Here is a 144,179-nt window from a genome sequence, read left to right as displayed (position 1 = left end):
AAGATAGAGGACACTGAAAGATCTGACGGTAAGAAGAGTGCTCAAGGACAATAAGGTCCACGGGACCCAGGACCGCGCCGGTACAAGGGCGGCAGAAGCGCCAGCCCTGGCGCAGGGGCTCCTGCAGGAGTCTTGGGAGAGGGCCAGGCTGCGCTGTGAGCAGCCAGGTGCTTGATTAGACCAGGGGGGCTTGAAAAGGAGGAATTTCTCAAAAAGAAAAAGAAAATAGAGACACTCAGGGGCTAATTAGAGAACTCTCGGTAGTAGCCGAGGCCCCTGGCGCCCCTCCCCCTCCACCCCTGGACTGCTACGCTCACCTGAGGTCCGGTCGCGCGCACGAGCAGATTAGCGAACGGGACCCACACTTGAAACCCCGGAGGGGCGCCCACACCTGAAACCTCCGAGATAATTTGGGGCAGAGACTAGCTGCTCCACCCACAGGCCCAAAACCTCGGAACCCAGTGCCGCGTGATTCAGTCCCAGGGCGGCCCCGCCCGCCCGAGAGACTCAAGCCCCGGGCGGCTGGATCGGGCCCCCAAGCACAGAGCCTGTGGCTAAGCGGGCTGCGCGCGCTCACCAAGCACAGGGCCGGCTGGGTGCCTGTTTTCCAAATACAAAGCTGCTGGCGAGTGTCCTAACCCCAAGGCGGCTGAATCCGCCACCTGCGCGCCAGCGTTCCAAGCCCTGGCGGCTCGATTGGTCCGCCGGCTGCGCACTCAGGGCACAAAATAACGTCACAGACCCAAAGCGGCTGGATTCCCCTGCTGCGCACGCACGCGTCACAAGCCAAAGCGGCTGTATTGGCTGATCAACTGACTGATTGACTGCCAGGGACCACACCTACAAAACAGCAAAGAGTGTGACCCAGGAAGAGAGAAAAGTGAAACCAATCCTTCCAACCACCCCCTCCCGTTGCACAGACAGGACTCCAGCAGAAATAACCTGACCGGTTTAAAGCCAACAGAAGATTTTTTTTTTTTTTATCCTTTTTCTTTTTTTTCCTTTCCCCCTGAATTCCTTCTTCCTCTCTCTTTTTTTCTTTTTTTTCATTCCTTCTTCCTCCCATCCTTTACCATTTTTATGTCTTCTTCCTGCCTTCTTTTATCTATTTCTATGTTTTAATTTTTGCTAAAATTCCTTCTTATCTTGCCTCCGATCTTTCTTTATTCCTTCTTCCCTCCTTCCTTCCTTTCCTCCTTTCCTATTTCCTTTTTCCCTCCTTCCCATCTTTGTTTTGGTTTGTTTTGTGTGTGTGTGGTTTATTTTTTTTTTTCTTTTCTTTTGCCCCCCCTTTCTCTTTTTCCCACAGGTGAGACAACAAAACCTGGAGTGCTGAAAAGACTAGAGTTAGACCGTGTTAAACACATAAACGTCAGCTCAAGACCAGTGAGCACAGGAGAGTAAGGAGACAGCACCACCGAATCCCATTGGCATTCTACCATAGAAGTTCATATCATAAATCCAGGGAGTCAGAACAAAGCAATTTAAGACGCAGAGGCCAACAAGAAGAGCCTCACAAACAATGGGAAGACAAAGAAACAATTCCCAAATGAAAGGAAAGGAGGAAGCCTCAGAAAGAATACTAACCGAAAAAGAGGCAAGTCAACTATGAGATACTGAGTTCAAAGCAATGGTCATCAGGAAACTCACTGAGCTCTCTGAGCTCAAAGAGAACTACCAGAAACTACAAGGAAACTACAATGAACTCACTGCAAACTATATCAACATGAAAAAGGAAATAGAAAATATCAACAAGAGCCAAGAGGAAATGAAGAATACAATTTCTAAATTGAAGAACACAGTAGAAGGAATTAAAAGCAGACTTGACGAAGCAGAGGATCGGATCAGCGAGCTGGAGGACAAAGTAGAAAAAAACACCCAGAAGGAGCAAGAAAAGGAAAAGAGGCTCAGAAAGAATGAAGAGGCAATAAGGGAAATGCAGGACAACATGAAATGTAACAATATCCGTATAATAGGAATACCAGAAGGAGAAGAAGAAGAGCAAGGGATAGAAAACCTGTTTGAAAAAGTAATGATGGAAAATTTCCCTAATCTGAGAAGAGAAAAAGTCACCCAAATCCAGGAATCACAGAGAGTCCCAAACAAGAGGAACCCAAAGAGACCCACTGCAAGACACATCATAATTAAAATGGCAAATTTCCAAGACAAAGAGAGGATCTTAAAGGCAGCAAGGGAGAAAAAGGAAGTAACATACAAGGGAGCCCCAATAAGGTTAGCAACTGACTTCTCAATGGAAACGCTCCAAGCCAGAAGAGAATGGCAAAAAATATTCCAAGTACTGAGAACCAGAGGCCTGCAACCAAGACTACTTTACCCAGCAAGGCTCTCAATCAAGATAGAAGACCAAATAAAGAGTTTCCCAGACAAAAGAAGTCTAAAAGAATACAGCTCCACCAAACCAGCTCTGCAAGAGATGCTAAAGGGACTGCTTTAAGGAAAGGAAGGAAAAGAGAAAGACAGAGGAACACAGGTAGGAAATAATGGCAATGAATAACTACCTATCGATAATAACCTTAAACGTAAATGGATTAAATGCTCCAATCAAAAGACATAGAACAGCTGAATGGATAAGAAAACATGACCCACACATATGCTGCCTACAAGAAACCCATCTCAGGACAAAAGACTTACACAGACTGAAAGTGAAGGGCTGGAAACACATCTTCCAAGCAAATGGACAGGAAAAAAAAGCAGGGGTAGCAATACTCATATCTGACAAAATAGACTTCCAAAGAAGGGCCATAAAGAGAGACCCAGAAGGTCACTTCATAATACTCAAAGGAAGAATCCACCAAGAAGACATAAACATTGTAAATATATATGCACCCAATATAGGAGCACCCAAATACATAAAGAAAATCTTGGAGGATTTCAAGAAAGATATTTACACCAACACAATTATAGTAGGGGATTTTAACACCCCACTATCAAAAATGGACAGGTCTTCCAAACAAAAGATCAACAAAGATATTGTGTCACTTAACAATACCTTAGAGGAAATGGACTTAACTGATATATACAGAGCTTTTCATCCCAAAGAAGCAAAATACACGTTCTTTTCAAGTGTCCATGGAACTTTTTCAAAGATAGACCACATGATAGGACACAAAGCAAGCCTCAACAAATTCAAGAAAATTGAAATCATATCAAGCATCTTCTCTGACCACAAGGGTCTGAAACTAGAAACCAACCCCAAGGGTAAAAACCCAAAACACTCAAAAGCATGGAGACTGAATAGCATGCTATTAAACAATGAATGGGTCAAGAATGAGATTAGGGAAGAAATCAAAAACTTCCTGGAAACAAATGAAAACGAACTCACAACAACCCAAAACCTATGGGACACAGCAAAGGCAGTCCTGAGAGGGAAGTTCATAGCAATACAGGCCTACCTTAAGAAGTTAGAAACAGTTCAAACAAACAACCTAACCCTACGCCTACAAGAACTGGAGGAACAACAACAAAGACAGCCCAGAGCAAGCAGAAGGAAGGAAATAACCAAGATCAGAGCAGAACTAAATGACATAGAGACTAAAAGCACAATTGTAAGGATCAATGAATCCAGGAGCTGGTTCTTTGAAAAGATAAACAAAATCGACAAGCCTTTAAGTAGGCTCATCAAGAAAAAAAGAGAGAGGATCCAAATAAACAGAATTAGAAAGGAAAGTGGAGAGATTACAACTGATACCACAGAAATACAAAGGATCGTAAGAAATTACTATGAAGACCTGTATGCTAAGAAATTTGAAAACCTAGATGAAATGGACACATTTCTAGAAAAATATAATCTTCCAAAACTGAATGAAGAAGAAGCAGAAAACCTGAACAGACCAATATCAGCAAAGGAAATTGAAGCAGTCATCAAGAAACTCCCATCACACAAAAGCCCTGGACCAGATGGTTTCACAGGAGATTTCTACAAAGCATTTAAGGAAGAACTAACCCCTATCCTTCACAGACTATTCGAAAAAATCCAAACTGATGGAAGACTCCCAAACTCTTTTTATGAAGCCAACATCATCCTAATCCCAAAACCAGATAAAGACACAACGAAGAAAGAAAACTTCAGGCCAATATCGCTGATGAACATAGACGCTAAAATTCTCAACAAAATATTAGCAAACCGCATCCAGCAATACATTAAAAAGATCATCCACCATGACCAAGTGGGATTCATCCCAGGGATGCAAGGATGGTACAATATTCGCAAATCAATAAACATAATACATCACATCAACAACAGCAAAGACAAAAATCACATGATCATATCAATAGATGCGGAAAAAGCATTTGATAAGATACAGCACCCATTTCTGATAAAAACACTCAGCAAAGTGGGAATAAAGGGAGCAGTCCTCAACATAATTAAGGCCATATATGAGAGACCTACAGCCAACATCACACTCAATGGACAAAAACTTAGAGCTTTCCCACTAAGATCAGGAACTAGACAAGGATGCCCTCTCTCACCACTCCTATTCAACATAGTATTGGAAGTCCTAGCCACAGCAATCAGACAAGAAAAAGCAATAAAAGGCATCCAAATTGGAAAGGAGGAAATGAAACTGTCACTGTTTGCAGACGACATGATAGTGTACATGGAAAACCCTATAGACTCCACTCAAAAACTACTCGACCTAATAAATGAATTTGGCAAAACAGCTGGATACAGAGTCAATACCCAGAAATCAAAGGCATTCCTGTACACCAGCAACGAAACTGCAGAATCAGAAATCAGGAAAAAAATCCCATTCGATATAGCAACAAGAAAAATAAAGTACCTAGGAATAAACCTAACCAAGGAGGTAAAAGACCTGTACTCAGAAAATTACACAACACTGAAGAAAGAAATTAAGGAAGATACAAACAAATGGAAGCATGTACCATGTTCATGGATTGGAAGAATCAACATTATCAAAATGGCCATACTACCCAAAGCAATTTATAGATTCAATGCAATCCCTATTAGAGTACCCATGACATATTTCACAGATATAGAACAAACATTGCAGAAATTCATATGGAACCATAAACGACCTCGAATAGCTGCAGCAATTTTGAGAAAGAAAAACAAAGCAGGAGGGATCACAATACCTGATATCAAACTGTATTACAAGGCCACTGTAATCAAAACAGCCTGGTACTGGCATAAAAACAGGCACATAGACCAATGGAACAGAATAGAGAGCCCAGAAATAAACTCAAGTCTATACGATCAATTAATATTTGACAAAGGAGGCAGGAGCATAAAATGGAGCAAAAACAGCCTCTTCAACAGATGGTGTTGGGAGATCTGGACAGCTACGTGCAAAAAAATGAAACTCGATCACCAACTTACGCCATACACGAAAATAAACTCAAGATGGATAAAAGACTTAAATATAAGCCGTAACACCATAAAAGTCCTTGAGGAAAACATTGGCAGGAAAATCTCAGACATTCCACGCAGCAACATCCTCACAGACACATCCCCTAAAGCAAGGGACATAAAGGAAAGAATAAACAAATGGGACCTCATCAGAATAAAAAGCTTCTGCATGGCTAAAGAAAACAGCACCAAATTACAAAGAGTACCAACAGTATGGGAAAACATATTTGCCAACGATACCTCAGACAAGGGCCTGATCTCCAAAATATATAAAGAACTCACTCGACTCCACTCCAGGAAGACAAACAACCCAATTAAAAAATGGGCAAAGGACTTGAACAGACACTTCTCCAAGGAAGACATACAGAGGGCCCAGAGACATATGAAAAGATGCTCAGCATCACTAGCCATCAGAGAGATGCAAATTAAAACCACAATGAGGTATCATCTCACACCAGTCAGAATGGCCAACATAAACAAATCCACAAACAAATGTTGGAGAGGATGTGGAGAAAAGGGAACCCTTGTGCACTGTTGGTGGGAATGCAGACTGGTGAGGCCACTGTGGAAAACAATATGGAATTTCCTCAGAAAACTAAAAATGGAACTGCCCTTTGACCCAGTAATTCCGCTGCTGGGATTATACCCTAAGAACACTGAAACACCAATCCAAAAGAATCTGTGCACCCCAATGTTCATAGCAGCACAATTTACAATAGCCAAGTACTGGAAGCAACCGAAGTGCCCATCAGCAAACGAGTGGATCCAAAAACTATGGTATATTTACACAATGGAATTCTACGCAGCAGAGAGAAAGAAGGAGCTTATACCCTTTGCAACAGCATGGATGAAACTGGAGAGTATTATGCTAAGTGAAATAAGCCAGGAAGTGAGGCACAAGTACCATATGATCTCACCTTTAACTGGAACATAAGCAATAGAAGAAAAAAGCAAACAAAATATAACCAGAGACATTGAAGTTAAGAACAATCTAACAATAGCCAGGGCCGGGGTGGGGGGTGGGGGCAGGGATAGTGGGAAGAGGGTATTACAGGAACTACTATAAAGGACACATGGACAAAACCAAGGGGGAGGGTGGAGAGGGGGGAGGGAGGTGGGTTCACCTGGGGTGGGGTAGAGGGATGGGGAGAAAAGGCATACAACTGTAATTGCATAACAATAAAAAAAAAAAAAAAAAAGAAAAAATGACAAATTATCTAGGGCACTGAATTTTAAGGATATTGAAGTTTAAAGCAATAATAATGAGATGTCATGAGTAACTTAATTCAAGAATAAAAATGAAGTTCTAAGAAAAAAAAAAATTTCTGCTGAGTCTTGGATATTAGTTAATATTTAACCACACACTATACACACCATATATGATCTGTATGGCAATGGGGGATGAAAGTCCATTGACATTGTGTACCCAAGACAAGTCTTTAATGAAGTACTTAGAGCCTTTTCCACTGTCTAAATTAGTTGGCTCTAAATTTGAACTCTTGCAGATGATTACTGTGATACTTTAAACTTCTGGTTCCTAGCTGTTTTTCCATAAGCATTCCCATCAGCTTTACATCTTCCAATGTATCACAATTTTTAGTTCACTTCCAGTTTTCTCTCTTGATTTCTTTTTTTGTGTTATGATTTTTTAATATTAAAATATATTTTTCTGTTTTGGGGACCTTGGAAAGGAGATGTGGCGAATATTCTGCACTTGCCTCTTCAGATCATGGTCCACCAAGCTCTGCTCTCTTTACCCCAGGACCTGAGCTGTATGGGCTGCAAGAACGGGCCCCTTTGCCTCTGTTCTGGTTGAGTTTGACCAACAGGAGACACTGGCAAAAGAACAGAGGGCAGAAAGTGAAAGAGAGTGGTTAGAATATTTATACTTATAATTCCCTCCTTGTTAAGTCAATTTTCGGTAAGGGCTACTTTCCTCTACTAATGGCTGTAGCTCCTTCCCAGTGATTTCCTTCAGCAAGATTCTGGTAATCTCTCTCTTTTGTCCATTCAGTTCTGGGGGTGGTAGTAGCTTACTGCTTTTGCTAATCCTGGGCTGTTTTGCTATTTCTTCTTCCTTTCTCTTAGTGTCGCCACATCTTGAAAATAGTCCCTTAATTAAACTTGTTGAATCACGCCCTTTGAGAGTAACTTCTAATTCCTGCCAGGATCCTGAACCACACAGGAGTGGAGGAAGATGAATGAATTAGAAGCCCAGTGAAAGAGATTAGGGAGTCATTTGGGTAAAGAGGTTTCAACACCTATTATTTAACTTCAAATGGTCAATTCTTCCATTTGTCCATTGTTGAGGCACAATCTAGAAGCTAAGGTTCCAACTCTGAAGTAAGATTGCTTAGGTGTAAATACAAATTATGCTGCAGATGAAGACAGGGTCCAGGCTCTTGGTGGTTGTTAACAAAGAATTGAATGGACCATGCAAATATAAGCAAAGCAAGTGAGAGAAAGTTTCTATGCATCATAACTGATAAGTTCTCTGAGAAACAGAGCCAATACTGACCAGCAAAATATCCAGGGAAATAACTGGAAAACCTGACGATCAGGATCAACTTAATTAGAGAGAGACCAAATCCTGAAAGGGCCCCATACCTTCCTGCCCCTGAAATTGTCAGGCAAAAAGATGGGAAAAACTCAATCCAGTTAAAGAAGAGAAAGCACATCCTTATAGTATGTTAGGGATCATCTCAAAAGTTCCAAGACAATTCTTTCTTTGCTACTGGTAGCTAATCCCTTCTGTACTCCTAGCCCTTGGCCTAGTCATCAGGAGATAAGAGAAAAAAAAAAAATGCAATAGGGACTCTAATCATACAGAAAGTGTCAAGAATTGCATTTTACCAATTAAGAATTATGTGCAGTTATGCAGTCATAACAAAAGTTACACTAAGATATTTAATTCCAAATAACACACATCTTACAAAAATTATGAAGTCAAAATCATCCCAACTCACAAAATCCTAATTTCTTCCTAATTTCTTTACCTTTGTTCTCTCAGCTTCATCATCCCAAGATACAGGAGCAGGCTATCTCTAGCCAGGGAATGTCTCTCTTCTACTGAATGGCTACAGGCTTTATAGGATTTTACTTAAGCATCTACACATGAGATTTCTCACAACCTTCGCTGATTGCCCACTTTGGGAGGAAACCAAATTGCTAATTATTATCAGGTGTCACAAGGCAATTCTCAGAAATTAGGATGCTGACAGATGACAGCTTCGGTGTCTCAGGATTTCCTATTCCATCTCCTGCCTCAATTCCACAATTGCTGGTTGTGCATCTCTGGAAATTTACCTAACCATTTTGAGGGTTTTTTTTAATGTGTAAAATAGAGATCATAATAGTTTTACCTCACTGGGGCTATTGTGAATTTAAAGTGAGTTAAACTTTTAACTCACAGAGTTAAAGTGAAATGCTCACAGCAACTCAATAAAGACTTACTAAATGTTAGTTGCTATCATTATAGTGGTTATCATTACTATTATCCTTTCTTCTTGTTTTCTTATCCAACATGTAAGAGACAGCATGAATCAGCACTACATTTAGAGCTAGAAGAACTGTTTTCTTTACAATAGGCTGCTACTTTGATCTGTTGTGCAAAATTATTTAGCCGAACAGAGAGAAACTGAACATTTAAAATCAATTCTGCATTACCACAGTCATTCCATTTGTTGCACCTAGTGTATTAGCGCCCACTGCAGGATTTTTAAATCTTCTCTCCTTTTTCTTTTTCTTTCTTTCTTTCTTTCTTTCTTTCTTTCGTTCGTTCTTTCTTTCTTTCTTTCTTTCTTTCTTTCTTTCTTTCTTTCTTTCTTTCTTTCTTTCTTTCTTTCTTTCTTTTCTTTCTTTCTTTCTTTCTTTCTTTTTTTTTACAAATCAACTTTATTGAGATATTTTTCAACCACCATAATTGAGAATACTAAATCACTCTCTCTATCTCAGGAAAGTAAAACAGTGTTTCTGTTGCTGAAATTTAACTGCATAAGTGAATGAATCATGTAGAGTTCTTATTTATCTCTGTACTCTGGTCTGGTATCATACCTGTTTCCCTTTTCACCCTTTTAGGAATTTTTCCATACTATAACATTAACTGAATTTGTCTTATAAATTAGATCTTAAATAAAAAAACATCACAATCTTGGAAATTTCTGGAATTAAAGATTCTAGATATTGATGGTTCCTGGTAATTTAAAGTGAGCTCTGACTGGTGTGGCTCAGTGGATTAAGTGCCGGACTGTGAACCAAAGGGTTGCCAATTCAATTCCTAGTCAGGGCACATGGCTGGGTTGTGGGCCAGGTTCCCAATAGGGGGCGCGTGAAAGGTAACCACACATTGATTCTGCTCTCCCTCTCTTTCTCCCTCCCTCCCCCACTCCCTAAAAATAAATAAATAAAGTCTTTAAAAAAATAAAGTCAAATTTTATGGTCATAAGTTTGGGCATTTAGCATGGATTGTGAATACCTTCTATTTTGCAAAGAGTCAAATTAGCTTCTTGGGTTTTTTTTTTAGCTCTTCCAGAGATCACATTGAGGGAATGTCTAGGGAATTATTGATATCCTGTGACATGGCTAACATTTTGGATTATAGTTACGTCCCTAGTTCAGGTTGTTGTAACCCATTCATAGACTGATTGTGTAGTTTGTTCTTAAAAGTTGCCACTGTGAATACAGCTTGGGCACAAGAATAGAATGCTGATTTCTATTTTTTTTTTCTGAAAAAGGTTTTCTTTTACTGTACACAAGTATTGATTAACCAGGTTGAATCTAAACAAAGCAAAATGGTTAATCTCTCAAAATACTAGTATTACCTTCATTGTTTTTTTTTAATTTTTATTGCTATTCAATTACATTGTATGCCTTTTCTCCCCGTCCCTCCACCCCACCCCAGCCGAACCCACCTCCCTCCCTTGCTTCCACCTTCCCCCTTGGTTTTGTCCATGTGTCCTTTATAGTAGTTCCTGTAATCCCCTATTCCCACTGTCCACCCCCCACCCCCTGGCTATTGTTAGATTGTTCTTAACTTCAATGTCTCTGGTTATATTTTGTTTGCTTTTTTCTTCTATTGATTATGTTCCAGTTAAAGGTGAGATCATATGGTATTTGTCCCTCACCGCCTGGCTTATTTCACTTAGCATAATGCTCTCCAGTTCCATCCATGCTGTTGCAAAGGGTATAAGCTCCTGCTTTCTCTCTGCTGCGTAGAATTCCACTGTGTAAATATACCATAGTTTTTGGATCCACTCGTTTGCTGATGGGCACTTAGCTTGCTTCCAGTACTTGGCTATTGTAAATTGTGCTGCTATGAACATTGGGGTGCACAGGTTCTTTTGGATTGGTGTTTCAGGGTTCTTAGGGTATAATCCCAGCAGCAGAATTGCTGGGTCAAAGGAGAGTTCCATTTTTAGTTTTCTGAGGAAATTCCATATTGTTTTCCACAGTGGCCTCACCATTCTGCATTCCCACCAACAGTGCACTAGGGTTCCCTTTTCTCCGCATCCTCTCCAACATTTGTTTGTGGATTTGTTTATGTTGGCCACTCTGACTGGTGTGAGATGGGACCTCATTGTGGTTTTAATTTGTATCTCTCTGATGGCTAGTGATGCTGAGCATCTTTTCATATGTCTCTGGGCCCTCTGTATGTCTTCCTTGGACAAGTGTCTGTTCAAGTCCTTTGCCCATTTTTTAATTGGGTTGTTTGTCTTCCTGGAGTGGAGTCGTGTGAGTTCTTTATATATTTTGGCGATCAGGCCCTTGTCTGAGGTATCATTAGCAAATATGTTTTCCCATACTGTTGGTTCTCTTTTTAATTTGGTGCTGTTTTCTTTAGCCATGCAGAAGCTTTTTATTCTGATGAGGTCCCATTTGTTTATTCTTTCCTTTATGTCCCTTGCTTTAGGGGACATGTCTGTGAGGATGTTGCTGCGTGGAATGTCTGAAATTTTCCTGCCAATGTTTTCCTCTGGGATATTTATGGTGTTATGACTTATATTTAAGTCTTTTATCCATCTTGAGTTTACTTTCGTGTATGGCATAAGTTGGTGATCGAGTTTCATTTTTTGGCATATAGCTGTACAGATCTCCCAACACCATCTATTGAAGAGGCTGTTTTTGCTCCATTTTATGCTTCTGCCTCCTTTGTCATATATTAATTGACCGTATAGACTTGAGTTTATTTCTGGGCTCTCTGTTCTGTCCCATAGGTCTATGTGCCTGTTTTTATGCCGGTACCAGGCTGTTTTGATTACTGTGGCCTTGTAATACAGTTTGATATCAGGTATTGTGATCCCTCCTGCTTTGTTCTTCTTTCTCAAAATTGCTGCAGCTATTCGGGGTCGTTTATGGTTCCATATAAATTTCTGAAATGTTTGTTCTATATCTGTGAAATATGTCATGGGTACTCTAATAGGGACTGCATTGAATCTATAAATTTCTTTGGGTAGTATGGCCATTTTGATGATGTTCATTCTTCCAATCCATGAGCATGGTACATGCTTCCATTTGTTTGTGTCTTCCTTAATTTCTTTCTTCAGTGTTGTGTAGTTTTCTGAGTACAGGTCTTTTACCTCCTTGGTTAGGTTTATTCCTAGGTACTTTATTTTTCTTGTTGCTATATCAAATGGGATTTTTTTCCTGATTTCTGTTTCTGCAGTTTCGTTGTTGGTGTACAGGAATGCCTTTGATTTCTGGGTATTGACTCTGTATCCAGCTGTTTTGCCAAATTCATTTATTAGGTCTACTAGTTTTTTGGTGGAGTCTATAGGGTTTTCCATGTACAATATCATGTCGTCTGAAAACAGTGACAGTTTCATTTCCTCCTTTCCAATTTGGATGCATTTTATTGCTTTTTCTTGTCTGATTGCTGTGGCTAGGACTTCCAATACTATGTTGAATAGGAGTGGTGAGAGAGGGCATCCTTGTCTTGTTCCTGATCTTAGTGGGAAAGCCTAAGTTTTTGTCCATTGAGTGTGATGTTGGCTGTAGGTCTCTCATATATGGCCTTTATTATGTTGAGGACTGCTCCCTTTATTCCCACTTTGCTGAGTGTTTTTATCAGAAATGGGTGCTGTATCTTATCCAACGCTTTTTCCCCATCTATTGATATGATCATGTGATTTTTGTCTTTGCTGTTTTTGATGTGATGTATTATGTTTATTGATTTGCGAATATTGTACCATCCTTGCATCCCTGGGATGAATCCCACTTGGTCATGGTGGATGATCTTTTTAATGTATTGCTGGATGCGGTTTGCTAATATTTTGTTGAGAATTTTAGCGTCTATGTTCATCAGAGATATTGGCCTGAAGTTTTCTTTCTTCGTTGTGTCTTTATCTGGTTTTGGGATTAGGATGATGTTGGCTTCATAAAAAGAGTTTGGGAGTCTTCCATCAGTTTGGATTTTTTCGAATAGTCTGTGAAGGATAGGGGTTAGCTCTTCCTTAAATGCTTTGTAGAAATCTCCTGTGAAACCATCTGGTCCAGGGCATTTGTGTGATGGGAGTTTTTTGATGACTGCTTCAATTTCCTTTGCTGTTATTGGTCTGTTCAGGTGTTCTGCTTCTTCTTCATTCAGTTTTGGAAGATTATATTTTTCTAGAAATGTGTCCATTTCATCTAGGTTTTCAAATTTCTTAGCATATAGTTCTTCATAATAATTTCTTACAATCCTTTGTATTTCTGTGGTATCAGTTGTAATCTCTCCTCTTTCATTTCTAATTCTGTTTATTTGGATCCTCTCTCTTTTCTTCTTGATGAGCCTACTTAAAGGCGTGTCGATTTTGTTTATCTTTTCAACGAACCAGCTCCTGGATTCATTGATACTTAGAATTGTGCTTTTAGTCTCTATGTCATTTAGTTCTGCTCTGATCTTGGTGATTTGCTTCCTTCTGCTTGCTCTGGGCTGTCTTTGTTGTTCCTCCAGTTCTTGTAGGCATAGGGTTAGGTTGTTTGTTTGAACTGTTTCTAACTTCTTAAGGTAGGCCTGTATTGCTATGAACTTCCCTCTCAGGACAGCCTTTGCTGTGTCCCATAGGTTTGGGGTTGTTGTGAGTTCGTTTTCATTTGTTTCCCGGAAGTTTTTGATTTCTTCCCTAATCTCGTTCTTGACCCATTCATTGTTTAATAGCATGCTATTCAGTCTCCATGCTTTTGAGTGTTTTGGGTTTTTACCCTTGGGGTTGGTTTCTAGTTTCAGACCCTTGTGGTCAGAGAAAATGCTTGATATGATTTCAATTTTCTTGAATTTCTTGAGGCTTGCTTTGTGTCCTATCATGTGGTCTATCTTTGAAAAAGTTCCATGGACACCTGAAAAGAATGTGTATTTTGCTTCTTTGGGATGAAAAGCTCTGTATATATCAGTTAAGTCCATTTCCTCTAGGGTATTGTTAAGTGACACAATATCTTTGTTGATATTTTGTTTGGAAGACCTGTCCATTTTTGATAGTGGGGTGTTACAGTCCCCTACTATAATTGTGTTGCTGTCAATATCTTTCTTGAAGTCCTCCAAGATTTTCTTTATGTATTTGGGTGCTCCTATGTTGGGTGCATATATATTTAAAATGTTTATGTCTTCTTGGTGGATTCTTCCTTTGAGTATTATGAAGTGACCTTCTGGTTCTCTCTTTATGGCCCTTCTTTGGAAGTCTATTTTGTCTGATATGAGTATAGCTACCCCTGCTGTTTTTTCCTGTCCGTTTGCTTGGAAAATTTGTTTCCAGCCCTTCACTTTCAGTCTGTGTAAGTCTTTTGTCCTGAGATGGGTCTCTTGTAGGCAGCATATGAGTGGGTCATGTTTTCTTATCCATTCAGCTATTCTATGTCTTTTGATTGGAGCATTTAATCCATTTACGTTTAAGGTTATTATCGATAGGTAGTTATTCATTGCTGTTATTTCCTACCTGTGTTCCTCTCTCTTTCTCCTTTCCTTCCTTTCCTTAAAGCAGTCCCTTTAGCATCTCTTGCAGAGCTGGTTTGGTGGAAGAGTATTCTTTTAGACTTCTTTTGTCTGGGAAACTCTTTATTTGGCCTTCTATCTTGATTGAGAGCCTTGCTGGGTAAAGTAGTATTGGTTGCAGGCCTCTGGTTCTCATTACTTGGAATATTTTTTGCCATTGTCTTCTGGCTTGGAGCGTTTCCATTGAGACGTCAGTTGCTAACCTTATTGGGGCTCCCTTGTATGTTACTTCCTTTTTCTCCCTTGCTGCCTTTAAGATCCTCTCTTTGTCTTGGAAATTTGCCATTTTAATTATGATGTGTCTTGCAGTGGGTGTCTTTGGGTTCCTCTTGCTTGGGACTCTCTGTGATTCCTGCATTTGGGTGACTTTTTCTATCCTCAGATTAGGGAAATTTTCCATCATTACTTTGTCAAACAGGTTTTCTATCCCTTGCTCTTCTTCTTCTCCTTCTGGTATTCCTATTATACGGATATTGTTACGTTTCTTGTTGTCCTGCATTTCCCTTATTGCCTCTTCATTCTTTCTGAGCCTCTTTTCCTTTTCTTGCTCCTTCTGGGTGTTTTTTTCTACTTTATCCTCCAGCTCGCTGATCCGATCCTCTGCTTCATCAAGTCTGCTTTTAATTCCTTCTACTGTGTTCTTCAATTCAGAAATTGTATTCTTCATTTCCTCTTGGCTCTTGTTGATAGTTTCTATTTCCTTTTTCATGTTGATATAGTTTGCAGTGAGTTCATTGTAGTTTCCTTGTAGTTTCTGGTAGTTCTCTTTGAGCTCAGAGAGCTCAGTGAGCTTCCTGATGACCATTGCTTTGAACTCAGTATCTGATAGTTGACTTGCCTCTTTTTCAGTTAGCATTCTTTCTGAGACTTCCTCCTTTCCTTCCATTTGGGAATTTTTTCTTTGTCTTCCCATTGTTTGTGAGACTCTTCTTTTTGGCCTCTGCTTCTTAAATTGCTCTATTCTGACTCCCTGGGTTTATGGTATGAACTTCTACGGTAGAATGCCAATGGGATTCGGTGGTGCTGTCTTCGTAATCTCCTGTGCTGACTGGTCTTGAGCTGACGTTTATGGGTTTAACACGGTCTAACTCTAGTCTTTTCAGCACTCCAGGTTTTGTTGTCTCACCTGAGGATGAGAGTGCTGGGGCAGCGGAGCCCTTGCAGGCGACCTCAAGGTGCACCGGGGCAGCACCTCAGGTGGCTCAGTGCTCAGCACTACGGTGCTTGAAGTGCACAACCCCAGTTAAGAAGACCTGGGGAGGGGGAGTCTTGTGTTCATCTTTAGATCTCCAGGGTCCGCCACAGTTCTGGACACCTACTGAGGTTTTTTGAGTCATTACTATGATTAAAACTGATGAGATACAACTTAAAAGACAGAGCTTTTGAAAACCAAAGCAACTCCTCTGCTCTTAAGGCATCTGTAGTGAAAGCCTTGCTCCAGGGAAATCTCTGGCGCAGACCAAATTCAGCCTGTGGCCTCTGCCCCCACGTGGAAAGCACTCCGCCTATTCTATGTCTTTTGATTGGAGCATTTAATCCATTTACGTTTAAGGGTATTATCAATAGGTAGTTATTCATTGCCATTTTTTCCTACCTGTGTTCCTCTCTCTTTCTCTTTTCCTTCCTTTCCTTAAAGCAGTCTCTTTAGAATCTCTTGCAGAGCTCGTTTGGTGGAAGTGTATTCTTTTAGACTTGTTTTGTCTGGGAAACTCTTTATTTGGCCTTCCTATCTTGATTGAGAGCCTTGCTGGGTAAGGTAGTCTTGGTTGCAGGCCTCTGGTTCTCATTACTTGGAATATTTTTTTGCCATTGTCTTCTGGCTTGGAGCGTTTCCATTGAGAAGTCAGTTGCTAACCTTATTGGGGCTCCCTTGTATGTTACTTCCTGTTTCTCTCTTGCTGCCTTTAAGATCCTCTCTTTGTCTTGGAAATTTGCCATTTTAATTATGATGTGTCTTGCAGTGTGTCTCTTTGGGTTCCTCTTGCTTGGGACTCTCTTTGATTCCTGGATTTGGCCGACTTTTTCTTTCGTCATATTTGGGAAATTTTCCATCATTACTTTTTCAAGCAGGTTTTCTATCCCTTGCTCTTCTTCTTCTCCTTCTGGTATTCCTATTATACGGATATTGTTACGTTTTATGTTGTCCTGCATTTCCCTTAACCCCTCTTCATTCTTTCTTAGCCTCTTTTCCTTTTCTTGCTCTTTCTCGGTGTTTTTTTCTACTTTGTCCTCCAGCTCGCTGATCCGATCCTCTTCTTCATCAAGTCTGCTTTTCATTTCTTCTACTGTGTTCCTCAATTCAGAAATTGTATTCTTCATTTCTTTTTGGCCCTTGTTGATAATTTCTATTTCCTTTTTCATGTTGATATAGTTTGCAGTGAGTTCATTGTAGTTTCCCTGTAGTTTCTGGTATTTCTCTTTGAACTCAGAGAGCTCAGTGAGCTTCCTGATGACCATTGCTTTGAACTCAGTATCTGATAGTTGACTTACCTCTTTTTCAGTTAGTATTCTTTCTGAGGCTTCCTCCTTTTCTTATTTTGGGAATTGTTTCTTGATATTCCCATTCTTTGTGAGACTTTTCTTGTTAGCCTCTGCTTCTTAAATTGATCTATTCTGACTCCCTGGGTTTATGTTATGAACTTCTATGGTAGAATGCCAATGGGATTCAGTGGTGCTGTCTCCTTAATCTCCTGTGCTCACTGGTCTTGAGCTGACGTTTATGTGTGTAACACAGTGTTACTCTGGTCTTTTCAGCACTCCAGGTTTTCTTGTCTCACCATCTGATCTTTCGATGTCCTCTATCTTTGGTCTCCGATCTTCATATATGCTGGAATACCGTTGGCTGTTCGCTCTGCTCCTCAGATCAGCTAGGTATTTCACTGGCGTTGAGGGGAAGTGGACTCTGCTCTCACCTATCTCGCCGCCATCTTCACACTCCGAATGAGGATTTCTCAGCAGTAAGAGCAGTGGCAGCAGCAGCAGGGAAGGAAGAATGTTTATATGATGCACTAAATACTCAGCAACACCTTGAAGACAGAACCCATCTCTTTACGGGTGTATGAGCAAATCGGTAATACCATTAAGTAGAATCCTTGGCGATTTTGAGATTTGTGTGCTGGTGAGGACCTTTTTAGAGTCCTTGGGATAGTCTCAAGAGAAATGAGACAGATTTGAAGGTGCGATCTGTCTTTCTTTTGATTTTGGCCAGTTGTTATTTAGTGTTTCTAAAGAACATTATGCTCTTGTCATTTTGCTTAATGTCAAGCCCAGAGCATCAATGCAGTCATGGGAGGCTAATTTCTTCCAGAGGATTGAAAAGAAGGCCTAGAGTGTCGGGGAGGATATAGCTCCATTGCTTTATAATAGTCTGCTGGATGTCAGGGGCAGGCTGATTAAACATTTTAGACAGAAATACAAAGAAACTGCTGCAAGCTTTCCATGGGGAACCTTTCAGCTTAGAAGTTTCTCACTCAAAGGACTCATCTGCTGTGTAGCAAATAACACTGATGACATATAGATACTATGCATTCAATGGAAATTTTATTATCTGCCTTTTCTTATTTGTTTTTATTGTTGAAATAACAAGCTTTGAAAATATCATCGATGTCAGAGATATGTGCCTTGACCTTCACCACTGACTCCTGGAAACCCACAGGGAAGCAGACGGTACAGTGAGCAAAGGCTCAATCCAAAGCAGGATTTTATTGTTTCTGAAACATAAACTGAAATCAACACCATAAGAGTTATGAGCACATGTGATTACTGCTTATTGAGTTTAACCACATTTATCTTCTTAGTGGTCAAGCAAAAATGTCGCCACCCAGAATACTTAACATAATAGACCATGAGAAACAAAGTAATAAAACACACTTTTCCCACTAACTCTCCGGCACTATTATTTACTTCACTGTGGTTGAGTAGGGGAGTGATTTTTATGAGATTGCTTTATTCATTCTTTAAATAAATGTTTGTTGAGCACCTACTGTACACAAAAGATTACATAAACCTTGTGTAAATGACAGCAGCACATGGACAAGTACAAAAAGGGAAAAATGACATAACAATAAAGGGGTGAGCATGGATTCTTATTTTGCCCTGCCTATGTCTTGTGTGGATTTTTTCTTCATTTATCTGAAAGGATATACTGGTAACTTGACAGCTGATGATGTCCCTCTTAATCACCCTGTTATTTCTGTGGCAAAGAAGCTATTAGAACTTGTGCTTATTTGAGAGTGGTGGGAGCCTCCTTGCTGGTAACATTCCCCTAATGCCTGGGGGCAACTGAATGAGAAAATACAACTTTAGTGCAGGAAGCATTTGAATTGATTTTGGTGTGCTCACACCTACTTCAGTAATAGACCATTCTCTAGAGGGCAAGCTTTTGGGAAAAACAACTATGGTGGATGCCATGATGTGCTCATCCCTTTTCAGGAATGAAGTACTTGCTCCCCCAGCTGCTATAAGTGCTGTATGCAGGTGATCTTCAGCTGTTAGTCTCTTTGGAGATTGCCCCCACTGAAGAAAACTGCCTCACCCAAGATTTTGCCTTCTCCCAGGGGTAGTCTGCATCCAATAACTGTCTGATCAGTGCACAGATATGAAGGCTTGACCATTTTGCTCTAGCCTGAGACAACACTAAGGTCATCACAACTCTATAGAAACCTGTAGAGTTTGCTAAGCCTTTGGTGGGCCTGCAGCACCACCCAACCTCTCCTTCTGTCCACTATAGCTTCCTTTCCCTTCTTTTCACAGGAATTAACCCTTAAAATGCTCCCTAGTGAATTTCTTGACATGCTATTCTCTATCTGAAATTTTGTTTTCCAGAAACCCAAACTGTGACATTAACCCTCCAGAACTCAGAAGTAGGTAGGAAAGGAACATGAGAAACTACTATAATTATCATGAATATCTTACAGAAAAGGCTTGGGGACCATGTAAAACAAAATAGGCACAGACATGGGTGAGCAAAGTGTTCTTTGTTTCTGTGTATGCTTGGTGAGTGCCTGTGTTATACACATGAGTATGTGTGAGGCTGTGTGTACTATAACAGTGGCTGAGCATTGCTAATGACTTCCTCTCTGCAGTGTAATGACAGTTGGCAGATAGAGATGGAGGTAAGGATGAGTATAAATATAGCACTTTTCTGGAGTAGTGTCTGTAGCTGTTTGCAAGCAAAGAGACTCCAAAAGCCTGATAGCTATGAGGATGTTGTATGTGCCTTTTTGGCTGGTGTATTTGTCAGTTTTGAGCATTACACATCCATTCTGATGTTTTTGGCAGATGGCATTGAGAAAAGATGATTAAACCTCTGGCTTATTAAAGAGGAGAAAGCATTTCTAAATGGAATGGAGGAAAGATTTAAGGGAAAGAACTGCTTCTAAAAATGTTAAAGAGCAAGAGGATATAGGAGAAATTCAAGTGAATAATGCATGTAGACACTTACTATGTTAACATTGCTTCAAGACCAGTATCAGAAAGTAGATGATGGAGTTTGGGGAGAAAAGTTGAGGATGTGTGACATGGAATGAAAACATACTGTTGAAAAACTAGAGGCTACCTCTGATTTATTCATCTCTCCATCATTAGTGCTTAGCTCAGTGTCTGATACATAGTTGGTACTCACTATAGGTTTACAGCATGAATGAATAAATGCACTGAGGTAATAAAAACTGAATGTAAGTATATGAGGACTGCAGAGGAAGAAAAGAACATATAGTTGGGGTTCATTTATGGAGGCATCATGGGCTTTGGGATGGACATAGATGGAACTGAAAATATTAGAATGGTTGAGAACAATATTCTAGGTAGAAGGAGCCGTAGGGGTAAAAGTAGTGGGGCTAGAGTTGGAGGGTAGAAAAGAAGACCTATAGGAAAACAAGGTCTGAGTTGGTGACTAAGGAAAGAGAAGGGTGTAAGGGTGAGTTAGTGTTAGCAGCAAAGGCTCAATGCTTGACGCACATAGAAGCCAATACTGCGGCATAGACTTCTGAGAAAAGATAAAGCTTTTATTTGTGAGCTCAATCAGCAAGGATCAGGAGACAAAATTCAAATCTGTCACTATGATTGGGGTTTTAAGGTGAGATTTAAAGGATTAAGAGTAGGGAACTTATGCACATTCATTGCAATTACATCATGTAGTGTAATGAAATGTTATTTTTCAGGTAAGGGCAGTTTATGCAACTCCATGGATCTATTGTACAAATTTGAGAGGAGTTAACACACTTAGTTTGCAGGAGATTTTAGCCTCATGACATCAAAATCTTGTCTTTAGGGCAAGATTTTTCTTTCTGTGCAGCCTCCACAGACTGGTTGAGAATGGTAGGGTCTTGTGGCTCACTTTTCAGGAAGTAGGGTGGATTATTCAGTTTCCTATTGTCTATGATCTGAGACCTCTTTTTTCCATTCTAGTCCTGTGGAAAACAGGACTATGCTGGATGTGGGTAATCTATTAATTGGCTGTTACAGTTGGACAGGTTAATGGGAAAACTTGAGGGTTCCAAATGGCTTTGACTTGATGATCAGTGAAGAACCATCCAGGGCCCTTAAAGAGAGGACATAAAATGGTATTTTACAAATGTAGGTATCTTTATCCTGTTTTACAAGATGTGTATTTTCTAGTCACCATCACCACCATCACCTTCAATTAACACTTAACACTCAAATTATTCAAAAATAGCCAAATTCTCTATTAATTTTGATAAATTGACCACATGTATTTACCTCATCTACCCAAATGATGGAAATGAAATAAAAATGTGCCAACTCATGGCAATGAAGAGAATGATAGAATTCTTCTCAGAATAAATTGAATGTCCTCAGATAAAAAGTATTCTACATTCTGACATTTAATAGATACATAATATAATGGCAGAAATTACAAGTCAACAATATGTAAATATGCAGAACTCCCATCCTTTATCCACTCCCCTCACTTTTCGTGGGCATTTAAGAAAAAACTCTGATATGAAAAGAGACTTAGGTAAACAAATAGGAATAAAAGTAATTATAGAGAGGAAAGATAGTTTAGGGGAATAAAGGGATTTTGAAAATGGGATTAATAAATTAAATATTAATAAAACAAATATACAATAATATGAAAAAGAAAACTCTGAGAACAAGAATGAACACTTAAAAATTAAAAATATTATTGCATTATATATATTTATGTGATCTGTGGGGACTGTCTAGGAAAGTCCAAAATCACTACAAAGGGTTGGCTGGAACCCTTAGACAGAAAATAATGCTTCCATCTACAGGTGGAATTTCTTCTTCTTCAGGAAGACCCTAATTCTGCTTTTAAGGCCTTTCAGGTTACTGGGTCAGGCCCACCCAAATTATGGAAGATACTCTCTTTACTTAAAGTAAACTAATTGTAAATATGAACCACATCTATAAAATACCTTTACAGCAACATCCAGATTAGCATTTGATTGAATAAATGGACACTGTAGCTTAGCCAAGTTGATACATAAAATTGGCCCTTACAGATGAAAACAACAAGAAAAAAAAAAGCAGATCCATTCAGTATGTCTAACATCTGACTGATTAGGAGTTCCAGAAAAAGAGAACACATGAGAGGAATAATTTATCAAAGCAACAATATGGAAAAGAAAACTAACTCCAACACTGAAGATCAGGAGTATGAGTATCCACATTGAAAATGCACAATGTGTGTCCAGCATAAGGAATAAACAAACAAAACCCTCATCTGGAAAAATCACCAACAATAAAGTTCAATTCTTAAAAATATTAATTGTCAAACTAGATACCAAAGGATAATGTAGTATGACCTTCTAAGGTATGAGAGAATAATTTTCAGCATGTAAATTCTCCCTCCCCTTAACCCAGTCTGCCCTCAAATATGAGGGCAGAAAGAGACCTGTCTTCTATATATCTTATCTTAGGATATTTTTTCTTTTTTGATTTAATCTTTATTTTATTTTTTTCCATTATCATTACTTTCCTTATATGCCCCTCTCCCCAGCAATCACCACACTGTTGTCCATGTCTATGAGTCCTTTTCCCTTTTTTCTCAATCCCTCTACAACCCTAAACACCCCCCACTAGCTGTCATCTGCTCTCCATCTATGAGTTCGTCTCTGTTTTTCTTGTTAGTTCAGTTTGTTCATTAGATTCCACATATTAATGAAATCATATGGTATTTGTCTTTCTCTGAATGGCTTATTTCACTTAGCATAATGTTCTCCAGGTCCATCCATACTGTCACAGAGGGTAAAACTTTTTTCCTTTTTGCAGCCAAGTAGTCCATTCTGTAAATGTCCCATGGTTGTTTTATTTACTCATCTACAGATGGACACTTGGACTGCTTCCATATCTTGGTGTTTATAAATAATGCTGCAATGAACATAGGGGTGCTTATGTTCTTTGAAATTAGAGTTTTGGGTTCCTTTGGATATATTACCAGAAGTGGGATCACTAGGTCAAAAGGTAGATCCATTTTTAATTTTTTGAAGTATCTCCACACTGCTTTCCACAGTGGCTGCACCAATCTACATTCCCACCAGCAGTGCAAAAAGGTTCCCCTTTCTCCACATCCTTGGCAGCACTTGTTGTTTGTTGATTTATGGATGATAGCCATTCTGATAGATGTGAGATGATATCTCATTGTGGTTTTAATTTGCATTTTTCTGATGATTATAGACTTCAAGCATCTTTTCATATGTCTATTGGCCATGCATATGTGCTCCTTGGAGAAGTGTCTATGCAGATCCTTTGCCCATTTTTTAATTGGGTTGTTTGTTTTTTTGGTATTGAGTTTTGTAAGTACTTAGTACATTTTGTATATTAACCCCTTCTCCGATGTATGGATGAATATGATCCCCCATTCTGTAGGTTGACTTTTTATTTTGTTGATGATTTCCTTTGCTGTGCAAAAACTTTTTAGTTTTATGTAGTCCAGTTTGTTTACTTTTTCTTTTGTTTTCCTTGCCTGGGGAAATACATCCAATAAACAATTTCTATGGGCAATGTACAAGATTTTGCTGCCTATGTTTTCTTCTAGGATTTTACGGTCTCGAGTCTAACATTTAAGTCTTTGATCCATTTTGAATTTATTCTTGTGTGTGGTATAAGAAGGTGGTCTAGTTTCATTTTTCTGCACATATCTGTCCAATTTTCCCAATACCATTTGTTGAATAGACTATCTTTAGCCCATTGTATGTGCTTGTTTCCTCTGTTGAATATTAATTGACTATAAAGGTGTGGTTTTATTTTTGTGCTCTCTGTTCTGTTCCATTGATCTATGTGTCTGTTTTTATGCCAATACCAGGCTGTTTTGATTACTGTGGCCTTGTAGTATAGTTTGATATTAGATACTGTGATTCCTCCAACTTTGTTCTTCTTTCTCAGGACTGCTGTTGCTATGTGGGACCTTCTGTGGTTCCATATAAAATTTTGAAACATTTGTTCTAGTTCTGTGAAATACATCATTGGAATCTTGATACATATTGCATTGAATCTATAGATTGCTTTGGGTAGTATGGACGTTTTAATGATGTTAATTCTTCCTGTCTTTGAACATGGTATGTGTTACCACTTAGTTGTATCTTCTTCAGTTTCTTTCCTCATTGCCTTATAATTTTCCAAGTACAGGTCTTTTACATCCTTGATTAGGTTTATTCCTAAGTATTTTATTCTTTTTGAAGCAAATGTGAATGTAATTGTTTCCTTTATTTTCCTTTCTGTTAGTTTGTTATAGGTATATAAAACAATAGGATAGAAGGGAGGGGAGAGGGAACAGTGGGAAGAAGCGTTTTCAGGAACTACTATAAGGGGCACATAGACAAAACCAAGGGGGAGGGTGGAAGCAAGGGAGGGAGGTGGATTTGGGGGGGTGGGGGAGAGGAGTGGGGAGAAAATTCAGAGAATTGTAATTGAACAAAATAAAATAATTTTAAAAAATTAAAAAAAAATAAATGGGTACTGTAACAACAGAGAAAAAAATAAAACAATAGAATAGGATATTAATTTTATATCCTGCTACTTTGCCGAATTCATTTATCAGTTCTAGAAGTTTCTTGGTTGAATTTTTGGGGTTTTTTATGTATACTATCATGTTTCTGCAAATAAAGACAGTTTTACCTCTTCCTTTCTAATTTGGATGCTTGTCTGATCATTGTGGCTAGCACTTCCAGTACTCTGTTGAATAAGAGAGATGAAAGCAGACATCCTTGTCTTGTTCCTGATCTTAAAAAGAACAATTGTAGATTTTGCCCATTGAGTATGATGCTGGCGGTGGGTTTGTCATATATGGCCTTTATTATGTTTAAGTATGTTCCCTCTGTTCCCACTTTGATGAGAATTTAGGTTATTTCTGAAGGATATATTGTGGCAAAGAAATGGTGTGACCAACACAAAGGAAAACATGGAATCCGGGAAATGATGACACCCCAGGAGAATGGGAAAGAGAAATCCCAGGATGAGAGCTACAGATCAATCAGCCAAGGCCCAGGGAGCTATCTTGCTATATGGAATAGGAGGATGGAGGATGGAGGGAAGGAGGCTTTTTAACACACATACATATCATTGCACAACACAGCAACACACTATGATAGAATGGAGAGTTTAATCATTTGTGTGGGAGAGAAAGGCATCTCAGGTGAATGGGGAGATATTATTAGTAGTATAATTTTGTGTTTATTTTATTTTATTTTTTTCCTTAGATTGTTTATGATTTCAATGTTATTTTTATTTCATTTTAAGAGTAAGCCTAGTAGAATAAGAGAACATAGTCTATATAGTTGGGTTTTTAAAGATTTTTGCACTTTAAAGTCTAGAGGTTGTTTTGCTTTCATATAAATTTTTCTTGTATGCTTGGTGCAGGTTCTATGATTATAACAATTGGGTAATATTCAATCATATGCCTTTTAAACCAATTTGTTAATTAGGTTAAACCATTCAAAACCTTGTTATTTTGTCCTCTTCACTTATTAATTATTGAAATCAATTTTTAGAGAAATTTTATCATGTTATATTGGTCCATGTATACATGTAATTTTGTCATTTAAAAAAAATTATTTATTTATTTTTATTCATTTACAATTGTCTGCATTTTCTCCCCATCCCTCGATCCCACCCCAGCCAGACCCACCTCCCTCCCCCACCTCTACCCTCTCCCTTGATTTTGTCCTTGTGTCCTTTATAGTAGCTCCTATTTAAAGCTCATACTTGTTACAATACAGATGAACCTTGAAAACATACTAAGTGAAGGAAAACAGTCACCAAGACCAAACACAGTATGATTTCACTTAGATGAAATGTCCAGAATATGCAAATCCATAGAGACAAAAAACAGATCAGTGGTTGCCAGGTATAGAGTAGGGAGGAGTGAGGTCTATATGTGTGTTGGATCAAAGGGGAATGATGGCTAAGGGATGCAGGGTTTAATTTTTGGGCAAAAAAAATGTTCTCAAACTGTAGTGGTGGAATATACTAAATAAAGTGAATATATTCACTCTGTGAATATACTAAAAACCATTGGTCATACACTTTATTTATTTATTTATTTTAAATTTTTTTATTGTTATTCAATTACAGTTGTATGCCTTTTCTCCCCATCCCTCCACCCCACCCCAGCTGAAACCCCCTCCCTCCCCCACCTCCACCCTCCCCCTTGATTTTGTCCATGTGTCCTTTATAGTAGTTCCTGTAATCCCCTTTCCCCACTGTCACCTCCCTACTTCCCCCTGGCTATTGTTAGATTGTTCTTAACTTCAATGTCTCTGGTTATATTTTGTTTGCTTTTTCCTTCTATTGATTATGTTCCAGTTAAAGGTGAGATCATAAGGTATTTGTCCCTCACTTCCTGGCTTATTTCACTTAGCATAATGCTCTCCAGTTTCATCCATGCTGTTGCAAAGGGTATAAGCTCCTTCTTTCTCTCTGCTGCATGGAATTCCATTGTGTAAATATACCATAGTTTTTTTTTAAAAATGTATTTATTGATTATGCTATTACAGTTGTCCCATTTCTCCCCCTTCACTCAACTCCATCCTGCCCACCCCCTCCCTCCCACATTCCCCCCCTATAGTTCATGTCCATGGGTCATACTTATAAGTTCTTTGGCTTCGACATTTCCTACACTATTCTTACCCTCCCCCTATCTATTTTCCACCTATCATTTATGCTATTTATTCTCTGTACCTTTTCCCCCTTTCTCCCCTTTCCACTCCCCTATTGATAACCCTCCATGTGATCTCCATTTCTGTGGTTCTGTTCCTGTTGTAGTTGTTTGCTTAGTTTGCTTTTGTTTTGGTTTTAGGTGTAGTTGTTAATAACTGTGAGTTTGCTGTCATTTCTACTGTTCATATTTTTTATCTTCTTTTTCTTAGATAAGTCCCTTTAACATTTCATATAATAAGGGCTTGGTGATGATGAACTCCTTCAACTTGACCTTATCTGAGAAGCACTTTATCTTCCACTCCATTCTAAATGATAGCTTTGCTGGATACAGTAATCTTGGATGTAGGCCCTTGCCTTTCATGACTTGGAATACTTCCTTCCAGTCCCTTCTTGCCTGTAAGGTCTCTTTGGAGAAATCAGCTGACAGTCTTATGGGAACTCCTTTGTAGGTAACTGTGTCCTTCCCTACTCTGGCAAAGGAAATAGACTTCCAGGAAATCCAGGAAGCTCAGAGATTCCCAAAGAAGCTGGACCCAAAGAGCAACATACCAAGGCACATCATAATTACATTACCTAAGATTAAACAGAAGGAGAGTATCTTAGAAGCAGCAAGAGAAAAGGACACAGTTATATACCATAGTTTTTTGATCCACTCGTTTGCTGATGGGCACTTAGGTTGCTTCCAGTACTTGGCTATTGTAAATTGTGCTGCTATGAACATTGGGGTGCATAGGTTATTTTGGATTGGTGTTTCAGGGTCCTTAGGGTATAATCCCAGCAGCGGAATTGCTGGGTCAAAGGGCAGTTCCATTTTTAGTTTTCTGAGGAAATTCCATACTGTTTTCCACAGTGGCCTCACCAGTCTGCATTCCCACCAACACTGCACTAGGGTTCCCTTTTCTCTGGATCCTCTCCAACATTTGTTTGTTGATTTGTTTATGTTGGCCACTCTGACTGGTGTGAGATGGTACCTCATTGTGGTTTTAATTTGCATCTCTCTGATTGCTAGTGATGCTGAGCTTCTTTTCATATGTCTCTGGGCCCTCTGTATGTCCTCCCTGGAGAAGTGTCTGTTCAAGTCTTTTGCACATTTTTAAATTGGGTTGGTTATACACTTTAAATTGGTGAATTGTATGGTACTGAGGTTATATCTCAATAAAACTGCAAAAAATTAAAAGCTCATAAAGACTAACTGGAAGATCCTCAATGGAAAAACATGCTCTTATCTTACCAACTTAAGGCAATATTTACAAAAGGCTCTCTACCATCCACTGAGTGTTTGCTAGTTTTCTAGCCTTAACTGTCTTCTCTGAGTTTTTATCAGCCACTTTCCTTTGTTCACAGTAGTTCTGCTCCTTGGCTGAACTCTTTCATCTCAGACCTAGCCCTTGCACCCTGATTGGTCTTTAGTGCATTGTCCCATTCCCCCACAGATCACACTGGCTCCCCTCATTTCCACCAACCACAATACCGCTTGCCCTCCTCTTGTCTCAGTCTGCAAGGTTATTTCTAGAACATCACGAAATTCGCCTCCCTAAAGCCCATGCTGATGTATCTCTTTTACAAAATAACATTCACCACTCTCAACACAGGTGATGCTGGGAGACCAGCTGCCAGAGACACTGGAGAGCGGGGTTCCTGAACTGGGAGGGAGATTAGATTAGAATGACATGGGCTTCTCAAATTTAATGTGCACATTAATCAACTGGAGATCTGGTTAAAATGCAAATTTGATTCAGCAACTCTGGGAGCTGAGGTTGCACATGTCTAACAAGCTCCCAGGTGAGTCTCCAGCTGCTGGTCCTGAGACCCCACTTCAAGCATCAAAGAGATAGAGCATCTCTGATGTATGTTTCAGCTCTGACATTCCACCTTATACCTGAGCAAACTGATAGGAATCCCAGCTACACCTCATGTGACACTGCTAATACAGCTTGTAAACACGAGTTCTCTCTATAGGTCCTGGCAGTGTGGGTAAGTTAAGGTGTAACAGAAAGGAAAATGGCTTTTCTCTTTTACGGGATAATATTACTGGCAGTAAGAAGCATATCAACCAAATATGTAACATAAAATATTATCAAAATACTAGTAACTCCTCTTTATCCTATGGAAGTTCATTAATTTCTGAGGAATGTTTTTATTTGACTCATATTTAAAGGTCATGTGTGAATGAATGGTATATAAAATCATTGTAGAAGCCAGGAAACTGGGCCAGGAGTAAGAGAGAGAACTCTAAAGTACTATGATCATTTTAATCTCAACCATTGATTCACAATTTTAGAAGGTCAATAGAGCCCTGGTTGGTGTGGCTCAGTGGATTGGGTGCCAGCCTGTGAACCAAAAGGTTGCTGGTTTGATTCCTAGTCAGAGCACATGCCTGGGTTGCGGGACAGGTCCCCAATACGGGGTGCTCAAGAAGCAACCACACATTGATGTTTTTTTTCCCTCTCTTTCTCCCTCACTTCTCCTCTCTTTAAAAATAAATAAAATAAAATCTTAAAAAAAAGTTTTTTTTTAAATAGGTCAATAGAATATAAAACCTATAGATTTCCTGGTTATACTAATTATTATCATTACTGTTATTATTAATTTTAGTATTATTTTAAGTCAGAGTAATATATGAATATAATTTTAAAAGTCAGTTTGTGCAGAAGAATATGTAATAAAAAGCAATAATCTCTGATACCACCCCTTCCAAGTTGCATCTACTTTTAAATAACTTTACTCCCCTTTTTTGTAGTTATCTCTACATCCCTAAATGTAATATATATTCAATTTCTTGATTTATCAGTTGCATACATTATATATTGACCACCTGCTATGGAAAATGAGAATTTTACTCATGTATGTATTTCTTCTCTCCTCGGCTAATCAAAAAGTTCATATCTCTTTTTAGGTTCTACTATTAGTTACTTCTGTAGCTTTAAGTGATATATTTGAATCTTTATTTTACCAATTAGAGATGAAGTACAGTATCTTTAACTCTTTATTTTTTATTGCTGTTCAAGTAAAGTTGTCTCCATTTTCCCCCCACTACTCCCCCCTGACCCACCCGCCCCCACCTCCCACCCTCAATCCTACTCCCCTTTGGCTTTGTCCATGAGTCCTTTATACGTGTTCCTTGACAACCCTTATTAAGGTGAAGATCTCAGTGACCCTACCATTCCTAAATTCTTCTCCCACATGTGCACCTCTTAACATTTGCTATCATACACTTCTTTACACTTACTCTTGAATTTGAAGGTTGATAACAACTATAAATATACAATTTAAAGAAATAAATCCTTGCTTTTTCTATATGTTGATTCTACAAGTCAAAATAAAAACTGTTCACATTATTATGACTATGTAAATATTGCTTACTGTCAGCAAAGTACATAGTATTATATTTCATGGTTTTTCTCAAAAACTAGTTCTTGAAATTTCTAATTGTTTTTACATTGAACTAATAAATTAGGCTGTCAACTTACGGAGGTGTTCTTAGTTGAAGAGTGCTTACATTATTAGTTAAAAATATCAGAAAATTTCGAGGTCTTCTTTTTTTTACATTAATATGGTGGGGTTTTTTTGTGGGGGTGTCCTGTTTTAATTTTGTTTTGGCCCTGACTCATCCTTTTCTCTTTCTTAGTGAGGTCTGAGCCCAGGTTACTCCAGGGCACAGGATAAGAAGGAACACCTGGTTCTTCAAAGCTCATTCTGGAGTAAAAGAACTTTACTTTAGATGATCGGAACACTGAGAGGCCAAGATCACTTTACCTTATGTCAGTATTTTAAACTGAAGGCCACTACTCAATAGTGGGTCATGAAATCAATTTATTGAGTGACAAGCAATATTTTTAAAAAGTGAAGCAGAATAGAGAGATTTTATCACCCATAGTAAAGTTTAAGTGTTATTTAAATAAATGTATGTGTATATTATTTGTATGTGTGTTCTGTTTGCATGTGACATATGTATTTAACAAATTTTAATGTTGGTTACTATTGAAAAAGCTTGAAAGCTTTTATTTTGCATGCTAAACTTGTCTCCTTCTGGCCCCATTTCTAGTCCAAAAGCTGCCTTCCTTGTCCAGTGTATAAGCCTCCTTGGCTCAAAGAGCTGGGATCACACCCTCAGTATATCTAAGGGAGCTTTGGATTCTGCTCTCTTTCTGAGCTTTATCTTCTCAGGTGGGTTACCGAGATCTGTTATAGCTTAACTTCTTCCTGGGTTTTTAGAACCCCAGCTCCACTGGGACTCCAGGTAGGAAACTGCTGGTCTCCATCTGTGTTGTGCCTGATGTATTGGGAGCCAGAGCAGGTCATTTCTTGGCAAAATTATCTTCAGGAATAATCATGAAATACAATGAATAATAATAATAGCTAGAAAATAGATGTAGACTGTGAACATTTTCTTTTCTTGAACTTTGGGTATGATATGCACATAAAATAAACATTACAGTACAATTGACAAAAGCTTCCAGACTAATGTTTTTTAATTACATTACTTCAATTTTTAAAAAAAACACCTAACAAAAATCCAACAACAAAGAAGGAAAAACACATGAAAAAACACTTTTGAAAGTGTGACTATCACCAGGTTGAGATTTCATGCATGGACTGACAGAATTAAAGTAACTCAAATTTTGTTTGTTTGGGTTTTTTTTTTTTTTTGTCTTTACATCATTTGGCTCTTATTGTTTATTTTGAATCTACTGTTCAGATGTGGGGATATGTATTACCATGATGACTGGAGACAAGAGCTGCCTTCAAAGTGAGCTCTAGTAATTTAGATGTGGATCTTCTCTAGAAATGAATGCATAGAGCTGCATCTGTGTTTTGGGGCTTGCTCTAGAACTTGGAGTTCTCTGAAATCAATTCCTTGTGGAATACCATGTTGATTAAAGGATAATCATGAAAAAATGCTATGTCGAAATATACATACATATTATAGTATTAAAATTAAAAAGTAACAGCTGCAACAAAAGGATTTTTTTGGAGGAGGGGTGAGTTATCACTAATCTGTTTAGAATTGCCAGTGTATGGAGAAAACAAAGCAGACCTACTCCTACTGGTCCTATTAATGTTTTAAAATGATCTACAAACAATGCACCCTCTTATTGCCTGCACCTAAGACTGCTGTTCCCACTGCGGCACCTGTGGTATACCAAATTCCAGGAAGAAAAGTTACTCCCTCTCTTTCACAAGGTCTTTTGATAATTTATTTAGAGCCCTTGAATAGCATCATGAAAATAAGCATGTGAAACAACACAGTGATTGTCACTCACAGCCCTTTATTTTCTTTTGCTGGACTCTAAGCCAGGGAACAGTTTCATACACTTTTCTAGGCTCTAAGGGAGGATTACGTGTGTGTGTGTGTGTGTGTGTGTGTGTGTGTGTGTGTGAGATGAGGGGGTCAAAGGATGGAGGGTAGGTGTCAGTGTGAGGAAAACACAGGCAGCCGAATTTGGCTACAGTGTTTGTAAAGTGTACATATACAGTGTCTAGCACAAATAACGCCCCTTTTTATTACAAAATCTTTTATTACAAAATCATAAGCATGTAATTCTGGAACATAACAATATTTCACTCACGCACACCATATGACAATTTAGGTGAAATGTTCAAATTAAAACTATAAATTATCACACCCATATTATTACCCTACCCACCACACTCAAGCAGGCATTACTTCTGCTGGACCCTGTATAACAAGTGTAAGGAAAGCCCTGAACATTCCACAATACTCCTAAGACAAAATATAACCAGAATCTTGGTGGGTTTTTTTTTTTTTTTTTTTTTTTTGCGTTTGTGGTTTTTTTTGCCAATATACTTGCAAGTTCTCATGGACCTCTTTAGGCACTTCTGTCTGCTTCCCACCTCTATCCCCAGTTGTTTTTCTTCAGTTACAAAAAAAAAAAAAACAACTAAAAATAAACTTTCCTTGCATTCTCTAATCAGAGCTTCAATTCCCTTTGGTTTGCACTTGCTTTTAATTTTCTTTGTTTCAAACAGAACATTCGAGACTTAATCTGCCTCCAGCATTATAAGTGTGCTTCCTATCTTCCTTTCCTACCTGCCACAATGGCAAAGGTTTCTTAGTTTTATGTACATGTGGCTTACCAGCTTAATGCTGGTAATGCTCTTAATGCCAGCTTAGCCTGGCATTCAGAGGTACTTCTGCCAGAGTGGACACAATGCTTAAAATGGAGGAACAGTTTGGTGTCAGTGAAATCTTTTGAAACAGTAACTCTTTGGCATCAAACAGCCTTCCTATCTTATTTTGAACTCATCATTCTCCTGCCTAAATTCCAGATAAAAATCAGCCTGAGCTTCTTGATTTCTCCTTCTGCTTTACACATACTTGTGTCCTACAAAGTGCCCCTGGACCTACACTTGCCATACTGCCCATTTGGTCTATGCTTCCTCTTGAGCTTCAATTAGTGAAGATGGTCCTCCATTTTTCAAGTTTCAGCTTTGAGGCTGCACCTTCAGTGCTGTTTATTACTCCAACCAAAGGTTCTTTGTCCTTTCTTTACACTCCTCAGTCCCTTATTTTCTTATTGCCAGTGTGAGTTGCATAACTTACTGCTCTGCACTGCAGATATCCACTTGTGAGTCTTATGCAGCCAATGACTATAAACCACTCGAGAAGAAATTTTGTGTCCACTAGGGTGTACAACACATAACCTTGAGCATAATGTATGCACAATAAATTCACCTAGTGAATAACAAGTTTAAAATACAAGGAATGAAAAAGTCACAAAATATATTCCTATGTTGGGTCTGTGTGTATAGGCAATTATTATTTTAAAATCTTCCATGATTTTGTTAATATAAAGGAAAGCCTTTCAAAACCAGACAAAACCAGAAAAAAGACAAACATTTCAATAGATGATTTGAAAATGATGTGAAGATATTTTCATATTTGTTAGATATTTGTCTTTTTCCTTTTGTTGAATGCTTATTTTCTATCAATAACAATCAAGAAAATACAAATTTAAAAAAAAGCAAAAAACCCACTTTTTGGCCTACCTTAATAGCAAAGGGTTTTTTTTTTTGATATATTTATTGATTATGCTATTACAGTTGTCCCATTTCCGCCCCTTCACACAACTACATCCTGCCCACCCCCTCCTTCCCACATTCCCCCCCCTATAGTTCATGTCCATGGGTCATACTTATAAGTTCTTTGGCTTCTACATTTCCTACACTATTCTTACCCTCCCCCTGTCTATTTTCCACTTATCATCTATGCTACTTATTCTCCGTACCTCCCCCCCCTCCCCCCCCATCCCCTATTGATAACCCTCCATGTGATCTCCATTTCTGTGGTTCTGTTGCTGTTCTAGTTGTTTGCTTAGTTTTCTTTTGTTTTGGTTTTAGGTGTGTTTGTTAATAACTGTGAGTTTGCTGTCATTTTTACTGTTCATATTTTTTATCTTCTTTTTCTTAGATAAGTCCCTTCAACATTTCATATAATAATGGCTTGGTGATGATGAACTCCTTCAACTTGACCTTATCTGAGAAGCACTTTATCTTCCACTCCATTCTAAATAATAGCTTTGCTGGATACAGTAATCTTGGATGTAGGTCCTTGCCTTTCATGACTTTGAATACTTCCTTCCAGCCCCTTCTTGCCTGTAAGGTCTCTTGAGAAATCAGCTGACAGTCTTATGGGAACCCCTTTGTAGGTAACTGTGTCCTTTTCTCTTGCTGCTTCTAAGATTCTCTCCTTCTCTTTAATCTTGGGTAATGTAATTACGATGTGCCTTGGTGTGTTCCTCCTTGGGTCCAGCTTCTTTGGGACTCTCTGAGCTTCCTGGACTTCCTGGAAGTCTATTTCCTTTGCCAGATTAGGGAAATTCTCCTTCATTATTTGTTCAAATAAGTTTTCAAGTTTTTGTTCTTCCTCTTCTCCTTCTGGCACCCCTCTAATTCGGATGTTGGAACATTTAAAGATGTCCTGGAAGTTCCTAAGCCTCTCCTCATTTTTCCGAATTCTTGCTTCTTCATTCTTTTTTGGTTGGATGTTTCTTTCTTCCTTCTGGTCCACACCACTGATTTGAGTCCCAGTTTCCTTCGTATCACTATTGGTTCCCTGTACATTTTCCTTTGTTTCTCTTGGCATAGGTTTCATTTTTTCATCTAGTTTTTGAACAAATTCAACCAAGTCTGTGAGCGTCTTAATAACCAGTGTTTTGACCTGTTCATGCGATAGGTTGGCTATCTCTTCCTCGCTTATTGTTGTATTTTTTCTGGAGCTTTGAAGTGTTCTGTCATTTGGGCCATTTTTTTTTTTTTTTTGTCTTGGCGTGTCTGTTACTTAAAGGGGCGGAGCCTTAGGTGTTCACCTGGGCGGGGTAAGGCTGGTTGCTGGGCTGTGATGCTGTACGTGGGGGAGGGGCCGAGAGGGAGCAATGGTGGCCGCTCCGCTCTCCACCGGACCTTGTCACCCCCTCCGCTACCCACAATCAAATTGGGCCCCAGTTAAAGGTGAGATCATATGGTACTTGTCTCTCACTTCCTGGCTTATTTCACTTAGCATAATGCTCTCCAGTTTCATCCATGCTGTTGCAAAGGGTATAAGCTCCTTCTTTCTCTCTGCTGCGTAGAATTCCATTGTGTAAATATACCATAGTTTTTGGATCCACTCGTTTGCTGATGGGCACTTCGGTTGCTTCCAGTACTTGGCTATTGTAAATTGTGCTGCTATGAACATTGGGGTGCACAGATTCTTTTGGATTGGAGTTTCAGTGTTCTTAGGGTATAATCCCAGCAGCGGAATTACTGGGTCAAAGGGCAGTTCCATTTTTAGTTTTCTGAGGAAATTCCATATTGTTTTCCACAGTGGCCTCACCAGTCTGCATTCCCACCAACAGTGCACAAGGGTTCCCTTTTCTCCACATCCTCTCCAACATTTGTTTGTGGATTTGTTTATGTTGGCCATTCTGACTGGTGTGAGATGATACCTCATTGTGGTTTTAATTTGCATCTCTCTGATGGCTAGTGATGCTGAGCATCTTTTCATATGTCTCTGGGCCCTCTGTATGTCTTCCTTGGAGAAGTGTCTGTTCAAGTCCTTTGCCCATTTTTTAATTGGGTTGTTTGTCTTCCTGGAGTGGAGTCGAGTGAGTTCTTTATATATTTTGGAGATCAGGCCCTTGTCTGAGGTATCGTTGGCAAATATGTTTTCCCATACTGTTGGTACTCTTTGTAATTTGGTGCTGTTTTCTTTAGCCATGCAGAAGCTTTTTATTTTGATGAGGTCCCATTTGTTTATTCTTTCCTTTATGTCCCTTGCTTTAGGGGATGTGTCTGTGAGGATGTTGCTGCGTGGAATGTCTGAGATTTTCCTGCCAATGTTTTCCTCAAGGACTTTTATGGTGTTACGGCTTATATTTAAGTCTTTTATCCATCTTGAGTTTATTTTCGTGTATGGCGTAAGTTGGTGATCGAGTTTCATTTTTTTGCACGTAGCTGTCCAGATCTCCCAACACCATCTATTGAAGAGGCTGTTTTTGCTCCATTTTATGCTCCTGCCTCCTTTGTCAAATATTAATTGATCGTATAGACTTGAGTTTATTTCTGGGCTCTCTATTCTGTTCCATTGGTCTATGTGCCTGTTTTTATGCCAGTACCAGGCTGTTTTGATTACAGTGGCCTTGTAATACTCACCTTTAACTGGAACATAAGCAATAGAAGAAAAAAGCAAACAAATTATAACCAGAGACATTGAAGTTAAGAACAATCTAACAATAGCCAGGGCGGGGGTGGGGGGTGGGGGCAGGGATAGTGGGAAGAGGGTATTACAGGAACTACTATAAAGGACACATGGACAAAACCAAGGGGGAGGGTGGAGAGGGGGGAGGGAGGTGGGTTCACCTGGGGTGGGGTAGAGGGATGGGGAGAAAAGGCATACAACTGTAATTGCATAACAATAAAAAAATTAAAAAAAAAAAAAAAAAAAAAAAAAAAAAAAAAAGAACTAATGGAAGACTACAATTAAGGAAAGCTTTAATAAAAAAAAAAAAAAAAAAAAAAAAAAAAAAAAAAAAAAAAAAAAATTGGGCCCCTCTGGCGCTGGCTCCCGAGTGGGTGGGCTTGTGCACACTCTAGGCCCCTGTGGGTCTCTCCAATGTCCTCTCCTGTGAGGCTGGGAGTCTCTCCTGCTGCTGCCCCAACCCCCACGGGCGCTTTTGATCAGAGGTCTGAGGCTTTATTTCCCGGCGCTGGAGCCCTGGGTTATGAGGTCTGCTTCACTCCCCACTGTTCATCCTGGTTTATCTGTGCGCGAGTGTGGGGTTGCGGGGTGCTACCCGCCGCTCTGCCTGCCCTATTCTCCGCCACTCTGAGTCCGGCCATCTCGGTTTATCTGTGTGCCAACGTAGGGCTGCAGGGTCTGCTAGTGATCAGACTGCCTGCCCCGTTCATCCCACACTCGGCCAGTCTCGGTCCCGCCACGGGCAACTCGAGTCCTCTGCAACTCGAGTCCTCTCTGCCCTGGTTGCCCGTCTCTGCCCCTCCTACCGGTCTGGATGAATGTTTATTTTTTATTTACTTGGTGTCGGACTTCCTTGCCGTTTGATTTTCCTTCAGTTCTTGTTGTGTGAGGAGGCGCAGTGTGTCTACCTATGCCGCCATCTTGGTTCTCTCCGCAAAGGTTTTTTTTAAAGGTGTGTAATATCTACTATTGGGAAGGATTTCACATGGTATCTCATATACTTCTGCGAGATCATAAAGGGAGAGAACCTTTGTGAATCGTGGCAGTTTGCATGAAGAGACTTAAAATGTGCATATTCTACAAAAACTTTGAAAAAACTGACAGTATCTACTGAAGCTAAAGATATGCCATCTTTAAGATCTAACAATTCCGCTCCTAGGTATGTATCTTGCAGAAGTGTGTACATATGTTCATCAAAAGACATGTACTAGAATTTCATAGCAGCACTATTCATAATAACGCCCAATTACAAAGTACTCAAATGCCCATAAGCTTTAGAATGGATAATGAATGTGGCATATGCATACAATGGAATACTATCCAGCAATAAAAATGAACAAATGATTGCTATACCAAACTACATGGATGAATTGCACTAACAACATACTATTCAATGAAAGGAGCCAAATTTTAAAAAATCAGTACATACCATGTGAATGATTCTATTTATACAAGGTTAAAAAACTAGTAAAACACATTATGTTAAAGGTAAGTATAATGATCAACTTTGGGATGTTTAAGAACCTAACGGGTGCTTCTGAGGTGCTGGTAGTATTTTTTGATCTGGGTATTGGTTCCATGGATGTGTTTAGTTGATAAAAATTCATCAAGTGATACATTTACGATTTTATACATTCTGGATGTAGGTTATACTTTAATAAAAACTCTTTAAAGTTTGCATACTCTTTCATCTAGTAATTTCACAGCTAATGTTTTATCCTGGTGAAACAATTATAGGTGTCCACAAAGAATTTATATGTGAGGTTTTTCATTCAAAGTGTTACTTTTAACAGTGAGAAATTGAAAATTGTAGACATGTGAAATGATAGAAAATGGTCAAATATATTATAGTAGGATATTTACAGCCCTGTAAAGTCATATTTATGATGACTTTACATGTTTGTATAAAGTGAAAAAAAGCAAAATGCTAAACTCTATACTTGTACAGAGAAACGTGTTCAAAGCCAATACTGGTTATTTTGGAGTGATAGGTTTTTCAGGTGTACTTATTTTCTTCATTATACTTTCTTCAACTTATATTTGAAATTGTATGCAATGATTATATTATTGCTGTATAATCATAAATTATATTTAAGTTAAAAAATATTCATGATCCAAAGAGGATTCTGCTACCCTCAGTCCATGCTTCTTCAAAGCCTGTGAAAGCAAACAGGTAAACTGTTTTAGTTGCCTTGGCATTCAAGCCAGTTTTCTTTCTCCAGGCCTACTGACCCCAATAGAAGTATCTGAAGCCCATGGAAAGTGTCATAAATCTTGGAGATAAAGATATAAGTGAATTGACCTTGTTTCTGAGTAGTGAATGTGCACTGGTGGTAGAAGATAGAAACTACAGGAGGCAGGAAGCCAGATAAGATTATGGGATTTTTCCCCCTCCTAGGCTTATAGTGAATTTAGCTGTCTGTAGGCTTGGTAAAAGCACTGTTGTAATAGCTGCCTATTCTCTTTCATTACCAAAGCTCCAAAGTATGATAGTAATAAAGGAGGACAAACCCTGGGTGATTTTTTTTTCTGTTTGTGAGGCCAGATGACAAAGAACCTGTGCCTGCATTGGTGGAGACGGCCTGATCTGGATTACATTCCTGAAGCCAATCAGAGACATTTCTTAGACCTGGGCACCAAGACTATATTGATTGATCTATATCATAAACAACACATTCTACTTGTTAACTGTAATATAGACAATTCATCTTAGATACAATAACTCATAAGGCATCTTTAAAATCAGTGTCCAGAAGTTTATGGTAATTGGCAAGGCAGAAATGCCATAACTTATAGTTTGTTGTATTGTCAAAGGGACACAAGAGGCAATCATATGCAGAATGTCCAGAACAATTGTCCCAGTAACAGTCCCTTTGCCAATGGAAAGTCTCAGCCAAAAATGTCATAGAATGTTAAAACTATTTTTGTTCAAATGCTCAACATCTGTGATTTTTCTCAATGAAAGCATTATAATGTTAAAAATTATGTGAAAGATCTAGCTACATGAGGTGGTATCTTAACTTGGTAAGAAGGTATAAAACAGGGTGCTCTGTGAGAATTAAACAAGCAAAATTATATTTAAATGTATATATGTTCACATATATGTACTATTTATACTTGTATTATATTTATACATGTATACGTACACATGTATATGTATAGGAGACTGTTCTGCATGGCATGGGCCCAGCTCCCACTCAGAAAGGCCAGTGGGGAGTGAGGTCTGGCACACAGGACCCACACCCACGGATAGGTGCTCCTGTGGGGAATCAGGCCTGCATTGTACCTAGGCCGCTATGAGACTTGCTTTTTGCTAAAACTCCCTGAATTGAGGCAGCAAACGTTTACTGCATATCTTTAAAGTAACTTCCTAAAATGTATGCTAAACCTTCCAAGGATGAGTGTAACCAGCTTAACCAATTTTCCCTTTACATTTGCAAATATCCTTCCTTTTTAAAAAATATTTATTTATTTATTTTTATTCAGTTACAATTGTCTGCATTTTCTCCCCACCCCTCCACCCCACCCCAGCCAATCCCACCTCTCTCCCCCACCTCTACCCTCCCCCTTGATTTTGTCCTTGTGTCCTTTATAGTAGCTCCTATAGACCCTTCTCCCCACTGTCCCCTCCCCACTCCCCTCTGGCTATTGTTACAATGTTCTTAATTTCAATGTCTCTGGTTATATTTTGTTTTCTTTTTTCTTTTGTTGATTATGTTCCAGTTAAAGGTAAGATCATATGGTATTTGTCCCTCCCCGCCTGGCTAATCCTTCCTCTTTTATGTAATTAGTACCACCCTCTCCTTTGTTTTCTGTAACCACCTAAAGTGGACCTGTGCATAGTAAATGAGGATCCTCCTCAATGTAATGTGCCCAGAAAAGGAATAAAAGCCTGTCAAGGCAAGGGTCGAGGTGCTCTCCTCTTGAGAGAGTGGTCACGCTGTCCCTTTTTTCTCCACAGGACTTGGTAGTCTGTGTGAATTTGTCCATTGCAGCCACAACACATGGATCCCGCCAAGGGCTGGGATCTGCATCATATATGTATAAATATATATTTGGTAGAGATGAAAAAAGGGACGATTAGCTTAGTGCATCAAAGAAAAAAAAACCCCTGGAGAATTGTCTGGAAGAAAAAAATATGCTTTCATCTGATAGGTTCATCAGTCTGCCTACAGCTTATATATTCCCACTGTAGCAGGAACACAGAAGGTTACTGAGGTCTGATACCATCGAATCATATACCCTCCTACCACCTTCTCTGATGCTTCATCTCCATGGAGATGGAGAGCATGTAGTTTATGTTGCATCATATTCCTTATATGCACCCAGTTGGCATAGTTTGTGCTTGAAATAGTTTCCTATACCTACTGTAAAACATTGTCACAAACTTGGATTCTTAAAGCAATAGAAGTTTATTCTCTCACAATTCTGGAGGGCAGAAGTCTGAAATCGGCATTAATGGGCCAAAATCAAGGTATTCATAAAATCAGGACTGCATTCCCTCAGGTGAGAATCAATTCCTTGCCTATTCCAGCTTCTGGTGGCTGCCTGCATTTCTTCATTGGTGGTTGCATGACTCCCATGTCAGAGGCCACCATGTTCAAATCCTTCTGTTTCATCTTCACATGACCTTCTCTTCTGTGGATGTTTAGTCAAATCTCCCTTTGGCTCTCTTTTATAAGGACTTGTGGTTGCATTTAGAGCCCACCTGGATAAATCCAAAATAATCTCCACATCTCAAGATCCCCCCTTTAGCTCTTCTGGCCAAGATGGAGGTGTAGGTAGACACACTGTGCCTCCTCGCACAACCAAACGAAGGACAACAACAATTTAAAAACCAAAAACAACCAGAACTGACAGAAAATTGAACTGTATGGAAGTCCGACAACCAAGGAGATAAAGAAGAAACACTCATTCAGATTGGTAGGAGGGGTGGAGACGGGCAGCCGGGGTGGAGAGGACTAACGTCAAGGCAGTGGCTGGCGGACCCAGTGAGTTGGCAGATTCTGGAATGGGGCACGCCAGGCTGCAGCTGGCAGACCCCACAAGGTGGTGGCTGGCAGACCCTGTGGCACCACATTTGCACATAGATAAACCGGGAGGAGTGGTGGGGGAGCAAAGCAGACTGCACAACCCAGGGCTCCAGTGTAGGGAAATAAAGCCTCAAACCTCTGATTGAAAATACCCGTGGGGGTTGGGGCTGCAGTGGGAGAAACTCCCAGCCTCACAGGAGAGTTTGTTGGAGAGACCCACAGGGGCCTAGAGCATGCACAAACCCACCCACTCGGGAATCAGCACCAGAAGGGCATAAATTTGATTGTGGGTAGCAAAGGGAGTGACTGAAAACCGGCAGAGAGTGGAATGAGCGCCATTGTTCCCTCTCAGACCCCTCCCCCATGTATAGCGTCACAGCGCAGCGACCATCGTCACCCCGCCCTGGTGAACACCTAAGGCTCTGCTCTTTTATGTAACAAGTGCGCCAAGACAAAAAAAAAAAAAAATGGCCCCAAATGGCCAAAACAGATCAAAGCTCCAGAAATAATACAACTAAGCAGTGAACAGATAGCCAACCTATCAGATGCACAGTTCAAAACACTGGTAATTAGGATGCTCACAGAATTGGTTGAATCTGGTCGCAAATTAGATGAAAAAATGAAGGCTATGCTAAGAGAAACAAAGGAAAATGTACAGGGAACCAATAGTGATGCTAAGGAAACTGGGACTCACATCAACGGTACGGACCAGAAGGAAGAAAGAAACATCCAACCAGAAAAGAATGAAGAAACAAGAATTCGGAAAAATGAGGAGAGGCTTAGGAACTTCCAGGACATCTTTAAATGTTCCAACATCCGAATTATAAGGGTACCAGAAGGAGAAGAGGAAGAACAAAAATCTGAAAACTTATTTGAACAAATAATAAAGAACTTCCCCAGTCTGGCAAAGGAAATAGACTTCCAGAAAGTCCAGGAAGCTCAGAGAGTCCCAAAGAAGCTGGACACAAGGAGGAACACACAATAGCACATCGTAATTACATTACCCAAGATTAAAGAGAAGGAGAGAATCTTAGAAGCAGCAAGAGAAAAGGAGACAGTTACCTACAAAGGAGTTCCCATAAGACTGTCAGCTGATTTCTCCAAAGAGACCTTACAGGCAAGAAGGGGCTGGAAAGAAGTATTCCAAGTCATGAAAGGCAAGGACCTACATCCAAGATTACTGTATCCAGCAAAGCTATCATTTAGAATGGAAGGGAAGATAAAGTGCTTCTCAGATAAGGTCAAGTTAAAGGCGTTCATCATCACTAAACCCTTATTATATGAAATGTTAAAGGGAGTTACCTAGGAGAAAGAAGATCAAAAATATGAACAGTAAAAATGACAGCAAACTCACAGTTATTAACAACCATATCTAAAACAGAAACAAAAGCAAACTAAGCAAACAACTAGACCAGGAACAGAACCACAGAAATAGAGATCACATGGAGGGTTATCAACAGGGGAGCGGGAGGGGGAGAGAGAGGAAAGTTACAAAGAATTAGTAGCATAAATTATAGGTAGAAAATAGACAGGGGGAGGGTAAGAATAGTGTAGGAAATGTAGAAGCCGAAGACCTTATAAGTATGACCCATGGACATGAACTATAGGGGGGGAATGTGGGAGGGAGGGGTGTGCAGAATGGAGTGGAGTGAAGGGGGAAATGGGATAACTGTAATAGCGTAATCAATAAATATATTTAAAAAAATATCCTTACTTTAACTACATCTAAAAAGACCCCTTTCCAAATTAAGAAATATATGCAGGTTCCAGGGATTAAGACCTGTTATCTTTGGGTACCATTATTCAGCCTATTACAGTCCTTAATAAATATTTGTTGAATGAATATTGGGTCTATCAATAGGACTTTTCAATCTGTCTAGAAGTTTTATTGCTTGTTGCAAATTAATAAATTTGCCCACTGAATTTACACATTGATCTCTAATGAACTTTGTTGGTTGGAGGCAGCATCCAGCACATGATCATCTTGAAGACTGAAAGAAGGCTGAGCTTGCTGAGGAACACCCCTGAACAGTGGAGAGATCACTAAAGTGCTTTGTGAGCACCAACCATGCTCTGAATTTTACTGAAGATAGCTTTCCTCAAGACAAGATTTCTTACTTCTACAGTTTTGTTTTCAAAATAATTAAAATGAGCAATTTAATAAAATGTTTTAGTAAGACTATACTTTCAGGGATCATTTCTATAGTTCGTTAATAAAATGTTTTAGAGAAATGTTGCTGCTGGCTCAGCCCTGCTCAAACATTAATTTAAAATGGATTTTAGAATGCAAATGTAAATAAAAATGTATGGACTTCTTTCCTTCAGGGGTTAGCCTAAAATACATCTTTATGTTTGTTGGGAGGATTAAACTCCAGGTTCAGATCTTGCCTTTTGTATCTGAAATCAAGCAACAGGATGGAATATTGCTGGGCTCTATGTCTTTCCACTTTCAAACATGGAGAAAATGACCACAGTTTTCTGATCCAGCAAGACTTTCTCTCCTTCCCTGGACTACCTCTGCACCTTTCATTCTCTCCTTGCTGCTGGGCAGAGATGATGGCACTCAACCAATCTGGGCTCTTCTTCCTCAGACAATGACAAAGGTGAACCCACTGGGTGAGTGGCTTTCCTTATTACCACAACTAATACCTTGAATTTTGTTGAAGGACTTCCTTTTAGGACTCCGAATCACTGATACAGATATACGTGTTTTCCTCTCTATAATCCTTTGAAGTGGCAGAGACTTGACATGTATAAAAGACAGAGCCAGTGCCAGCCCTGTCCTCAAGTTGAATTAAATGTATTATGTTTGTATCTGGCATTCTGTCAATTAGGACTCTATTAATCAGCAAATCTGAACATCAAGCTAGGCTGAGATTTTTAAAAATCCATGTTATTTATGTAAACCTAAGCCACTTTAGAACCCTGAAGGATTTAAAAATTAATCTGAGAAAAAATTGTTGTATTCATCATGGCTTTAATAGTAAGTATGGATTTATAATAATCAAAATCTTTGAGAATTTTTAACCCCCAAATGCCATATCTTGTTGCTTCATTAAGGCAAATACCAAAGAAGTTTGGACCTTTTAAAAAATTGAGATACCCAAGCCCTTCCCCATACCCACTGAGTTAGGAACTCTTGGGTGGGACCAAGGCTTCTCTGTGTGTATGTGTATATAAACACACACACACACATATATACACATGTATATATATACATACATATACACACACATGTATATGTATATATATACATATGGGGGACCAAAAAAATAGAATTTACTTATAAAAATTGTGTCTTTATTCTTACATGTTTAAACTTCAGTCACCTTCAAAGTACTGTCCATTTGATGCAATAAACCTATTGATAAGTTTCTTCCACTGCTCAAAACAGTTTTGGAACTCATTGATTTTGATGTGTTTTAGTGCCGCTGCTGTTTTTTTGTTTCACCTCCTCCACATTGGCAAAATGCTTCCATTTGTGGACTTTTTTCATCTGGGGAAACAAAAAAAATGTCATTTTGCCAGAGATCAAGTGAATAGGGTGGGTGGGGCAAAAGGGTCATGCCATTTTTGGTTAAAAACTGCTGAAGAGTCAGTGAGGTGTGGGCAAGTGCACTCGTAAATCACCCATCATGAAATGAGCAAGCATTGAGTCTTCAAAAAAAAATTAACTGAAGCCAAATGCAGCCTCTCATAACAATGCCAGCTGGTACATTGATGCAGATGGGCTCCTAGAACACTCACCTATTGGAGGAAGCCTGTACTACAAGGGGCCCATCCTACAGAAGATAATTTCATTAAAAAAATTTTATTTATTTTTTAGAGAGGGGAAAGGAGGGAGAAAGAGAGGGAAACATCAATGTGTAATTGCCTCTTGCACTCCCCCTACTGGGTACCTGGCCCACCACCCAGGCATGTGCCCTGACTGGGAATAGAACCAGTGATGCTTAGATTCACAGGCTGGCAGTCACCCACTGAACCACACCAGCCAGGGATAATTCTGGATTTGGGGCATCCCCCCTTGTGTATATATATATATATATATATATATATATATAAATAACTCATTTAAATTTTTTATTATGAAATTTTTCAAACTTACCTAAAGTAGAAAAATAATATTTTCCATTTAACTTAAACATTTATTAACACTGTTGTTTTAGTTTCAACTCTTCTCTACCCCCACTTTTTGTTTGTTTGTTTACTGGAGTATTTTTAAAGCAAAACCAAACTTTAGATCATTTATTCCAAAAAAGTCAGTATTTATCTTATGCTTTAGGAAAACATAACCAAATTATCATGATCACACCCAGAAAGTTAATAGTAGTTCTTTGTTATCTGATGTTAGCATGGGTTTAATTTTCCCTACTTGTTTCAAAAAATATTTTGTATATAGTACATGAAAATCAGAAGCCAAGCAAGGTTCATACATTATATTTAGTTGACATGTTTCTGAAGTCTCTTCTCTGATAGTTCTTCCTCCCTTTTTAGTACACTTTATACACTTTTCTCCACCTAGAAGTATATCGAGATATTTCTATTTTTATAGCTGCATAGAACTCCACTGGGGAGATGTACCATATTTTATTAAATCTTTTTCTTGATGATGAATACTTTGCTCTTGAATAGTATATTTTTACCAGCGTATTCATGGTATAGATCTCTACAGGTAGGATTTCTGGGTAAATTACTGCATATTTAATTTTGCTCTATCACCAGGATATTCTAATACTTTGATAATATATTTTTCCTTGATCTCAACTTTTGTGCTGTTTTATGGGGAATAATGTCAATTGCTAACTTGCTGCTTTGCTTGTCATGAGTTTTCTTTTTGCCCCCATCACTTTCTTGCACTGGGATGGACGACTAACTTCAAAGTTTTCAGGTCTTTGTTCTTCATGTTTGCCAGGTTCTGAAGACTTGTACATAGCCAACTACCAACTCACTTTTAATGCAGTGTATTGATATTGTTAAATTACATGGTATCCAACTAGTTTGAAACTTTGTAAATATTTTATGACTAAAAATTGGTGTTTATATTGCAAAATCCAAAAATAGCAGCCCTGTGGGACCCTTATTCACCACCACCCTCATTCCAATGTATCACAATTAAGATAATTGTTCCCAGGAAATTTGCAAGAACAACAGTTATTCTACTTCAAAGTTCCTCAATATAACAATGATTTAGCATATTTAGGGAAAAAAGAAGGTACCTACTGTATATTTTAGAAATTAGACTCACTATTTACAGAAAAACACTTTCAAGATTACAGCAGAGGTTGGGACAACTTGAGATGAAAGAAAATAATAATAAGAAGAAGATCAGGAGAACCAAGACGGCTGCGTAGGTACACACACTGCGCCTCCTCGCACAACCAGAACTGACAGAGAATCAAATGGCAAGGAAGTCTGACACCAAGGAGATAAAAAAATTAACCTTCATCCAGACCGGTAGGAGGGGCGGAGACGGGCACCGAGGCGGAGAGGATTCGCGTGGCCATGGCGGGACCGAGACTGGCAGAGTGTGGGACGAACGGGGCAGGCAGTCTGACCACTAGCAGACCCTGCAGCCCCACATTCGCGCACAGATAAACCAGACAAACATCGGGGAGCAAAGCAGACCTCGCAACCCAGGGCTCCAGCTCGGGGAAATAAAGCCTCAAACCTCTGATTGAAAATGCCTGTGGGGGTTGGGGTGGCAGCAGGAGAGACTCCCAGCTTCACAGGAGAGGTCGTTGGAGAGAACCTCAGGGGCCTAGAGTGCCCACAAGCCCACGCACTCGGGAACCAGCACCAGAGGGGCCCAGTTTGATTATGGGTAGTGGAGTGAAAGATTGAAATCCGGAGAGTGAGGCGGGCGCCATTGCTCCCTCTCGGCCCCTCCCCCATGTACAGCGTCACAGCCCAGCAACCAGCCTTACCTCGCCCTGGGAATACCTAAGGCTCCGTCCCTTTAAGTAACAGACACACCAAGACAAAAAAAAAAAAAATGGCCCAAATGACAGAACACTTCAAAGCTCCAGAAAAAATACAACTAAGCGAGGAAGAGATAGCCAACCTATCGGATGCACAGTTCAAAACACTGGTTATCAAGACACTCACAGAATTGGTTGAATTTGTTCGAAAACTAGATGAAAAAATGAAGCCTATGCTAAGAGAAACAAAGGAAAATGTACAGGGAACCAATAGTGATGCAAAGGAAACTGGGACTCACATGAACGGAGTGGACCAGAAGGAAGAAAGAAACATCCAACCAGAAGAGAATGAAGAAACAAGAATTCGGAAAAATGAGTAGAGGCTTAGGAACCTCCAGGACATCTTGAAACCTTCCAGCATCCGAATTATAGGGGTGCCAGAAGGAGAAGAGGAAGAACAAAACATTGAAAACTTATTTGAACAAATAATGAAGGAGAACTTCCCCAGTCTGGCAAAGGAAATAGACTTCCAGGAAGTCCAGGAAGCTCAGAGAGTCCCAAAGAAGCTGGACCCAAGGAGGAACACACCAAGGCACATCATAATTACATTACCCAAGATTAAAGAGAAGGAGAGAATCTTAGAAGCAGCAAGAGAAAAGGACACAGTTACCTACAAAGGGGTTCCCATAAGACTGTCAGCTGATTTCTCCAAAGAGACCTTACGGGCAAGAAGGGGCTGGAAGGAAGTATTCAAAGTCATGAAAGGCAAGGACCTACATCCAAGATTACTGTATCCAGCAAAGCTATCATTTAGAATGGAAGGGAAGATAAAGTGCTTCTCACATAAGGTCAAGTTGAAGGAGTTCATCATCACCAAGCCCTTATTATATGAAATGTTAAAGGGACTTATCTAAGAAAAAGAAGATAAAAAATATGAACAGTAGAAATGACAGCAAACTCACAGTTATTAACGACCACACCTAAAACAGAAACAAAAGCAAACTAAGCAAACAACTAGAACAGCAACAGATCCATAGAGATGGAGATCACATGGAGGGTTGTCAATAGGGGAGTAGGAGGGGGAGAGGGGGGGAAAGGTACAGAGAATAAGTAGCATAGATGATAGGTGGAAAATAGACAGGGGGAGGGTAAGAATAGTGTAGGAAATGTAGAAGCCAAAGAACTTATAAGTATGACCCATGGACATGAACTATAGGGGGGGAATGTGGGAGGGAGGGGGTGGGCAGGATGGAGTAGAGTGAGGGGGGGAAAATGGGACAACTGTATTAGCATAATCAATAAATATATTAAAAAAAAGAAGATCAACCACTATCACAATACTCAAAGCAAAAAGGAACAAGTTATTATGGATAAGTGATAGTTCAAAAAACATTCAAGAACACAAATATGCATATTAAAATCTCCATGTCAATTTATGTAAGATGTATCTATACCTTCTTTGAGACTTGCCTAGACTTGGCCAAATCACAGCTAAAGGGGTTAAATGGGCAACCTGGCAGGTGAGTGGGCCTTGGCATGAGCCAACAATGGCTGTCTCCACCCCCTGATGCAGAGTAGTTGTGGTGACTCTTTCCAACAAAATTCTGGTAACTAGGGCATGTGGGAAAGATACATTCTGTTGTGCATTGATTTCAGCCAAAAAATGGAGTATTCTTTATACACTGTATAAAGTCTGCAAAGTCTTCCATTCTCATACTTCTCAGAAGTCACATTGAAATGTTGATTAAAAACTGAAGATGTTCCATTAACCATTTGTAAACTAAATAGGACTTTGATGTCAGAGAGACCAGGGTTTAATCTCAACCTCTCACTGGCTGTGTGACTTTGTCCATGATATGAGCATCCTGAACTCCTTTTCCTCATTTGTAAAATGGAGAGAATGATGTGTATCTGTGGCATAAGGCCTAAAATTAAGGCTCAATATAATATGCTGCCTTCACACCTGGTAAAATCAGGAGGACCTTTAATGATCTAACCACAAATCCCTTCCTACTCTGCTCTGGTGGGTAAGGTCCTCTAGGCAAACAACCCTCTTTATCGTGGGGACCAAGCAGATTCCTGCTTACCCCTGAGTAGGTGTTTCAGTTCCCTGCCAGCCTCTAAAACTATACAAATAAGCCAGTCACATTCTCCTGTGGGAAACTAGGGGCATTTAACCCTCTTGATACTACATAGCCTGACTGCTACAGCATCTGATGGTTCACTTTGTTCCCAAATACAATCCCCATGTAGCCCTGCATGGTGTTGTGTCTTCTTCTGGGCTATAAGTATATGTGGCTAGCAAACTGCTGTCAATCTCATCTGTCCAGTGTTGTATGTCACGTCCACAGCCATATTCATTATGCTAGAGTAAAAATCATATCCTCTTCAATGAGGTGAATAGGAGGCAATTAAAGAAATATCTCATAGAACTATTGTGAATAATAAATGGAATTACTGGGCTCTCTGTTCTGTTCCATTGCTCTATGTGCCTGTTTTTTCTGCCAGTACCAGGCTGTTTTGATTACAGTGGCCTTGTAATACAGTTTGATATCAGGTATTGTGATCCCTCCTGCTTTGTTCTTCTTTCTCAAAATTGCTGCAGCTATGTGGGGTCATTTATGGTTCCATATGAATTTCTGAAATGTTTGTTCTATATCTGGGAAATATGTCATGGGTACTCTAATAGGGCTTACATTGAATCTATAAATTGCTTTGGGTAGTATGGCCATTTTGATGATGTTAATTCTTCCAATCCATGAGCATGGTACATGCTTCCATTTGTTTGTGTCTCCCTTAATTTCTTTCTTCAATGTTGTGTAGTTTTCTGGAACAGAACAGAGAGCCCAGAAATAAACCCAAGTCTTTATGGTCAATCAATATTTGACAAAGGAGGCAGGAGCATAAAATGGAGCAAAAACAGCCTCTTCAACAAATGGTGTTGGGAGATCTGGACAGCTATGTGCAAAAAAATGAAACTTGATCACCAATGTACACCATACACAAAAGTAAACTCAAGATGGATAAACGACTTAAATATAAGTTGTAACACCATAAAAATCCTAGAGGAAAACATTGGCAAGAAAATCTCAGACATTCCATGCAGCAACATCCTCACAGACATGTCCCCTAAAGCAAGGGACATAAAGGAAAGAATAAACAAATGGGACCTCATCAAAATAAAAAGCTTCTGCATGGCTAAAGAAAACAGCACCAAATTACAAAGAGAACCAACAGTATGGGAAAACATATTTGCTAATGATACCTCAGACAAGGGCCTGATCTCCAAAATATATAAAGAACTCACATGACTCCACTCCAGGAAGACAAACAACCCAATTAAAAAATGGGCAAAGGACTTGAACAGACATTTCTCCAAGGAAGACATACAGAGGGCCCAGAGACATATGAAAAGATGCTCAGCATCACCAGCCATCAGAGAGATGCAAATTAAAACCACAATGAGGTATCATCTCACACCAGTCAGAGTGGCCAACATAAACAAATCAACAGACAAATGTTGGAGAGGATGCGGAGAAAAGGGAACCCTAGTGCACTGTTGGTGGGAATGCAGAGTGGTGAGGCCACTGTGGAAAACAGTATGGAATTTCCTCAGGAAACTAAAAATGGAACTGCCCTTCGACCCAGCAATTCTGCTGCTGGGATTATACCCTAAGAACCCTTAAACACCAATCCAAAAGAACCTATGCACCCCAATGTCCATAGCAGCACAATTTGCAATAGCCAAGTACTGGAAGCAACCGAAGTGCCCATCAGCAAATGGGTGGATCCAAAAACTATGGTATATTTACACAATGGAATTCTACGCAACACAGAGAAAGAAGGAGCTTATACCCTTTGCAACAGCATGGATGGAACTGGAGAGCATTATGCTAAGTGAAATAAGCCAGGAGGTGAGGGACAAATACCATATGATCTCACTTTAACTGGAACATAATCAACAAAAGAAAAAAGCAAACAAAATATAACCAGAGACATTGAAGTTAAGAACAATCTAACAATAGCCGGGGTGGGGGGAGTGGGGAGAGGACAGTGAGGAGAGGGGATTACAGGAAGTACTATAAAGGACACATGGACACAATCAAGGGGGAGGGTGGAGGTGGGGGAGAGAGGTGGGTTCAGCTGGGGTGGGGTGGAGGGATGGGGAGAAAAGGCATACAACTGTAATTGAATAACAATAAAAATTAATAAAAAATAAATGGAATTAGCCCTGGCTGGTATGGTTTAGTTACTTGGGCATCGTCCCACAAACCAAAAGGTCATGGGTTCGATTCCCAGTCTGGGCATGTGCCTGGGTTGTGGGTTTAGTCCCTTGTCAGGATGCATGCAAGAGGCAACCAATCAATGTTTTTCTTTCACATCAGTGTTTCTCTTCTTCTCTTTCTCCCTCTCTACACCTTTCTATAAAATCAATAAATGTTAAAAAAGTGAAAAAGAACAAATGGAATTCAGTAAAACACTTAGGAAAAAAGTCTGTGTTACTTTTCAAGGTATGTTGAAGTACTAAAGAGGAGAGAATGGAAAGTGTCTTCCCTAGAGGCATTCAAAACATAATGGGAGAGAGACATCATATAGCACTGCAATAACCTGATTTACTTTTGGAAGTGAAGGTGTAGAGGTAAATCCAAGGTTTTCTGTGAGCCAAAAGAAGGCATACAACTCAGTAAATGTCATCACTGTATCTGTAAAATGGAGATAATACTTACATCATAAGGCTGTTTTGCAGATTTAAATAAACTTTTCATAAATCCCTTATCCCATTTTATGGCACATAGTAAGGGCTTAATAAATAGTAGATTTAGTTGAATTTGAAGGACTACTAGGCATTACTAGGTTAAAAAATGTATTTTAGAAATGCAAAAGCCCCCAATTTGTTTCCAGGAATTGCCATTTTCATTTTTCCCCAAGAATATCTTTTGTAGGAAAAAATAGCCAATTATGATGAACAGAATAATGTTACTTTTTATACTAGGCAGTGCTACAGTATAAGCGCTAATACCCTTGGCACAGAAGTCCCTGAGAAATCCTACAAAAACTCCTGGAAATCAATCATTTTGCTAGCTCTGGCATGTTTTTTAGGCAACTGGGACCGGCTGATTCTATGTATTTTGTTTACTTACTTGTTTCTTTTATTTTTTCTTTTGTTTTTAAAGACTTCCCATAGATATTGAATAATTTTGTTAATGCTTAAAAATATAGGCAGTGTTCAGGGTGCAGTGTGATACATATCACCCCTGTCTTATGATGCCTCCTCAAAGATGACCCATATGCAGTGGATTTTGTAATATAGCTATCTTATTGTAGACTTAGGTTTAATTGAAAATTACCTGCAACCTCTGGCTGTTTATTCCCACCTACTAGATATAAGGGCAGTATGGTACAGTAGAAAGTGACCCATTGATGTGCTATCAGATAGAGCCTTTTATCCCAGTTCTTCCCTTAACTAATTGTATAACTTAGAGAATGTCTTTTAACCTCTTCAGTTTTTAATTCTGTGAAATGAAGTGTTGGGCTGAATTCAAAGATTCTTCATAACTCTAACAGGCTGTTAGTGGGAGGGTCAGAGTTAGGGGCTTAGAACATGACAGATTTAGCTTTGAATTTTGATTTGTCAATAGTTAGCTCAGAGACCTAGGTAAGATTTCCTTGAGGATCAGTTACCTCATTTTTCATAAAATTCATTACCCTTATTTTATTAAGGGTTGTTATAAAGTTTAAATAATACAATGAATCCATCAGTGATATTGTTGGTTCTACCTTAAAAATAATTCCATAATCTGATGATGTCTCATTTTCTCAAAGCTACCATCATCTCTTGCCTGAATTATTCCAGAGGCATCCTAAATATACTAGTCTCCCCTTATCCACAGTTTTGCATTCTGTGATTTCAGTTACTTGCAGTCAACCTTGGTCCAAAAATATTAAATGGAAAATTTCAGATATAAATAATTAATAACTTTTAAACTGCACACTGTTCTCAGTAGCACGATGAAATTTCAAGGCATCCTGCTTCATCCCACCTGGGATATGAATCAGTTTTTTTCCAGAGCATCCACACTGTATATGCTCCTGCTGGTCATTTAGTAGTAGTTATCAGGTGGACTGTCTCAGTATTGCACTGCTTGCATTCAAGGAACCTTTATTTTACTTAGTAATGGACCCAAAGAATAAGACTAGTAATGCTGGCTATTTGGACATGCCAAAGAGAAGCCATAAAGTGCTTCCTTTAAGTGAAAAGTTATGCATGTACAGGAAAGAAAACATAGTATATATAGGGTTTGATACTATCCACTATTCAGGCACCTGCCGCGGTTCCTGGAAAATATCCCTTGGGGATGAGGAAACTGCTGTAGCTTCCACCTTGTCTTCCACATCCCCAACAGTGTCTTTTCAATGCAGTAGTGAGAGCAGCCTTTTTAAAATATTTCAACTCATGTCATTATTCTGTTTGAAAATTCTCTGGTAGTTTTCAATCTTACTCAGAGTGAAAGCTCCAATCTGTTAATGAGGCTCCACATGATGGGACTTCCCTCTGCTTATTCTCCTGTGACTCTCTGTGATTACTACTGGCCTTCTTCATGTTCCCTAATACTTCTCTTTCAGATAGCCTAAGGGACCACTCCTTCACTTTCTTTGAGCATTTAAGTAACTGGCTCAATATAAATACAGGTGGATACATATATAATTATTTAGATATGTGTTCACACATCAGTTAGTATACACACATATATTTCTTTGTATTGTCAGCTGAGAAAGCTTAGAAACAAAAATACCCCAGTAGCACTGATCACACCCAGAATCTGGGTCTCGTTTTCTAGTACCATTTTCCAATAAAAGGAACCAGGACTCCTTAGAGAAATGGCTGATTCTAAGACTGAGGTAAAGAAATACACAGATGATCCTGAAACATCTTTTTCTGCTAGAAAATAAGAAAATGTTCAAAGTGTTCAAGAAGATTCACAGTGATGGTGATATGTCAAACAGACACAGGAGCAAACTGACAGAGCTTTGTGAATTGCTAAAGCTGTAATAATTTGAGGAACAAAGCAGTGTTCAATTACAAACCAAAAAGTAAAATAAATACCCACGAGTCCATACTGACACAAATACATGATTGAATAAATAAATAAATGTGGGAGAATAGACAAATATCCTGACCAGAATTCCAAATAATTTGTGTAGATATTCTGCCTTCAAGGATGTGGGTATAATTTTCCATTCTCTAAGTGAGTGTAGTGATGAAAAGGGGGCAAAAAGACAGCAAGTACAGTGGAAGAACCTGACAAATACTAACTCAGCCAGGTGATGAGGGTCAACATTAACAGTGATAAGTCATGTTGAAGTATGTACCCTAGATACGATGTGATGAGAATGGTACTTTATCTCTGTGGTCTTCTTGCTCCAAACCCATAGTTCCAGTCTAATAATGAGAAAAACATCAGAGAAATCCCAATTGAGGGATATCCTACAGAATATCTGACCAGTACTTCTCAAAACTCTCAAGATCCTTGAAAGAAAGCCTGAGAAATTGTCACAGCCAAAGGGAGCCTAAGGAGACATAATGACTAATTGAAATGTTCTAACCTGGTTGGAATCTTGGAACAGAAAAAGGACATTAGGTAAAAACTAAAGAAATTGGCCAAAAGTATGGACTTTAATAAATAATAATACATCAAGATGGGTTCATTAATTCTGATAAATGTACCACACAAATGTAATATGTTAATAATAGGGAAAACTGGGTGTACAGTATATGGGAACTCTCTGTGCTATTTTTGCAACTTTTCTACACATTTAGTACTATTCTAAAATAAAATTTTTATTTAAAATTGCAATGCTAAGCCCTGGCTGGTGTGGCTCAGTGGTTTGAGTGCTGGCCTGCAAATCAAAGGGTTGCCAGTTCAATTCCCGGCCAGGGCACATGCCTGGGTTGCAGACCAGGTCCCCAGTAGGGGGCAAGTGAGAGGCAAACGCACATCGATGTTTCTCTCCCTCTCTCCTTCCCTTAACCTCTCACTAAATATAAATAAAAATAAAATCTTTAAAATTGCAATGCTGTAATAGAGTATTTGGTTTTTTAGATGTGAATACTTTATTTACAAGCAAAAGTAGTATGCTCAGGCATCTACTGCTAGGGCAGAGAATTTGGAATTCAACACTGGTATCATTCACTAAAGCCGGGATTTTATCAGCAAAGTCTTCTCATTTTGTTCCTCTGCCTTTATTAGCATATGCAACACTCTCAATTTAGTGTCATTTGCAATGTCATTACCAGGCTGGTTATTTCCTCTACCAGATCATTAAGTTAAAATAGACCAACTCCAACACCACACCCTGTGGCAGTTTTGAGACCTTGTCCTCAAATGGCTGCAGAACTATGAAGTTAGAAATCAGCTAAATAATAATTATCTGCAAAAGACAATTTCCCAACTTAATTGGTTGAATTTCATTGTGCAGGTGGTGATATTAAAGCAAACATTTTTTTGCTGTCCAAACAGATACATTGCTGAATTCTGATAGAAAGGTAACCAAGTGAACTTGTTGTAGCATATTATTTGTCACTCTCCAGGGCTAATTGTTCATATCTCATAAAGCTGATTGTTATCAGATCAGTATTTCCATGATCTTTCTTTATCATTTTGTATTACTTTCCTGGGTGTGGAATATATTTGTTTTAGGTTTCCCCATCAAATAAACCAAACTAGATGTCTGTCATCAGCTATTTCTTCCTCTGGAGTCACTAGCCACAAGAGAAAGGTACACATATGGCAGATGTGTAAATACATCCTTATAACCAGGACCTAGATGAAGAAACAGAACATTATCAGCATTTCAGAAACCCCTGTTGTACCATCATCCAGGCTTTACCCATCCTGATTTTGAAACCATAGATTAATTTGGATTGTTTTTGGTATATTTTAAGTAAAAAAAAATTGAATCATACATTATGTGTGTCCTTTTGGGTATGACTTCTTTTGCTCAACTTTATGTTTGTGATATGCATATATTTGTTGCATGCAGTTGTAAATAATTCATTCTCAATGCTATATAACATTCCATTGTGTAAATAGACCAAAATTTGTCTGTTCAGCTGCTGATGTGCATTTGGTTAGTTTCTGGATTTTGGCTTTTAATGACAGTGCTTGGTGAATACACAATACAATATACAGATGATGAATTATAGAATTATACACCTGAAATCTACATAAATTTATTATCCAGTGTCACTGCAATAAATTCAATAAAAAAGAACACTGCTACTCTTGACTTTGTAGTTAGTATGTGTCTTCTTGTGACCATGTGAATGCATTTTTGTAGGGTGTTATTTCCGGAGCTTAAATTCAGGTAAACCTGATTTTAAACTTTAGCTCTACTGTGCACTGTAAACTTGTAAAACTTACTTAACATTTCTGAGCTTGCCTTTTAAAATCTGTCAAATGGGGGTTCAAATAGTTCCTACCTCACAGGGCTGCTGTTTAGATTAAAAGAAATAATGTATTTCCAAAATTTAATACAGTACATGACATAGAGCAAGCACTCGATAAATGTCAGGCATTGTTATTTATTAACATTATTGTTCATATTTTTTATCTTCTTTTTCTTAGTTAAGCCCCTTTAACATTTCATATAATAATGGCTTGGTGATGATGAACTTTAACTTGACCTTATCTGAGAAACACTTTATCTTACCTTTCATTCTAAATGATAGCTTTGCTGGATACAGTAATCTTGGATGTAGGTCCTTGCCTTTCATGACTTTGAATACTTCCTTCCAGCCCCTTCTTGCCTGTAAGGTCTCTTTGGAGAAATCAGCTGACAGTCTTATGGGAACCCCTTTGTAGGTAACTGTGTCCTTTTCTCTTGCTGCTTCTAAGATTCTCTCCTTCTCTTTAATCTTGGGTAATGTAATTATGATGTGCCTTGGTGTGTTCCTCCTTGGGTCCAGCTTCTTTGGGACTCTCTGAGCTTCCTGGACTTCCTGGAAGTCTATTTCCTTTGCCAGACTGGGGAAGTTCTCCTTCATTATTTGTTCAAATAAGTTTTCAATGTTTTGTTCTTCCTCTTCTCCTTCTGGCACCCCTATAATTCGGATGCTGGAAGGTTTCAAGATGTCCTGGAGGTTCCTAAGCCTCTACTCATTTTTCCGAATTTTTGTTTCTTCATTCTCTTCTGGTTGGATGTTTCTTTCTTCCTTCTGGTCCACTCCGTTCATGTGAGTCCCAGTTTCCTTTGCATCACTATTGGTTCCCTGTACATTTTCCTTTGTTTCTCTTAGCATAGGCTTCATTTTTTCATCTAGTTTTCGAACAAATTCAACCAATTCTGTGAGTGTCTTGATAACCAGTGTTTTGAACTGTGCATCCGATAGGTTGGCTATCTCTTCCTCGCTTAGTTGTATTTTTTCTGGAGCTTTGAAGTGTTCTGTCATTTGGGCCATTTTTTTTTTTTTTGTCTTGGTGTGTCTGTTACTTAAAGGGGCAGAGCTGTAGGTGTTCCCAGGGCGGGGTAACACTGGTCGCTGCGCTGTGACCTCTGTAAGTGTGGGAGGGGCGAGAGGGAGCAATGGCACCTGCTCCACTCTCCACGGGACCTCAATCTTTCACTCCAGTACCCACAATCAAATTGGGCCCCTCTGGTGCTGGTTCCCGAGTGGGTGGGCTTGTGGGTGCTCTAGGCCCCTGTGGGTCTCTCCAACGACCTCTCCTGTGAGGCTGGGAGTCTCTCCTGCTGCCGCCCCAACACCCATGGGTGTTTTCAAATTTATTAACATTATTTATTGAAAAGTTGCTCAACAGTATTTAAACCTCAGAGGTGAAATAAACAGATTATTTATGGAAACCATTTTTTAAAATTTGTGTGTTGACCCTATAAATACTATTCATAAGACCACTCCACTCAGCTATGTCCTAACTATTTTTCCTTACTCTCTCAAATTCTGAGCACACAAGGACATGCCTGTAGCTAAGCCTTCTCCATCCCACAGGCTCTCATGGAAACTGAACAGAAAAATAAGAGGAATAAATCTTTATTTCTGTCACAGTTTCCGTGGAGAAAGACTTGAGAAGATATTTGATACTTGGGACTCACTGACAAATTTGTATCCATTCTGAACTCTTCATCTATTTTATGCTATTCAGACCAAATCTTTATTATTTAAAATATATTTCATAGTCTTGTACAAGTACTATGTTGAAATAAAATGTCATACACAAGAAATATCCGTATATTTGTGTAAAAAAACCTGTTTTGCCTTTTGACAAAAATAATTCATGCTTTCTGTAAAAATATTGAAAAAATGCAGAGAACTATCAAGAAGAAAAGGAAGAATATTGTAATCCTCTTACCCAGATATTTCTGGTTTTTCTTTGCAATCTTAAATAAATAAATATTTTTAATTACAAAAATGTGAATAGTTTTTTAAAACATAGAAAAGCAAAAACAATAATTAAGAAGTCCCTTGTAATGTCATCATCCTGAGATATACAGCAAAATATGAATAGAGTTTGCTATTCCACTATTTTTCCTTTGTTTCCCTTCTGTCCTCTTCCTTCCTTCTCCCCTCCCTCCCCTCCCTTCCTTCCTTCCTTCCTTCCTTCCTTCCTTCCTTCCTTCCTTCCTTCCTTCCTTCCTCTCTTTCTTTTTTTCTTTCCCTTTTCTCCCTCAAGATAATATCCTAATACTATTTTGTACTAATTTAACCTTTTAAAGACATCAAATTTTCAATATTTCAGTATATATTCACCTAAAACCTCATTTGTAATGACTGCATAGCATTGTCTTATGAATCATTTGCCTAACAATTCCCTAGTGTTCAGTACTTAGCCTACATTTTGCCAGTATTATAAAGAAGCTTAGGAAGAGATTCATTGTAAATATTTTTTCATCTTTGATCATTTCTTTAAGATGATTTTATAGAAACAAAATTACTGATGGAAAGTCTGTGCACATTAACAAAAATTTGATAATGACTGCCAAATTGACTTCTAAAAAGTTTATAGCATTTTAATTTTTAACATCAGTTTATGGGAGGGCCATTTCATCATGTTTTTGGCAATACTGAGCACTATAATTTTAATTTTTATAAATGTAATAGGTATCCATGTGTCCTTTATAGTAGTTCCTGAAAACCCTTCTCCCCACTATCCCTTCCCCCCTCCCCTCTGGCTATTGTTAGATTGTTCTTAACTTCAATGTCTCTGGTTATATTTTGTTTGCTTGACAAAACCAAGGGGGAGGGTGGAAGCAGGGGAGGGAGGTGGGTTTGGCTGGGGTGGGGTAGAGCGGTGGGGAGAAAATGCAGAAAACTGTAATTGAACAACAATAAAATAATTTAAAAAATACAATGTGATCTTTACTAAACATTGGATTGTCCAAAAGGTCCATATATTTCTTTCTGTAAAATAAAGGACACATTTTTCATTTTCACCAATAACTTTATTGATTTGGATATTTTGAGCATGTCAGCTATCTCCCGCTATTGGCTTCTGGTGGGTAGAGGCCAGGGGTGCTGTTAAACATCTTCTAATGCCTAGGACAGCCCCAAAGCAAAGAATTATTTGGCCAAAATGTCAAGAGTATCAAGAAACTTCACAAACCATTTTTGACATGTTCAATCAGTCACAGCACCTTCTTCATACACTGCACAAACCTTTGTTTGCATTTCAGTTGCATTTTTACTTTTCTTGAAATAATAAAGCATAATACACTGAAAAAACAAAAACAAAAACAAAAACAAAAACAAAATGTAATAGGTAAAATGTCTTTCAGTATTCTTTTATTTTCTGATTAACAGTGAGGTCGAATACTTTTCAATTGTTTTCCATTTTTATTTATTTTTACTTATTTATTTGTTTAATCCTCACCTGAGAATATATTATTGATTTGAGAGGAGAGAAAAACATTGATGTGAGAGAGAAACATTTATCGGCTGCCTCCTCTACCCTCTCCAACCGAGTTGAGGAAGGCAAGGGTGGAATCAAACCTGCAACCTAAGTATGTGCCCTGACCTTGCCCTGACTGGGGATCAGACATGCAACATTTTGGTGTATGGGACAATGCCCCATCTAACTGAGCCACCTGGCCAGGGCTCCATTTTTATTTCTTCTATAAATTAGATTTTTATGTCCTTTGATAATTTTATTAATGTATTTATGTTTTTCTTATTAGGTTGTTAGATTTTTTATATGTTAAGTGATGGTTTTTATATGTATTTTAAATATGTTATGATTGATTAATCTTTGTTTTTATTATTTACTATAAACATATTTCCTAATTCGTCATATGATATTCATAGTGTCCTTGGACTTATAGAATTTAAACCTTTTAAAGCAAGATCCAAATTGTTTTATGTAATCATGTTATTAGCTGTTTACAGTATGATTTCTTACATTATATTCATATGTCAGTCAGAAATTAATAAAATTATAATATATAGTTAGTTTTCTGCCTTTTAAAAATAGTTTGTGTTTAATTAACTCCTTGATCTATCCGAAATTTACTTGACATTATGAGATTATCTTATGAAATAGGACATTTCTCTAAATAATTTCCAAACCCTTGTGTTAAGTAAACATCTAATTCTTATTGCTTTGTGATTCTTTTTTAAAATCACATTTGAAGTTACACTAACACTATATACTAAGGTGTGTTTCATGGTTATTTATTTGATCCCATTGATCTTTTATTTACACAACACGTTTTGGGTGGTATCTCTATCTACTATGTCCTAGACCTTATCACAGGCACAGGGACATATGAAGCTGAACAAGACAGACACTGTAAACTTCATAAAGACAGGGACCATATCATTGCAAGAGGGAATTACCACCCCATTGATTCTAGTTTGTCTTATCACTCACTAATTTTTTTCCCATTTGCTTCTTAACATCCAGTTAATTTGAAGGTCTTTGGATAGTAGGAAATAAGTCTTCTCTTTTCACTCATTTTTCCATGGCATTTTTGTCCAGGCTAGATGGACACAGGGGTGTCTAACCCATAGGCCACAGGCCGCATGAGGCATGGGATGGCTATGAATGTGGCCCAACACGAAATTGCAAATGTACTTAAAACCTTTTTTTTTTTGCTCATCAGTTTTCATTAGTGTTTGTGTATTTAATGTGGCCCAAAACAACACTTCCAATGTGGCCCAGAGACGCCAAAACCCTTTGTGACAGCATGGATGGAATTGGAGAGCATTATGCTAAGTGAAAAAAAAAAAAAACCTCAGTGCTAGAGATCTCATGTAAGCACCTATAGATTTATCTCATTATTTTTCACATTTTATGGTATAGATATAAGCCTATATTTTATTAACTATCTCCCTATTGATGGGAATTTAGTTTTCTTTTTCCAGGTGTAGTTTAGTTTTCGAGTTTTTTTTGCTTCTCACCAGCAATGAAGCAATGAACTTCTATTAAGACTCAGTTTGCCTTGTGTCTGTGACAATGCTAGTACCAAAAAAAGATGCTTAAGAAATCCTTCACTCCAGGGAGACAAACAATCCAATTGAAAAATGGGTAAAAGACCTGAACAGACACTTCTCCAAGGAGGCCATACAGAGGGCCCAGAGACATATGAAAGGATGCTCAGCATCACTAGTCATCAGAGAGATGCAAATTAAAACCACAATGAGATACCACTTCACACTGGTGAGAATGGCCATCATAAATAAATCAACACACAGTAAGTGCTGGTGAGGTTGTGGAGTAAAGGGAACCCTAGTGCACTGTTGGTGGGAATCCAGACTGGTGCAGCCACTGTGGAGAATAGTATGGAATTTGCTAAAAAAACAAAAAACGGAACAGCATTTTGACCTGGCCATTCAACTGCTGGGATTATACCCTAAGAATCCTGAAACAGCAATTCAAGGAACCTCTGCACACCAATGTTCATAACAGCACAATTTACAATAGCCAAGTGCTGGAAACAACCTAAGTGCCCATCAGAAAATGAGTGGATCAAAAAACTGTGATACATTTACACAATGGAATGCTATGCAGCAGAAAGAAAGAAGGAGCTCCTACCTTTCATGACACGATGGATGGGTCTGGAGAGCATTATGCTAAGTGAAATAAGTCAGGCAGTGAAAGACAAATACCATATGATCTCACCTATAAGTGGAATGTAATCAACAAAACAAACAAGCAAGCAAAATAGAACCAAAGACATAGAAATAAAGAACAAACTGATAGTAACTAGAGGGGAGGAGGGAGGAGGATAATGAGGGGGAAAGAAGGGGAAGGGTTGTTAAGGAACATGTATAAAAGATCCATGGACAAAGCCAAAGTAGGGAAGGATTGAAGGTGTGAGGTGGGGGTGGGTGGGGTGGGGGACAGTGGTGGAAGGAAAATGGAGACAACTGTACTTGAACAACAACAAAAAATGCAAAAAAAAAAAAGTTTGGACACCATGAGGCCCTTATTGGGTCAATCAAAAAAATTTTTTTTGCTTCTCTTTCCACCTTGATTTAGTAAAGGCATAGAGTTTTTTTCATGATGCAACAATAGTAAATGTGAACATTAAACCTAGAGTCAGAAAACCTTTGTTTTAACTGCGATAATAAACTAACTTCATGGCTTCAGAAAAATGTCTTCACTTCTTGGAACCCCACATTCTTCATCTTTAAAATTGAGTCAGTCATACTTGTCTTATAGGGATCTTTGAGAATGAAATGAGAATAGGTGTTAAAACTTGAAAATTAGCCCTGGTTGGTGTGGCTCAGTGGATTGAGTGTTGGCCTGTGAACCAAGGGGTCGCGGGTTCCATTCCTAGTCAGGGCACATGCCTGGGTTGCCAGGTAACCAGTAGGGGGCACATGAGAGGCAACCCCACATTGATGTTTCTCTCCCTCTCGTTCTCCCTCCCTTCTCCTCTTTCTTTTTTAATTTTTAAAAAATTATTTTATATTTATTGATTATGCTATTACAGTTGTCCCATTTCCCACCCCCCTCACTCCACTCCATTCTGCCCACCCCCTCCCTCCCACATTCCCTCCCTATAGTTCATGTCCATGGGTCATACTTATAAGTTCTTTGGCTTCTACATTTCCTACACTATTCTTACCCTCCCCCTGTCTATTTTCCACCTATCATCTATGCTACTTATTCTCTGTACCTTTCCCCCCTCTCCCCCTCCCAATCCCCTGGTGATAACCCTCCATGTGAGCTCCATTTCTGTGGTTCCGTTCCTGTTCTAGTTGTTTGCCTAGTTTGCTCTTGTTTTTGTTTTAGGTGTGGTCATTAATAACTGTGAGTTTGCTGTCATTTTTACTGTTCCTATTTTTGGTCTTCTTTTTCTTAGGTAACTCCCTTTAGCATTTCATATAATAAGGGCTTGGTGATGATGAAATCCTTCAACTTGACCTTATCTGAGAAGCACTTTATCTTCCCTTCCATTCTAAATGATAGCTTTGCTGGATACAGTAATCTTGGATGTAGTTCCTTGCCTTTCATGACTTGGAATACTTCTTGCCAGCCCCTTCTTGCCTGTAAGGTCTCTTTGGAGAAATCAGCTGACAGTCTTATGGGAACTCCTTTGTAGGTAACTGTCTCCTTTTCTCTTGCTGCTTCTAAGATTCTCTCCTTCTCTTTAATCTTGGGTAATGTAATTACGATGTGCCTTGGTGTGTTCCTCCTTGGGTCCAGCTTCTTTGGGACTCTCTGAGCTTCCTGGACTTCCTGGAAGTCTATTTCCTTTGCCAGACTGGGGAAGTTCTCCTTCATTATTTGTTCAAATAAGTTTTCAGATTTTTGTTCTTCCTCTTCTCCTTCTGGCACCCCTACAATTCGGATGTTGGAACGTTTCAAGATGTCCTGGAGGTTCCTAAGCCTCTACTCATTTTTCTGAATTCTTGTTTCTTCATTCTTTTCTGGTTGGATGTTTCTTTCTTCCTTCTGGTCCACACTGTTCATGTGAGTCCCAGTTTCCTTCGCATCACTTGGTTCCTTGTACATTTTCCTTTGTTTCTCTTAGCATAGGCTTCATTTTTTCATCTGGTTTTCGAACAAATTCAACCAATTCTGTGAGTGTCTTGATAACCAGTGTTTTGAACTGTGCATCCGATAGGTTGGCTATCTCTTCCTCGCTTAGTTGTATTTTTTCTGGAGCTTTGAAGTGTTCTGTCATTTGGGCCATTTTTTTTTTTGTCTTGGCACGTCTGTTACTTAAAGGGGCGGAGCCGTAGGTGTTCCTCGGGGTGGAGTAATGCTGGTCGCTGCGCTGTGACCTCTGTAAGTGGGGGAGGGGCCCAGAGGGAGCAATGGTGCCCGGTCCACTCTCCACCAGACCTCAATATTTCACTCCACTACCCACAATCAAACTGGGCCCCTCTGGTGTTGGTTTCTGAGTGGGTGGGCTTGTGGGCACTCTAGGCCCCTGTGTGTCTCTCCAATGACCTCTCCTGTGAGGCGGGGAGTCTCTCCTGCTGCTGCCCCAACCCCCACGGGCGCTTTCAATCAGAGGTTTGAGGCTTTATTTCCCCCTTGCCGGAGCCCTGGGTTGCGTCATTTGATTTGCTCCCCGCCGTTAGTCTGGTTTATCTGTGCGCGAATATGGGGCCGCAGGGCCTGCCATTGGTCAGACTGCCTGCCCCGTTTGTCCCACACTCCACAAGTCTCAGTTCCGCCATGGCAACGTGAGTCCTCTCCGCCCCAGTGCCCTTCTCAGCCCCTCCTACCTGTCTGGATGAATGTTTATTTTTTATCTCCTTGGTGTCGGACTTCCTTGCCATTTGATTTTCTGTCAGTTCTGGTTGTGCGAGGAGGCGCAGTGTGTCTACCTAGGCCGCCATCTTGGTTTTCCTCTCCCCTTCTCCTTTTTGTAAAAATAAATAAATAAAATCTTTAAAAAACTTACTGAAAATTATCAAATGTCTCTAAGATATAAATTATTATTGTTATTTCTAGTCAAACCAAAATACAAATAACATGAAAACAGGGCTCACATATTACTGCCTTTGTGACCCTTTGTCCAAGCACACTATTTAGTACTTGTAGGTAGCCCTCAGTAAATACATAGAGAAATTTCCCTGCTCAGGAACATGTTGTTCTAATATAACCTAATGGAAACATCCCCCACCCAGAAAATCTAAGCAAATAACTCATTGTTTGCTATGGATTTCAGTTGTTTTTAGTAGCTTATACAAGCCTGTTGATATCCCAGAGTTTGGAAACCATCTTAAATATTGTTTAAAGTAATAGAGAGCATCTATAAGAAAACATATTAAGCCTTTGACATTTGAGGGGGGTACTTCCCTAAACCCTCACAAAATCTCTACATTTGCAAATACTATGATAGTGTACACTTTTAATCACTGAATACACTAAAATGTAACTAAAATATTTCTGGTCAGATTTTTGGTGATAAATTTACTGGTTAAACTGGTTGGATTTTGCTTTCTCTTGGGAGGTGGTCTTCCCGTTAGTTCCTTGGCCTGTCCTTAAACAGACACCAGTAAACTTCCTAACTTGCTGAATCCAGGGTGAATAGAACTTAAGCCAAAATTGATGTCCTTCTTCAAACTTGAATTTTATTTTGCCAGGAGAACAATTCAAACTTTAATAAAGTGAGTGAGGCCAGATGAATAGCCACAGGTTAAGGAGACTTGTGAACTCTGGTTTAAAAAAATTGGTTCATTGGTCCTATCAGAGTTTTAATCTCATTTTTCAGATGAGGAAAACTAGGACTCAGGAATTTTTAGTAACTTGCCCAAGGTCAAAGAGCTGAAAGAATCAGGATTTCAAGCCCTGTTGGAATCCATATTTCATACTCTTAACCACCTTGCTCTATGGTAATGACAAGCACTCTTTTGGATATTAATATTTTTCGTGTTAGGTGCTCAAAAAATGCCCAGATAAATTCAGATATTGTGGGCAACAATTTAGGCTTGTTATGTAATTGGAAGGTAAATTTCATTTTGCTTCAAATATCTCTGTGCACAATAGGAAGAATGAAGGAGCTGGTAAGCAATTAGGAGTCTGGACAACTAGGCTCCATATTGAGCATGACAGACAGGATGGCAAGTGGCTGTGAGGGCGGGACCTGGGCACTCAGTGGCAGCTCTATCTGGCAACTTGGTGACTCCAGGGAATCAAATTCCAGCAGTCCCCCAGCACTTCCACTACTATGCTTAATTAATTCCTGCATCTGTCAGTAGATATTCAGGCATCTCCAATTTTTTTAGTTTTTAAAATTTTTATTGTTATTCAATTACAGATGTATGCCTTTTCTCCCCATCCCTCCACCCCACCCCAGCTGAACCCACCTCCCTCCCTCACTTCCACCCTCCCTCTTGATTTTGTCCATGTGTCCTTTATAGTACTTCCTGTAGTCCCCTCTCCCCACTGTCCCCTCCCCACTCACCCCCTGGCTATTGTTAGATTGTTCTTAACTTCAATGTCTCTGGTTATATTTTGTTTGCTTTTTTATTTTGTTGATTATGTTCCACTTAAAGGTGAGATCATATGGTATTTGTCCTTCACCACCTGGCTTATTTCACTTGGCATAATGCTCTCCAGTTCCATCCATGCTGTTGCAAAGGGTATAAGCTCCTTCTTTCTCTCTGCTGCGTAGAATTCCATTGTGTAAACATACCATAGTTTTTGGATCCACTCATTTGCTGATGAGCACTTAGGTTGCTTCCAGTACTTGGCTATTGTAAATTGTGCTGCTATGAACATTGAGGTGCATAGGTTCTTTTGGATTGGTGTTTTAGGATTCTTAGGGTATAAGCCCAGCAGTGGAATTGCTGGGTCAAAGGGCAGTTCCATTTTTAGTTTTCTGAGGAAATTCCATACTGTTTTCCACAGTGGCCTCACCAGTCTGCATTCCCACCAACAGTGCACTAGGGTTCCCTTTTCTCCGCATCCTCTCCAACATTTGTTTGTTGATTTGTTTATGTTGGCCACTCTGACTGGTGTGAGATGGTACCTCATTGTGGTTTTAATTTGCATCTCTCTGATGGCTAGCGATGCTGAGCATCTTCTCATATATCTCTGGGCCCTCTGTATGTCTTCTTTGGAGAAGTGTCTGTTCAATTCCTTTGTCCAATTTTTAATTGGGTTGTTTGTCTTCCTGGAGTGCAGTCATGTGAGTTCTTTATATATTTTGGAGATCAGGCCCTTGTCTGAGGTATCATTGGCAAATATGTTCTCCCATAGTGTTGGTTCTCTTTGTATTTTAATGCTGTTTTCTTTAGCCATGCAGAAGCTTTTTATTTTGATGAGGTCCCATTTGTTTATTTTTTCCTATGTGTCCCTTGCTTTAGGGGACATGTCTGTGAGGATGTTGCTACATGGGATGTCTGAGATTTTCCTCCCAATGTTTTCCTCTAGGACTTTTATGGTGTTATGACTTATATTTAAGTCTTTTATCCACCTTGAATTTATTTTTTGTGTATGGCGTAAGTTGGTGATAGAGTTTCATTTTTTTTGCATGTAGCTGTCAGGCATCTCCAATCTATGCTGATAACATTTGCTCTAAAGGGAAACGTGGAATGAGGAGGGCCTACTTGGAACCCCCTCTAAGAAGGGGATTTTATTTTGTCACGACAGTACAAGAAGGTTCTTTCCTGTGCTTCTTTTCACCACCTCCTTGAAGATACAAAATGTGTCTCCCCATCATAGTGCCCCTTCCCACCCCCTACCCCATGTCATCTGTCAAAAAGGCTTCTTCTGACTTCTGTTATTCCCTTAAGTGGGGTAAGGTAAGTAGGTCCATCTTCCATCAATCTTAGCCCTTCTCTGGGAGAAAAAAAACCCCTCTCTATATTTTAATTCATTCAAATTGGAGCCACAGACCTCTTCCAAACATTGCAGTGATTTTATTTTCCCCATTGGGATCCATGGTTTTTTTTTTTTATTACAGTGCACTAAATATATGTTTTGGCCAAATGCTAAAAGATCAATGTCAAAGATTATTTGTTCAAAGCTGAATATCACCATCGTAAATTCAACTTCTAGGTCACAAGGATAAATCTGAAAACATATAAAAATATTGATTATTAAAAATATAATAGTCAACTTCTACAAGATTGACATTTATAGATCAGAAATATTATTTTATCAGGTTGTTTCAACTGCTTGATTGATTGTGTAATCACTGTAATGAACATTTGTGATACCAAATGGATGCTCATTTTCAAATGAGGTTGGTGGATAACCAAGATATTTTGAGGCTTGTTCTGTCAATACAGAATTCCGCTGGGGTAAGGCTACAGCCACATTATTCTTTCTATAAGTAAAGAACTAAGGCTAAGGATATTTCTTCCTCATCTTTTGGACTTGAACTTTGGTCATGATGTTACAATTTAATGGAAGTAACCCCCCCTCAAACAATGCTCTGTGTATTTTGTAAGAAAAATGCCTTCTTAAATGTTAAGAAACAGTCTTATATGTTATCTTGTTTAATCATATAAATGATAGCACTTAAAATAATTCCTCCAAAGATAGGCATATGATATAATTTAATATCTATTATTTGGTCTTGCATTATTTCTGAATTTAAATTTTTTTTATGTTCTGTCCCTTTCTTTTTTTTAAAAATTTTATTGTTACTCAATTACAGTTGTATGCCTATTCTCCCCATCCCTCCACCCCACCCCAGCTGAATCCATCTCCTTCCCCCACCTCTACCCTCCCCCTTGATTTGGTCCATGTGTCCTTTATAGTAGTTCCTGTGATCCCCTCTCCTCACTGTCCCCTCCCCACTCCCCTCTGGCTATTGTTAGATTGTTCTTAACTTCAATGTCTCTGGTTATATTTTGTTTGCTTTTTTCTTTTGTTGATTATGTTCCACTTAAAGGTGAGATCATATGGTATTTGTCCCTCACCACCTGGCTTATTTCACTTAGCATAATGCTCTCCAGTTCTGTCCATGCTGTTGCAAAGGGTATAAGCTCCTTCTTTCTCTCTGCTGCATGGAATTCCATTGTGTAAATATACCATAGTTTTTTGATCCATTCATTTGCTGATGGGCACTTAGGTTGCTTCCAGTACTTGGCTATTGTAAATTGTGCTGCTATGAACATTGGGGTGCATAGGTTTTTTTGGATTGGTGTTTTAGGGTTCTTAGGGTATAATCCCAGCAGTGGAATTGCTTGGTCAAAGGGCAATTCCACTTTTAGTTTCTGAGGTGAAATGGACACATTTCTAGAAAAATATAATCTTCCAAAACTGAATGAAGAAGAAGCAGAAAACCTGAACAGACCAATAACAGCCGACGAAATTGAAGCAGTAATCAAGAAACTCCCAACACACAAAAGCCCTGGACCAGATGGTTTCACAGGAGAATTCTACAAAGCATTTAAGGAAGAGCTAACCCCTATCCTTCACAGACTATTCGAAAAAATCCAAACTGATGGAAGACTCCCAAACTCTTTTTATGAAGCCAGCATCATCCTAATCCCAAAACCAGATAAAGACACAACGAAGAAGGAAAACTTCAGGCCAATATTGCTGATGAACATAGATGGTAAAATTCTCAACAAAATATTGGCAAACTGCATCCAGCAATACATTAAAAAGATCATACACCATGACCAAGTGGGATCCATCCCAGGGATTCAAGGATGGTCCAATATTCGCAAATCAATAAACATAATACATCACATAGACAACAGCAAAGACAAAAATCACACGATTATATCAATAGATGCAGAAAAAGCTTTTGATAAGATACAGTGCCCATTTCTGATAAATTTAAATTTTTATAAAACACTTGTTTAGAAAGAAATTAATGATCTTCTAAAACTTAACTCTCTCTTAATATGGTATTATAAACCATCAAGCTATGTCTCTACTTATTTCAAAATTTTTAACAATTGTTTTCAAATATAAAATTGCTCTCACATAATCCGATATTGTAGTGTTTAACTTTTGCAAAGATAAATATGCATTTATACTTCAGTGGCTTAAAACAGTGGTGTCAAACTCATTTTATGGGGGGGGCCATTTCAGCCTCATGGTTGCCTTAAAGGGCCAAATGTAATTTCAACTCCTTTAACAGTTAAGGAGTAATTACATTTATACAGTCCTAAATTTATTCCTAAAGAATTTTAATATATAAAGCACATGAGGATATTTTTTACTCCAAGTTATATATATGTAATGTCTACCTCCATATTAAATCTGGAATATGAATGTGAACATTCTGATAAAAACAATAAATCATAATTATATATATTTCATAAGTATGTTGACTATATATGACAGTAATCTATATCATCTCATGATCTTTGTGCATAACAAAGATAACAGAAATAAATGTTTTGGTTTTTGGGTCTGCCAGAGCCAAGAGAGATGGAGATTTTGCCTTTATATTCAATCCAGAGCCTAATGTTGGGTACATCCTTAGTTTCCAGCTTAGGTGGTTTTAGGACCTGCTTCAAATCAGCCCTCCTATGAAAGGTTATCCTTTCACTTGACTTTAATTGTTCTCACTCACTATACTTATACTACTTTCCTTCTTTTCTGGCCACACATATCAACAAAGGTCTTTCCGTTTTCCTTCTATTTCTACATTATTCACTCTCTCATTCATTCATCAAAGACTCTCTGAGCTTATACAATATGGCAGGCAGTGTACTAGGTTCTGGAGATACAGCTGAAAACTAAACATTCCTTTCTGTCAAATAGCTTCTATTCTAGGGGTGGAAATGTGGAGAAACATGGGATTACTATATACAATGTGTGATTAATGCTATGTAGCAGGAGATCACAGAGTGCTGTGGGAACTCACAGGAATGTGGCACCTACCCCAACTTCAAGGGGCTGAGTAGTCTTCCTGGTGGTGGTCACTGAATTAATCCCTAAAGGCTAACTGGAAGAGAGCCAGGAAAATATCAAACCAAAGCAAACCAAAAATAAGCACTAATTTGGTTCGTGCCCCCCTTGCTCTCCCCAGTTGGTACTTTGAAATACCATTAAATCACCTTCTTATAAATTCCAATGGTACTTTTTTTTTTCTTTTAACAACATGTGAGACTTTTTGACCATACCTATTTTCCTGACACACTCATTCTCCTAGCTATCATGGCCTCATATGCTCCTGGTTTTCCCTATCTCTTTTTGTGCTTCCTTTTTTGACTTCTTCTCTTCCCTCCATCTATGTATGGAACTCACCAAAGGCTCAGCCTAAGGTCCTTGGAATTTTCTTCTTCTACGAGGAGAGTTCATTAATACTCAAGGTCTCCATTTCTCTAGTCTAATAATTCCCTCATTAAAATCACCTGCACCATACCTCAAACTATGTGTAGATACATCCCACTATCTGTCTTTATTTCTACTTCAATCCTATCACAGTCTACTTCCCATAGCAAAACAAGCCACTACAGAGAGAATGGACATCACACATAACACCTCAGTTAGAATTTGTTTTCTCCTTTTAGCAGCAGTAGCAATAGTTGAATTTTATGTCTCATTTCAAATTGTAGAATATAGATTTTCTCCCTTGTTAGGAGAATATTATACCCCAGTAGACTGAAGGAGATCAGAATATGCCACCTCAAAATATGCCACTTTGATGTAAAGATTATTTTGAGCTGAAGGCAATTGAGGAACAGTAGATGTCAGAAAATTTCTCTGTCCGTCCCACTCTTTTGTCTACGTGCAGGATAAAAATTTCCTTTTGTGAAGGAGTCCCTCCTCCTCTCTCCCATACTGGCAAGAGGAAAATAACCTGAGACTCTCATCACCATAGACACTGTGTGAGATTGAATCTGCATAACAAACCTTACTGATATAACCCTTATCTTCCATTTGTTTTCTTTTATATATTTACCATCCACAATTTACCACGTCTAGCAGCCCAAACTCACTTTTTTGCCTTGTCTCATCAACAAATTTATCACTCTTTGTTAAAATGGTGTATAAGCTCTCAGGCTTGCTTTTTTGGGATTTTCACTTTTTTTTCTGAGAACCCCATGTACAGTAAAAATTAAAATATTAACATAAAATAAATTCCTATGTCCTTTCTCTTGTTAATCTCTTTTTAGATAGTTTAATTTGTATAGCTCTAGAAACTTAACATAAAAGGGTAGAGGAAAAACTTTTTTTCTCTCTTATAAGACAAGTAGAGTAGTTTTAAAATGTTTTTGACAGGGGTTGTATGCATTCCCAACTATTTAAAAATCATCACTGAAAATACATGTGGGAAAAGTTTATAATATGGTATTATTAATTAACATTTAAGAGGGTTAAAAAAGTATATGAAGTGTTTTCCCACTTTTTGAAAATATATATTGTGTATATTATGTGTGTGTTTGTGTGTAGTGTGATAGTGTGAGTGTGTGCATATGTGTGTATTAGTTATTCATTGCTGTTTAACAAATTATCCCCAAACATCATGGCTTAAAACAATAAAAATCTATTATATCATAGTTTCTATGTGTCTGGGATTTGAGAATGGTTTGGCTGGTTAGTTTCAGCTCAGGGCTTTTCATGTCATTGGAATCTGAATGTTGGCTTGGGTTGCAGTCTCTGAAGATTTGACTGGGGCTGGGGGATCTGTTTCCAAAATGGCTGACTTATGTGGCTCTTGGCAGGAGGCCTCAGTTCTTTGCCATATGTACCACTCCACTGTGATGCTTAAATGTCTTCCATGTCAGCTCACTCCCCCAGAGAGATTGATGAGACAAAGAGAAAGAAGGAGAAACAGAGACAGAGAGAGAGAGAGAAGTAATGCTTTTTAAGAAAAATTTCTTTTTATTCTATTACAGTTGTCTGAATTTTTCCCCTTTTGCCCTCCTCTGCTCAGCCCACTCCCCTTCCCATAGTTAATTCACCCACTGTTGTCCATGTCCATGGGTCATTCATAAATGTTCTTTGTTGTCCCCTGACTAGCTCCTTCCCCTTCTTTCCACCATTGTCCCCCTCCCCACTCTCCTCTCATCACTGTAGTCTGTTCCATGTTTCCATGCAATGCTTTTCATGACTTAGTTTCCAAAATTGGAACCAATATGTTGGCCACATTTTATTAGCTAGAAACAAGTCACTAAGTCTGATCCACTCTCAGTAGGAAGAGAATTAGGCTCCACCTTTTGAAGGAAGGGGTATCAAAGACTTTGTGGAAGTACTTTAAAATTATCACAATTTGTGGAAAAATGTCTGTAAGAATAAATGCAATGTTTTTTACTATTACTATCTCTGGGAGGTTAGATTGAGGTTTTAAAATTTTTATGTGGACATGAATGTTTTAAAATAATACTTTTTAAATGAATCACAAAAATATTCTGATGCTGATAATGTTGTAGACTGCCAAACACATTTCTTGAAACATTCTGAGTGGATTTATTGATTAAGATGCTATTGCCAGAGATGGTTCCATAACACTGTACTTATTCTATTATGTTATGAATTGTTGGAATGTTAGGGTATTTTAACAAATCAACAAACAAATGCTGGAGAGGATGCGGAGAAATGGGAACCTTAGTGCACTGTTGGTGGGAATGCAGAATGGTGAGGCCACTGTGGAAAACAGTATGGAATTTCCTCAGAAAACTAAAAATGGAACTGCCCTTTGATCCAGCAATTCCGCTGCTGGGATTATACCCTAAGAACCCTGAAACACCAATCCAAAAGAACCTATGCACCCCAATGTTCATAGCAGCACAATTTACAATAGCCAAGTACTGGAAGCAACCTAAGTGCCCATCAGCAAATGAGTGGATCCAAAAACTATGGTATGTTTACACAATGGAATTCTACGCAACAGAGAGAAAGAAGGAGCTTATACCCTTTGCAACAGCATGGACGGAACTGGAGAGCATTATGCTAAGTGGAATAAGCCAGGTGGTGAGGGACAAATACCATATGATCTCACCTTTAACTGGAACATAATCAACAGAAGAAAAAAGCAAACAAAATATAACCAGAGACATTGAAGTTAAGAACAATCTAACAATAGTCAGGGGGGAGTGGGGAGGGGACAGTGAGGAGAGGGGATCACAGGAACTACTATAAAGGACACATGGACCAAATCAAGGGGGAGGGTGGAGGTGGGGGAGGGAGGTGGGTTCAGCTGGGGTGGGGTGGAGGGATGGGGAGAAAAGGCACACAACTGTAATTGAATAAAAAAAATTAATAAAAAAATGGGCGAAGGACTTGAACAGACACTTCTCCAAGGAAGACATACAGAGGGCCCAGAGACATATGAAAAGATGCTCAGCATCATTAGCCATCAGAGAGATGCAAATTAAAACCACAATGAGGTACCATCTCACACCGGTGGCGGGGGGAGGGGAGGTGGATTCAGCTGGGGTGGGGTGGAGGTATGGGGAGAAAATGCAGAAAACTGTAATTGAATAACAATAAAAAGGAAAAAAAAGAAACTTCTCAATAGCTATACTTTTACCATTAAAAGTTTTTCTAGTATAAATAATAAAGAATCCCTTTTCTAAAATGTGACACTGCAGTCTATGGTTTACTATGTACTAATTGAACTTATATAAAGTCTGTGTTCCAGACTAGGACACTGTCATCAAAGAACACACATTTCCAAAATACCCAGGGCATTTCCTGTTGATGTGAAAGGTTGATTGATTGATTGATTGATTCAGTATGTGTTCCAGATACAAAGAGGTTTTCAAAACAAATATACAAACCTGTGCCCAAGGATGTAGAAGTTTATGGTCCATGAAAACTTGAAAATCACCAAAGTCAGATATTTTCAGCAGACATTGGTATCTTATTACTATCATAAATAATTTTCAGATTGAATGTTTAAAAATATCTAAATAAGAAAAGATACCCTATTTGACTTATTTTCTTCTGTGGATCACAGTTAATGTTGAAATGAATCACCTAAAGAGCTGAGAGCACTCCATGGTACTTAGTACCTATTTCACGCCACAGGCTCTTAGATGATGTCATGTTAATTACCTAGAAAGTATGGATGAAACAATGTTTTTTTTTCCTTTGATGACTAATGCTAACTGGTGGGTTTTACCCTTTTCCCGGTGTTTTTCTATCAAGGATCCAAGTAGTTTTGCTACAAATTAGACATGGGTTTCAACTCTTGGATCATTTCAAGTCCCCTCATTCACACTGAAGATCAAGGTAATTCACACATGACTGTTGGAACTAAATAGGACGTCTTATCTTCCTGGATAATTCCCAGTATACTAACACTGCCTTACACATAGGCTCTAGTAGTTAACAAGATAGAATTAGAACTTGTTCTTTGCACCTCCCATCTCCTTCCTCCTTCCCTTCCTCCTTTTCTTTTCTTCCCAGAAACAAGGTGAGAGAAAAAATGTGCAATTATTGTGGGAGCAGGGGCACTTCAAAGCCAATCAGGGGGGGAAAAAAAACTGTGTATGTGACATTATCAAAGAGGTTAGGCCATTAGCTGGGTGATTAATGTACTTGATGGTACCTCTCATTGAGGGTCAAATCTCCTTAGTAGCTAACGTGGGCAAAATTGTCTTCAACTATCCATTAAGGTGCTCAGATAAATTCCCAAGGGAATTATTCAATGGCTACCTCTACTGGGGAACACTGTTCTTCCTTGACCTGGGCTTTTTTACTCAGCCATAGTGCTAGCCTCCCTTAGGTGACTCATCTGGCTCCGATTCACATCCAGGGCACAGCTCAACTTTTCACTCTTCTTACTTTTTCTGCCCTTTGGGGGACCTCTTATTCATACACTAAAGTCTATCTTGCTGAGCTTTCTTGTACTGAATCATTCAATCAACCTAAATTGTCCTCATTTTGTGTTACCCCTTCTCAGGCTTTTTCTTGAGTGACATTTTCTCCACATTTTCCTGCTTGTTTCTTTTTTCTTCAGTTATACTTTTAATCATTTAGAAATTTACTATGGTATTTTTTTTGCTATGGTATTTTTAAAAATTGCCCCACTTAATGGAGATTAAGTTATGTGTGTATGTCACTCATTTAGGAAATGTCGCCTAAAGACAGCACATATGACCTCTCTCTCTCTCTCTCTCTCTCTCTCTATATATATATATATACACATATATATAAATAATTTAGATATTTATATATAATTATATATGTATTATATTATATGTAATTTTATAAGTCATGGACTTTTATACACACACACACACACACACACATATATAAATTTAAAAAAATCCATGACTTTATTTTTGAGTGAAATTATGCTATAGCTTCAGCTCAGTAACTGGTTATTTAATTATAATTTGTGTCACATTAGTCAGATTTCTGCTCAGATAATGCTGCATAAAAAACAACCCCTAAATTTCAGTTGTTTACAACAAAAGGCATTTTTTTCCTACTCTTGTCTCTGTAAGTTGGCTATGGGATCAGCAAGTAGGTGCATGTGATTAAAACACAGACATGGGGAGGGTACCAGCAATAAACAGGTGGAAGAAGGTGAGGTTCCACAGTATACAGGTGGCAAGGTTTAAAAAGGCCTTGTGCAACAAGCAGACAATGGAGAAACCCAGAACTTAAAAAAAAAAAAAGTGGCATGATTTTATTCAAGAGGATAACACTCAAGCTGTGTGGAAGATGGGCCAGAACTGGAGTTCCCTGGAGTCAGATGACCACATGGAAAGTTGTCATAGGAGGTGAGATGGGAGCTGGTTAGCCTGTGAAATAACAACTTTGCTGTAAGGATGAAGCCTAGAGCACAGATACTAGAGATTAGTTCCAGGAGGCAAAAATTGGCTGTATAGTCAATGTAGGGAATGAGGGAGAGAAGAAGCTAGGATGAAGCTAAGGTTCAAATGTCTTCTCAGAAGACGATGGTGTAGTCCTAGAGAGAATAAATGAATACAGGAGAAACAGGGAGGAAAATGAGACCCCTGGTATCCTGTACAGAACTCTCCAAGATACAAATGGACAAGTACAAAAATTTGTTTCCTTAGCCACAGAATTAGTTCAGAATGTGGGAGAGGTAGCTAGATGATGACAATAAAGATGAAAATGATGACAATTACCATTGATGTTGACAATGAGATGGATGCTGTCTGTTTCCACGTATTATGTCACTTGATCCTCACAAGAATGCTATGGAATAGGTACTTTTAATATCCTTATTTTACAGATGAGGAACCTGACAGGTAGAGTTGGTGAGGGTCTGAAGGCACACAACTGATAAATGGTAGAGTGGAGATTTGATCCCAGGTATATATGTTATAGGGAACCATTCCACGTGTGGGAAATGTAGCCCAGCCCCCACTCAGAAAAGCCAGTGGGTGTGAGGTCCAGTACACAGGACCCATGCCTACGGACAGGTTCTCCTGTGGGGAATCAGGCCTGCATTGTACCTAGGCCGCTATGAGACTTGCTTTTGCTAAAACTCCCTCACCCTGGATTGAGGCTGCAAATGTTTACTAAGTATCTTTAACTTCCTAGTCTGAGCTAAATCTCCCAAGTATGGAGTGTAACCAGTTCAACCACTTTCCCCCTTGATCTGTAACATCCTTCTCTTTGAAGTAATTAGCAACATTCTTTCCTTTGTTATCTGTAAAAGGTAATCACCCACAGAGAACCTGTGCATAGTAAATGAGGACCATCCTGATGTAATGTGCCCAGAAAAGCAATAAAAGCCTGTCCAGGCAGGGGTTGGGCTCTCTTGTGCCCTCTTGCCCTCTCTCTCACTTAGAGAGTGGCCATGCTGTCCCTTTTTCTCCACTGGATTTCTGTAGTCCGCGTGAATTTGTCCATTGCTGCCACAACACGTGGATACTACAGGCCGGGATCTGCATCAATCTGTCTCCTCTTTTCCTCCACTGTCGTGAGGTGGTTGTCACCTCAAGTCTGAGCTAATATTCAGGGGAGGGCTGGATAGCCTGTGCCCTGAAGGATGATTTCATATTTCCCTGAAGTCTCTGTTAAAGTAGTGTGAATCATATAAATCAGTGCCTTTATTTGACACAATCATTGGCTGATTGATAGCAGTGGCTTCATGACAATCATCTTCCTACCTAATAAAGTTAACACATGTGAATAGCATTTTTCACTTTACAAAAACTTTCACATGCATCTTTTAATTTGTTCCTTACAAAAATGCTGCAAGGAATGTAGAGCAAATATACGATCACCAAAGGTCAGCAAATTTTCTCCTTAAAGTATCAGATTGTATATATTTTAAGCTTTCTGAGCTATATGGTGTCTGTCTTAACTACTCAGCTCAGCTCTTACAGCATGAAAGCTGTAGACAATACATCAGTGAATGAGCATGCCTGTGTTCCAATAAAACTCTTTACAAAATTAGGCAACCACTTATATTTAGTCTGTGAGCCATAGTGTGTCAACTCTTGTTCTAGATGAATAAGCTTCCATTCAAAGTGGTTAAATGATCTTCCCAAATTCACACAGCTTGTAAAACTAGGAAGGGCACTCCGGCCCCCTGCTTATTTTATTCACTTAATAAATATTTGAGTCCCTATTACATGTCAAGCACTATTCTAAGTATTGGGGACAGACAGGATCCCAATTCCCATGTGGCTTACAAATTTGGGGGAGACAGATATTGAACAAGTAAATGAGCAAAGAAGATAATTTCAAAAAGTGAAAAGTGCAATGAAGAAAATAAAGCAGTGTTAAATATAAGATGATTTTAGCTATGGGAATCAGAGAAAACCTCTGTGAAACAGAAAAAAAATGAGCTGAAATCTGGAGGAAGAGAATAAATCTATTACACAGATTTGGGGAAGATTATTTCAGGCAAATAAAATAGCTAGTAAAAAAAAAAACAGTGTGGCTAGAGCAAAGTGAACAATGGAGAGAATGATATCTGAGAAATAGGACGGAAATAAGGGTGAGAATTATAACCCATGGCAAAGAATTTGGATTTTATTCTAAGTGAAGTGGGAAGTCAGTGCCTCATTTACTATAATACACTATTCTTAAATCTCTTTGTGTCTCCTTTGCTGCCCAAGAATGTGGCAGGTGCTCTCAGAATGTATTAGTTAATTGATGGATTCTGTCACTTAGGTTCCTCAAGGCATGAAAGACCCATCAACATGCTGGGATCATTGTAGACCCTTGTGAGGGGACAGATTTAATAGACCCTTTTTCATTAAAGATTTCCAAGAAGTCTGTGTCTAATATATTTGTACAGGGAGAGCAGGGCAGCCCTTTGTTCTCTCCTGGGTAGTGCTGGGCATGATCCAGACCATCTGCTCTGGCCCAGGCTCCCTGGCCATAGGCTCTGCCACCATTTGTCAAAATACTCCAAAGTCCAGAAGTGAGATGTCTTTTACATCACAGTCACTTTGTCAGGATGAGCCATTGTGGTGCATCAAAAATTTTGTGGTAATCTACTTCTAACTGTACAATTGACCAGCTGTGGGTAAGTTTTCTCTCCATTTTCTCATCTATTAGCTGAAAGCACATTTGGGCTAGTAAAATGAAATTTTGTATGTTAAGGGCTGAGCCAAAGTGTTCTCACTGAACATCAGTTTTCTTTCCTTTCCAAATGCTCTTGTATTTCGTGATTACCAGGCAAGTCCCATTGAAAGTAGTCATTGATTTAGCATCTTCATTTTATTAGGGGTTTAAAAAGTAATAAAAATTACAGCAAGCATTAAAGTAATTGGAAATGCACTGAAGCAGTTTGGCCATCTCTGAAATGACTGACTTGTCAGAGAGGATCATTGTGGTGGATACTATGATACCTCTCTGCTTAGATCCCCTTCGGTGAAGAAAAGGTTGCTGCCAGCATTCAGCCTTCAATGTCAGCACCTTCAGAGATTTTCTCAGGCTGCAGAGGGCAGCCTTACCAAGGCCACTCCTTTCCCAGGTGTCCCACTTCAATTGCTGATTGATGAGCCACTATAGCAATCTGACTAGTTAGCCCAACAGGGGAGAACTTTGAAGGCTCTGACCTCCTCTAGGGGGTTATCTGAAGCTCTGTTGTTGATTCTGAGTTGCAACTTAACTGCCCCTCTATTCAATCTTGCTTCATTCTTCTTTCCACAGGTGTTGACCCCAAGCTCACTCCCTAATCAACACTGTGCATGTTTAACACCATGTCAGTCTTGTTTCCAGAAAATCCAACCTCTAACAATTGAGTGTAGTGTTTTTGCCTTCTTAATATCCTGTGACCATCTATTTTGTGAATCTGGTGCTTATGTAAAGTACTTCTCTACAATTAACATTTTATATCCTATACCTATCTGAAAGTGTATTCAATCCATGTATTGTTTTAAAAAGACCTTCCATTAAGTTTTAAAATGACACAAAAGAGTAAAATATTCACTCAAGTATCTGAAAAATACAATTTCTACAACTAAAAGAATTTAAAAGGATCTTTAATGTTCTTTAGTGTCCCTCAATATCCATTAATTAGGCATGAATGGCATGAGATGTATATAATGTAAGATATTAATCCAGAGTTAACTAATGAGGTTATGTATAATATCAACATGCAAGGGGAGGAGAAGGAAATACTGGCACCTGAGGGGTTAAGTCAGGGTCAGAAAGATTAAAAATTTAGAAAAGCATGAAAAAGATGGCATACTATATATTTTTAAATCCCAGGCAGCCCAAGAGTTTGCAAATGACTTTAAAAACATGCACATGGCAGCCTGTGCCCTTAGCAGAGAGTGTCCTTGGGCAAATTAGTCTTAGAGCAGTCAAATGAGGGTTATTGTGGTGATTAAATGAGGAAATGGATGGCACATGGTAAGTACTCAGTAAATGTTAGTGGCTGCTGCTGTTATTCAAAGTGGCATCAGGCTAACATTCCCCAGGGAAGCCTCTCTCAACATCTAACAAAAAACACTAATGAAGACCTAGGGGGGGAAATAAAGTTCCCAACATGGAAAATAAGACTGATAGGTAATCTAATACCAGATCATTGAAGAAACTGAAACTAATTTCAAGACAACAGGAGCTGGGTTTGGACACAAACAAAACTTCTTAAAAGGTACAAAAAAAGTCTGTGCTTCAGTCCCTAAAGATTCACGATTTGTGGGGGAACCACTTCGTAAAGTATATGACTGTCCAACCATTGTGCTGTACACGTGAAACTAATAAAAAATAATATTGAATGTAAACTGTAATTAAAAATAAAATTTTAAAAAGAAAATATAATGAAGGAACAAAAAAATCACGTTTCCTACTCAAAAGTTTCTTTAATGATGTATTTTTAAAAATATCATTATTAATGGTTTTATATTATTCCAAGGTATAGTATTATATCACCATTCATTGAATGGTGAACATTTAGTTTGTTCTAAGTTTTCACTATTGTAATTAAACCTACAAGGATTAAAAAGAAAGATTCATGATTTGAACCAGCCAAAAACTTGGGCATCTTTCTTCCTTTTCTACTGGGTATGAGAAGGGACAGCACATATACAAGCAATAGGGTTGTAGGGCATTATTTGCATGGGACCATTGTAGGAAGAACTGAGGTACCAGTGCACACTTGGAATTGTAGTTTTTCATATAAAACATCAGTTTAGAATTTAGAAAATCAGACCATGGGGTAAGATGACATCTCCTTACATGGTAAAAAGGTACAAAGACTTAAACTTGGCTTAAACTTGCACACCAACGTACCATTTTGTTTTTTTTTATTTAAAATTTTTTTTTATTTTCTTTATTGTTATTCAATTACAGTTGTATGCCTTTTCTCCCCATCCCTCCACCCGACCCCAGCTGAACCCACCTCCCTCCCGTACCTCCAACCTCCCCCTTGATTTTGTCCATGTGTCCTTTTTTTAAAAAAAAAAAAATTATTGTTATTCAATTATAATTCTATGCCTTTTCTCCCCATCTGTCCTCCCCACCCCAGCTGAACCCACCGCCCTGCCCCACCTCCACCCTCCCCCTTGGTTTTGTCCATGTGTCCTTTATAGTAGTTCCTGTAATCCCCTCTTCCCACGGTCCACCCCCACCCCCCGGCTATTGTTATATTGTTCTTAACTTCAATGTTTCTGGTTATATTTTGTTTGCTTTTTTCTTCTATTTATTATGTTCCAGTTAAAGGTGAGATCATATGGTATTTGTCCCTCACCACCTGGCTTATTTCACTTAGCATAATGCTCTCCAGTTCCATCCATGCTGTTGCAAAGGGTATAAGCTCCTTCTTTCTCTCTGTTGCGTAGAATTCCATTGTGTAAACATACCATAGTTTTTGGATCCACTCAATTGCTGATGGGCACTTAGGTTGCTTCCAGTACTTGGCTATTGTAAATTGTGCTGCTATGAACATTGGGGTGCACAGGTTCTTTTGGATTGGTGTTTCAGGGTTCTTAGGACATAAACCCAGCAGCAGAATTGCTGGGTCAAAGGGCAGTTCCATTTTTAGTTTTCTGAGGAAATTCCATACTGTTTTCCACAATAGCCTCACCAGTCTGCATTCCCACCAACAGTGCACTAGGGTTCCCTTTTCTCCACATCCTCTCCAACATTTGTTTGTGGATTTGTTTATGTTGGCCACTCTGACTGGTGTGAGATGGTACCTCATTGTGGTTTTAATTTGCATCTCAATGATGGCTAGTGACGCTGAGCATCTTTTCATATGTCTCTGGGCCCTCTGTATGTCTTCCTTGGAGAAGTGTCTGTTCAAGTCCTTTGCCCATTTTTTAATTGGGTTGTTTGTCTTCCTGGAGTGGAGTCGTGTGAGTTCTTTATATATATTGGAGATCAGGCCCTTGTCTGAGATATCATTAGGAAATATGTTTTCCCATACTGTTGGTTCTGTTTTCATTTTAATGCTGTTTTCTTCAGCCATGCAGAAGCTTTTTATTTTGAAGAGGACCCATTTGTTCATTCTTTCCTTTATGTCCCTTGCTTTAGGGGACATGTCTGTGAGGATGTTGCTGCGTGGAATGTCTGAGATTTTCCTGCCAATGTTTTCCTCAAGGACTTTTATGGTGTTACAACTTATATTTAAGTCTTTTATCCACCTTGAATTTATTTTTGTGTATGGCGTAAGTTGGTGTTCGAGTTTCATTTTTTTGCACGTAGCTGTCTACATCTCCCAACACCATCTGTTGAAGAGGCGGTTTTTGCTCCATTTTATGCTCCTGCCTCCTTTGTCAAATATTCATTGACCGTAAAGACTTGAGTTTATTTCTGGGCTCTCTGTTCTGTCCCATTGGTCTATGTGCCTGTGTTTATGCCAGTACCAGGCTGTTTTAATTACAGCGGCCTTGTAATACAGTTTGATATCAGGTGTTTTGATCCCTCCTGCTTTGTTGTTATTTCTCAAATTTGCTGCAGCTATTAGGGGTCGTTTATGGTTCCATATAAATTTCTGAAATGTTTGTTCTATATCTGTGAAATATGTCATGGGTACTCTAATAGGGATTGCATTAAATCTATAAATTGCTTTGGGTAGTATGGCCATTTTGATGATGTTAATTCTTCCAATCCATGAGCATGGTACATGCTTCCATTTGTTTGTGTCTTTCTTAATTTCTTTCTTCAGTGTTGTGTAGTTTTCTGAGTACAGGTCATTTACCTCCTTGGTTAGGTTTATTACTAGGTACTTTATTTTTCTTGTTGATATATCAAATGGGATTTTTTCCCTGATTTCTATTTCTGCAGTTTCATCATTGGTGTACAGGAATGCCTCTGATTTCTGAGTATTGACTTTGTATCCAGCTGTTTTGCCAAATTCATTTATTAGGTCCAATAGTTTTTTGGTGGATTCTATAGGATTTTCCATGTACACTATCATGTCATCTGCAAACAGGGACAGTTTCATTTCCTCCTTTCCAATTTGGATGCCTTTTATTGCTTTTTCTTGTCTGATTGCTGTGACTTCCCATAGTATGTGGAATAGGAGTGGTGAGAGAGGGCATCCTTGTCTTGTTCCTGATCTTAGTGGGAAAGCTCTAAGTTTTTGTCCATTGAGTATGATGTTGGCTGTAGGTCTCTCATATATGGCCTTTATTATGTTGGGGAATGCTCCCTTTATTCCCACTTTGCTGAGTGTTTTTGTCAGAAATGGGTGCTGTATCTTATCAAATGCTTTTTCTGCATCTATTGATATGATCTTGTGATTTTTGTCTTTGCTGTTGTTTATGTGATGTATTATGTTTATTGATTTGCGAATATTGTACCATCCTTGCATCCCTGGGATGAATCCCACTTGGTCATGGTGGATGATCTTTTTAATGTATTGCTGGATGCGGTTTGCTAATATTTTGTTGAGAATTTTAGCATCTAAGTTCATCAGCGATATTGGCCTGAAGTTTTCTTTCTTCGTTGTGTCTTTATCTGGTTTTGGGATTAGGATGATGCTGGCTTCATAAAAAGAGTTTGGGAGTCTTCCATCAGTTTGGGTTTTTTCGAATAGTCTGTGAAGCATAGGGGTTAGATCTTCCTTAAACGCTTTGTAGAATTCTCCTGTGAAACCATCTGGTCCAGGGCTTTTGTGTGTTGGGAGTTTTTTGATGACTGCTTCAATTTTGTCTGCTGTTATTGGTCTGTTCAGGTGTTCTGCGTCTTCTTCATTCAGTTTTGGAAGATTATATTTTTCTAGAAATGTGTCCATTTCATCTAGGTTTTCAAATTTCTTAGCATACAGTTCTTCGTAGTAATTTCTTATAATCCTTTGTATTTCTGTGGTATCAGTTGTAATCTCCCCTCTTTCATTTCTAATTGTGTTTATTTGGATCCTTTCTCTTTTCTTCTTGATGAGCCTACTTAAAGGCTTGTCGATTTTTTTATCTTTTCAAAGAACCAGTTCCTGGATTCATTGATCTTTACAATTGTGCTTTTCGTCTCTCTGTCATTTAACTCTGCTGTGATATTGCTTATTTCCTTCCTTCTACTTGCTCTGGGCTGTCTTTGTTGTTGTTCCTCGAGTTCTTGTAGGCGTAGGGTTAGGTTGTTTGTTTGAAATGTTTCTATCTTTTGAAGGTAGGCCTGTATTGCTATGAACTTCGCTCTCAGGACTGCCTTTGCTGTGTCCCATAGGTTTGGGGTTGTTGGGAGTTCATTTTCATTTGTTTCCAGAAAGTTTTTGATTTCTTCCCTAATCTCGTTCTTGACCCAGTCATTGTTGAATAGCATGCTATTCAGTCTCCGTGATTTTGAGTATTTTGAGTTTTTTCCTTTGGGGTGGGTTTCTATTTTCAGTCCCTTATGGTCAGAGAAAATGCTTGATATGATTTCAATTTTCTTGAATTTATTGAGGCTTGCTTTGTTTCCTATCATGTGGTCTATCTTTGGAAAAATTCTATGTACACTTGAGAAGAATGTGTATTTTGCTTCTTTGGAATGAAAAGCGCTCTCTCTCTATATATATCTGTTAAGTCCATTTCATCTAGGGTATTCTTAAGTGACACAATATCCTTCTTGATATTTTGTTTGGAAGACCTGTCCATTTTTGACAGTGGGGTGTTAAAGTCCCCTAGTATAATTGTGTTGCTGTCAATATCTTTCTTGAAATCCTCCAAGATTTTCTTTATGTATTTCGGTGCTCCTATGTTGGGTGCATATATATTTACAATGTTTATGTCTTCTTGGTGGATTCTTCCTTTGAGTTTTATGAAGTGACCATCTGGGTCTCTCTTTATGGCCCTTCTTTGGAAGTCTATTTTGTCTGATATGAGTATTGCTACCCCTGCTGTTTTTTTTCCTGTCCGTTTGCTTGGAAAATTTGTTTCCAGCCCTTCACTTTCAGTCTGTGCAAGTCTTTTTTCCAGAGATGGGTCTCTTCTAGGCAGCATATGTGTGGGTCATGTTTTCTTATCGATTCAGCTATTCTATGTCTTTTGATTGGAGCATTTAATCCATTTACGTTTAAGGTTATTATCAGTAGGTAGTTATTCATTGCCATTTTTCCTACCTGTGTTCCTCTCTCTTTCTCTTTTCCTTCCTTTCCTTAAAGCAGTCCCTTTAGCATCTGTTGTAGAGCTGGTTTGGTGGAAGTGTATTCTTTTAGACTTCTTTTGTCTGGGAAACTCCTTATTTGGCCGTCTATCTTGATTGAGAGCCTTGCTGGGTAAAGTAGTCTTGGTTGCAGGCCTCTGGTTCTCATTACTTGGAATACTTTTTGCCATTCTCTTCTGGCTTGGAGCGTTTCCATTGAGAAGTTAGTTGCTAACCTTATTGGGGATCCCTTGTATGTTACCTCCTGTTTCTCCCTTGCTGCCTTTAACATCCTCTCTTTGTCTTGGAATTTTGCCATTTTAATTATGATGTGTCTTGCAGTGGGCCTCTTTGGGTTCCTCTTGCTTGGGACTCTCTGTGTTTCCTGGATTTGGGTGACTTTTTCTCTCCTCAGATTAGGGAAATTTTCCAACATTACTTTTTGAGACAGGTTTTCTATCCCTTGCTCTTCTTCTTCTCCTTCTGGTATTCCTATTATACGGGTCTTGTTACGTTTCATGTTGTCCTGCATTTCCCTTATTTCCTCTTCATTCGTTCTGAGCCTCTTTTCATTTTATTGCTCTTTCTGGGTGTTTTTTTCTACTTTGTCCTCCAGCTCGCTGATCTGATCCTCTGCTTCATCAAGTCTGCTTTTCATTCCTTCTACTGTGTTCTTCAATTCAGAAATTGTATTCTTCATTTCCTCTTGGCCCTTGTTGATAGTTTTTATTTCCTTTTTCATGTTGATATAGTTTGCAGTGAGTTCATTGTAGTTTCCCTGTAGTTTCTGGTAGTTCTTTTTGAGCTCAGTGAACTTCCTGCTAACCATTGCTTTGAACTCAGTATCTTATAGTTGACTGGCCTCTTTTTCAGTTAGCATTCTTTCTGAGGCTTCCTTCTTTCCTTTCATTTGGGGAATGCTTCTTTGTCTTCCCATTGTTTGTGAGACTGTTGTTTTTTGCCTCTGGTTCTTAAATTGATCTATTCTGACTCCCTGAGTTTATGTTATGAACTTCTATGGTAGAATGCCAATGGGATTCAGTGGTGCTTTCTCCTTAATCTCCTGTGCTCACTGGTCTTGAGTTGACATTTATGGGTGTAACACGGTCTAACTCTGGCCTTTTCTTTTTTTTTTTTATCGTTATTCAATTACAGTTGTATGCCTTTTCTCCCCATCCCTCCACCCCACCCCAGCTGAATCCACCTCCCTCCCCCCTCTCCACCCTCCCCCTTGGTTTTGTCCATGTGTCCTTTATAGTAGTTCCTGTAATCCCCTCTACCCACTGTCCCCGCCCCCACCCCCCACCCCCGCCCTGGCTATTGTTAGATTGTTCTTAACTTCAATGTCTCTGGTTATATTTTGTTTGCTTTTTCCTTCTATTGCTTATGTTCCAGTTAAAGGTGAGATCATATGGTATTTGTCCCTCACTTCCTGGCTTATTTCACTTAGCATAATGCTCTCCAGTTTCATCCATGCTGTTGCAAAGGGTATAAGCTCCCTCTTTCTCTCTGCTGCGTAGAATTCCATTGTGTAAATATACCATAGTTTTTGGATCCACTCGTTTGCTGATGGGCACTTCGGTTGCTTCCAGTACTTGGCTATTGTAAATTGTGCTGCTATGAACATTGGGGTGCACAGATTCTTTTGGATTGGTGTTTCAGTGTTCTTAGGGTATAATCCCAGCAGCAGAATTACTGGGTCAAAGGCCAGTTCCATTTTTAGTTTTCTGGACGTGCGAAAATATGAAACTCGATCACCAACTTACGCCATACACGAAAATAAACTCAAGATGGATAACTCTGGTCTTTTCAGCACTCCAGGTTTTCTTGTCTCACCTGTGGGAAAAAGGAAGGGGGGGGGAAGAAGGGCAGGAGGGAAAAAGGGAATAGAAAAGGAAAGGAAGGAAGGAAGAAGGAATAAAGAAAGATCGGTAGCAAGATAAGAAGGAATTTTAACAAAAATTAAAACAAAAGAATAAATAAAAAAAGGCAGGAAGAAGGAATAAAGAAGGTAAAGGATGGAAGGAAGAAGAAATAAAAAAAAGAATGAAGGACCAAAATGAAGAAGGAATTCAGGGGGAAAGGAGGAAAGAAAAAAAAATAGTCTTCTTTGGCTTTAAACCAGTCAGGTTAGTTCTGCTGGTCTTCCTGTCTGTGGAACGGGAGGGGGTGGTTGGAAGGATTGGTTTCACTTTTCTCCCTTCCTGAGCCACACTCTTCGCTGTTTTTCAGCCTCCAGTCCAGTTCATCAGTGTCCTTCTGCTCCCCACTAGGCCTTTAGTTCACCAGCTCTGCTGTCCTTGAGTTCCACCAATTAGGGGCAACTCACATTCCACCTTCTTGCTCTTTGCTGTCTTAGATGCTAGGGGCTCTCAGTGCTGCTATGGGGTAGTTCAGCCCCCTAGTGGGTTGAGTCTTTCCGGGGAATGCAATGTCCCTTAGACCTGCAGCTCCCCTCTGCTGGGCGTTCTGCCTTCCTCCTAGAGAGCCAGTAGGCCCTGCAGGGTTCTGTGCGCAGGGGCTAGGTAGGAGTTCTTCAGAAGTGGTGCTTTTGAGTGTGGTCGGCTGGAGGTAGCCAGTCGGTTGATCGGGTCTTGTGGCCGATCTCTGCTTTGGACTTGGGTTGGTTGCCGACCCCCGCTTTGGGTCTGTGCCTGGGGCAGCCAGGCACTGATCTGGTTGTCCGCCCACCCAGGCGCTTTTTGTCTGTGTGCCCAGGCAGCCAGGCCGCTTATCAGGGCGCGCACTCACCCGGGGTTTCAGGTGTGGGCCACTGGCCACTGATTGGGGTATGCACCCACTGGGGCTTTTTGGGTCTATTTCCCAGGCACCCGGGCCGCTTATCAGGGCTCGGGCTCACCCAGAGTTTCAGTTTGGGCCCCCAGTTCCCTAATCTCGGTGCGGGCCAGCCTGGCTTCAGGTGAGCACTGGGGCTGCTTTTCCGTGTTCACAGTCCAGGGGCTGAGGGGGGAGGGGCGCCAGAGGCGGAGGCTGCTGCAGAGAGTTCTCTAACTAGCTGCTGAGTGCCTCTAGTTTCTTTTCCTTTTTGAGAAATTCTTCCTATTCAAGCCTCCCAGGTCCAAACAAGCACCTGGCTGCTCACACAGCCCAGCCTGGCTCTCTCCCAAGAATCCTGCAGCAGACCCTGCACCTGGGCCAGGGCTTCAGCCGCCCTGGTCCCCACGCTGGTCCCAGGGACCTTATTGTCCTTAAGCACTCTTCTTACCGTCTGATCTTTCAATGTCCTCTATCTTTGGTCTCGGATCTTCAGATATGCTGGAATACTGTTGGCTGTTCTCTCTGCTCCTCAGATCAGGTAGGTATTTCACTAGCGTTGAGGGGTAGTGGACTCAGCTCCCACCTATCTTTCCGCCATCTTACTTCTTTATTTTTATTATTGACACAATTACAGATGTCCCTATTTCCCCCCACACACATTTTTCCTATGTCTTCCCTTTAGATATCACCACACTGTTTTCTGTGTCATGGGTTATGCATATATGTTCTTTGAAATTGAAGTTATTATTATTTTGGTACATGATTGATATTTTTCATATTCCAAGTAGGGTTATCACATTCTCCTCTCAGCTAATACTTCACCCAATATCATTTCTTTAAAATTTGAAAACAGTTGATGTGATAAACCATTCCACTGTTACAATGCAGCAGTAAAAAGAGCCAGAATAGTGTGTATATACAGTAAGCATTCTACAAATGTATAAATAGATGACCAGACAGTCTTGTGTATCTACAGCCATTTGTAGAGCAATATATCATTAAATAATGGCTTTGGGATTTTTTCAGATAGTAATAAGCAAAGGCAGTGTTAACATTATCTGTAATAAACATTTGGGAAGAAAACTAATTTGTAAGTATTCCACTGTCTCCAAAATGGAGGAATAACTCACTCAACCAAATCAGGGATAAATCTTGTGTTGTTGTCAGTTCTACTCAGATCAGTTGACAATGGTAAATGGATGTTATCTTATAAAAATTTCCCACCATGTTATACTTGTTTGCTTCAGGGATTTTCATGTTTTATTAAAGTCACCAAATACATTGCCAGTTCCTTAATTTGCTCTTGGAATGTTCTAAAGTTTCTGAGAATCATTACTTTTCAGAGATCACATGATATTATAGAACTTTTTTAAATCAGCACTAGGTATTTTCTTTGAGGGTTGAACTTTAGGAATAGCATATATTTATTTCCACCAATCATGAAAGCCAAGGGAAATTGTCAAGGACTAATATGAAACAGCCTAAATATATTTGCACAACTCTAGATCTAGCACTCCCTGATCATTTTTGGCAGTTTTTGTGTGCTTCCTATTTCTGCTGTCCTTATTTAAGCTATCTTCATTATTGAAGAGCCACTGTCTTGAGTATATATTCTGAAAGATGCCAGTTTTGTTGTTGATTTATAGAGTATTTTTGTGCCTGAGCTTTAGATATAAATTTTCTTTTTCTTTTTTTCCAGAAGGAGCCTCATACAATGGCTGAGTCAGGTGACATTCATGCTCTGTTGCTGTAGTGATATCTCAGTGCAGGCACTTGAACCTTTCCATGACTCAGATTCTTCATCTATAAGATGGTGATTTTTTTGTTTATTGATGAGAGAGAAAGAGACAGAGAGAGAGAGATATGGGAGAGAGAAACATCAATTGATTGCTTCCCATACATTCCGCAACAGGGAAGTGAACCTGCAACCTGGGCATGTGCCCTGACCGGGAATCAAATTCCCAACCTTTTGGTATATGGGATGGGACAACACTACAACCTACTGAGCCACACTGGCGGGGGCTATAAAATAGTAATATTATGTCTGTTTTTATCCTACAGAACTTTTCAGAGATTCAATCATATTTTTAAAAAGATGTTATTTATTTATTTTTAGAGAGAGGGGAAGGGAGGGAGAAAGAGAGGGAGAGAAACATCAATGTGTGGTTGCCTCTAGTGTGCCCCCCTACTGGGATCCTGGCCCGAAACCCAGGCATGTGCCCTGACTGGGAATTGAAGCGGTGACCCTTTGGATCTCAGACTGGCACTCAGTCCTCTGAGCCACACCAGCCAGGTCTCAATCAGATTTTTAAAATATTTTTTATTGTTGTTCAAGTACAGTTGTCTCCATTTCCCCCACCACCACTCCCTCCCACTCCAGCCATCCCTGCCTCCCACCCTCTATCCTACCTTCTTTGGCTTTGTCCATGTGTCCTATATATATGTTCTTTGAGTCCGATCAGATTTAAAAAAAAAAACACTTTGAAAACAATTCAGGACAATATATATATAGATTTTTCTTTTTGGAGGAGAACTCAAGCCAATGTAAAAAAAGGTTGTTCCAAAATGTTGCTGTTGAAATTCTGACATGGTTTCTTTCAGTGTTTTGATGACTTCTGGTTGAATCACTCTCCCATCATTGTTTGGAATCCACTATATACTATCCACTCTTAGTCTTTTATTCATGCCAAATTCAATTCCCCTGTCCCTGGTCATGGACATTTGGTCAAAATGGCACGCAAGACTTCAAGAGATACATTTAAGACTTGAAAATGTAGTTGGAATTTAGTCTCCTACTAAAGGGGCAAAACCACCTTGATTTATTGGAGAAGAGTTTTTATGTTTAGGTTGATTTCATTTCTGATAACTTAATTGTTATACTGATCTGTTTTTAATATTGAAATTACCTCTCAGCTCAGTCAGTAATGATTTATTTTGATATTACAAAAACTCATTAAAGGTAAGACAATACTCTTTCTTCTATTACTTCGCTGCTTTCCTAAAGATAATTGCTTTAGGATTTATAGTTTCCTTATTCCTAAAATAAGAATATTTGCCCACACAAAACTATTTGCTTAGCTCTAATAAATTATTACCTATAGACTTTTTCTGGAGAAAGAAGTATACTTGAATGCTGAATGCTTTCACTCTGAATTTAATCTCTATGCAAACTTCAAAAGTTGTTAATGTGAAGACAGGGAGTTGGTATAGTGGAATGAATATTTGCATTTAGTGCTTTGGCATGGAATAACTGGAGTGTTGTTGGAATGGTTAGAACTTTGTATGAGGATTTGTGTCAAAGTTTCTCTTCTTCTATAAAGATTGATCAAAAGGCTTCTACCTAGATACAGAGTCACCAAATTACCCCTGATTGGTTGAGGTAACAGATCATATCAGGACTCCACACATATCTCCTCAGGCTTAAGTATTTAATTGCATTCCGGCCCAATTTCAAATGCCAGAAATACCATCTGAAGGCTTTCTCTGGCTACTTGTGTCATTTCTGCCCTTGCCTATAACAAGTCAGAAGTAGCAGGACGACTGCCACCTGGGAGTAGCCTTCAATCAATGGCTGATGGGAATGGCTGAGTAACTACCTCAGCTTCTTTGCATCTTGAATGGTATAACACTGAGGTGTGTGTTCTACATAATTTCCCAGAGTTCCCAGTGGGATTGAGCTCACATTTCTCCCTGTGGTAACTGTTAGAGATCTATTAAAAACAGATGAAGATTAGGGTCTGGGATCGGCCTATTTGACATGACAGGATGCAGCTTTCACCCAGCAACCCGCTCTAGCCAATCGGACTTTAATACCCCAACTGCAGGTTTTTGCACTTAAAATACCCTGATCTAAGAACAATCCAGTGAGTCCCAACCTCCCTTGGTTGGCCCCACTTTCCTATAACCTCCCTCGATTGGCTCCACTTTCCCTCTTATTCCCCACTAATAAACCCTGCTGTCCTTAGCTCGCTCCATCTGTCCAGTTTATTGAGCGACTCCAACCTAACATTTGGTGCCGAAACCCGGGATCAGGCACACGATTCCTGGGCCACGGAGTCCTTCAGAAACCCTAGGGGACAGCGGCTTGAGCTTCCCCTCTGGCTCTTCCATCCTATTTCAGGAGGACCCTTGCCATGACACCGGACCTTTCTAGTCAACACCAGTCACAATTCTCTCGGGTGAGTCCTTGCAAGCACTTTGGGGGTTCCATTTAGGCCGTACGGGCTTCACTTCTAACTCCGGGAGTTAGCATTTCAAATCTGAGCACTCAGTCAGAACCCTCCACATTAGGCCGCACTGGCCTCACTTCTAACTACGGGAGTTAGCACTTCAAATTGGGGGTTCTGTCCAGGGCTGCCCTGGCCTCGCTTCTGACTCTGGTAGTCAGCACTCAAGTCATGGAACTCCCAACTCACCCTCCTAATATAGCTGGGGAACGGCACTTTTTCGATTTCAAAATCCTCCCAAATCCTGTTCTGTGTACTGGCAAGTGGTCTGAGCACCCTACCCCTTTCGCTCCCCTTCTCCTCCCTATTCATCTCCTTCAGGGGACTCGGAATCCTCACAGCCTTCCAGCCCCGACCCTCCTACCCCCCAGAACAAAGCCCTTATATATTACTTGTTCTCATAGGCCTGTATGTTTCCTCTCAGGTAAGCAGCAGGACGAGAGGGAGTAGTGCGGCCTCTTGTTCCTTTTTCATTCTCAGGCTTAGCACAAATAGAACTCGAGCTCAACTCTTTTTCTGGGGACCACACAAACTGTTAGGGAGTAAATCACCCAGGGCCCCGATGAAAATTCTGCAGCCTTCATGAGCCATCTATGGCTTTCCGGGTATTCAGCAACAGAGAGGAGGAAAAAACTAGAAAGGCAGGAAAGAGAGAAGGAGAAATACCTAATGCTTGCCACTGCCCTCCAGGGACAAACCCCTAGGTGTCGCGGGAAAGAAAAGAAACCTACTCAGGCGGAGGCTCCCCGGGGCCCTTGTCTCAGGTGCGAAAAGAAGGGACATTGGGTGAGGCTCTGCCCGAACCCACGGCCACCTCCAGGACCCTGTCCGCTCAGCAAAAAGACAGGGCACTGGAAGGTTGACTGTCCGTCAGCCTCCAGCCAAGAGAATGGATTTCCTTCCTCTGTGGGAGAAGTGGCCCCTGAGTTCACAGTCCCTGACCTACTTGGTCTAGCCCCAGAAGACTGACGAGGCCCGGGTTCAAGAGCCCAGACCATTACCATCACCACCGCTGAAGCCAGGGTAACCTTACCAGTGGCAGGTAAGCCCATCTCCTTTATCCTAGATATGGGAGCCACGTTCTCAGTTCTGCCAGAATATTCGGGGCCTTTAACCTCCTCCTCAGCCTCTGTTATAGAAATAGATGAAAAACTAACAAAACTATGGGCCACTCCTCAGCTCTTCTGCCATATAGGGGAACACACCTTTGCTCTCACTCTTTCTTAGTTACACCTACCTGCCCTGTTCCGCTAACAGGGAGGGACATTTTAGCCAAGCTACAAGCCTCCCTTCTAATACCTTCATTACAGAGTGTAACATATGCTCTAAACCCACAAACAGTCTTGCTGCTAACCTTAGGAAGCCACCCTAATTCCCTAGTCTAGGCTGGCTGGCTTGCCTGCCGGCTCTGGCAGCAGTAGCCCTCTCCATGCTCCAAATCCATCCCTCTCCTCGAAGTCTTAACCCAGCTTCCTTGCCACCTTTCTTTAACTGGTCTACAGACTCTACACCATAATCCAGTGCAAGAAGAGGTGGTTCCCTTGCTACACCCCCTACTCAGCAGGAAGTAGCCTTAAGACAACACGACGCCTCATCCCTCTTTATATATATATATAAAAGCAATAATGTTAGATCTGGGCAGGCCTAGGAGGAATGAAAATCACCAGGCGAGAAAATGGTACCATGGGAAGCTGCCTGCAGACCCCACCCACGAAAAACAGATGAAGATTAGGGTCTAGGGTCGGTCTATTCGACATAACAGGATGCAGCTTTCACCCAGCAACCAGCTTTAGCCAATCGGACTTTAATACCCCAACTGCAGGTTTTTGCGCTTAAAAACCCTGATCTAAGAACAACTGAATGAGTCCCAACCTCCCTTGGTTGGCTCCCCAACGTCCATTGGTTGGCCCCACTTTCCTCTTAACCTCCTTCAGTTGGCTCCACTTTCCCTCTTATTCCCCTCCAATAAACCCTGCTGTCCTTAGCTCACTGCTAAGAAACCTTAGCTCAGGTTTCTTGAGTGATTCCGACCTAACAGTAGCCTCATGATAATGCCCTTTTTATTGGCTTCTTTCCTTTTCTGTCTTACTTCCCCATGCCCTTTCTGGTGTTTTCTAGGATTACTTCCAAAGGGGGGCGGGAACTACATGCACTCAAGTCCTTAACTCGGAGTTTGCATCTTGGGGAATCCAAACTAGGGCAGTTGGGAATCTAGATTCTACCCGTACAAGTATATTTAGGGATTGCAGGAGGCTGATGAATGACCTCATGGATTCTGATCACACAACTGTTCATCAGGGCTGTGATGGCATCAGGGGGGATGCTTTCTGCCTTTAAGCAAAGGGGCTGGTGAACAGTAACTGAGTTCACGCAGCAGAAGACAAGAGCACTTGAAATTGGCAGTGGCATATGAGGGCATGCAAACAAGATATTTTCCCTCTGTCACCCCAGAGAAGGTAGCACTAGGACTTTGTTGTCATATTTCCATGTATTTCTACCCAACGATGTAATTTAAAAAACAAATGTGGATAGACCATTATGGTGGGAATGAGAAACCTGTAGGTAGTTAGCATTTCCAGTTAAGGGGCAGAGAGCAGCACTGTAAGAAGAACAAAATATTGTTTGATGTGTAAAATATACCTAACTCTATCAATTAGTCTGTTCATCATAACCTTATTCAATGTTACAGTGGTAATCGCTTCTGGAAAGCTTTGACATATTTTTAAGTGAATTATTAGGTTCACACTTAGCTATAATTCATTCATAGATAAATGTGTCTAGTTAACCGAATTATGTTGACTCCCTCAGAAAGCCAGTGTGAAGACTTTCCTGTTTCCTGTCTTCATGCGTTTTTTTCAGTCTCATGACAGACCATTAGCATGATAAAAGATCGATTATTGTCTTAGGTAGCAAACTGTAATTTGGCCCTATTTTCATTTTTCTTTTTCATCAGCTTCAGAATCATATGCATTTATCAAAATGGGTGTCATCTACTCTGAAATTCATGAAGATATAATCCACACCTGTCAAACATTTTTTCTGGCATTGACAAAAACATCAACATCAAACTTTACTTAAGCTGTTTAGAAATAGAGATGTCCAGGTGAAAGAATGGTGGTATCAAAATGAAAGTAGGGACTGGAATGGCTCATTCTTTCCATCAACATTTTTTAACACATTCAGTGCACACAGCAAGTTGCCAGACTTGGACTGAAGTCTGTGAGGGGTTGGAGGAACATGGAGCTCACATATTCATTAAAAAATATTTAGTGCCTACAGTGCTTGACACTGTACTAGGCACTGGGGAAACAGCAATAATAAAAGAGACAAAGTTCCTTCCTTCATAGAGTTTGTATTCAAAGGTTTGATATGAGAAGAAAGAAAGGGACTATTTAGCCCTTATCCTCAAGGGTATTACAATCTACTTGGAAAGAGAAAGTAAATGCACTGAGTTAAAATTCCAAAACAATGCAAAAATGGGGCAGATGAATAGACAAAGCATTTCAGACGTAGGTGATCAAAGCAAGCACAGTAAAAGAAAGATCTAACACTGCCTCTACCAGAGACTTGCTAAGACACCTAGAGGAAGTCAATTAACTGCCTCTGTTTCCCGAGCAGTAATCCAGATGCAATTTTGCTGCTGATTAGAGCTCTTGGCTGTCTATCTTGCAGGCCATTCACAATGAGTAATCTGGAAGAATGGCAATCTCTGAATGCAAGTTTAAAAATCTACAGCAAATATCATAGTCAATAGTGATACATGTGTTCTTTCAAAATTTAGTAAGAAGATACTATTGCCCATTTTCACTGGATTCAACATGGTATTAGAGGTTGTAAGCGATGCAAGAGACCAGGAAGAGTAATACGGCTTTAAGAATGAGAAGGAAGATGTTGAGTTGTCATTATTTTCAGACAATCTAATTGCTTACATAGAAAATTCAAGAGACTTAACAAGCTGTTAGATCTAATAAGAAATTTCAAAATAGCATATGATCTCACCTATAAGTGGAACCTAATCAACAAAACAAACAAGCAAGCAAAATATAACCAGAGACATAGAAATAAGAACAAACTGACAGTAACTAGAGGGGATGTGGGAGGGAATAATGGGGGGAAAAGGGGAAAGTGTTGTCAAGGAACATGTATAAAGGACACATGGACAAAGCTTAAGTGGGGTAGGATTGAGGATGGGAGGTGGGGTGGTGTGGGGTGGGGGAAAGTGGTGGTGGGAAAATGGAAACAACTGTACTTGAACAACAATTTTTAAAAAGGAAGAAAAAAAATTCAAAGTTAGTGGGAAAAAATAAAATTTAAAAATCAACAATGTTTCAATACATCAGCATCACCTAATTAGAAAATGTAATTTTAAGAATCCTATTCTCAAGACCAAGAAACCTTTACATATGAAAAATTTAATAAAACATATATTCAACTTAATGTAGAAAACCAGGTGGAAAGCCCTACATGTTTGTGGATGTTATTTCAATAAAAACCCCAACAGATTTTTTTTGTTTTGATAAGATAATCTTAATATTGACACAGGATAGTAAAAAGACAAGAACACCAAGACAATTTTGGAAAAAAAAAAACCCTAAAATCAAAATAAAAGAACTTGTCTTACCATCTATCATATATATACATATATATGTACATATATATGTGTATATGTATATGAATGATATATAATAAAATACATTGTATATAGGATCCACACACACAAGAGTAAGACAGAGCAGTGTTGGTGTACTGATGGAAAAGTAGATCATTTATCATAGGAAACTACAAACATTTTTGTGTGAATATGCTTGTGTATGTGTGTTAAAGTATTTGAATATGTGCCCTACTTTAAAATAAGACACTTGTCTTAGTTGTGGTTGAAGAATGAAGACAATAAGTCCTGTATTCCAAAGACAACACCATGAAAAGATTTCAAAGTCAAAATATCAGGATTGCTTATGAAACTTTTTTAAGCCCTTCACTTTCATAGAGGCTGTAGATAGCAGTGGGGAGTTGCCGGAGAATTTGTGAACAAAATTTTCTGGCAGGAATGGCATGGACGGAACTGGAGAGCATTATGCTAAGTGAAATAAGCCAGGTGGTGAGGGACAAATACCATATGATGTCACCTTTAACTAGAACATAATCAACAAAAGAAAAAAGCAACCAAATATAACCAGAGACATTGAAATTAAGAACAATGTAACAATAGCCAGAGGGGAGTGGGGAGGGGATAGTGGGGAGAGGGGTCTATAGGAGCTAGTATAAAGGACACAAGGACAAAATCAAGGGGGAGGGTAAAGGTGGGGAGAGAGGTGGGACTGGCTGGGGTGGGGTGGAGGGAAGGGGAGAAAATGCAGACAATTGTAACTGAATAAAAATAAATAAATTAATTAAAATTTTTTTTTCTGGCAGGTGCTGGCTGTGTCACTCCTAACTCCTTCCAAGGCAGGGGTTTTGTGAAGGTTCTTCCTTCCTCTCAACTTCCAGAAGAGATTTCTTTGAGAATTTGGTATGTTCCCACAGCTGATGGGACTCTGTGACCTGATATTTGGCCCCTTCCAGAAAGCCTACAGAATGTGTGAAGAGTTAAGGACTTGCTCTGGTGGTGGAGTAAGGTTGTGGGTGCTCCTGCACTGAGAGTGGACTCTATTCCTAGAGTTTGCTGGGCCCAAACGTGTGAGTAGTTCTGTGGATGAGATGGAACCACATGTAAAAGAGAGAGCTAGCTTGGAGCTTTACACAGCTCTGTCCTTGAGAAATATCAGGAACAAAGTGATGCCAAACAAGTGAGATCCATGTAAGTGGGCACCAAAAAAAGCCAAGAGGTAAGCGGCCTGACAGAGCAAAAGGGCCAAGATTTTCCTGACACAAATGCCTCAGGGGGAAGCCTCTTCAAATCCTCAAAGAGAAAGCCAACTTCAAGTGTCTGCCAGACTCAATGAGTGTAAAGTCATCTTTAACTCCCTCTTCTCTCGGACTCCATTAGAATCAGAGAAGAGGCAGAGAAGGTGGGAGTAGGGGGTTGGAGGTATTAGGTAGAGAGAGAAAGTAGAAGAATCATGTACTATTCTCAAAACAGTCTTATCTATAAAGGCCCTGGCTGGATGGAACATTTAAATTAAATTTTGAGTTTTGATTATTATACAGGACTGAACTTTCATATGTATGTATATATTCAGGCTCTTGCTATAACACTAAATATGCATTTCTGAAAAACCTCTTATGCTACAAAGTCACATACTATAACTGGCTTATGGGAAAAACATAGTGGAGGTAGACAACTCAAAACATATGTAAATTTATAACTAGACTACTGACAAAACCCATAACAATGCTAATAAAAATACTGGCATAGTTTAATCTCCATTGATATTTATACCCAGCCTCAAATCAGCTGATCCTTGTCTGCTCTTGACCAGAGACTCATGTTTTGATGTTTGACATATAACCTATTGAGGGCATTTAATTATGATGACAACAGTTTCATCAAAAATAAAAATCATATTTAGGGCAAAGACAATTTTAACTTAAGGTCTTTACTCCTACCTTTCCTCCCTCCTTTAATACTTTTCTTTCATTTTTATTTTCTTCTTTGCTCCCTTACTCCATATCCTATTTACCCTCCCTCCCTCCCTCCCTCCCTTCCTTCCTTCTTCCTTCCTTCCTTCAAATATCCTTGTGGTTTCCTTAGTTTAAAATAATAGATATTGTTGTGGTTTCTGAATCCATTAAACTAGCTACTACTTGCATTAAGGAAGGCACTTTGGCTGTATTTGTCACCTTTATTCTTAAGGTCTTTGCAATGTATTGGATGCTTGTGTCCCCTCCCCCAATTCATACATTTAAATCTTAACCTACAGTGTGTTGGTATTTGGAGATGGGACCTTAGGGAGGGGATTATAGGTCATGGAGATGGATCCCTTATAAATACAATTAGTGCCATATAAATAAGATTATTGTCCTAGAGAAAGCTTTTGCCCTTTCTTTCCACTATGTGAGGATATAAAGAGAAATGTGCATTTTGTAGCCAAGAAGAGGGCTCTCACCAGAATCCAACCATGTAGGCACATTAATCTTGGACTTTCAGTCTTCAGAACTGTGAGAAATAAACTTCTGTTGTTTATAAGCCACTCAGTCTCTGGTAATTTGTTGTAGGAGCCTGAATTGGCTAAGACAGTTTTTATATTTCTGGGGCTTTCTTTTTATTTTTTAAAGTATATTTTATTGATTATGCTATTAGATTTGTCTCATTTTTCTATCCCCTTTATCCCCCTCTGCCCTGCACCTCCATCCCTCCAGCATTCCCCCCTCCTTAGCTCATGTCCATGGGTCATACATATAAGTTCTTTGGCTTCTCCATTTCCTATACTATCCTTTTTTTTTCAAAATTTGAAATGAATTTATTGTACGAACTAACATGTAACAAATAGAACAATAAGGTAGATTTTTTTAGTGTTTTATTTTTATTTATTTTTATTTTTAAGTATATTTATAGATTATGCTATTACAGTTTTCCTATTTTTTCCCCTTTATCTACCTCCTACTTGCACCCCCACCCTCCAGCATCCCCCCCCCTTAGTTCATGTCCATGGGTTGTATATATAAGATCTTTGACTTCTCTATGTCCTATACTATTCTTTCTTTTTTAAGTACATTTTATTGACTATGCTATTACAGTTTTCCCAATTTTTCCCCCTTTATCCCTTCTCCACCACGCACCCCCCAACCCTCCAGCATTCCCCCCCTTAGTTCATGTCCATGGGTTGTACATATAAGTTCTTTGAGTTCTCTGTCTCCTATATCATTCGTAACCTCTTCCTGTCTATTTTATGCCTACCAATTATGCTTCTTATTCCCCATACCTCCCCCTCACCATTCTTCCCCTTCCCTTCCCCACTGAAAACCCTCCATGTGATGCCCATTTTTCTGATTCTGTTTCTGTTCTAATTGTTTGCTTAGTTTTCGTTTTCGTTTTTTTTTTTAGATTCATTTGTTGATACTTGTGAGTTTTTTTTGTCATTTTACTGTTCATAGATTTTATCTTTTCTTAAAGTCCCTTCAACATTTCATATAATAAGGGCTTGGTGATGATGAACTCCTTTAACTTTATCTTATCTGGGAAGCACTTTACCTGTCCTTCCATTCTAAATAATAGCTTTGCTGGATAGAGTAACCTTGTATGTGGGTCCTTGCCTTTCATGATTTTGAATTCTTTCCAGTCCCTTCTTCCCTGTGAGGTTTCTTTTGAGAAATCAGCTGATAGACTTGTGGGAACTCTTTTGTAGGTAACTCTCTCCTTTCCTTCTGTTGCTTTTAAGATTCTCTCCTGGCAGTGAAGAGTGGACCTTCCGAACACCCAAACCTATGAGAACGTGAATGATTGACAAGAAACCCATTGGAAAATTTAAGATTTTTGTTGGACATAGTTAACAGTTGGGCAATAAAATAGGGAATCTTTGCATAAAAGAAATGGAAAGTTGAAAAACCTACTAAAGATCTCTGAAGAGAAAAATTGCCTCCACAAAACTCCAAATGGACGTGTGAATGTTAAGGAACATCCAGAATGAGAGTTTGGAGGGAGAAGATGGCGGCAACATAGGTGGGAGCAGAATTCACTTCCCCTCAGTGCCAGGGAAATACCTAGCTGATCTGAGGAGCAGAGCGAACAGCCAACAGTACTCCAGCATATACGAAGATTAGAGACCAAAGATAGAGGACACTGAAAGATCTGACGGTAAGAAGAGTGCTCAAGGACAATAAGGTCCCCGGGACCCGGGACCGCGCGGTACAAGGGCTGCAGAGGCGCCAGCCCTGGCGCAGGGGCTGCTGCAGGAGTCCTGAGAGAGGGCCAGGCTGCGCTGTGAGCAGCCAGGTGCTTGATTGGACCAGGGGGGCTTGAAAAGGAGGAATTTCTCAAAAAGAAAAAGAAAATAGAGACACTCAGGGGCTAGTTAGAGAACTCTCGGTGGTGGCCGAGGCCCCTGGCGCCCCTCCCCCCTCCGCCCCTGGACTGCGAACGGGGAACGCGGGATAAGCAGCACCGGCGCTCACCTGAGGTCCGGTTGCGCGCGGTAGCGCGCGCGCAGATTAGCGAACGGGCCCGTACATGAAACCCCGGAGGGGCGCCCACACCTGAAACCTCCGAGATCTTTTGGAGCAGAGACTAGCTGCTCCACCCACAGACCCAAAACCTCGGAACCGAGGACCGCGTGATTCGGTCCCAGGGCGGCCCCGCCCACCCGAGAGTCTCAAGCCCAGGGCGGCTGGATCGGGCCCCCAAGCGTAGAGCCTCTGGCTCGGCGGCGGGCTGCGCGCTCACCAAGCGTAGGGCCGGTTGGATGCGCACTTCCCAAGCACAAAGGGGCTGGCGAGAGACGTAACACCAAGGCGGCTGAACCAGCAGTTTGCGGCGCGCCAGCCTCCCTAGCCTGGGCGGCTCGATCGGTCGGCCGGCTGCGCGCTCAGAGCCCAAATAACGTCACAAACCCGAAGCGGCTGGATTCCCCTGCTGCGCGCGCACGCGTCCGGAGCCAAAGCGGCTGGAGCGGCCACTCGAGAGTCCCAAGAACAAAGCTGCTGGATTGGCTGATCAACGGCCTGATTGCCTGCCAGGGACCACACCTACAAAACAGTGAAGAGTGTGACCCAGGAAGGAAGAAAAGTGAAACCAATCCTTCCAACCACCGCCTCCCGTTGCACAGACAGGACAACAGCAGAAATAACCTGAACGGTTTAAAGCCAACAGAAGATTTTTTTTTTTTTTTCCCCTTTTTTTCTTTTCTTTTTTTTTTTTTTTTTTTTTCCCTTTTCCTTTCCCCCTGAACTCCTTCTTCCTCTCTCTCTCTTTTTTTTCTTTCATTCCTTCTTCCTCCCATCCTTTACCATTTTTATGTCTTCTTCCTCCCTTCTTTTATCTATTTCTATGTTTTAATTTTTGTTAAAATTCCTTCTTATCTTGCCTCCGATCTTTCTTTAATCCTTCTTCCCTCCTTCCTCCCTTTCCTCCTTTCCTATTTCCTTTTTCCCTCCTTCCCATCTTTGGTTTTTTTTGTTTGTTTGTTTGTTTGTTTGTTTTTTCCTTTTCTTTCTCCCCCCCTTTCTATTTTTCCCACAGGTGCGACAACAAAACCTGGAGTGCTGAAAAGACTAGAGTTAGACCGTGTTAAACACATAAACGTCAGCTCAAGACGAGTGAGCACAGGAGAGTAAGGAGACAGCACCACCGAATCCCATTGGCATTCTACCATAGAAGTTCATATCATAAACCCAGGGATTCAGAACAAAGCAATTTAAGAAGCAGAGGCCAACAAGAAGAGCCTCACAAACAATGGGAAGACAAAGAAACAATTCCCAAATGAAAGGAAAGGAGGAAGTCTCAGAAAGAATACTAACCGAAAAAGAGGCAAGTCAACTATCAGATACTGAGTTCAAAGCAATGGTCATCAGGAAGCTCACTGAGCTCTCTGAGCTCAAAGAGAACTACCAGAAACTACAAGGAAACTACAATGAACTCACTGCAAACTATATCAACATGAAAAAGGAAATAGAAAATATCAACAAGAGCCAAGAGGAAATGAAGAATACAATTTCTGAATTGAAGAACACAGTAGAAGGAATTAAAAGCAGACTTGATGAAGCAGAGGATCGGATCAGCGAGCTGGAGGATAAAGTAGAAAAAAACACCCAGAAGGAACAAGAAAAGGAAAAGAGGCTCAGAAAGAATGAAGAGGCAATAAGGGAAATGCAGGACAACATGAAACGTAACAACATCCGTATAATAGGAATACCAGAAGGAGAAGAAGAAGAGCAAGGGATAGAAAACCTGTTTGAAAAAGTAATGATGGAAAATTTCCCTAATCTGAGGAGAGAAAAAGTCACCCAAATCCAGGAATCACAGAGAGTCCCAAACAAGAGGAACCCAAAGAGACCCACTGCAAGACACATCATAATTAAAATGGCAAATTTCCAAGACAAAGAGAGGATCTTAAAGGCAGCAAGGGAGAAAAAGGAAGTAACATACAAGGGAGCCCCAATAAGGATAGCAACTGACTTCTCAATGGAAACGCTCCAAGCCAGAAGAGAATGGCAAAAAATATTCCAAGTAATGAGAACCAGAGGCCTCCAACCAAGACTACTTTACCCAGCAAGGCTCTCAATCAAGATAGAAGACCAAATAAAGAGCTTCCCAGACAAAAGAAGTCTAAAAGAATACAGCGCCACCAAACCAGCTCTGCAAGAGATGCTAAAGGGACTGCTTTAAGGAAAGGAAGGAAAAGAAAAAGACAGAGGAACACAGGTAGGAAATAATGGCAATGAATAACTACCTATCGATAATAACCTTAAATGTAAATGGATTAAATGCTCCAATCAAAAGACATAGAACAGCTGAATGGATAAGAAAACATGACCCACACATATGCTGCCTACAAGAAACCCATCTCAGGACAAAAGACTCACACAGACTGAAAGTGAAGGGCTGGAAACAAATTTTCCAAGCAAACGGACAGGAAAAAAAAGCAGGGGTAGCAATACTCATATCAGACAAAATAGACTTCCAAAGAAGGGCCATAAAGAGAGACCCAGAAGGTCACTTCATAATACTCAAAGGAAGAATCCACCAAGAAGACATAAACATTATAAATATATATGCACCCAACATAGGAGCACCCAAATACATAAAGAAAATCTTGGAGGATTTCAAGAAAGATATTGACAGCAACACAATTATAGTAGGGGATTTTAACACCCCACTATCAAAAATGGACAGGTCTTCCAAACAAAAGATTAACAAAGATATTGTGTCACTTAACAATACCCTAGAGGAAATGGACTTAACTGATATATACAGAGCTTTTCATCCCAAAGAAGCAAAATACACATTCTTTTCAAGTGTCCATGGATCTTTTTCAAAGATAGACCACATGATAGGACACAAAGCAACCCTCAACAAATTCAAGAAAATTGAAATCATATCAAGCATCTTCTCTGACCACAAGGGTCTGAAACTAGAAACCAACCCCAAGGGTAAAAACCCAAAACACTCAAAATCATGGAGACTGAATAGCATGCTATTAAACAATGAATGGGTCAAGAACGAGATTAGGGAAGAAATCAAAAACTTCCTGGAAACAAATGAAAACGAACTCACAACAACCCAAAACCTATGGGACACAGCTAAGGCAGTCCTGAGAGGGAAGTTCATAGCAATACAGGCCTACCTTAAGAAGTTAGAAACAGTTCACACAAACAACCTAACCCTACGCCTACAAGAACTGGAGGAACAACAACAAAGACAGCCCAGAGCAAGCAGAAGGAAGGAAATAACCAAGATCAGAGCAGAACTAAATGACATAGAGACTAAAAGCACAATTGTAAGGATCAATGAATCCAGAAGCTGGTTCTTTGAAAAGATAAACAAAATCGACAAGCCTTTAAGTAGGCTTATCAAGAAGAAAAGAGAGAGGATCCAAATAAACAGAATTAGAAATGAAAGTGGAGAGATTACAACTGATACCACAGAAATACAAAGGATCGTAAGAAATTACTATGAAGACCTATATGCTAAGAAATTTGAAAACCTAGATGAAATGGACACATTTCTAGAAAAATATAATCTTCCAAAACTGACTGAAGAAGAAGCAGAAAACCTGAACAGACCAATATCAGCAAAGGAAATTGAAGCAGTCATCAAGAAACTCCCATCACACAAAAGCCCTGGACCAGATGGTTTCACAGGAGATTTCTACAAAGCATTTAAGGAAGAACTAACCCCTATCCTTCACAGACTATTCGAAAAAATCCAAACTGATGGAAGACTCCCAAACTCTTTTTATGAAGCCAACATCATCCTAATCCCAAAACCAGATAAAGACACAACGAAGAAAGAAAGCTTCAGGCCAATATCGCTGATGAACATAGACGCTAAAATTCTCAACAAAATATTAGCAAACCGCATCCAGCAATATATTAAAAAGATCATCCACCATGACCAAGTGGGATTCATCCCAGGGATGCAAGGATGGTACAATATTCGCAAATCAATAAACATAATACATCACATCAACAACAGCAAAGACAAAAATCACATGATCATATCAATAGATGCGGAAAAAGCATTCGATAAGATACAGCACCCATTTCTGATAAAAACACTCAGCCAAGTGGGAATAAAGGGAGCAGTCCTCAACATAATTAAGGCCATATATGAGAGACCTACAGCCAGCATCACATTCAATGGACAAAAACTTAGAGCTTTCCCACTAAGATCAGGAACAAGACAAGGATGCCCTCTCTCACCACTCCTATTCAACATAGTATTGGAAGTCCTAGCCACAGCAATCAGACAAGAAAAAGCAATAAAAGGCATCCAAATTGGAAAGGAGGAAATGAAACTGTCACTGTTTGCAGACGACATGATAGTGTACATGGAAAACCCTATAGACTCCACTCAAAAACTACTCGACCTAATAAATGAATTTGGCAAAATAGCTGGATACAGAGTCAATACCCAGAAATCAAAGGCATTCCTGTACACCAACAACGAAACTGCAGAAACACAAATCAGGAAAAAAATCCCATTCGATATAGCAACAAGAAAAATAAAGTACCTAGGAATAAACCTAACCAAGGAGGTAAAAGACCTGTACTCAGAAAACTACACAACACTGAAGAAAGAAATTAAGGAAGATACAAACAAATGGAAGCATGTACCATGTTCATGGATTGGAAGAATTAACATCATCAAAATGGCCATACTACCCAAAGCAATCTATAGATTCAATGCAATCCCTATTAGAGTACCCATGACATATTTCACAGATATAGAACAAACATTACAGAAATTCATATGGAACCATAAACGACCTCGAATAGCAGCAGCAATTTTGAGAAAGAAGGACAAAGCAGGAGGTATCACAATACCTGATATCAAACTGTATTACAAGGCAACGGTAATCAAAACAGCCTGGTACTGGCATAAAAACAGGCTCATAGACCAATGGAACAGAATAGAGAGCCCAGAAATAAACTCAAATCTATACGATCAATTAATATTTGACAAAGGAGGCAGGAGCATAAAATGGAGCAAAAACAGTCTCTTCAACAGATGGTGTTGGGAGAGCTGGACAGCTACGTGCAAAAAAATGAAACTCGATCACCAACTTACGCCATACACGAAAATAAACTCAAGATGGATAAAAGACTTAAATATAAGCCGTAACACCATAAAAGTCCTTGAAGAAAACATTGGCAGGAAAATCTCAGACATTCCATGCAGCAACATCCTCACAGACACATCCCCTAAAGCAAGGGACATAAAGGAAAGAATAAACAAATGGGACCTCATCAAAATAAAAAGCTTCTGCATGGCTAAAGAAAACAGCACCAAATTACAAAGAGAACCAACAATATGGGAAAGCATATTTGCCAATGATACCTCAGACAAGGGCCTGATCTCCAAAATATATAAAGAACTCACACGACTCCACTCCAGGAAGACAAACAACCCAATTAAAAAATGGGCAAAGGACTTGAACAGACACTTCTCCAAGGAAGACATACAGAAGGCCCAGAGACATATGAAAAGATGCTCAGCGTCACTAGCCATCAGAGAGATGCAAATTAAAACCACAATGAGGTATCATCTCACACCAGTCAGAATGGCCAACATAAACAAATCCACAAACAAATGTTGGAGAGGATGCGGAGAAAAGGGAACCCTAGTGCACTGTTGGTGGGAATGCAGACTGGTGAGGCCACTGTGGAAAACAATATGGAATTTCCTCAGAAAACTAAAAATGGAACTGCCCTTTGACCCAGCAATTCCGCTGCTGGGATTATACCCTAAGAACACTGAAACACCAATCCAAAAGAATCTGTGCACCCCAATGTTCATAGCAGCACAATTTACAATAGCCAAATACTGGAAGCAACCGAAGTGCCCATCAGCAAACGAGTGGATCCAAAAACTATGGTATATTTACACAATGGAATTCTACGCAGCAGAGAGAAAGAAGGAGCTTATACCCTTTGCAACAGCATGGATGAAACTGGAGAGCATTATGCTAAGTGAAATAAGCCAGGAAGTGAGGGACAAATACCATATGATCTCACCTTTAACTGGAACATAAGCAATAGAAGGAAAAAGCAAACAAAATATAACCAGAGACATTGAAGTTAAGAACAATGTAACAATAGCAAGGGCGGGGGTGGGGGGTGGGGGCGGGGACAGTAGGTAGAGGGGATTACAGGAACTACTATAAAGGACACATGAACAAATCCAAGGGGGAGGGTGGAGAGGGGGGAGGGAAGTGGGTTCACCTGGGGTGGGGTGAAGGGATGGGGGAAAAGGCATACAACTGTAATTAAATAACAATAAATAAATTAAAAAAAAAAAAAAAAAAAAAAAAAAAAAAAAAAAAAAAGATTCTCTCCTTATGTTTTATCTTGGGTAACTTAATTATGATGTGCCTTGGTGTGTTCCTCCTTGGGTCCAATTTCTTTGGGACTCTCTGGGCTTCCTGGACTTCCTGGAAGTCTATTTACTTCACCAGATTGGGAAATTTTTCCTTCATTATTTGTTCAAATAAGTTTTCAATTTCTTACTCTTCCTTTTCTTCTTCTGGTACCCCTGTGATTTGGAAGTTGGAACATTTAAACCTGACCCAGAGATTCCTCAGCTTCTCCTCATTTTTTTGAATTCTTGTTTCTTCATTCTGTTCTGGTTGAATGTGTATTTCTTCCTTTTGTTCTATACCGTTTATTCGAGTCCCAGTTACCTTCCCTTTGCTGTTGGTCCCCTGTATATTTTCCTTTACTTCACTTTGAATAGCCTTCATTTCTTCCTTCATTTTGCAACCAAGCTCAATCAGTTCTGTGAGCATCCTGATTACCTGTGTTTTGAACTCTGCGTCAGGTAGGTTGTCTATCTCCTTGTCACATAGCTCTTCTTATGGAGTTTTGATCTGTTCTTTCATTTGGGCCATGTTTCTTTGTCTCAGGGCACCTGTTATATTGTAAAGGGTGGAGCCTTAGGTATTCACCAGGGCGGGGCAACCCAGGTCGCTGTGTTGTGGTGCTGTTTGTGGGGGAGGGGTCAGAGAGGGATCAAGGTCACTTGCTCAGCTCTCACCCTGCTTTCAGTCACTTACCCCTCTACCCACAAGCAAACTGGGCCCTTCTGGTGCTGATTCTTGGGTGGGTGGGCTTGTGTACATTCTAGGAACACATGGGTCTCTCCAGTAAACTCTTCTGTGAAGCTGGGAGCTTCTCCCACCCCCACAACCCCCACAAAGGTTTTTATAATTGGATTTTTTGAGGCTTTAGTTTTCCACACTGGAACCCTGGGTTGCGCAGTCTGTCTTGCTCCCCAGTTGGTCCTCCCAACTTATCAGTACACAAATGTGAGACCACCCAGCTTGCCAGCTGCTGCCTCACCCACACCATCTGGATCCTTGCTGCACTTCCTCTCCTCCCTGGCTGTCTGTCTCCACCCCTCCTACCAGTCTGGATGAATATTTCTTCTTTAACTCCTTGGTTGTCAAACTTCCATACACTTTAATTTTCTGGCAGTTCTGGTTGTTTTTTGTTTTTAAATTTGTTGTTGTCCTTCTTTTGGTTGTGCAAGGAAGCAAAGCATATCCACCTATGCCTCCATCTTGGCTGGAAGTCTGATCAACAGGATCTGCCTAAATATTTGGCTTTATACTTTGAGAAAGGTTCAAAGTTATCCTAAAAATCTGGTGTATCTCAGAAAGTATTAGATATAAAAAGCCAATTTTAAAGCACCGAAGTTTTGTAGCAAAACCTATACGTAGGATTGTGAAATAACACCTGTTATGTTGTAAGGGTGGAGGCTTAGGTATTTGCCAGAGCGGGACAAGCCACTTTGCTGAGTTGTGGTTCTGTATGTGGGGGAGGAGTCAGAGAGAGAACAGTGCCACTTGTTCAGCTCCAGGCCAGCTTTCAGTCACTTCCCCCTCTACCTGCAAGCAAATTGAGCTCTTTGAGGAGCTGCCCTGGTGCTGATTCCTGAATGGGTGGCCTTCTGTACATTCTAGGATCTTGTGGGCCCCTCCAATGGACTCTCCTGTGATATTGATAGTTTTTCACACCACTGTAACCCCACAGGTTTTTAGAGCCAGAGTTTTTTGAATCTTTCTTTCCCCACACTGAAATCCTGGGTTGTGTGGTCTGTGTCACACCCCAGTTGTTCCTCCTGGCTTATCCACACACAAATGTGGGACAACCCAGTCCACCAGTTGCTGCCTTGCCCACCCAGTCCTTCAGCTTCCACCTTGCCATGTGTCCTCTCTGTGCTCTCAAGCTTTCTCTTTATTGTGAGAAAGCTTGCTCCTGATTGTTTCAAGTGATTATCATGCTAGGAAAAAACACACATGAACTAAAACAACTTCTATGTAACACTGACAATTTACCCCTATTCACCTATCATATTTGAACTAAATCATAAACTAACACATACACATATAGAAATATATGTGAACAACAAGATGTTAAAATGAGATGTGTTCTCAGTTCTGACTGAGTTCCCTGTCACCATGGGAAAGAGATAGAGGCCCTTGCCCATCAACTCAAGTCTTTTTTTGAGAAAGCCATCAATAAGACTACTTCAAGATTTTAGTATGTGACTGCTGGAGTTTTGGAGAGACTGTACTCAAGAATCTAAAATTTCAGGGCCTGGTTGAAGCAACCTGTGGCTATGGCTTGGAAGGAAGTGATACTTATTGATGACTAGGAAAAGATTTGAGTTCCTGATGGACTATATATGGGTGGAGAGAGTGGGTGAGCCTGAAACTACTTAAAAGTACTTTGCCCAAGAGGGGTTATAGAGGGGTCATGGGAGAAGGCATATCTAGGGGAAGAATGCCAAGAAACAGTGGATCAAGGGTAGATTCACTGGAGGGCAGATGGAGAATGCATCACCCATGTCAGGGAGCAGCAGGTGGAGCATCCTCAATGATGGATGTGGATACGTTCTGGAAAGAACTCATGCAGTATTCCACAAGAAAGAAAATTAAACATCAATCACAGCTAGAAAAAACCAATACTTACAATGCTACCACTCAAGTTGGTTCCCCTTATTTCTCATTCTCTCTTTCCAAAATTTGATTACAGAGTGGTCAAAAGCTGTGATTAGCAAGCAGAGGGAAGAGGAGCAAATGTTCAAGGTGGTAAACTAGAGAAGAAGCAAACCTTGTGTCTCTCAGTGTAGGTTTCCCCCCTGAATAAGAGCTCAGCAAAGAGAGGAGAGAGGCTCTGACTTTGAGGAGAGTTTGAAGTTTTGAGTGTTATTCCAGAGGGAAATTACTGAAGTGAAATTGTTTTGGGGATTGAAGAGGGCATTTCAGTCTATTTGAGAGTGAACAGAAAAGGCATGGGGTCACAGGGCAGGCTACAGTGTGAGGAAGACTACTGGTAACTGGGTGTGTACTATAGTATTTATGATGCTTTTATTGTGTTTTAAGCAGTTCAAAATTAAAAATTTAGCAAAGTAAAATAAAGAGACAAAATGGCATTTAATGATCAGCTTTTTTAAAGTAAATATTTTAGTGTTGTTCTATTACAGTTGTCCTAATTTTGGCCCCTTTGCTCTCCTCCACCCAGCCCTTCCCCCATTCCCACAGTCAATACCCACACGGTTGTCCACGTTCATGGGTACTTTACACATGTTCCTTGACTAGTCCTGTCCCATTCTTTCCACCATCGTCTACTTTCCTCCTCCCCTCTGGTAACTGTCATTCTGTTCCTTTTTTCCATGAATCTGGTTCTACTTTGCTTTGTTGTTTTGTTCATTAGGTCCCTCTTATAGGTGAGATCATATGGCATTTGACTTCTGCCACCTGGCTTATTTCACTTATTCTCTGGTTCCATCCATCCATGCTGTCACAAAAGGCAAGAGTTCCTTCTTTCTTTCTGCTGTATAGTATTCCATTATGTGAATGTACCACAGTTTTTTGATCCACTCATTTACTGGTGAGCACTAAGGTTGATCCGGCACTTGGCTGTTGCAAATAGTGAGTGCTGCTATTAACATAGGGGTGCATAAGTTCTTTTGAATTGGTACTCAGAGGATAGAGGATTCTTAGGGTATATTACCAACAGTTGAATCACTGGGTCAAAAGGCAGTTCTGTTTTTAGTATTTTACGGAAATTCCATAGTGTTTTCCACAGTGGTTGCCCCAGTCTACATTTCCACAAACAGTGCACTAGGATTCCCTTTACTCCACAACCTCACCAGCACTTGTTTGTGGATTTGTTAATGATGGCCACTGTGATTGGTGTGAGGTGGTATCTCATTGTGGTTTTAATTTGCATTTCTCTGATAGCTAGTGATGCTGAGCATCCTTTCATATGTTTCTGGGCTCTCTGTATGTCCTCCGTGGAGAAGTGTCTGTTCATCCCTGACTGGTGTGACTCAGTGGAATGAGTGCCGGCCTATGAACCAAAGGGTTGCTGGTTTGATTCCCAGTCAGGGCACATGCCTGGGGTGTGGGCTGGGTCCCCAGGTGGGGTGCAAAATAGACAACCACACATTGATGTTTCCATCCCTCTCTTTCTCCCATCCTTCCCCTCTCTCTAAAAATAAATAAAATCATTTTTTTAAAGTGTCTGTTCAGGTACTTTGCCCATTTTTAAAATAGATTGCTTGTCTTCCTGGTATTGAGTTGTATGTATTTTGGAGATCAAACCCTTGGTTAAGGTATCATTGCCAAAAATGTTTTCCTGTGTGGTTGGAACCCTTTTCATTTTGCTGATGTTTTCTTTTTTAAAAAAATTTTTGTTATTCAATTACAGTTGTCTGCATTTTCTCCTGATCCCTCCACCCCACTCCAGCCAAACCCATTCCCCTCCCCCATCTCCACTCTCCCCCTTGATTTTGTCCATGTGTCCTTTATAATAGTTCCTGTAAACCCCTCTAGCCACTATCCCCTCCCAACTCCCCTCTGGCTATTGTTAGATTGTTCTTAACTTCAATGCCTCTGGTTATATTTTCTTTGCTTTTTTCTTTTGTTGATTATGTTCCAGTTAAAGATGAGATCATCTGGTATTTGTCCCGCACAGCCTGGCTTATTTCACTTAGCATAATGCTCTCCAGTTCCATCCATGCTGTTGCAAAAGGTATAAGCTCCTTCTTTCTCTGTGTTGCGTAGAATTCCATTGTGTAAATGTACCATAGGTTTTGGACCCACTCATTTGCTGATGGGCACTTAGGTTGCTTCCAGTACTTGGCTATTGTAAATTGTGCTGCTGTGATCATTGGAGTGCATAGTTTCTTTTGGATTGGTGTTTCAGGGTTCTTAGGGTATAATCCCAGCAGTGGAATTGCTGGGTCAAAGGGCAGTTCCATTTTTAGTTTTCTGAGGAAATTCCATAGCGTTTTCCACAGTGGCCTCACCAGTCTGCATTCCCACCAACAGTGCACTAGGGGTCCCTTTCTCCGCATCCTCTCCAACATTAGTTTGTGGATTTGTTTATGTTGGCCACTCTGACTGGTGTGAGATGGTACCTCATTGTGGTTTTAATTTGCATCTCTCTGATGGCTAGTGATGCTGAGCATCTTTTCATATGTCTCTGGGCCCTCTGTATGTCTTCCTTGGAGAAGTGTCTGTTCAAGTCCTTTGCCCATTTTTTAATTGGGTTGTTTGTCTTCCTGGAGTGGAGTTGTGTGAGTTCTTTATATATTTTGGAGATCAGGCCCTTGTCTGAGGTATCATTGGCAAATATGTTTTCCCATACTGTTGGTTCTCTTTTTATTTTAATGCTCTTTTCTTTAGCCATGAAGAAGCTTTTTATTTTGATGAAGTCCCATTTGTTTATTCTTTTCCTTTATGTCCCTTGCTTTAGGGGATGTGTCTGTGAGGATGTTGCTGCATGGAATGTCTGAGATTTTCCTGCCAATGTTTTCCACAAGGACTTTTATGGTGTTACAACTTATATTTAAGTCGTTTATCCATCTTGAGTTTATTTCTGTGTATAGCGTAAGTTGGTGATCGAGTTTCATTTTTTTGCACATAGCTGTCCAGATCTCCCAAAACCAACAAATGGTGTTGGTTGAAGAGGCTGTTTTTGCTCCATTTTATGCTCCTGCCTCCTTTGTCAAATATTAATTGACCATAGAGACTTGGGTTTATTTCTGGGCTTTCTGTTCTGTTGCATGGGTCTATGTGCCTGTTTTTATGCCAGTACCAGGCTGTTTTGATTACAGTGGCCTTGTAATACAGTTTGATATCAGGTATTGTGATCCCTCCTGCTTTGTTCTTCTTTCTCAAAATTGCTGCAGCTATTCAGAGTCGTTTATGGTTCCATATGAATTTCTGAAATGTTTGTTCTATATCTGTGAAATATGTCATGGGTACTCTAATAGGGATTGCATTGAATCTATAAATCACTTTGGGTAGTATGGCCATATTGATGATGTTAATTCTTCCAATCCAGGAGCATGGTACATGCTTCCATTTGTTTGTGTCTTCCTTAATTTCTTTCTTCAGTGTTGTGTAGTTTTCTGAGTACAGGTCTTTTACCTACTTGGTTAGGTTAATTCCTAGGTACTTTATTTTTCTTGTTGCTATATCAAATGGGATGTTTTTCCTGATTTCTGTTTCTGCAGTTTCATTGTTGGTATACAAGAATGCCTTTGATATCAGAGTATTGACTTTGTATCCAGCTGTTTTGCCAAATTCATTTATTAGGTCAAGTAGTTTTTTGGTGGAGTCTATAGGATTTTCCATGTACACTACAATATCATCTGCAAACAGTGACAGTTTCATTTCCTCCTTTCCAATTTGGATGCCTTTTATTGCTTTTTCTTGTCTAATTGCTGTGGCTAGGACTTCCAATACTATGTTGAATAGTAGTGGTGAGAGAGGGCATCCTTTTCTTGTTCCTGATCTTAGTGGGAAAGCTCTAAGATTTTGTCCATTGAGTATGATGTTGGCTGTAGGTCTCTCATATATGGCCTTTATGATGTTGAGGAATGCTCCCTCTATTCCCACTGTGCTGAGTTTTTTTTTCAGAAATGGGTGCTGTATCTTATCAAATGCTTTTTGTGCATCTATTGATATGATCATGTGATTTTTGTCTTTGCTTTTGTTTATGTGATGTATTATGTTTATTGATTTGCAAATATTGTACCATCCTTGCATCCCTGGGATGAATCCCACTTGGTCATGTTGTATGATCTTTTCAATGTATTGCTGGATGCGGTTTGGGAGTATTTTGTTGAGGATTTTTGGATCTATGTTCATCAGCGATATTAGCCTGAAGTTTTCTTTCTTCCTTGTGTCTTTATCTGGTTTGGGGATTAAGATGATGCTGGCTTCATAAAAAGAGTTTGGGAGTCTTCCATCAGTTTGGATTTTTTTCGAATAGTCTGTGAAGGATAGGAATTAGCTCTTCCTTAAATGCTTTGTATTATTCTCCTGTGAAACCATCTGGTCCAGGGCTTTTGTGTGTTGGGAGTTTTTTGATGACTGCTTCAATTTCGTCTGGTGTTATTGGTCTGTTCAGGTTTTCTGCTTCTTCTTCATTCAGTTTTGGAAGATTATATTTTTCTAGAAATGTGTCCATTTCACCTAGGTTTTCAAATTTCTTGGCATACAATTCATCGTAGTAATTTCATACAATCCTTTGTATTTCTGTGGTATCAGTTGTAATCTCTTCTCTTTCATTTCTAATTGTGTTTATTTGGATCCTTTCTCTTTTTTCCTTGATGAGCATACATAAAGGCTTGTCGATTTTGTTTATCTTTACAAAGAACCAGTTCCTGGATTCATTGATCTTTAGATTGTGCTTTTAGTCTCCATATCATTTAACTCTGCTCTGATCTTGGTTATTTCCTTCCTTCTGCTTGCTTTGGGCTGTCTTTGTTGTTGTTCCTGGAATTCTTGTAGGTGTAGGGTTAGGTTGGGTTTTTTAAAAATGTTTCTGTCTTTTTAAAGTAGGCCTGTATTGCTATGAACTTCCCTCTCAGGACTGCCTTTGCTGTGTCCCATAGGTTTTGGGTTGTTGTGAGTTCATTTTCGTTTGTTTCCAGGAACTTTTTGATTTCTTCCCTAATCTCGTTCTTGACCCATTTATTGTTGAATAGCATGCTATTCAGTCTCCATGATTTTGAGTGTTTTGGGTTTTTCCTTTGGGGTTGGTTTCTAGTTTTAGTCCCTTGTGGTCAGAGAAAATGCTTGATGTGATTTCAATTTTCTTGAACTTGTTGAGGCTTGCTTTGTGTCTTATCATGTGGTCTATCTTCGAAAAAGTTCCATGTACACTTGAAAAGAATGTGTATTTTGCTTCTTTGGGATGAAAAGCTCTATATATATCAGTTAAGTCCATTTCCTCTAGGGTATTGTTAAGTGACACAATAACCTCCTTGATATTTGTCTGGAAGACCTGTCCATTTTTGTCAGTGGGGTGTTAAAATCCCCTACTATAATCGTGTTGCTGTCAATATCTTTCTTGAAGTCCTCCAAGATTTTCTTTATGTATTTGGGTGCTCCTGTGTTGGGTTCATATATATTTACAATGTTTATGTCTTCTTGGTGGATTCATCCTTTGGGTGTTATGAAGTGACCTTCTGGGTCTCTCTTTATGGCCCTTCTTTTGAAGTCCATTTGGTCTGATATGAGTATTGTTACCCCGGCTTTTTTTTTTCCTGTCTGTTTGCTTGGAAAATTTGTTTCCAGCCCTTCACTTTCAGTCTGTGTAGGTTTTTTTGTCGTGAGATGGTTCTCTTGTAGGCAGCATACATGTGGGTCATGCTTTCTCATCTTTAAGCTATTGGATGTCTTTTGATTGGAGCATTTTATCCATTTGCATTTAAGGTTATTATTGATAGGGATCTATTCCTTGCCATTTTTTCCTGTGTTCCTCTCCCTTTCTCTTTTCCTTCCTTTCCTTAAAGCAGTCCCTTTAGCATCTCTTGCAGAGCTGGTTTGGTGGAAGTGTATTCTTTTAGACTTCTTTTGTCTGGGAAACTCTTTATTTGGCCTTCTATCTTGATTGAGAGCCTTGCTGGGTAAAGTAGTCTTGGTTGCAGGCCTCTGGTTCTCATTACTTGGAATATTTTTTGCCATTCTCTTCTGGCGTGGAGCGTTTCCATTGAGAAATCAGTTGCTAACCTTACTGGGGCTCCCTAGCATGTTACTTCCCTTTTCTCCCTTGCTGCCTTTAACATCCTCTCTTTGTCTTGGAATTTTGCCATTTTAGCTATGTTGTGTCTTGCAGTGGAACTCTTTGGGTTCCTCTTGCTTGGGACTCTCTGTGTTTCCTGGATTTGGGTGACTTTTTCTCTCCTCAGATTAGGGAAATTTTCCATCATTACTTTTCCAAACAGGTTTTCTATCCCTTGCTCTTCTTCTTCTCCTTCTGGTATTCCTATTATATGGATATTATTATGTTTCATGTTGTCTGCATTTCCCTTAATCCCTCTTCCTTCTTTTTGATCCTCTTTTCCTTTTCTTGCTCATTCTGGGTGATTTTTCTACTTTGTCCTCCAGCTGGCTGATCTGATCCTCTGCTTCATCAAGCCTGCTTTTGATTGTTTGTACTGTGTTCTTCAGTTCCGAAATTGTATTGTTTATTTCCTCTTGGCCCTTGTTGATAGTTTCTATTTCCTTTTTCATGTTGATATCGTTTGCTGTGAGTTCCTTGTAGTTTCCTCGTAGTTTCTGGTAATTCTCTGTGAGCTCATTGGGCTTCCTGTTAACCAATTCCTTGAACTCAGTACCTGATAGTTGACTTGCCTCTATTTCATTTAGCATTGTTTCTGAGACTTTCTCCTTTCCTTTCATTTGGGGCTTGTTTCTTTGTCTTCCCATTGTTTGTGAGACTCTTCTTGTTAGCCTCTGCTTCTTAAATTGATCTGTTCTGACACCCTGGGTTAATGGTAGGAAATTCTATGGTAGAATGCCAATGGGATTCAGTGATGCCATCTCCTTAATCTCTTGAGCTCACTGGTCTTGGGCTGTTGTTTATATTGGCTCTCTGTTTGTCTTTGGGTTTTGATTGTTGTTGGATCTTTCTTTGATGGGTCCTTCTATCGAGCTGGTTAATTCAGGGTCACTCTGTGCACCATATCTTGTATTCTGTTATGCAGATGTGGACAATTTTTGTTGAAGCTGATTCTTCTGTGTGTACAAGGTTTTGAGGCTTCTCTCTTGCTCTTGTTCAGTTGTTTGTTCTGAGTAATTTCTCCACTATTTAGTTGTATTTCCAGATCAGTCCTGGATTGGTGTTAGTGTGGCTTCCACTCCCTTTTCATTCTGTCATTATGTGTTGGTGGTTCTTTTGTTGGTGGGTTTTGTCTTTCAGCAGGTGTACTGCTGCATTAGTTGAAATATTTCTTGACATCCCCTTCAGGCTTTTAGTGTTTCTGTTGAGAAATCAGCTGATAGCCTTATCGGAGCTCCCTTGTATGTCACTATCTGTTTCTCCCTTGCTGCCTTTATGATTCTCTCTTTGCTTTTAAATTTTGCCATTTTAATTACAATGTGTCTTAGAGTGGGCCTCTTTGGGTTCATCTTGATTGGAATCCTCTGTGCTTCCTGGACTTGCATGACTCTTTCCCTTATCAAGTTTGGAATTTTTCTGTCATTATGTTTTCAAACTGGGTTTCTATCCCTTGCTCCTCTCTTTTTTTCTTCTGGTATCCCTATGATATGAATATTATTATGCTTCATGCTGTCCTGCCACTTTCTTAACCCCTCTTTGTTCTTTTTCAGTCTTTTTTCATATTGCTTCTCTGTCTTGGAATTTTTTTCTACCTTTCCCTTCAGTTACTGATTTGATCCTCTGCTTCATCTAGCCTGCTTTTAATTCCTTCTATTGTTTTCTTCATTTCAGATATTGTATTCTGCATTTTCTTATGGCTCTTACTGATATTTTCCATGTCCTTTTTCAAGTTGGCATAGTTTGCAGTAAGTTCCTTGTAGCTTCCCTGGAGTTCCTTGTAGTTCTCACTGAGCTCCTTGAGCATCCTTATAACCATTATTTTGAACTCAATGCCTAATAGTTTGCTTGCCTCAGTTTCATTTAGCACTCTTTATGGGGATTCCTTCTTTCCTTTTCAATTGAGGGTTGTTTCTTTGTCTCCCCATTTTAGGTCACTCTTCTTGTTTTTTTCTGAATATTAGGTTGATCTGCTTTGGCTTCCTGTCTTCATGGCGTGACCCTGTGTAGTAGAAGACCTGTGGGACTCAGTGGTGCATTATCCTTGATCTCTTGAGCTGAATGCTCTTGGGATACACTTTATGTCATTTATGTGGGATCTCTGGTTGTAATTGGGTTTTGTTTGTTGGTTTATTCTTTGATGGGTACTTACCCCTGGCTGGCTGACTGAGAGTCACACCACCCACCAAGTCTTGTATACTGTTGTACAGGTGCTTCCAGAATGAAGCCAAATAACCCAGGGTACAAGCCCACACCCACAAAAATAACCCCCACCCACAACCACATTGTCAACAGCAATTGAGCCAATATTAATAAAGGTGTAAAGAGATTGAGACTATTATAAGAGAGGAAAAATGAATATGAAATTACTAACTGAAAGAAAAATGAGTTTCAGATGGTTGAGGGAAGAAATATAATAAGAGTAGGGAGTAGAAACAGGGAAAAGAAAGAAAGAGAAGAAAATTTACATTTTAAATAAAAAAGGGAGGGAAGAAGGCAGAATTTAGTAAGAAAAGGGGCGAGTACAGTATTAGGTTTAAACAGAAATTTGAAAAAATATAGTGGAAAAAACAAGACCAAATTGGAGAAAAAGTTCCTCCACAGCAGTATCAACAACAAATGAGCAAAGATTAATATAGGTGGAAAGAGAACAAGAAGGAAAAAAAAAGACAAGCTTATGAGATGTCTAGAGGAGAGAAAAGTGATTTTAAAAGGACAGAGGGAGAAGGAATACTAAGAATGAGGAATAAAAACTAGGCTGTAACTGGGAAAAATAAAATTTAAAAGAAGAGATGACAGAGCAGGAGGAAGGCAAAATGGAGCAGGAGAAGGGAACATTAAAATTTGAGATTTGAAATACAAAAATAGTGGTCTAGAGATAAAATTGTACAAATGCAACAACAACAACCATATCAACAATGAACAACCAAAGATTGATAAAGGTAGAGAGAGAATAAGGTTATTTTAAGAACAGGGAAAAGAATGCATGATGACTAACAACAAGAAAAATGGTTTTGAGGGACTGGAGGGGGGAAAACAGTAACAATGTGGAATAGAAATAAGTCATAGCAAGAGAAAAAAATTTAAAACAATAAGAGGAGGGAAGAAGGTAAAATGGAATAAGAGAATGAAGGAGCAAAATATGAGATTTGAAATAAACTAAAATATAAAATCTAGTGAAATGATAAGCACAAACTTGAAAAAAAATGTTAAAAAACTATGCAGGTGAGGAAATAACACAAATCATGAGGAAGACTGCATTGGAATTCATGTCAGTAGAATCCAGTGTTTACCACTGTCTTCTCTTTCAGGATCCATCCCTGGTGATGTCAGCTGGTGTCCTAGTCTGGTCCTAGGCAACCTGTTTGAGACTACAAACAATCCTGTTTGCTTCAGATTTGGCTGGTCCCTGCTATTCTGTCCTGCCAGCTTTTCATCAGCCCTGGGCTCAGGAGTGGTTCATTTAATGACCTGAGAAGACTACCAGTATCTTCTCCACCTGCCTCCAGAAGGGGCCTCTGCTGCAATTGGGAGGGTGGGTACTCTGTCAACCCTGGGAGACACTGTTCCATTTTCATGGAAGATGGTGGGAATGTTTCCCCATCCCTTCACCACACATCTTGGTTTGTCCCAGATTCTTTTCAATAATGTATGGTTTCTGGTGAATTAGCTGACCATTTCCCGTGACAGGCCAATCTGTGTAAAAGGGACAGCTCTTTCCTGCTTGGTGCAGACAGCAGCTCTGTCTAGGCACCAAAGCTGGAAGGGTCCTGAACACCCCTTGTTGCTCCTGTCTCTAATCTCTCAGCCCTGATCCCAAGGAACAGTGCAGCTCTTAGTATCTGCTAAAGGGCCCTTTTAGTGCTTCATCTTGTTTCCCCTACAGAAATGCACCCAGGAAGCAACTCTTCAGCCTGGCCTCACTGATCTGCAGAGCCTGTGATTGTGCAGGTGGGTGTTGGGCTTGCCTTTCTGTGAGGGGGCCTGCCTAGTTGCAAATCCCAGGCATTCAGCTTCTGGCTATCCAGTCCCCAGCCTGACACTCTCTTGCTGGAGACTTGGGTCCCAAATTTCCACTCTGTACAGTCCCCCGCTCACAAGCCATGTTGTGTTGGGTCCCACAGTCCCTTCAGCATAACTCTATCACTCTGAGTTCTTTGTTTACAGGGCCGCTGTGCACATGTGTATGTGCACATGAGGACTGGAGTCTGGAGTCTTACCTCAGCTCCTCTTTCAAAAGAGTTTCTTTGTGTCCCCCATGCTGACCCACTGAGCCCTGGGAGGCCTATTCTTCATGTGTTCCCCCTCCCCCCAAATCATTAAGTCTCTCTTGGTCAGCGCTGGCCACAGTCTGTTTTGTCACGGCCTCTGATAGTTTTAGATAGAGTTTCTCTGTGGATCTCTCCTGGATGGCACTGGGAAGTGTTCCACAGTGATACTATAACATGGGGCAGTGGTGGGGTGCACTTGTTGTTCCCTCCAGTTGTTTTCAGCCTCAGGCAGGACTGCTCCTGCTGCACTGTTTCTGCAACCAGCACGTCCCTGGTCATGTCTCTCCACTCCTGGGGCTCATGGTTTCTGAGCTGCTCCACAGCTGCCCTGAATCTGTGCATCCAGCAGTGGCAGGTTGGGTGGTGGCGGTGGCAGTTGCTCTGCTAGGAGGGCCTGGGCCAATTGCTCCTGAGTGCCCTGCAAGCAGACAGGTTCTTGCCCACTTATGCACACTCCCCGTGCTTTTGTCTGCATATGCACTCATTCACACATGCCGTTACTCACTCTCTGCTGGATTTTTTAGTTAGTTGCTCTGTGGTTTAGCTGCAAGACCTGTCTAGGTCTGGGAACAAGAGGACTGAGCTTCCAGTTACTCTGCAGCCATCTTAGATCCCTGATCAGCTTTAAAGAAAATTCTATTTATTTTTTATTGTATTTTTTCAATTATCATTCATCCCCCTTTACCTTCTTCCACCTCTCCCTGATTCTCCCACTATCACCACACTGTTGTCCATGGCCATGAGTACTTTTTCCTCTTTTGCTTGATCCCTCCACCTCCAACTGCTCTTACCCCAGAGCTGTCAGCCCGCTCTCAGCTTTATGTAATATCTTGCTCAAGGCAAGGAATCTCAGTGTTCAATTTTAAAAGGTGCTAAGAAGTCATTTAATTGAAATTATTGAAAGGAAAGTTTTAGTAAAACCATATACTTTGCTCACCAGCACATTGGTCCATTTAGCCTCTTATTTTTACATTATCACTTGCTCAGCCTGGTTGATGGGTTGTCTTGCCAGCCACTCTCTACCGTTCACTTGACCCTCCAACAATAACATAGCTGCCAGGCCCAAGACTTTATAGCCTGTGCCTAATTTGTATGCCATTTCTCTTATATCTTCTTTTCTCCTCTTTGTTTCTGTGTTTTTTGTGTGGCACAGATATATACATGCAGAAACATAAAAACTGCTAACTAAACTATAGAAATGAGAACTATTTCCAAATGTCAGCTAAAAGCCCTAACATTATGACTGAGATAACTATACCTAGGAAATTATTTTATGTAAAATTTAAAAGTAAAATTCAAAAGTAAAATTCAACATCAAAAATGTACTACATGCTTAAAAGATAAAAATATAAATTTCTCTATCAGTGGCCACCATCCATATGTAGCCATTTCCATGGCAGGAAAGAGTCAAGAGAAGGAAGTGTACCAGAGTGAAAAAGAGGTGGATAATAGGAAAAAATAAGTTATTAGGTTACCAGACTGATATATGAGTCTTTATTTAAAGCCTTTCTTTTCCTTCTGCTCCAGTCTCAGCATATGTCTCCAAAAAAGCACCTCTTTTCCTGCTGACCAATCTCCTGGGTCCATTGCATATTTGCCTAATATGTATCTTGACTATAACAGGTTCCATTGATTGTGAATTTCTGGCTTTTCATAGCAAAATTTCCAGCCTGTAAAATCGGTGATTGAGATAATCACAGTCCTGTGTTTCTGAGAGATTCACAGAGATGAGGCCAAGTCTTGGGGACCACTCTGTTTCTATTGAACTATATCATCTTTTATTCTTTTATCATCCCATGATATCCAAAGAAAGTCTAACCCTATGACTTTATCAGTGATCACAAAGAAAGAAAAGCACCTAGAATCCAAGTTGAGTAACTAGCTTTCAGGTTTGATGGGGCAAAATGGATTTAAATAGTTTCTGAGGTTAACTTATTTTCTTGATTTAAATCAAGTTATTTATCATTGGTTTGTCCATGTTTCCAACACATATCAAGTAATAGAGCTGCTATCAAGGGTTTCATCCAATGTTTAGAAAGTCCAGGCTTAGGTAACATAATCACCAACTTCAAAATAAGGGGCATAGTTAGCCAGGAAAGTTAAAGATGTGATATCTTTCTGACTTGGTAGGCAGTTTATCACCATGAAAGGAGCAGACTCATTGTTACACAACACGAGATGAGAATCCCAGCAATGATTCTTACCTGCTGTGACCTTGGGTAAGTTTCTGAACCACTCTGTGTTTCTACATCTGTGTAAAGGGAGTAATGATTTATGCAGTGTGAAGCTGTGAGAATTCAGTAAAATTATTTATGTAAAGTAATTCATAAAATTCATCAACCAAGTGAACAAATAATATCTTGCTATCCCATTTTTGATTATTATATTACTTTTCAGCATTGAGTTAACTGGACAAGTTTGGTGTTTGCTGTCATAAAAAATAACCCTAAAATTTTAGTGTCTTACAAGAAAAGTTTGCTTCCTAGTCATGCAATATGTTCACTGTAGTTTGACTGTGGTTCTGTTCCACACTACCTTCTTTCTGGGACCAGGGTGGCAGAGCATCCTTCATCTGGAACATTGCCAGAGCTGTGGAAATGGAAAATAGAATCTGGTAAGTAAGACACTGACCTATAAAGCCTCCACCCAGAGCTGATATTTCTGCTTATTGATCAAGGCAAGTGACTTGGCCATACATAAGTTCAATGGAGTGGAGAAGTATAATCCTTCTATAGGGACGAACAACAAATATTGGTGAAGAATAGCTGTTTACCACATGGTTGAGGCAGTTCAGTGCTCATTTCCCTGAATTCTCCAGAAAAAAATAGAGATAATGAGTATTTGATCAGGTGATTATCCATTCATATGAAAACCTTTAATATAATTTTATCTACTTACACTTTAAGTTTCAACTCAGATGTCGCTTTCACTATAGTCTTACTGGATTCTTCTTGCCAGAAAATAAAATTTTTCCACTGTCATATGACAGTTTTCTTCTTAGAGCATGCATCACACTCTGCCATGTGTTATAATGTGTTATTTGATACATATTTTATTTCTCAAGAGTACTTACCTTCATGGAGTTTACAATTTGTCTTATTCATCCTTAGGACCCTCAAGATACTTAGTTCAGCATCTTGCACATAATTGATTCAAATATTTGTAGACAGGCATTAATTAGCTAATATGAGAAGTGAACAGTATGTGTGAGTGGGGTGAAGTGTTTGCTGCTCAATGGAGAAATGTTTCCTGAATGCTTTTAGTAGTAATCATGGGAAAATCCCTGGGGGAACTGGAATGTCAGCTGGGATCCCTGAGAACCATTCTTGCAGGGTTCAGAAAAGACAGAGGCTGTTACAGAAAATTAAAGCCATTGGAAAACTATATCAACTACTTTATAATTAGCAATTACTGTAGAAAGGAGAAACATTTATTCCATTCTGACAACAAAGATTGCATAATTGCACCAAAAGTGTTTGTCCACAGCCTTTCCAGGATTTAAAGACAGAAACAAATAGCCTTAACTTTGGTGGAAACAGTAAGAAAACAAACTTTCTTAGGCTGTCGCTAATCCATGACCACCAGACAACATATGGTATGGTATGGCCACCATGTGGGTGGTTCAACCATACCTTCCTGTTCTTTTCCTTTGCCAATGATCTTTGTTGCTCAGTCAGTTCTGAGAAATAACTAAGGGAGATCAGTTATTCCTTAGTGACTTGACATACTCAAGGAATCATGTGTATTTTTTTATTCAACTACTATTTATTGAGAATCTATTATGTGGCAGATATTGTGATAGTGTGAATCTATTCAGTCTCTTAAACAATTTAGTATCTTATTCTCTATGTCTTTTATTTATTTATTTATTTATTTATTTATTTATTATTGTTGTTCAACTACAGTTGTCTCCATTTCCCCCATCCCCTCCCTCACGCCCCATCCATACCCATCTCCTACCCTCAATCCTTCCCCGCTTTGGCTTTGTCCATTGTTCTTTTATACATGTTTCCTGATGACCCATCTCCTTCTTTCCCCTGTTATCCCCTTTCCCCCTCCCTTCTGATTACCATCAGTCTGTTCTTTATTCCAATGTTTCTGATTATATTTTGCTTGCTTGTTTTGTTGATCAGGTTCCACTTATAGGTGAGAACATATGGTATTTTTCTTTCACTGCCTGGCTTATTTCACTTAGCATAATGCTCTTCAGAACCATTCATGCTGTCATGAAGGGTAGGAGTTTCTTCTTTGTTTCTACTGTGTAGTATTCCACTGTATAAATATACCACCATTTTTTGATCCACTCATTACAAATGTGCATTTAGGTTGCTTTCTACATGTTGTTTCCCCTGACCGAAATATTCTAATATGTGTCCTGAATAACCCTTATCATTCTGGTTTGAGTTTAGACATCTCATCATTTGGGAAGAATATCTAGACCTTCTAAAGTTTTAGTTTCCCCTTCTATGTGCTTTCATAATGACATAAACTTCACTCATCATAACAAATCAAACTTTATTTTAGTTTAGCTGTTTGCAGCTTCTGTTAATGTATACACTCTTGGAGAGCAAGACTTTTTTTTTTTTTTTTTTGCTTATTACTGTCTTCCATGTATCACTGTAATGGCAGGTGAAGGTTGATTAATATATCATTATCTTTTTATGGCCATTATATTATTATATTATTATTATATATTACCACATCAATGCCCTATAATAGTGCTAAATGTCTGTGTACTTTTGAGGGATTTTTTATCCATTGTTAACTAGATGTGATTTTTTAAAGAATTATCTTCAAACATTCTATGGACTGCTTTGTCCATAGAATTTCTGAAGCAATTTGAGTAGAGTGCTCTGTTTTTTCAGTGTGATAAACAAAGCCAGGAATCAAGACATGTGTTCTAGGCTTGGCTGTCACTCTCCTGCTGTGTGTTCTTGGAAAATACCTACCTCTCTGAACTGTTTTTCTCATCTATCCAAAAAGAATATGGAATAAAAGCTGTTATATATCTGACATTCTGTGGCTACCATTGTGTGGTGATTATAAAACATAACCCAAACATTCTTGAACTGTCCTCCCATTAAATGCTAGTGGCCTATGTTCCCTCTTCTTGAATTTAGGCTTTGGGACTGATTGTTCAATAAAATATACTGGAAGTGATGATGTGTCAGTTTCCAGGCCCAGACCATGATATTGACACTTCTGCTCTGGCCAGATTGTTCAGTTGATTGGAGCATCATCCCATGCACCAAAAGTCTGTGGGTTCAATTCCTGGTCAGGTCACATACCTAAGTGGCAGGTTTGATCCTTGGTCACGGCACATTTGGGAGGTAATCAATCAATGTTTTTCTCCTACATCGATGTCTCTCTCTCTCTCTCTCTCTCTCTCTCTCTCTCTCTCTCTCCCTCTCCTTTCCTCCCTCCCTCCCTCTCTCAAATCAATAAACATATCATTGGGTGAAGATTTAAAAAATTGACACCTCTACTTTGTCTTTTGGATGTTCATTTCATGCTTGAAACCCAGCTACCATGCCATAAGGAAGCCCAAGCATCCTGTGGAGAGGCCTACCATGGAAAGGATCTGAGTTCCCTAGTCCACAGCCCCAGCCAAGCTCTCATATGACAGCCAGCACCAAGTTACCAGACATGTTAGTGAACCATTTCAAAAGTGAATTTTCCAGCCCCCAGCTGAGCTGGTCCAGCTGATGCTGCATAATGCAGAGAGGACCTGTTTCTGTCCAGCCCTTCCAAAGTTGCAGATTCAAGAGCAAAATCAATGATTATTACTGTTTTAAGCCACTGGGCTTTGGAATGGTTTGTCACACAGCAATAGATGGTTGATACATACCTTTTGTTACTTCAGTGTCTCAGAACTTTCATCTATTTGAATATTCTGGTATGTATAAAATTACCTCAAGGACTTTGATAAATCAATGCTTAGTTCAAATTTATAACAGGAACAAAAGCAGTAAGAAGAATATGCCATTAAGTGTTCAAATGCTGGTTGAGTGGTGCTCTTCCTGGGCTTCTAAGCAAAGGTTAATGGAGAAATCTTTAGTTAAATTAACTGATGTAGGTGATAAATGGGCCAACCACTCTCCATTGGAATATATGTACCATGATTGATGATGACTCTTTGCAAAACTTTCTGAAGATGATTGCCAATTATGAATGAGTCCCCAATCTACAATGAAAACTTCCCCTTCATTTATTTTGTGCAAAGTGATGTTCTTAACAGTGGCATCAAGATGTCAACTTACTACTATGTCCCTTCAGTGATCTAGAGATTCAAATGCTTTAAAAAATGGCATTGTGCTATGTATAAAATAAGGTTTTTATACCCCAAATAAATAAATCTCTAACTAAAACATTTCAGGGTACAAAATGAAGATAGGCTCTTTTTCCCTCAGTAGCTAAGTACTTAGTTGTCAATGGGCTTGGGAACTGAGGATTGATGGTTATGTCTTTGTGCTGTCATTGTGGTTCTTAGAACTGGTGGCTTCTGGGCCAGGTACCAGGACTGAACTTCTGGGATGTCCTCCTTCCATATGAGGGTGGTGGCCTTTCCTCTTAGGGCACACTGGTTATGAGCAACTACCACAGAGCCATATAATCTAAGTAAAACCCAGCCCACTAGCTACACAACCTTATGTAAATTACTAGGCCTTTCCGTGCTTCAATTTCCCCATGGTAGTCATAATAGCAGTGACTTTTTCATAGGGTTGCTTTTAAGGTTAAATGAGTTAATATGTTTAAAGAACTTAAAACAATGCCTATAACATAGAAAACACTATGTAATTTTTAGCCATTATTATTACTGTTGATCTTGCCATTAATTACTATTATTTTTATTTTCTTCTTACCTTGTAGTTGAGAGCTATGCGTACAATAAAATCCTTTATGTGCAGACACCACACAGAGCCTGCCATATCCAAGAGGCCATTTATTAATTTTAAAAGTCTTGAGCATATCATTGGAATAGGGAGCACACTCAAGCATTCTTTTTCCTTTCTTATTCCTGAGACTTTGATCACATATCATTCCTCTGCCCTGTTCTGCCTCCTCCCAGGAACTGCCCACTCCTATTCCACTTCCACCAATAAATTTCAAACCATCATTTGAACAACATAGTTGAGATAAGATTTGGGTTCTGAGGTCTAGTGGGCTTTTGTTTGTTTGTTTTTCCTAACACTCAAGTTTAAGTCTCCACCTTCGATTGAGTTCCCTGGAAACTGACTGTGAGATAAAATTGTATGCTGGGGTTTGTTGGGGAGTGATCTAGGGAGATATACCCATGAGGAAGTAAGGGGGGAAGATTGAACATAGACATGACTATAAATGTGATTGCTAATGAAGCCTTATCTGATTCTAAAGGGAGTACTGGAGTTGGGAAGGTCCTCCAGAGTCATCCAAAGTTGAGGTCGAGAGTGTTAGGCCTTTGAATCTTCAAATCAAACACTGAGGCTGAACTCCCAAGAGAGGTGTAAAATTGTTCAAGGCTGCTTCCTGTAGTCAAGGGACACAGCTGTGTCTGCAGCTGATTGTCCCAGCAGCTGGGGATGCGAGCACTGGCCCTGACAAAAGGACCTGGGTAGAGCATCACAAATCCACTAAAGGCAGACAACTTGTTTCAAGAATGATATTTCTAGTGAAAAAATGCTTCAATGTCTACTAACAAGAAGCAAACCACTCAGGCAAATTACTTAATATCTGAGTCTCATTTTCTCCTACACATTGGAGAAGAAATCATTTATAAGGGCTAACAGAGTTCTACTATTGTGTCTTTCCCATAGGGAATAATCAATCCTAGTTTCTGTCCCACTGTGCTCAGTTCCATGAGACCAAGAATCTTAGGTCTAAAAATTCTAGGTCCTGCATTTTCAAATGACATTGGGGTTTGTATGTTTGCTCATACTCAGGACTAGCTCTGAGGACAAGAAATGAATGTCACTTAAACACCTACAATGAACCAGGGTTTCTGCCAATTCATTTAACCCCCACCACAACACTGAGGTATAGGCACTAGCATTGTCATTTCTCGCAGGAAAAAAGTGAAGCTCAGGGAGGTAAAGTGACTTTCTCAAGGTAGTATGGCTAATAAGGGACAAAGATAGGGTTCCAGTCCAAGTTCACATGCTGCTTCACGTACTACTGTGCTAGTGTAGGTATGAGTACCCTTCACTTTATAGCTCAGGCTTCCAGAATGTAGGTGGGAACATAAAATTAAAATTGTAAGGGGGATTAATATTTTTAAAATATTGATGTAATTTTCTATTCTGCCTTCCTGAAAATGTGATTTTACCCTAGTTGGCCCAGAATGCTCAACTGCCTAGAAATTTTTTGAGATTGTGTGTGTATCTGTGTGCTGGTGATAAGAAATGTTAAAGAAAGTATACAGAAAAACCATGATCATGTTCACAAAATATGATTGTACAGCAGGACAACAGGCTTGTAAGTTTGCCTATAGTCTTCAGAAAGGATTTGCTCAATTTTTAAAGCAGATCCCTCTCCCTCACTCCCCTTTAGCACATCCAACCTTGAGGACCTAGAGTAGAACAGACATATGGTGAAGGCACACAGCAAAGCCCAAATCTTGTTGTTGAGTGCTAGAAGAAGAATATGACCCAAGGGAAGTGAGAGATAGCCAATCCATTTTCCTACCCAGATGGAAGTGGGAAGGAGAAGGAAAAAGAAAAGGGAGAACAAACCAAGATGCTGTGGGTACCTGATTCTCTTCAGGTTTAACTGAGCATACAGGAAGACGATTTAGAGAAATTAGGGTAACACCAAGAATGAATGAGAGACAGCATGGCCCGACAGAGGAAGACATTAAGTTTAACTTTGTGGTATTGCCAGCTCTTAATTCCTATGTGCCATAGACTCAGAGTTGAGTACCCATTGACTTTTCAGAGACTGTCTGTGGCAAGATGAGATGAAGGACTTTTCAGTTTTGTCTTGGAGTAGAGCTGAGCCAGTAGACAGGATGGAGCACTTGGCAGAGACCCAGGGATCAGTCAGTAACCATTGATGGTTGAGGAGATGTCAAGTTGCCACTGAGCTTTAAAGAAACTGAGAGGGTTAGCAGACTGGGGCTATAACACCCATTCCCATCAGCAGCAGATGGTACAGGCAGGGCAGGCAGTACATTTAAAAGAGGAACTGAGGTGTTTTCCTTGTTGCATTGTAGCCGGAGGCCACCATGCCTAAGGACTTCAACTGGCTCGTTGCCCTCTGGCTTCTGGGTGCCTTTTGTCAATGAAAGGTACCAATTGGAGGCTAGAGTGAAGGTGGAAAAAGAGATTGGTGTTATTTTCTTTCTGCTCCTTCCCTGTCTGGTAATGGGTTAGAAGTGACTATATTCTCCTACACAAGTTTTGATGGGCAACCCTCTCCCATATCTGTAGATCTCAGCAGGTTCTGAAACCTCTCTTTTACTTTTTTAGACTTAAATATGGCAGCACCCTCCTGCTGTTGTGAGCATTGGGTGCTTCCCTATCCCTCATAGGCTTCTCTTAACCCTATTGACACCTCTGAAAACAGTCTTTTACTTAAATGAGCCCCTTTTTTGTGTAGTTTCAAGCTTGATAGAGTGATTTTATGTCTTGGTTTGTCCCGTGCATTCCTGGTTTATTCCAATTATTCCAGTGTAAATATTGTGGCATTCCCCTATCACTCTCAAAAGATCCTAGTTTGGATAGTGTACTACTCCTGCGACCCTTACTGTACAACCCTAGGGAGGCTGGCAGGAAGAGGCACCATTGAATAGAATTATACTTGAACCAGATTGAGCTCTTCTGCTCACTTCACAGGAAGGTGTCAGATTAGTTAAAGACAATGAAGGAAGCTAAATTTTCTCTATACTTGTAGATTGTGGTGTGAATGCTTTTTCAGTTGTCATTCCTGGGACACAAGACTCTACCTTCTGCATCTTTGCCAACTCTGCTATACTTAGTGCCCTGTGTGTCCTGAGGTTATTAAACTCTGTCTGAATGAACAATAAGAGGATGGTGTCAGTATATTCAGTCTGTGTGACAACTCACTCACACATGGAGGTAACCATGGCACCAGTTCTCACTGGAGACATGTGTACTTCACAGAGGGAGCTGCTGCTGTTAAGGGAAAGTAATTGGTAGTGGAGTAATGTGTGTGTGTCTCTCTGTGTGGGGGGCCGGGGGGGTTGGTTTGGGCATGATATTACAATCTAAAAATAAATTCACACTGAAGAGTCATTTCTGTTATTAGGGAAACATGAATTTAGAGAATGCATTTTATGTTTAAAACTCTCTTGCTTTGCTTCTTTTCACTGCACACAGAAACTACATGGCTGACCACTGACTGCATTGCATGGATCAAAGTGGTGGCTCTCAGTTCTGTTTGATTTAGCAAGTGTTCACTGAGCACACACTATGTGCTAGGGCTTGAGCTACCAAGTATATCCTCAGAGTTCAGTCTGCAGATACCATGGTTCCAACCTTGAGTGTCCCTGGGTCCAGTCAGTCTCCTTTCATCTCAAGTTAGAAATCACTGCCTCTACCTGCTGCCTAACCTCGTGCCTAACTTCATTCTTTTTTTCTAAATATAATTATTTTTTTAGATTTTATTTATTTATTTTTAGAGAGTGGGGAAGGGAGAAATAGAGGGAGGGAAACATCAATGTGTGGTTGCCCTTCACACAACCCCTACTGGGGACCTGGCCTGTAACCCAGGCATGTACCCTGACTGGGAATTGAACCAGAGACCTTTTGCTTTGCAGTCCAGCACTCAATCCACTGAGCCACACTAGCCAGGGCATCATTATTTCTTTAGATGAGTAAATGAAGGATTTTAGGATAACTTTAGTTTGTTCCTGTGGAGAAGCAGGGACCCATTTACTCAATAACACCACCATCTGTGGTAACTTCTCAGAAACACAGCCATCTAAGATCAGTTTTATTCTGTTCTGGGTGGGTTCACACTTTCTCTATGGCAATGTTATTCACCAGTAAGACATGGGTGATGAGTAGAGGTGGGCACTAAAAGCCTCCTGTGTACTCAGCATAGGTCTTGCTCCTAGGAAGCACCCTAGGCCAGGCCTGGGTGATAGCACAATTGTAGTCCTAAAAACACTCACCCCATGCTCATCAGGAGTGGCTCTCTGAAAGCTCTTTAAATAATTTCTATCCTCAGTTCTAGATTTCTCTGAGGTCACCATTTTTGATGCAGTAACTTATGCTGATCCTCCCTGCCCTAGGCTGGTATCTATGGGCACCTTCTTACCTTTTCTCTGGCTATGGCCACAGCCCTAAAATCCCTGATTTCTGATTTTTGCCCCTTGGGGCTAACCACATTTGCTTCCTAGACTCTGAAAAGAGCATGGGTTTCCCGAGGAAATAGATGTGTCATGGACTTAATACATGGATGTAATTTTTCTGTCACTCCTCCCATTAAGAGGTGACATCTAATTCCCCTTCCCTTGGATGTGGACTAGACAGTTATTTGCTTTTAACAAATACAAACTGGTAAAAATGATGTTCTATGACTACCTAGGTTACATAATAAGTGGGGAGACAGCTTTGATTTGGCTCTCTCTCTCTCACTTGGGAGCCTCACTCTTGGAATAATGTATCCCAGGCCACGGGGACAGTCCACATATGGGTGTTCTGGCTGAGATTTCCAGCTGAGGTCCTAGTCAACAGCCAGCATTACTCCCCATATATGTGAGAATGAAAGCTTTCATGATAATTCCAGCACCAGATGTTGTCTGACTGCAAGCACACAGGAGACTCCTGAGGGAAAACTAGCTAGCTTAGCCCACTCAACTCCCATATATATGAGAATTAATATTAATACATAATTATTGCTGTTTTAATGCAATTATGCTTGGGATGGTTTGTTAGATACCTATAGACAACTGCTATGAGAGGCAAGAAGAATTTGGAGAAAGTTCACAGAGAGCCAGGGGTGATTTAAAAGTTTTATATGAAACACAATAACATGCTGGGGACTGTGAACATTTTAGTAAACCAAAGGAAAGATCAAGGGGAAATTTTAAAATGTGTTTAAAAACACAACAAAGGAGAGTAAAACTTGTTGATTTCAAACATAAGGACAGCATAAGAAAACAGCATAGGAGGGAAGATGCCGGAGGAGTGAATGGAAGTCACACTGACCTCCTCCCAGGGCCAATCTAGAATTACAACTCAGTTGTAGAGAAACCACCCAAAACAAACAACTGAACAATAGCCAGAGAGAAGCTGTATAACTTTGGACAGACAGAAGAACCAGCTTCGGCATAACCTGTCTGTTGAGGAATGTGGTAGAGACTCGAGAGGGCTGGCTGGGTGCCCACACACAGTGGTGCTGGAGGGATAATTAAGTGGCAGGTTGGATCCCTCTGAGAAGAATGGGGTCTAAACCCTAAGCCTAGAGCATGAGAGCCCAAAAAGTAACAGCCAGCAGCAAAAAGTGGCACAATTGCAGAAACAGATAGCTGGAGGTGCAAGAGCCATTTAAAGAGACAACACACAAATTTTCATTTGCAGCCACTTACCCTGGGCTCTGGCAAAGGCTGGGGAAGAGTGGGTTGGTGACGCCTGAGGGGAGACTGGGGACAGAAGCTTTGGGGACACGACTGAGAGAGTAGCCACCAGGATCCTGGAGCTGAGACCTCCCCCAGACCTCAGCAACCTCCTTGCTCTGGCACACCACTCCCCTCCTAGTGGCAGTAGCCTGAGGGGAAACAATAGCCCCAACCCCAGGAAGGTCTCTGCCCTGCCCCTGTGGTGCTTAATAGCCTGACTGCTGAGTGCAGAGTGACCAGATTAACAACCAAGGGAAAGAACCAGGGATAGTAGATCCCTAGAAAAGGGGTGGGGGCAGAGTGGACTAGAGAGACTTGAGGAGAGACTGGGGATGGAGGCCTTGGGGAGAGAACTGAGAGTAGCTGCAGGGATCCTGGTGTTGAGCCAACCCCCATATGCAGCAACCATCCTGCTCAGGCAGACCACTCCCCTCAGAGTAGTAACAGCTTGAGGGGAAACAATAGACCCACCCTAGGAAGGATTCGGCCCCATCCTACAGTGCTTAAACCTGACTGATGAGTGCAGAGTGACCATATTAACAATTGAAGGAGACAGCCAGGGTCAGCAGATCACTGCAAGTATTGAACAGGCTTCCTAAATTCAGGTGATGTCAACATCTGACATCACCAGAGGCAGACCCAGAAAAAAATAAAACAGTGGTAAATACAAGAGGCTACCGAGATGAAAGCCATTGTGGTGTTCTTCATGATTTGTGATATTTACTTTCCTGCATAGCTATATAACATTCATTTCTTGTCCAGCAAGTTTGTATATATTGTCACTAGATGTTATACTATAGTGTATATCAGTTCACATATTGTGCCCCTCCTTCCTCTAAGCCCATTTTACCTTCTTCTTTCTTTGCATTATTTTCAATTCAAATTCTGTTCTCTCTTGCTACAACTTGTTTCCATTCCAGACTCTTATTATTTCTAGCCTGTCCAGACACACAAAACCAATTTTCTAGTCAAAGGTCATCTCACATCCTTTTTCCTTTAAAATACCCACATTCTCTCTCTACCTTTAACAATATTTGCGAATTACCTAAGATGGTGGTGAGATAGGTGGGAGCGGAGTCCACTTCCCCTCAACGCCAGTGAAATACCTAGCTGATCTGAGGAGTAGAGCGAACAGCCAACAGTATTCCAGCATATATGAAGATCGGAGACCAAAGATAGAGGACATTGAAAGATCAGACAGTAAGAAGAGTGCTTAAGGACAATAAGGTCCCTGGGACCAGTACGGGGACCAGTGCGGCTAAAGCCCTGGCCCAGGCACAGGGTCTGCTGCAGGATTCTTGGGAGAGAGCCAGGCTGGGCTGTGTGAACAGCCAGGTGCTTGTTTGGACCAGGGGGGCTTGAATAGGAAGAATTTCTCAAAAAGGAAAAGAAACTAGAGGCACTCAGCAGCTAGTTAGAGAACTATCTGCAGCAGCCGCAACCTCTGGAACCCCTCCCCCCTCAGCCCCTAGACTGTGAACGCGGAAAAGCAGCCCCAGTGCTCACCTGAAGCACGGCTGGCGCACTCCCAGATTAGCGGACTGGGGGCCCACAACTGAAACTCCGGGTGAGCGCGCCCTGATAAGCAGCCCGGCTGCCTGGGCGCACAGACAAAAAGCGCCTGGGTGGGTGTGCACACCTAATACCCCGGCAGGGTGCACAGCCAGATCAGTGGCTGGCTGCCCCCACACACAGACCCAAAGCAGGGTATCGGCAGCCAACCCAAGCCCAAAGCAGAGATCGGCCACACAACCAAATCAAAGCCTGGCTGCCTGCAAGGGACCACAAACAAAAGCACCGGTTCTGAAAAACTTCTACCTAGCCCCTGCCCACAGAACCCTGCAGGGCCTACTGGCTCTCTAGGAGGAAGGCAGAACACCCAGCAGAGGGGAGCTGCAGGGCTAGGGCAGACTGCATTCCCCGGAAAGACTCGACCCAGTAGGGGGCTGAACTACCCCACAGCAGCACTGAGAGCCCATAGCATCTAAGACAGCAAAGAGTCAGAAGGGGGAGTGTGAGTTGACCCTACTTGGTGCAACTCAAGGACAGCACAGCTGGTGAACTAATGGCCTAGTGGGGAGCAGAAGGACCCGGAAGAACTGGGCTGAAGGCTGAACAACAGCGAAGAGTGTGGCTCAGGAAGGGAAAAAAGTGAAACCAATCCTTCCAACCACCCCCTCCTGTTCCACAGACAGGAAGACCAGCAGAACAAACCTGACTGGTTTAAAGCCAGAAGAAGATTTTTTTTTCTTTTTTCTTTTTCTTTCTTCCTTTCCCCGGGAATTCCTTCTTCCTTTCGGTCCTTCTTTCTTCTTTTTTATTCTTTCTTCCGTCCATCCTTTACCTTTTTTATTCCTTCTTCCTGCCTTCTTTTATTTATTATTTTGTTTTAATTTCTGTTAAAATTCCTTCTTATCTTGCCTCCAATATTTATTTATTACTTCTTCCTTCCTTTCCTTTTCGATTCCCTTTTTCCTTCCTTCCCTTCTTTTTTTTTTTTTTTTTTTGCCCCCCTTTCTCTTTTTCCCACAGGTGAGACAAAACCCTGGAGTGCTGAAAAGACAAGAGTTAGACCATGTTACACCCACAAACGTCCGCTACAGACCAGTGAGCACAGGAGATTAAGGAGAGAGCACCACTGAATCCCACTGGCATTCTACCATAGAAGTTCGTACCATAAACACAGGGAGTCAGAATAGATCAATTTAAGAAGCACAGGGTAACAAGAAGAGTCTCACAAACAATGGGAAGACAAAGAAACAATCCCCAAATGAAAGGAAGAAGCCTCAGAAAGAATGCTAACTGAAAAAGAGGCAAGTCAACTGTCAAATACTGAGTTCAAAGCAATGGTCATCAGGAAGCTCACTGAGCTCTCTGAGCTCAAAGAGAACTACCAGAAACTACAGGGAAACTACAAGGAACTCACTGGAAACTATATCAACATGAAAAAGGAAATAGAAACTATCAACAAGGGCCAAGAGGAAATGAAGAATACAATTTCTGAAATTAAGAACACAGTAGAAGGAATGAAAAGCAGACTTGATGAAGCAGAGGATTGGATCAGCGAGCTGGAGGACAAAGTAGAAAAAAACACCCAGAAAGAGCAAGAAAAGGAAAAGAGGCTCAGAAAGAATGAAGAGGGGTTAAGGGAAATGCAGGACAACATGAAACGTAACAATATCCGTATAATAGGAATACCAGAAGAAGAAGACTAAGAGCAAGGGATAGAAAACCTGTTTGAAAAAGTAATGATGGAAAATTTCCCTAATCTGAGGAGAGAAAAAGTCACCCAAATCCAGGAAACACAGAGAGTCCCAAGCAAGAGGAACCCAAGGAGTCCCATGTAAGACACATCATAATTAAAATGGCAAAATACCAAGACAAAGAGAGGATGTTAAAGGCAGCAAGGGAGAAACAGGAAGTAACATACAAGGGAGCCCCAATAAGGTTAGCAACTGACTTCTCAATGGAAACGCTCCAAGCCAGAAGAGAATGGCAAAAAATATTCCAAGTAATGAGAACCAGAGGCCTGCAACCAAGACTACTTTACCCAGCAAGGCTCTCCATCAAGATAAAAGGCCAAATAAAGAGTTTCCCAGACAAAAGAAGTCTAAAAGAATACACTTCCACCAAACCAGCTCTGCAAGAGATGCTAAAGGGACTGCTTTGAGGAAAGGAAGGAAAAGAGAAAGAGAGAGGAACACAGGTAGGAAAAAATGGCAATGAATAACTACCTACTGATAATAACCTTAAACGTAAATGGATTAAATGCTCCAATCAAAAGACATAGAATAGCTGAATCAATAAGAAAACATGACCCACACATATGATGCCTAGAAGAGACCCATCTCTGGAAAAAAGACTTGCACAGACTGAAAGTGAAGGGCTGGAAACAAATTTTCCAAGCAAACGGACAGGAAAAAAAACAGCAGGGGTAGCAATACTCATATCAGACAAAATAGACTTCCAAAGAAGGGCCATAAAGAGAGACCCAGAAGGTCACTTCATAATACCCAAAGGAAGAATCCACCAAGAAGACATCAACATTGTAAATATATATGCACCCAACATAGGAGCACCCAAATACATAAAGAAAATCTTGGAGGATATCAAGAAAGATATTGACAGCAACACAATTATAGTAGGGGACTTTAACACCCCACTATCAAAAATGGACAGGTCTTCGAAACAAAATATCAAGAAGGATATTGTGTCACTTAACAATACCCTATAGGAAATGGACTTAACATATATATATACAGCTTTTCATCCCAAAGAAGCAAAATACACATTCTTCTCAAGTGTACATGGAACTTTTTCAAAGATAGCTCACATGATAGGACACAAAGCAAGCATCAACAAATTCAAGAAAATTGAAATCATATCAAGCATTTTCTCTGACCACAAGGGGCTGAAACTAGAAACCAACCCCAAAGGAAAAAACCCAAAACACTCAAAATCATGGAGACTGAATAGCATGCTATTAAACAATGACTGGGTCAAGAACGAGATTAGGGAAGAAATCAAAAACTTTCTTGAAACAAATGAAAATGAACTCCCAACAACCCCAAACCTATGGGACACAGCAAAGGCAGTCCTGAGAGGGAAATTCATAGCAATACAGGCCTACCTTCAAAAGATAGAAACATTTCAAACAAACAACCTAACCCTACGCCTACAAGAACTCGAGGAACAACAACAAAGACAGCCCAGAGCAAGCAGAAGGAAGGAAATAAGCTAGATCAGAGCAGAGTTAAATGACATAGAGACTAAAAGCACAATTCTAAGGATCAATGAATCCAGGAACTGGTTCTTTGAAAAGATAAACAAAATCGACAAGCGTTTAAGTAGGTCATCAAGAAGAAAAGAGAGAGGATCCAAATAAACACAATTAGAAATGAAAGAGGAGAGATTACAACTGATACCACAGAAATAGAAAGGATTGTAAGAAATTACTACGAAGAACTGTATGCCAAGAAATTTGAAAACCTAGGTGAAATGGACACATTTCTACAAAAATATAATTTTCCAAAACTAAATGAAGAAGAAGCAGAAAACCTGAACAGACCAATAACAGCAGACAAAATTGAAGCAGTCATCAAGAAACTCCCAACACACAAAAGCCCTGGACCAGATGGTTTCACAGGAGAATTCTACAAAGCCTTTAAAGAAGAGCTAAGCCCCATCCTTCACAGACTATTCAAAAAAATCCAAACTGATGGAAGACTCCCAAATTCTTTTTATGAAACCAGCATCATCCTAATCCCCAAACCAGGTAAAGACACAACAAAGAAAGAAGAGTTCAGGCCAATATCGCTGATGAACCTAGACACTAAAATCCTAAAGAAAATATTGGCAAACCGCATCCAGCAGCACATTAAAAGATCATACACCATGACCAAGTGGGATTTATTCCAAGGATGCAAGGATGGTACAATATTTGCAAATCAATAAACATAATACATCACATCAACAACAGCAAAGACAAAAATCACATGATCATATCAATAGATGTCGAAAAAGCATTTGATAAGATACAGCACCCATTTCTGATAAAACCCTCAGCAAAGTGGGAATAGAGGGAGCATTCCTCAACATAATAAAGGCCATATATGAGAGACCTACCGCCAACATCATACTCAATACACAAAAACTTAGAGCTTTCCCACTAAGATCAGGAACAAGACAAGGATGCCCTCTCTCACCCCTACTATTCAACATGGTATTGGAAGTCCTAGCCACAGCAATCAGACAAGAAAAAGAAATAAAAGGCATCCAAATTGGAAAGGAGGAAATGAAACTGTCACTGTTTGCAGACGACATGATAGTGTATATGGAAAATCCTATAGACTCCACCAAAAACCTACTTGACCTAATAAGTGAATTTGGCAAAACAGCTGGATACAAAGTCAATGCTCAGAAATCAAAGGCATTCCTGTACACCAACAACGAAACTGCAGAAACAGAAATCAGGAAAAAAATCCCATTTGATATAGCAACAAGAAAAATAAAGTACCTAGGAATAAACCTAACCAAAGAGGTAAAAGACCTGTATTCAGAAAACTACACAACACTGAAGAAAGAAATTAAGGAAGACACAAACAAATGGAAGCATGTACCATGCTCATGGACTGGAAGAATTAACATCATCAAAATGGCCATACTACCCAAAGCAATTTATAGATTCAATGCAATCCCTATTAGAGTACCCATGACATATTTCTCAGATATAGAACAGAAATTTCAGAAATTTATATGTTACCATAAACGACCCTGAATAGCTGCAGCAATTTTGAGAAAGAAGAACATAGCAGGAGGGATCACAATACCTGATACAAACTGTATAACAAGGGCACTGTTATCAAAACAGCCTGGTACTGGCATAAAAACAGGCACATAGACCAATGGAACAGAACAGAGAGTCCAGAAATAAACTCAAGTCTTTTTTTTTAAATATATTTATTGATTATGCTATTACATTTGTCCCATTTCTCCCCCCCCACTCCATCCTGCTCACCCCCCTCCCTCCCACATTACTCCCCCATAGTTCATGTCCATGGGTCATACTTATAAGTTCTTTGGCTTCTACATTTCCTACACTATTTTTACCCTCCCCCTGTCTATTTTTCACCTATCATCTATGCTACTTATTGTCTGTACCTTTACCTCCCTCTCCCCCTCCCACTCCCTATTGACAACCCTCATGTTCTAGTTGTTTGCCTAGTTTGCTCTCGTTTTTGTTTTATGTGTGGTCGTTAATAACTGTGATTTGCTGTCATTTTTACTGTTCCTATTTTTGATCTTCTTTTTCTTAGGTAACTCCCTTTAACATTTCATATAATAAGGGCTTGGTGATGATGAGCTTCTTTAACTTGACCTTATCTGAGAAGCACTTTATCTTCCCTTCCATTCTAAATGACAGCTTTGCTGGATACAGTAATCTTGGATGTAGGTCCTTGCGTTTAATCTTGGGTAATGTAATTATGATGTGCCTTGGCATGTTCCTCCTTGGGTCGAGCTTCTTTGGGACTCTCTGAGCTTCCTGGACTTCCCGGAAGTCTATTTCCTTTGCCAGATTAGGGAAGTTCTCCTTCATTATTTGTTCAAATAAGTTTTCAATTTTTTGTTCTTCCTCTTCTCCTTCTGGCACCCCTATAATTCGGATGTTGGAACGTTTCAAGGTGTCCTGGAGGTTCCTAAGCCTCTCCTCATTTTTCCGAATTCTTGTTTCTTCATTCTTTTCTGGTTGGATGTTTGTTTCTTCCTTCTGGTCCACACCATTGATTTGAGTCCCAGTTTCCTTCTCATCACTATGGGTTCCCTGTACATTTTCCTTTGTTTCTATTTGCATAGACTTCATTTTTTCATCTGTTTTTCGAACAGATTCAACCAAGTCTGTGAGCATATTGATAACCAGTGCTTTGAACTGTGCATCCGATAGGTTGGCTATCTCTTTGTCGCTTAGTTCTATTTTTTCTGGAGATTTGAAGTGTTCTGTCATTTGGGCCATTTTGTTTGTTTGTTTGTTTGTTTGTCTTGGCATGTCTGTTACTTTAAGGGGCGGAGCCCTAGGTGTTCACCGGGGCGGGGTAATGCTGGTCGCTGTGCTATGACACTGTACGTGGGGGAGGGGCCGAGTGGGAGCAATGGCGCCCGCCTCACTCTCCTCCGGATTTCAGTGTTTCACTCCGATACCCACAATCAAACTGGGCCCCTCTGGTGCTGGTTCCCGAGTAGGTGGGCCTGTGCACACTCTAGGCCCCTGTGGGTCTCTCCAACAACCTCTCCTGTGAGGCTGGGAGTCTCTCCTGCTGCCGCCCCAACCCCCACGGGCGCTTTCAATCAGAGGTTTGAGGCTTTATTTCCCCGAGCTGGAGCCCTGGGTTGCGCGGTCTGCTTCGCTGCCTGCCGTTCCTCCGGTTTATCTGTGGGCAAATGTGGTGCCGCAGGGTGCTACCCGCCACTCTGCCTGCCCCAGTCTCTGCCACTCTGAGTCCGGCCCTCTGGGTTTATCTGTGCAAATGTGGGGCCGCAGGGTCTGCTAGTGCTCGGACTGCCTGTGCCATTTGTCCCACACTCCGCCAGTCTCAGTCCCGCCACAGCCACGAGAGTCGCCAGTCTCAGTCCCGCCACAGCCACGAGAGTCCTCTCCACCCCGGTGCCCGTCTCTGCCCCTTCTACCAGTCTGGATGAATGTTCATTTTCTATTTCCTTGGTGTTGGTCCCCCTTGCTGTTCGATTCTCTGTGAGTTCTGGTTGTGCGAGGAGGCACAGTGTGTCTACCTACGCCGCCATCTTGGTTCCTCTAAACCGAAGTCTTTACAGTCAATTAATATTTGACAAAGGAGGCATGAGCATAAAGTTAAGCAAAAACATCCTCTTCAACAGATGGTGTTGGGAGATCTGGACAGCTATGTGCAAAAAAATGAAACTCGATCACCAACTTATGCCATACACAAAAATAAACTCAAGATGGATAAAAGACTTAAATATAAGTTGTGACACCATAAAAGTCCTCGAGGAAAACATTGGCATGAAGATCTCAGACATTCCACGCAGCAACATCCTCACAGACATGTCCCCTAAAGCAAGGGAGATAAAGGAAAGAATAAACAAATGGGACCTCATCAAAATAAAAAGTTTCTGCATGGCTAAAGAATACAGCACCAAATTACAAAGAGAACCAACAGTATGGAAAACATATTTGCTAATGATACCTCACACAAGGGCCTGATCTTCAAAATATATAAAGAACTCACACGACTCCACTCCAGGAAGACTAACAACCCAATTAAAAAATGGGCAAAGGACTTGAACAGACACTTCTCCAACGAAGACATACAGAGGGCCCAGAGACATATGAAAAGATGCTCAGCATCACTAGCCATCAGAGAGATGCAAATTAAAACCACAATGAGGTAAACCACACCCTGCCTTTTTTTCCCTTTTCATTTGCTTGGAAAATTTGATTCCCGCCCTTTACTTTCAGTCTGTGTAGGTCTTTTGTCCTGAGATGTGTCTCTTGTAGGCAGTATTTGTGTGGGTCATCTTTTCTTATCCGTTCTGCTATTTTGTGTCTTTTGATAATGGCATTTAATACATTTATGTTTAAGGTTATTATGATAGGTAGTTATTCATTGCCATTTTTTCGTACCTGTGTTACTGTCTCTTTCACCGTTTTTTCTTCCTGTTCTTAAAGCAAACTCTGTAGCTTCCCCTACAGAGCTGATTTGGAGAGGTATATGCTTTGAGGCTTGTTTTGTCCTGGAAGCTCCTTATTTGGCATTCCATTTTAATTTAGAGCCTTGCTGGATAAAGTAGTCTTGTTTGTAGGACTCTGGTTTTCATTACTTGGAATATTTCTTGCCATTCCCTCTGGCTTGGAGCATTTTGTTTGAGAAGTCGGCTGCTAATCTTATTGGGGTTTTCTTTTATGTTACTTCTTCTTTTTCCCTTGTTGCCTTTAGGATTCTCTCTTTATCTTGGAATTTTTCCATTTTAATTACGATGTGTCTTGAAGTGGGCCTCTTTGGGTTCCTCTTTATTGGGACTCTCTGTGTTTCCTGGATTTGTGTGACTGTTTCTTTTGTCAAATTAAGGAAGTTTTCCATCATTACGTTTTCCAACAGATTTTCTTTACCTTGCTCCTCTCCTTCTGGTATCCCTATTATATGGATGTTATTAATTTTCATATTGTCCTGCATTTCCCTTAACCGCTCTTCCTTCTTTCCGTGTCTCTTTTCCTTTTCTTGCTCATTCTGGGTATTTTTTTCTACTTTGTCCTCTAGATTGGTGATCTGATCCTCTCTTTCATCGAGCCTTCTTTTATTCCTTCTACTGTGTTCTTCAATTCAGAAATTGTATTCTTCATTTTCTCCTCGCCTTGTTGATAGTTTCTATTTCTTTTTTCATGGTGATATAGTTTGCAGTGAGTTCATTGTAGTTTCCCTGTAGTTTTTGGTAATTCTCTGTGAGCTCAATGGGTATCCTTATAACCATTGCTTTGAACTCTATATCTGATAGTTGACTTGCCTCTATTTCATTTAGCATTGTTTCTGAGACTTCCTCCTTTCCTTTCATTTGGGGATTGTTTCTTTGTCTACCCATTATTTGTGAGAGTCTTCTTGTTAGCCTCTGCTTCTTAAATTGATCTATTCTCACTCCCTGGGTTTATGGTGAAAAGTTTTATGGTAGAATAACTGTGAGATTCAGTGGTATAGTCTCCTTGCTCTCTTG

This window comes from Desmodus rotundus, chromosome X (genome assembly GCF_022682495.2).
Source record: "Desmodus rotundus isolate HL8 chromosome X, HLdesRot8A.1, whole genome shotgun sequence".
NCBI lineage: Eukaryota > Metazoa > Chordata > Mammalia > Chiroptera > Phyllostomidae > Desmodus > Desmodus rotundus.
This window is presented reverse-complemented; position numbering follows the sequence as displayed.